This window comes from Impatiens glandulifera, chromosome 1 (assembly GCF_907164915.1).
Source record: "Impatiens glandulifera chromosome 1, dImpGla2.1, whole genome shotgun sequence".
Classification (NCBI taxonomy): domain Eukaryota; kingdom Viridiplantae; phylum Streptophyta; class Magnoliopsida; order Ericales; family Balsaminaceae; genus Impatiens; species Impatiens glandulifera.
Genome location: NC_061862.1, coordinates 80,202,445 through 80,346,623, shown reverse-complemented (window position 1 = coordinate 80,346,623; position 144,179 = coordinate 80,202,445). Strand labels below are relative to the sequence as shown.

General features: G+C 31.7%; 8 protein-coding genes and 1 pseudogene across 9 annotated transcripts; 6 read left to right on the top strand and 3 right to left on the bottom strand.

Moving 5' to 3' along the window:
* Nucleotides 1-10,448: 10,448 nt before the first annotated feature.
* On the top strand, nucleotides 10,449-15,870 carry LOC124919069 (phosphoglycerate mutase-like protein 1). Its single transcript, XM_047459208.1, has 10 exons — nucleotides 10,449-10,616; nucleotides 11,417-11,487; nucleotides 11,616-11,723; nucleotides 11,850-11,929; nucleotides 12,950-13,115; nucleotides 13,595-13,669; nucleotides 14,112-14,200; nucleotides 14,810-14,929; nucleotides 15,433-15,477; nucleotides 15,564-15,870. Exons 2-10 carry the CDS (start codon nucleotides 11,425-11,427, stop codon nucleotides 15,637-15,639), a joined length of 822 nt encoding a protein of 273 aa, XP_047315164.1. The 5' UTR covers nucleotides 10,449-10,616; nucleotides 11,417-11,424; the 3' UTR covers nucleotides 15,640-15,870.
* Nucleotides 15,871-18,296: 2,426 nt separating this feature from the next.
* Nucleotides 18,297-19,747, top strand: LOC124922211. Its single transcript, XM_047462944.1, has one exon. It carries the CDS (start codon nucleotides 18,297-18,299, stop codon nucleotides 19,563-19,565), a length of 1,269 nt encoding a protein of 422 aa, XP_047318900.1. The 3' UTR covers nucleotides 19,566-19,747.
* A 27,339-nt stretch (nucleotides 19,748-47,086) lies between these two features.
* Nucleotides 47,087-48,344, bottom strand: LOC124933756 (annotated as a pseudogene).
* Nucleotides 48,345-48,821: 477 nt separating this feature from the next.
* On the top strand, nucleotides 48,822-49,769 carry LOC124921797 (oligopeptide transporter 4-like). The gene has a single exon (XM_047462498.1). The coding sequence runs from the start codon at nucleotides 48,831-48,833 to the stop codon at nucleotides 49,347-49,349; it is 519 nt and encodes a 172-aa protein (XP_047318454.1). The 5' UTR covers nucleotides 48,822-48,830; the 3' UTR covers nucleotides 49,350-49,769.
* Nucleotides 49,770-61,461: 11,692 nt separating this feature from the next.
* LOC124919068 (oligopeptide transporter 4-like) lies at nucleotides 61,462-65,563 on the top strand. The gene is made up of 4 exons (XM_047459207.1): nucleotides 61,462-62,039; nucleotides 63,476-63,573; nucleotides 63,647-64,222; nucleotides 64,312-65,563. Exons 1-4 carry the CDS (start codon nucleotides 61,521-61,523, stop codon nucleotides 65,363-65,365), a joined length of 2,247 nt encoding a protein of 748 aa, XP_047315163.1. The 5' UTR covers nucleotides 61,462-61,520; the 3' UTR covers nucleotides 65,366-65,563.
* Nucleotides 65,564-87,976: 22,413 nt separating this feature from the next.
* On the top strand, nucleotides 87,977-90,347 carry LOC124921796 (gamma-glutamyl peptidase 5-like). Its single transcript, XM_047462497.1, has 4 exons — nucleotides 87,977-88,343; nucleotides 89,593-89,748; nucleotides 89,825-89,992; nucleotides 90,063-90,347. Exons 1-4 carry the CDS (start codon nucleotides 88,032-88,034, stop codon nucleotides 90,168-90,170), a joined length of 744 nt encoding a protein of 247 aa, XP_047318453.1. The 5' UTR covers nucleotides 87,977-88,031; the 3' UTR covers nucleotides 90,171-90,347.
* Nucleotides 90,348-94,229: 3,882 nt separating this feature from the next.
* Nucleotides 94,230-101,987, top strand: LOC124919067 (dynamin-related protein 3A-like). Its single transcript, XM_047459206.1, has 20 exons — nucleotides 94,230-94,705; nucleotides 95,212-95,494; nucleotides 95,583-95,611; nucleotides 95,687-95,788; nucleotides 97,260-97,328; nucleotides 97,422-97,481; nucleotides 97,814-97,927; nucleotides 98,346-98,394; nucleotides 98,486-98,595; nucleotides 99,126-99,218; nucleotides 99,311-99,403; nucleotides 99,479-99,616; nucleotides 100,023-100,136; nucleotides 100,236-100,331; nucleotides 100,425-100,467; nucleotides 100,636-100,781; nucleotides 100,874-101,020; nucleotides 101,113-101,165; nucleotides 101,236-101,335; nucleotides 101,436-101,987. The coding sequence occupies exons 1-20, from the start codon at nucleotides 94,331-94,333 to the stop codon at nucleotides 101,709-101,711; spliced, it is 2,490 nt and encodes an 829-aa protein (XP_047315162.1). The 5' UTR covers nucleotides 94,230-94,330; the 3' UTR covers nucleotides 101,712-101,987.
* A 1,210-nt stretch (nucleotides 101,988-103,197) lies between these two features.
* Nucleotides 103,198-111,927, bottom strand: LOC124919066 (GATA transcription factor 28-like). The gene is made up of 7 exons (XM_047459205.1): nucleotides 111,336-111,927; nucleotides 110,984-111,067; nucleotides 110,750-110,883; nucleotides 103,912-104,034; nucleotides 103,741-103,846; nucleotides 103,566-103,667; nucleotides 103,198-103,485 (listed from the first exon to the last, which is right to left on the bottom strand). The coding sequence occupies exons 1-7, from the start codon at nucleotides 111,669-111,671 to the stop codon at nucleotides 103,390-103,392; spliced, it is 981 nt and encodes a 326-aa protein (XP_047315161.1). The 5' UTR covers nucleotides 111,672-111,927; the 3' UTR covers nucleotides 103,198-103,389.
* Nucleotides 111,928-115,042: 3,115 nt separating this feature from the next.
* LOC124919065 (KH domain-containing protein HEN4-like) lies at nucleotides 115,043-121,436 on the bottom strand. 2 transcript variants are annotated; one of them, XM_047459203.1, is made up of 7 exons: nucleotides 120,778-121,436; nucleotides 116,935-117,372; nucleotides 116,575-116,826; nucleotides 115,789-116,055; nucleotides 115,643-115,707; nucleotides 115,458-115,563; nucleotides 115,043-115,359 (listed from the first exon to the last, which is right to left on the bottom strand). In XM_047459203.1, the coding sequence occupies exons 1-7, from the start codon at nucleotides 121,423-121,425 to the stop codon at nucleotides 115,225-115,227; spliced, it is 1,911 nt and encodes a 636-aa protein (XP_047315159.1). In that variant the 5' UTR covers nucleotides 121,426-121,436; the 3' UTR covers nucleotides 115,043-115,224. The 2 variants fall into 2 exon arrangements, with proteins under 2 accessions (XP_047315159.1, XP_047315160.1); XM_047459204.1 differs by having other exon boundaries at nucleotides 115,458-115,560.
* Between the last annotated feature and the right edge of the window lie 22,743 nt (nucleotides 121,437-144,179).

Below are 144,179 nucleotides of genomic sequence, written 5' to 3'. Positions count from 1 at the left end.
AAAAATTAAATCAAACAATTTTTTTACCGAAAACTAAAATAAGACTAAAAAATGCCAAGATCAAACATAATAATGATAATTTTATGTGTCTATAATTTTTTTCCATATTTTATTTCATAAAAAAATACTCCTCTAAAACATAAATATATATATAATAAATGAGTAAGACTAATTTAATACAACTTAAATAAGTTGTTAAAATAATGTAAGTGAATAAATTACTTAGAATAAATAAAATCATAAATATTTCATCAAAGCTGAAAAATTTGAAGTAAATAAAAAGTATAAGCTTAAAAATAAAGAACATTGAATGCTAGTGCCGACAATTTTGGACCCTGCACGAAAACACTACCCCGAACACGAAGAAATTAGGTAGAGTTATATATTTTTTGTTCGAGTTAAAATCAGGTCGACCTGTTTAACCTGATTGATAAACAAGTCAAAATGAGGAATTTGATCAAATGACCCTCAAAAGAGGGGTAATCTCAAAACTAACCCTACTAAAATCTATTTGCAAAAATAACAGTTTTTTAAACTCTGACCATTTTACCCTTACTATTTTTTTATTATTCCCGTTTAACCTCTTTTCCCTCTCATTTTCTCTTCTTTCATTTCTCTCTTCTCCGGCCTCGCGACCGTTGCTCTCCCCGCTCTCCCTCCCCTTCTCATCTCTCTGACTCCCCAAGAAACACTGGACGACGACGAGACCCACCTACAACGTCGGAGGACGAAAACAGGTTCCCCGACTCCAACAGCATCACCGGACCACGGACGCATGCCACTGTAGATCCGACCGACCAGCATCATTGCCATAAAAATGAGTATGTTAATTTCTTTCATTCCCATTTAGTTGAACACTCAATAGATGAAATAAAATATGAAATATGTTTGGTATGTTTGCAATGTTGTGTGAAAATGCGCACCACGCAAATTACGCCCCACGCAATTTGCGTTTGCGTCCCACGCTCCACACAATTTGCGTTTGCATCCCACGTACCACACTAAGATAATATGGTTTTGTTACTGCATTAACATTTCAATTTGTACCAATTGCAGATCCCAATTTATTCGTTAGTTGTTTTGTCCTCTATGATGGAGAGTGGAAAGATGATGATGGAGTTAGTTCTTTTGTCTCAAGTTAATGCGTAGCTGTGACTCTATTCCTAAATACTACATATGATGAATTAACTGACATTGTCTATGATGATATTCGTGTGGACAAATTGAGATATGATTTAGTGTTCAAAATCAAGTATAATTTGGTTTTGAAAACTGCTCCTCCTACTGTTATCCGATATGATAGAGATGTGATGTTCTATGTAAAAGAAATTTCGACAGCACTCCACCAACTTTGCACTCCTCTGTGTGTCTATTTAGTAGAGAAGTCACTACCTTCACACCCAACTCATAAAAACAAAACACCAGGAGATCATGGTGAGTAAACCTCTCCTTTATCCTTGTCAAACTGGTTCCGGTGGATTTCTATGAAAGACAATCAGTAAAATTATTAATAATGATTTCGGTTGGTGCCATCTGTAAAGAAACAGTTGGTTAGATTAATGTCATATACACAATGTTAGACGCAAACCAAGGAAAAATGCAAATTGCATGGGAACGCAAAGTGAAAACTACAATTTGCATACCCACGCCAATTCAATTAGTAATTTGCGTATCCACGCAAATTGCATTCTCGGAATTTGCATACCCACGCAAAATGCAATTTGCGTACCCACGCAAAATGCAATTTGCGTACCCACGGGAAAATGTTCACAAACCATTCAGAAAAACTATTCTTGCGTGGGACGTAATATACAGATCTCAGATCTCACACCATTTCAAACCATTCATTCAAAATGCAAAAACTATAGAACTCACTAAAACTCTAAAACCCTAAAACCTTTCATACTCAACATGCAAAAATAAAAACTAACCTAAATGCGATGGGCGAATGTCGGGGAGTCGGGCTCGCGGGGGAAACGTTTAGGGCTTGGCGATCATTGGGGAGTCAACCTCGGGGGGAAACGTGAACAAATCGATCGGAGATCGATTTGATAAAATCTGTAGCTAGAGATTGAGAGTGAAGAGATGACAAGAATAAAGAATTTGCATAAAGTGAAAATAACCCGATAAAGGGATTTCTCATTATTCAGACTTTATTTATATTGTCTTAATTACAAAATGAGTAATAAACTATTATCTTTAGTCTAAATAAGTCCTTAGACTTATATTAGTTATAATGTTGGAATGAAAGTTAATTATTCTAACTAATCAATACCAAAATGACTAATGCAGTTAATTAACTGCCTTAAGAAATATTTGACAGTTAAATAACTCTAACAAATTTACTCAAATCATAACAACTTTGTTAAACAATAGTTAGAAATAAAATAACTTTATTATTTTATTTCTTCACTCCCCCCTCAAGATGAAAGTCTTTGAGCTTTAGCTTAAGCCTTAAATCTTGAAATTGTTTAACATCAAGAGTTTGGTAAATATATCTGCATTTTGAACAATAGAAGCAACATAAGTTAGAGTAATAAAACCATCTTTGTATTTGTTTCTTACCAAATGACAGTCAATATCGATGTGTTTCGTTCTCTCATGAAACATCGGATTTTGCGTTATATGCATCGCTATTTTATTGTCACAATATAAAACAATAGGCAGATTAACTTTGATCTGAAAATCAGCAAGTAAATAAGTCATCCATTGTAAATCACATATTGTGACAGCCATAGATCTATATTCATCTTCAGCTGATGATCTAGATATAGTTTATTTTTTTTTGTTTTCTATGCTACTAGAGCATTGCCAATGTAAATACAATAACCTGTAAGTGATTTTCTAGTATCATAACAAGAAGCCCAATCACTATCAGAATATGCTGAAATAACAAAATCATTCTTGGTTGCATAAAAAATGCCTAAGGATGATATTCCTTTAATATATTTAACCACTTTGATAGCAGCCTCAAAATGTGATTTATAAGGTTTATTAATATATTGACTTAATTGTTGTACTACATGTGCAATATCTGGTCTAGTGAAATTCAAATATAGTAAACGACCAATTAATCTTCTATACTTTTTAACGTCACAAAGAGTATCATTCACTGGTTCTTGAACCAATTTGGTATCTCTAGTCATAGGAATAGATGATGTTTAGCAGCCATCAAGGACATATCAGAAACAATGTCAAGAATATATTTTCGTTGATTAACATAAATTCCATCATCAGTTTGTATAATTTCAAGACCTAAGAAAAACTTAGCTTTACCCAAATCTTCAATAGGAAATTTGGTATTAATCATATTTTTTATTTCATCAATTTGCTCTATTGAATTCCCTGCTAATAGGATATCATCAACATAAATAAGCAAACAAACAATATTAGATCCATCATTTTTGATGAATAAACAATGGTCATTCTCATATTTTTTAAAACCACTCTCAGTAAGGATGTTACAAATTTGAAAATGCCACTGTCTAGACGATTGTTTCAAGCCATATATGCTTTTGTTTAATTTACAGACTTGTTTTGGTAGTGTTCCTTTTAAACCTTCTGGAACTTTCATATATAAATCTTCTTCAACTAAGCCATGCAAGAAAGCATTATTTACATCTATTTGATGTAAATGCCATTTCTTAGCAGCTATTAAAGCAAGAAGTAGTTGAATAGTCGAATTTTTAGCTACAGGGGCATATACCTGATGAAAATCAATTCCATCTTTTTGGTCATACCTCTTTGCAACTAGTCGGGCTTTACATTTATCAATACTTCCATCAACATTCAATTTTGTTTTAAAAATCCATTTACAACCTATTATTTTCTTCCCTTTAGGAAGTTCTGTTATAATCCAAATATTATTTTTATGAAGAGCAGTAAGTTCATCGTCCATAGCTTTAATCCAATTTGGATTTAAAATTGTATGTTTGTATGAAGTTGGTTCAACAAACTGATCAATGTTGCCCAAGAATTCAATATATTCTTCATTATTGCAAGTTGATACAAGTGGAAATGATGGCGGTAAATAACTTTGTTTTTTATTTACATTTGTCTCAACTTGAATTACAACATAATCCTTCATCCAAACAAGTTGTTTTATAAATCTTGAACTTTTTCGAGATACATATTTTATTTCATCTTGAACAGGTGAATGATTAACTTCATGTTCATCTTGAGAAGCAGAAGTTATCCATTCACTTGTATTCAATTCAGGTTCAGAATTAGAATTCAAATTTTGATGTTCTGAAATTTCAGTTTGAACATTTTCAAAATCATTTTCATAATCTAAATTATCTAATTCTGTTTCAAAGAAATATGGAAAATCAGAAGATTTGTTTCCTTGTAGAATTTCTTTATTTTGGATAATTTTATCAAAAAATGGAAAAATATCTTCATGAAAAATAACATCTCTTGAAATGCTAACATTTTCTGTTTCAATATCATAAACTGTATATCCTTTTTTGTTTAAAGAATATCCAATGAAAACACATTTGTTGGCTCTTTTTGAAAACTTTGATTTGTTTGGATAAACATTTACAGAATAACACAAACAACCAAAAACTTTAAAATAGTTATAATCTGGTTTCTTTCCCGATAGCATTTCAATTGGAGTTTTTCCATTTAAAATATTAGTGGGAATTCTATTTATTAGATGAGTTGCAGTCAATAATGAATAAGGCCAAAATTTAGAATCTATATTAGAATCAATCATTAATGACCTTGCAACTTGAAGTAAATGTTTGTGTTTTCTCTCCACAACACAATTTTGTTGAGGTGAGTTAACACAAGTTGTTTGATGAATAATTTCTAAGAAATTAAACATTTCAGAACATTTTTCATTTAAAAACTCAGTTCCATTGTTTGATCTAATTATTTTAATAGTTGTGTCGTATTGATTTTTAACTAAAATAAAAAAAAAATTATGAAGTTTTTCAAACACAAAGACTTTACTTGGCATAAAAAAAATCCAAGTACATTGAGAGTAATCATCAACAATAGTAAGCATGAAAGGTGTGTTAAGGATTGATTCCTCTCGATATGGACCCCAAATGTCAATATGAATAAGTTCAAAAATCTTTGATGTTTTAGAAACGCTTTGAACAAAAGAAACTCTTTGCATTTTAGCAACAGGACATGTTGAACAATGAAAAATTTTATTCATAACAACAGAAATACACTTTTTAGAACATTTAAAGTAAGATGTCCTAATCGTTTGTGTAAAAGAAATGAATCAGAAACAACATTTAAAGAAAAATGAACGGTAGATTTATGATTTTTATTAAAAATTGGACTGTCATCAATGAAGTACAGATTCTCCATTCTCTTTCCCGGATTTACTTTGAACCTTGTCTCAAGGTCCTGTAAATAACAATCAGATTTTGGAAAATACAGTTCATTTTGTTATCCTTTGTAAGTTTTGAAACTACAATTAAACAATATCTAAAAGATGGTGCATATAATACATCTTTTAGTTTCAAACAATCAAGAAGTTTAATAGTTCCTATTTTAGTTATGTTCCTACTTGATCCATCAGCTATGTACATAATTCTAGGTTCATCAAGTTGTCTTATATATGAAAATGCATTCCTATTATTGCATATATGACAAGATGCTCCTGAATTAATAAGCCACATATTTGATATATTTGTTTGTTCATTAATGCTGAAATCATATTCAAATGAATTAAGAATATAGTTAGGAAACTTACCTGCCTGCAGATGAAGAAGATCCATTTGCCTTGTTCTTGACATCTCTCATGTTCTTCAAGAACTGTTTATACATCTTGTATTCATCAATGGAAAGTTCCTAAAATCATCTTTGTCTGTAGTGGCATGAACAAAAGTTGATGGTCTTTTCTTGATCACATTATCTTTTGGTTGTTTCCACCATTTTGGATATTCAATCAACTTAAAGCAGTCATCCTTCATGTGACCTTTGCCTCCACAGTGTGTGCAACTTGCACTCTTATTCTTGTTTGGAGGATGATAAACTCTTTCACCTTCTTCTTTTATCACCATTGCAGATTCTTGAAAAGGCCTTTTCTGTATGGTCCTCTTTTTGACATTCTGAAACATTGTAAATGATTTATAAACGTCTGGCCATGGATCTTGCATGAGTATTTGGTCTTTGACATACTCGTATTTATCATCAAGCCCCATCAGAAATTGAAGAAACTTAAGTTCTTCATCATCTTGAAGTATTTCTGCTTCAAGAAAGCATCCATCACAATTAACTCGAATTCCTTTACATCTGTATCTTCTTAAAGGTTTTAACTCCATCATCTCATCCCACAACAATCTCACATTTGAATAGTATTCTTCTATGTCAAGGTCACCTTGTTGGACGAAGCTAATATCCTTTTGAAGGTTGTACCTCCTCGGACCACTGTTGCCTTCATATCTGGACTTGATCTCAAGCCACAGATCACGAATGGTTTTCTTGGATTGAAATCTTCTTCCAATTCTTGCTTCTATCGTATTCATAATCCATGCCCTAATTAAGGCATCAACAATAACCCATTGATTTGCATCTTCTTGATCTTTTGGTTCTGGATATGAACCATCAATAAAACCTATCTTAATTTTCGCTTGAAGAGCTAGTCTAATACTTAGACTCCATCCGAAATAAGTTTCCCTTCCAGTAAGAATGGCTGAGGTAGTATTTAGGCCTTGATGATCGGTTGGATGTATAAGAAGGGGATCATTGTTGTATTTCCTTTTTGTAATTGGTTGGTTAGGGTTCTGGTTTGGATTCTGGATGTTAGGGTTAGGGATTTGAGTCATAGTTGGTGTAAAAGTTGGAATCGAAACTCTATTTGACTCTAAAACCATCGGCCTAAGAGTAGTATACATTTCTGCTGAAATTTCAGGAAGTTGATGTTCAGAACTTACATTGTTATCTGAAGATCCAGAAGCCATGTCTTACTTTGATAGAATCGGTAGATCGTCTTCTTCTTCGTCTAGATTTGCTTTGATACCATGAACAAATCGATCGGAGATCAATTTGATAAAATCTGTAGCTAGAGATTGAGAGTGAAGAGATGACAAGAATAGAGAATTTGCATAAAGTGAAAATAACCCGATAAAGGGATTTCTCATTATTCAGACTTTATTTATATTGTCTCAATTACAAAATGAGTAATAAATTATTATCTCTAGTCTAAATAAGTCCTTAGACTTATATTCGTTATAATGTTGGAATGAAAGTTAATTATTCTAACTAATCAATACCAAAATGACTAATGCAGTTAATTAATTGCCTTAACAAATATTTGACAGTTAAATAACTCTAACAAATTTACTCAAATCATAACAACTTTTTTAAACAATAGTTAGAAATAAAATAACTTTATTATTTTATTTCTTCAAAGCGTCCGGGGTTTGACGATCGTCGGGGAGTTGGGCACAAGAGTGAAGCGTCCAGTGTTGCGCTTCCTATGGCGATTGTCGGGGATGCTGGATTGTTGTAGGGGGAGTTGGGGAGGGAGAGCAACGGTCGTCGGAGAAGAGAGAAAGAAGAAATAAGAAATGGGGGGAAAAGAGGTTAACGGGAATAATAAATAAATAAAAAATAGTAAGGGTAAAATGGTTAGAATTTAAAACAAAAAAGGTTATATTTGCAAATAAATATTATTATGGTTAGTTTTGAGATGACCCCTCTTTTGAGGGTCATTTGATAATATTTCCCATCAAAATCAAGTCGATGAAATGACCCAAAGTAGACTCGATAACCCCTTTACAAATTTTGTTTGTTTGTTGAATTTTGTTTTTTTCTCACTCACTCACTCATTTACTTTTATAGAATTATTTTATAAGTAGATTTGTGATTTAACTTTATTTTTGTCTTGTAATGATGTCATTTTAATTTGAAATAGAGATATGAATTAATTACATCGGGTTAGATTCGAGTTGAATCAAGTAAATCGGGCTTAAGCCTCCTCCTCTTCTTAGGCCAGGAAGATTGGGCCGTGACATTCTCCTTAAGCCCCCTCCTCTTCTTGGGCCAGGAAGATTGGGCCATGACATTCTCCCCCACTCAATCTGGTGACGTTCTCGTCGCGTCCTCCTTGTAGGCCTAGATGATGTCTCCACATATGATAGAAGTTTTGAGCGACATGCTAGCTTTCCAACCTGTTTCTTCTCTAAGAAAGGGCCTTTGTATTGCCTCACATACCCCTTGTGAACTTTGGAAAATCGTCTCCCTTGATGGAGTAAAAGTTTTATTATCACTCGATTTCCTCCGAACTCTAAGTGTCTTCTCTTCTTGTCCTCCCATTTCTTCATCTTTTGGTGATCTTAGCTATTTCGCACTTCTATTTCTTGAAGGGCAACTCCTCCGGTTGCCTCTTCAATTCCTCCAATTTGGGAGGCTTCATGTGATAAAGAACCGCTGCCGATGGTTTAGTAAATTTGACTAACTCTTCTCTGTGATCCACCTCTCTCTTATGGTGGGGTTTCTCTGATAATCTAGTGGCCATTACATCATGACATTTCTCTAGGACAGTTGTAACTTCTGGAGGTATCTTCTTTTTGGACGCAATTTTCTCATATTCTTTCACGGTGACAAAAGATGATGGGTGAGTCTTCTTCGCACCTTTTGAGAGTTGCATGGAAGATAGGTGTCTAGTTTCTCTCTTGACCTCTCTTGTTAAAGGTATTGTGCAAGTATTGCCTTGCTCTAAAATGTACATCGTATTGGCAGAAGAGAGTAGGAAAGCATTTACCTTGTCTAGAAACTCTATGTCGAGAACCATTTTGTAGTCGTCCATGTCAATAATGGAGAAATCCAGAAGGCCATTTCACTCCCCCAAGTTGATCTTTACATTACGAGCAACTCCATATGTTGTACTTGGTGCCGAGTTGACTGTTTTAAGCCACCCTTTCTCCTTAGTGTACTGGATCCCCAGTCTTCCCGTCTCCTTTACCTCTAGAAAATTGTTGTTGGCTCCCGTATCCAATAAAGCTTTAACCATGTGGTTTCTTACTTTAGTTTCCACAAATAGTCGTCATTTCTTCGCGGACTTTGGCTTATCAAACTTTGCTATAACGACACTAAGTAGGTTTAACGACCCCAATCGAGCTTCATCGTGAAGACGTTCTTGCTCCTCCATCAATGCTGATAGTTTGTTCTTCATAGGGCACTCTCTTGCTTTGTGCGGCCCTTCACAAAAGAAACACTTTATTCGGGGTTTCTCTCAACATTTCTCATCCCGATCTTCTCTACCATTGGGTTTGGTAGACTTAATTGGGTCATCATTGTTGTAGATATGGTTTCCACCATTTTCCCCTTTGTCATTCCTCTCATAGGTCGACTTTGGTTTCTCATGTCTTCTCATTTCGACAAGTGATTCAGCCACGGCAATAGCGGTGTTTAGATCTTGGACACCACGCCGTTCCAACTCTAGTTTCGCCCACATTTGTAGACCATCAGTGAAGGCGAACAAGGCTTCGTCATCTGAATAGTTAGGGATTTCTAGAAGAGTAGCGATGAACTCCTTGACATACTCCTTGATACTCCCTCTATGTGAGAGTCGTCGCAACTTGGCCCTTGCTTCTCGAATGACGTTTTCATGAGAGAACTGTCTCTTAAGTTCCTCCTTGAATTCACCCCAGGTATTGATAGAACATAGACCTCTTTCTATGTCACTACTTCTTATCCTCCACCACAACATTGTGGTGTCTTCCATGTATGTCGTGGCAGTATTTATCTTCATCGCCTCTTCTACTAGGCCGAGTGCTTTGAAATACTGGTCCAAACTCCATAAGAAGTTGTCGATCTCCTTCGCATTCCTCTCGCCTAAATATGCTTTAGGCCTTGAACGTTTATCCTTATTGGATTGGGGACTTCTACAGGCGCACGTCCGCACTCTTGCACAACCGCCTACTTGAGTAACGTCACATCCTCTTCGGTGCCTTGTAACTTAGATGACATTAACTTGAGTTTCTCGGTCAAGGTATTGATTTCACTAAGGAGGGTTTGTTCCACGATCTGAGTTTGATCTTGACATTTGGACAAGCCTTCGTTCAGGGCACCTTGCATTCCTCCTCGGAGCTCGTCTCTCTCCTTCTCAAGTTCGACAATGCGTTCCTCTAGGTCCCCGGCATTATCTTGTTCGTACACCATGATGAGTTCTACCTTCTCCAACCCGGAGATAATGTCAACGATAACGTCTCTTGATCTCTCTTTCTTTGGTAGCTTTGGATCCTCCCACCTGAACTTTGCGAGAGTTCCTACCATCTTCTCCGGTCCCGTAGGAAAGATGAAAAAATAAATATATCAAATTCAGATTAAAAATTTTGACAAAAATTATTAAATAAGTCAAATTCAGAATATTATCGCTCAACCGTTAACCGACATTTAACAAATAAGGTGTAGTGAATAAGTTAAATCAAATTGGTCCTATTAACTCAAGGTAGCAAGAAAAAAATAGTAATAAAAAAAAGGAAAATGATTCGGTGGACTGCGTTTCTCTCTCCAACGGATTAGCAGTAGAATTTAGACAGAAAAACTAAAAGACTAGACGACGAGCTTGATCTTCACCATTTCTCTCTATCGCTACAAATCCGCCATTGACGATCTCCACACACTGTATTCTCTCACACAGGGAAGAGGTACCTTCAACTGTATATGTTTATACGTATATTCTCTCCATTTCCACTCTGTTTGAACCACTCTCATTTCATCCTAAATCCTACAGGCACACCATTTTCTTTTTCGCAATTATTCACTTGCAGCTCAACTCATCCTTAAGATTCTCATCTTTCATCCCTCGGTTTTTAATCTTCTAGCTTGTTAGAAGCTTCAGTTTCCCTGAAATCGCTCTTATCTGTTCGACTCCTGGTTCGTTTGTACTGATAAACTGTTTACCATTATATAAACTATTAAATCTGTTTTAGATTCATCGGATACTCGAATCTAAACATCTACTCTCTTGCAAAAGCTAGGCAATTGATTAACTTTAGTCTCACTTGTTATTTGGTTTATTTGTATGTTTGATCTACACCTAATCATTATTATCACAATGGCTTCTTGCTGACAATTAAGTTTCTGTACAAATGTAGGATTCAATCTTTACTATAATCTATCATTTTTCTCTTGTGATAGTTATGTAAAATTAGATGTGTTAACCTCAAGTTGGTTGCTAACCATTCTCACACATATGAAGAACTTTAAGAGCTTGTTTGATGTGGGATTATTTCCAAATAAACTACCATCTCATCAACTAAAATATGAACTTCCCTTATTAAAAAAGGATGTTTTGATCATTATACTCAAATAATCCAAGTAAACATCAAGCAGGACTTTTTCCCCAAAGAAACCAGATTACATCAAACAAGCTTCGAATGTGTTTTTCTTGTTCATTCTTCTCATTTTTCATTTAGTTCCTTCTAATTTGCTTTTGTTAATGTAGTGCCAGCAATGGATAGTAATAATGGAAGTCCAAGTTTGTATCCTCTGCACCGCTGTAAAATAGTGCACTTTGTAAGTGTCGTAATATTTTTTCACTTATCAGTTATATATAACTGTTCTTGAAGACCACTTTGAATTTGCTGGATCTCTTTAAGGTTTCCATTCAAGGTGTTTTTACTTATTACATCTGATACATACAGGTGAGGCATGCTCAAGGAATCCACAATGTAGATGGAGAAAAGAACTACAAAGCTTACATGTCTCCTGAATATTTTGATGCACACCTCACCAAACTGGGTTGGTTGCAGGTAGGGTACAAAGGTTTTTCTGTTTCATTGCCGCTAAGGATTAATATCCCCATCTATGTTCAATTCCGATAAAAGTTCATTTTTGAATTTTCATGCTCATAAAAGAATATGTATGTGCTCTAACAGGTTGATAATTTGCGAAAACACGTTCGTAATAGCGGTTTGTTCAAGAAGATTGATTTAGTTGTTACCTCTCCCTTAATGAGGTGATATTGTCTGCTTACACCGCCACTTTAATTTCTGCTTTTGACCATAAATATTAACTGATAATTTAGTTGTTGTTTAATATGTGCAGTAGATAATGTTTTTTTGTTGGCTGTAATCAAACCTTGTGTATAATAAGTTAATAACTAATTTATGTCCTGGTGCTTTCTTTCTGTGGTAAGGCTTTTATTGTCAATAGTAAAATATCAAAATATGTATTATTAGGGTAGACTTTTTATTCTTTCATTATCATTGGTTGTCTGGTTCCCCTGTATGTCTCAAAACTTAAATAACTAAAACTAGTTACTTAATGGTTATGTCTCTTACATATTGCCCTGTTCCCATAAATTTTCACCGCTTTTCTCATTATCAAAGATTTAGCTAGTTGATCAAACTACATCCTCCTTTGATTGATTTGATATTTCACTTGCCTTTATCTCTTCCTGGTTTCTACTTTCTAACTAAACATATACTAAGTGGCTACCTTACATATTAACAGCTATTCCTCATTTTGTCTGCTAAAACTCATTTCCCTGTGCTCACAAGTAGATCTGCAAAGGCAGGTTAGGGTTTGGTCCATTAGTGTCGGATTAGTTTAGTGGTGGTGAGTGACTAAAGGTGATGGTTATTATATTTGATCAAATCTTCTTTAGGTGGGTCTTTTCCTAAATGAAACAATGGACTAATCTTTTTGGTATGCCAAAAAATTAGTGACAAAAAATTAAAAAATCATTTTGTAAAAAAACGTAATCCAATTTTTCATTTTGTAGAACAATTAAAACAAATGGACAACTTTTCACACCTTTCACACTAAAATTTCAATCACACTTTTCATACAAAATGCCAAAATAATCGTTTCATTTTTTATTTTGACAATTTTCAAATGTGATTGTGACGGTGATTATATTATATACCACTTTTCAAAAAGGCCCTCCAGGCGAGAATCAATATGTACAGTTGTAATTCATGTTTATTTTCATCCCTTGTGACGATTTTAATTTCAAAGGACTGGGTTATTACAGGACAATGCAAACAGCTGTTGGAGTCTTTGGTGGTGAGAACTATCCACTAGATAGGATGGAGGGATTACCACTTATGGTTGCAAATGCAGGAAACAGTGAACGCTCTGCCATTTCAAGACTAGATTGTCCTCCTATCGTTTCAACTGAACTTTGCCGGGAACACTTGGTTGGTTTAAGTTATATGCATACTTGCTTATATGTTCAAGAAGACCTTCTTTATCCATAATATTTCAGCCTTGCCCAATTTATTTTGTTAAAACTTTGGATTAATGACGTTGCATTATTTTTCCTTTTTTGAGGTTCAAAATTAGCTATACTTGGTGGAGACTTGTAGCTCAGTGGTAGAGCATAGAAATTCATGTTCTTAAAATCATGGGTTCGAGTCTTCACACTTGAACCATTTACAAAAAAAAACTATACTTGCATTATGAGACACATTCCACTCAAAGCTTGAATGCAAGTCTAGACACAGACAAAAGTAATTATCAGTTTAATCTGATATACCATTTAAGCATTTTATGCATTAACTCTAAGGATTGTATTTGTTAGCTCATATGCATCATTTGGCCGTACTAATTGATTTCTAATACAACCACTCCATTTACTTGTCACATGGACATAAGTTCTGTTCTACTTTTGTTTCAGGGTGTTCACCCCTGTGATAAGAGGAGAAGCATCAGCGATTACGTTTGTCTTTTCCCTGCAGTTGATTTTTCACAGGCAAGTATTCAAATAACTGTTGTGTCTCTGTAAACTGCAAAGACTATGGCATTACATCAAGGAAGTGATGTAGCTCAAAGTAGAATTAGGTTTAATATCTTGAATTTGAGCGTACAATTATTGAAACTACATTGAATCAAAGATAATTGAGTTTGAGATGAGAAGAGAAGAGTAGATATAAGCTCTTACCATGATAGGAGCTATTAGAAATGGAGATGAGATCTAGAGAGAATTGAAATGTCTAAAATGACCTCTGTTTCTTTTTCCACATAAGTATGGTTGTTCCCACGAAGACTTTCAGTTTTATTCTTCAGCTGGCCAACTAATTAACCTGTCAGCTTATCCCCGGTTGTGTAAACCTAACCCTAATTAATCTCTTGTAGCATGAAGCTGGTTCAAACAATAATATATCATATTCACAGTTTTTTGGTATTTTGTTTAGATAGAGAGTGATGAGGACATTCTATGGAAGGCCAACATAAGAGAGACAAAAGAAGAACTCGTGGCTAGAGGAATAAAGTTCATGGAATGGTAAAAAGCTTTGCAGACACATACCCAAATATCTATTATCGGTTTCTCAATCTCTATGACTGTATCCTTTACAGCTCTTGTTCTATAACCTAGCTCTCAAATCAGCTTTCCATTTCAGAAAACTGGTAAAAGAAATGCAGCTAGCATTGACTATTTATCTTATTTATCTGCTTTGTTACAGTAGATCATCTTTAATTATCTAGTTGCAACACATGCTGTTTAATCTCCAACTTCCTAAAGATTGGCCGGCCCTATTTGGAACACTTGTAGTTTTTGTTTCTGTATGTGGATCTGTTTTCATATAGAGAAACTAAATTTAGTCAGACACAGATTCAAAATTTAATTTCTTGTTTTTGTATTTGGAAACGAATCCGGATACATAAACACTTAGTGTTTCCAGTTTCTTTACAAATTCTAATCTGGAAGTCGTTTCAATCATTTGTGCATCAAGTGACAAGGTTTGGACTTATCTGGTACATGGTACATGTAGGATTACAAATTTGCAACATAAATGTCTGTTTAAAAATATGGCTGCATTAACTTATTTACTAGATCAAAGATGGATGCATTAACCTAACATGTTCTTATGTCTTTGTTTGATGCACATAGGCTTTCAATGAGAAAGGAAAAGGAGATAGCAGTAGTTACTCATAGTGGATTCTTATTTCACACACTGAATGCTTTTGGGAATGACTGTCACCCATTAGTCAAAAAAGAAATCTGCCAACAGTAAGTGTTATTTTATTATACTGTTCATTCATGTAGATGTAACTTTTCACCCCAGTATGTATATTATTTTCAAACATCCTTGTTTAAGCATTTTGGCTTCTCAGTATGCGGTTTTGTTTGTTTGTTTGCTTTTAAGATGGTTCATTTGAATATTGTCAGCTTTCTTTTTCATTTTCTTGGTAAGAGTACTCCTGCATTTGCTGCTATCTTTCAAACTATAGAAATTAAAGAAAAGGGGTAAATTTGAGGGGAGAAACTAATTACATTTGGTGATGGCAGGTAGATGGAAGTTTTTATTACATTTACTAGAATTCTATATAAATGTGTTATGTTTTACATTGTTACTTATATTTTAAGAATCTTATGGTCTAGGTTATTTACTGATTTCGAGTTTTAACTCATTTCACATCTTCAAATTAAGATTTTACTATGGCCATTCTATTATAAGAATCTTATGCAGTTATGTTTGTAATATTTTGGTCTGTTGTACATGAGCATTGCAGCTTTGCAAATTGTGAGCTGCGTTCAATGATTATCGTAGACAGAAGGTAAACAGGCTGTTTGTTTGTTTTTTGCTCTTACGTGAGACCATTAGGGTTTATTCTTGCTCTTGTTCCCAATCTCCTGTTTTCAGCATGCTGGGATCCGACGAAACTTCAACCAATTATTCAGGAAATCTTCCTATTGGCCAAGATATCCCCAGCGATTAATTAAGATGCGATGATGAGGCATCTGGTATCATCTCATTTTGTTTATCAGATTTATTAAAAGTTTACTGGTCAAAATGTGTATGATCTACTCTTGGAGATGTTCATTTTCAAAAGCCCTTGTTTGTTAATTTCCAGATTGATTTGGTTTGTATTATTTATGTGCTGTAATAATATTTAAATGAAATTATCTTTTAAGTATAATAAGATTGCTAATTATTTTTGTGGGTTCTACTTTTTAATTGTTGATTAATTTATAACCCTACCAAACACAATACATATATGTGGTAGTTTAATGAATTCATAGTTTTACAAGTTAAATGTCCTTGACTAGTTTTTATTTTAAATTTTATAGTACTGTCAGTTCATGTGTTGTTATCTTTCTCAATTTCACAAAATGATAAAAAACAGTATAATTTAATTTGGGTTGGTTGACATATATGTATTTTTTATTAATTAAAATTAGCTTATGAAAGAAGATTAGGTTAGAAAAGTATAGGCATGAGTAATGGTCACTAATCAAAGTTTAAACATTTATAATTCCACCAATTTGGTGGTCCTAAATCTTAATTAACCAGCAATCATATTACTTATTATTTAACCAAATCAAAGTGTTTTATTTAGCTTAGATTCCTCAATCAATGCAGTGACATACGAAACCTTTTTATAAGACCCAGTTTGATTTCTAGAAATTGTAAATGATTGCATTTGAAGGTTCAGAGTTCAGACGGTCGACAATCCGACCGAATTCGAATTTCATTTTTCGATTTTTGAATCGAATTTTAAACCAATTCAAATTCAAATACAATTTTTAAAACCATAAACTGAATTCATTATTTTATTGTTTATTTTAAGAGAAATGATTGAAATAGAGAATTTGAAAGGAACGACGTTGCGCTTGGCTGAAAAGATAACAATTTTTTTCTCTCTTATTTCTCCTTACCCTTTATCATTTTTTCAACCGTAACACATTCCTCTCCCTATACCTCCTCTTATTTTAATTATATATTTTATTAGATATAATTAAATAATTATATATTAAATTAGGTAGGTCGTTAATGTTTCCAAATTTATAAAACTATAATCCCTAAAATTTGTTAATAGTGAAGATAAAAATGTATAAGTGCAATTATTGTAATAAAGAATACAATTGTGTAGATATGTTCAATATTTGGTCTGAATTGAATATCCAATCGAATTCGAATTTCAATATTCTGTTTGATTTTCAAATTTGTTTATACAAAATAAAAATTCGTAAAACTCGAATCGAGGAATTCGAATAACCCGAAATCGAATCGATGAACACTCCTATCAACAAGAGATGTATACTAACTCTAAGTTCTTGGGTTCGAGCCCGTCAAACGGCAAGTTCTGCACTTGGTCAAATGATTAAGTGTGTTTGCGGACTACATACTTTATCTATTATTTCATTTTTAACCCATCAAGATAGCTCAGTAGTAAGAATCGACTCAAGAAAACTTCTATCAACAATAACACTAATAAATACTATTTAAAGTATTTAGTCTATCTATCTATGTATCTAACAAGAGAGGATAATAGATAGACCATAAACCAAACAGGATTTAAAGTTCTTGATATATACATATATTTTTCTAATTTGATGCGGTATGGTTAGTCTTTATTACTCATAAGCCCATTATAATCCCACCGGGTCAACAATTCTCCCGCGTGGGTCCCATCTCTTTGTTCCCATCTATTTGCTCACCTCACGGTCACCAGTCACCACTCCAGCTAATCTCTATAAATTGTATTATTCTACTCAAAATTATAACATATTCACTCAATTTGAAAACCTCACTATCCATGGATTTGAATGTGAAAAAAAATAAATTATTTTTTAATATCTCATTAAAATATTAAATTAATATCAAATAAAATTCTGAAATATCTTTTTAAAATTATATTTTCATGTGTTTCTAAACATATTTATTTATTGTTATATTCTAAATTAAGATAGTAGTTAATTAATTTCATTTAAAAGAATATTACCCTAACAAATAATAGACACACATTTTTTTGTAAAGATTTTAATAATAAATAATGTGTTTAAAATGAAAGTTTGAAAATTCCCTCTCATATAAGATAAAGATACATTATTCATTAATAAAATTATCTACAATTTTTTTTTTACTTTTATTATTATTCAAATAAATAAATATTATTAACAATAACATAATAATATTTTTATTTGAATATATAGAATAAAATAAATCACATTTTATTTATAAATTTACTAAAATTCTTTTAACTATACAAGTGTGGTGCATAATAATAATAATAATAATAATAATAATAATAATAATAATAATAAAGTTACAAAATAATAATAATTTCTCAAAATAACTTAGGATTGGATAGAGATTATGTACACAATCCGATTTACTTTAAAAAATTATCTTTATCTTCATACTTTTTTATTCTCAATTATAATAATAATAATAATAATAATAATAATAAGTTGTGACAATCCCTCTAGCCGCCCGCCCGCCAGCCACGTTAAAGAAAACCGTAAAGCCACCTGTCATATAATAAAAACTCGCAAGTAACTTTATTATTTTGCTTATTTTCTCTCGCCCACTCCATATATAATCCCTCAATCTTTCTTATTATTATTATTCATGATCCAACCATTCAATTCAATGGACAATTTCTCCTACGCCGAATCCGGCGATTCTTCACCGCGATCTCGAGATCAACTCGATTTTGAATCCCCACATCCCTGGATCGACAACAACGATCATCATCAACAGCTTCCCCCAAACTTCAGAATCAAGTTCATGTGCAGTTATGGCGGAAGAATCAATCCTCGTCTCAACGATAATCAGTTATTCTATGTCGGCGGCCACACTAAAATCCTCGCCGTAGAACGAGGAATCAAGTTTCACGCATTCATGGCCAGACTTCTGTCCTTATGCGACGGTTATGTAAGCTTCAAGTATCAGCTACCTGGGGAAGATCTCGATTCTCTAATCTCCGTCACCAACGACGATGATCTTGAACACATGATGCATGAGTATGATCGGATGTATAAAGAATCTTCTAAACCGGCTAGGTTGAGATTGTTTCTTTTTTCGGAAAACCCATCTTCTATTGGAAGTTATACTGTTTCTGGTGATGTTAGAAAAAGCGATCGTGAACGATTTGTTGATGCTTTGAACACCGCACCGGCTCCGCCACCGTTGATCGTCCAGTCCCAAATTACCGCCGAACCAGTGATTTCGACGACGACTTCCGGTCCGGATCTGATACAGAGACAAATCCAGGATCTCCAACGTTTACATATGGCGGCTCAACAGAAACAAGAACAGCAACAACAAGAATTATTACCAAATTATCAGAAAAAAGCTGTTGCCGATGATAACATAGTAGGAAATTTCTATAAACCTCCGGAAAATGCAACAGATCCTCCTCCGATGAGTTTACCCACGGCGCCGGCTTACTGGCCGGAAAGACATGTTTATCAGCCAACATCATCCCCTTCTGCTGCCGTGGCTGAACAACAACCTGTTTATATAATTCCAACGAATCCGTCTATGTACCATCACCATGCGCCAATGATAAGACAAATGGCGAGTTCACCAGCAGGCGGCCAGGGTTTCTATCTTCATAGGATTAATAATCCTTCCGAGGTTTATGGAGGGCGGGATCAAGCGTCTAGTTACGGCGTCGTTACGTCCGCACCACCTGGAGCAGGGGTTTCGGCTCAGCAGCAGCAGCAAGGGCAGATGGGTGCGTACTCGGAAGGAATAGGGTACATGCCGATGACTTACTACAATGGGTCGGCGGGGGGAGTTATGCTGCCACCTCCATCGCCATATCAGCCGGTTTCAGCGGCGATGGCAGATCATATGAGGGCGGCGGGTACTGGATCAGTGTTCAATCAGGACGCCGCCGGTAGAAGTGTCTGAAACTCCGCAATAATGTTGTTGGTCGGTCCACTGCCATCTCCGCCGCAATCTCCGCCGCCTACTATTTATATATATATATATATATATATATGGCATGCATGCTTAGCTATAGTATCGTGACAGTTGGATTGTTAAGTTTGTTCTGTTTATTGCTTAATCAAATTATAATTGTTTCTTGTCAGAATGAATAAATGTATTAGTTAAATAAATAAGTTTTATCAATTAATTAAAGTGAGAGCCGGACCCTTAAACAAACTATTATTCAATTGTTACACTAAGAGATTCTATTGTCTTACATTGTTTTTATTTCAATCAAAATACTACTTTTAATTATTTATTTACAACTTCATTATAAACATCTATTAATTTGTTATTATTCTTGATTGTCTAATTTGATTGTTGTGTTTTGGAAGATATATATATATAGATCTAAGCGCTGATATTTAGTGCATGCCTGCTTGCTTGATTGACTACTTTAGATAAAACCTTTTAAATATCTATCAATATCAATTAACTCATCAAGTCAATGAAAATAATAACTAACGAATTTGAATAAAAAAGTACAGAATAAGTATGCAAGGAAGGAATTAAAGTTATGGTGTTGCTTGAAAAAAAAATTATGGTGAATTTAAAAAAATAACGATTTTTTAAAAATAAAATAAGTGTACAAAATTAATTTTAACATTTTTTTAATAATTAGATAAACAAAACAGTGAATTAAATTAATTTTTTAAAGAAATTATAAGAGTAATATCACATTTTTACAGAATTTTTGTTTTAGCCTACTCCTACGTAAATCCACCCTGCATGTATGTGCTCACCTATGATATGAAATGAGCAAACAAATTGAAGCAAAACAAATGCTAACTTGTTTGTTACTTGTCGGGTTTATATGTGGCTAAATTCACATTTTTTTTTACGTGAGGTCAAAATGTCAGATGATATAGAAGAAAAAAAATAAAGTATCTATCATTAATCGATTGATGTGCGAAACAAATTCGACCGTGTTTGTCTAGAAAGTAGAAGTATGTCGTCAAAATGAAATTTCTGCACAAAAATTATGACAAACATTGAAAAATAAATTTCTAAAAAAGAGTGGTCAATAAGCTACTTATGAAAAAACGTTTGTTAAGATTTGATTACGTGCCACCATGAATGAACACATCACTAAGTTTAATCAAATAATATAATTTGTTTTTTAAATTTTGATGTTAAATTTAAGGATGAAGATTTAGTTTGATGTTGTTATCGCTCTTTCCTAGTGAATTTGAACATTTAGAAATAACATTATTTCATGTGAAAGAAAATGTATCTTTTGATGTTGTAAATTATGCTTTATATAGTCATGGATTGAAAAAGGAGAACATAAAAAACAAAATAGCTACAACAAATGAAGCATTGGTGGCAAAAATCCGTCAACAAAGAAAATCAAAAGGGATAGGAGAAAGATCTTAAAGCAGAGTTGACAAAGAATAGTGTGTTTTATGTCGTGGGAGAGAAAATTGGAAGAAAAATTACCCAAAGTTGAAGAAGAAATAGAAAGATTCTAAAGATGCAAATGTTGCAAGAAAGAAAAACGATACATATTCAGACTTCTCTTTGGCGATGTCACACACAACATCACATCATGATGCGTGGATATTGGACTCAGACTGCACTTATCATATAACACCAGATCAAGAGTGATTCCTTGACTTTCAAAAATTGGATGGAGGAGTATTTACATGAGAAATGACAATGCGTGTAAAATAAAATAGATAGGTTCAATCAAATTGAGAAATGATGATGAATCCACTATAATTGTCAGAGATATTCGGTACATACTGAATATGAAATAGAATCTAATTGTTTGGGGCCTCAGAGTCAAAAGGCCTAGATGTGAGTATGGAAAATAAAATTCTTAAAATGGTCTCTAGAACACTAGTGATGTTGAAAGTCATCAACAAAAGTAATAATCTATATTACTATCAATGTAGTACACTTAATGAGACAACAATAGTTGCATCAACTTCGAACAACAGTAAGGAATCAAATGCAACAAAGATATGACATATGCGTCTGAGACATGTTTGTGAGAAATTTATGCAAACTCTTGTCAAACAAGGATTGTTGGAAGGTACAAAAATTTGTAAATTAGATTTTTATGAACATTATGTTCCGAAAAACAAAAGCGAATAAAATTTGTCACTATTATTCATAACAACAAGGGTATTTTAGACTACGTGCACTTAGATATCTAGGGACATGTCAAAACCCTATCTCTTAGAGGTATACATTATTTTGTTATTTTTATTGATAATTTTCTATAGGAGTATGAGTGTTTACTATGAAGAACAAAGATGAAGTGTTTGAGATTTTCCTTAAATGAAAACTCAAGTTGAAACCAAATAGGAAAAAGATCAAAATTCTCCAAATCGATAATAGTGGAGAATACAAGAACGACTCATTTTAAAAGTTATGTCAAGAGTGTGACATAGTTCGACACTTCACAGTCAAAAAAAGACCACAACGGAATGGAGTATCAGAACATATGAACAAGATCATACCTCTGATAGAGTCTTCTTTACTCGTGGATTTAAATTTGATTAATAAAAAACACCACAACAGAATGGAGTATCGGAACATATGAACAAGATCATACCTCTAATGGAGAATTCTTTGCTCGTGGATCTAATTTTGATTCAACAAAATGATAAAATGTCATAGAACCAAAAATAGACAAAGAATCATAATCAGTTGCAAAATTTTGAAACCATACCTCTAATGGAGTCTTGCCACTAAGTGCAGATGATGGTAGACGATTTACCAAATGTTAATTGTATGTCACATCATCTACCCAAAATTTCATGTCTAACCCAGCATTAAACAACATACAACGAACTTTCTCCACCAATGTCTTATTTATACGTTTCGATACTCCATTCTACTATGGTGTTTTTCTGATTGTGAATTGTCGAATTATACCACATTGTTAACATAACTTTTGGAATGGACCATTCTTGAATACTCCACAATTATTAGTTCGGAGAATTTTGATCTTTTTTTCTGTCTTGTTTCAACTTGAGTTTTTCATTTAAGGAAAATCTTAAACACTTCATCTTTGTTTTTTATATGAACACCCATACTCTTCTGGAAAAATTATCAACAAAAGTAACATTATTACACTTCATCTTTGTTTTTCATATTAACACTCATACTATTCTGGAAAAATTATCAACAAAAGTAACAAAATAATGTTACCTCCAAGAAATAGGGTATTAACAGGCCCAGACATTTGAGTGCACGTAGTCTAAAATACCTTGGTGTTATGAATAATAGTGACAAATTTTACTCAATTTTGTTTTTCAGAGCACAGTGTTCATAAAAATCTAATTTACAAACTTTTGTATTTTTAAAATCATTTACTTCATAAGAGTTTGCATAGATTTATCATTAGAATGTCCCAAACACGTATGACATAGTTTTGTTGCCTCTAATTTTTACTATTGACGGAAATTGATAGAACCGTTACTATCTCATTAACTGTACTACCTTGATAGTAATACAAATTATTATTTTTCCTAATTTTTTTAACATCACTAGTGTTCTGGAGACCACTTAAAAAAATTCATTTTCCACTTACATTTAGGCCCCCAAATAAATGAGATGTAGTCTCTTTTAAAAGAATGAGACATGGAAGTTTGACGCATCTACCAAAAGGGAATAAGACTATTGGTTGGAAATGGATCTTTGCAAAGAAAAAATGATGTTCACTACAATACAAGATTGGTAACTAAAGCTATGCTTAGAAGGAAGTAGTCGATTATAATGAGATTTTTTTTGTTAAACACATTTTCATTAAAATTTTGTTAGCCTTAATAGCGCAGATGAATTTGTAGATAGCTTAACTAGATATAAAAACCGCATTACTACACAATCATTTGAAGGATGAAATCTAATGTCTCAACTAGAAGTATTCAAAGTTGTTGATAAAGAAAATTGGGTTTGTAAATTGAACAAATCATTGTACGGGTTGAAGCAATCGATGAAGCAATGGTAAAAATGATTTGATAAGTTTATGATGGACCACAAGTAGACAAAAAGCAAATTCGATCTTTGTGTGTATTTGCACAAACTACGAGACGAGTCTTATATTTATCTATTATTGTACATGGATGATATATTGATAGAATCAAAGGACCAAGATTAATTGAAAAATTGAAAGCTCAATTAAGTAATGAGTTTGAGATGAAAATTTTGGTAAAAGCCAAAAAAAATCTTAGCATGGAGATAAGTAGAGATAGAAAAAGAGATAAGTTTTGCCTAACACAAAAACAATATTTGAAGAAGGTACTATAACAATTTGACATTAATAAAGATGCACAACCTATAAATACTCTACTTCCTCCTCATTTGAAACTTATCAAGTGGTTATTACCAAATACCTATATAGAACGAGAATATATGACAAAAGTCTCATATGCAAATGCAGATGAAAGTAAGTTTGATGTATGCAATGGTATCTTAGCTGGTATTTCATAGGCAGTTGGTGATGTGAGTCGTTACATGATCCTGGTAAGGATAATTGATAAGCGGTAAAATGTATTTTATGTTATTTGTGAGTTAGAGTTGTTGGTTTCAATGTTTAGGTCTTGAATGGTTAAAGTCTTTAACTGGAAAAATGTCTTCCAAAATCCATTAGTACATTTGTTGTAGCCAAATGTGCATTACTGGATATTGAGCCAATATGAATATTTGTTGACTATTTGACACAATTAGAATTTCAAATGGAATGTTGATGAGAATGGGGAAGTTTGGTAATATATAAAAGAAACTCTGATCCCTTTGATTTGATGTACTCAATATTTGTATTTCTTTTTTCTTATGAATTAATAGTATTAGTGCTTGGAAACGTAAATAATATTTTACGAAACTTTTGAGTGTTTCTTTATTTTGTTTCTTCTTTTATTGGTTAGTTTTCCACAACAGGTTACAGGTGAGTTAGAGTTGCTGGTCTTCAATGTTTTTCAATAGGACTTGAAGAGGTTAAAGTCTTTAATTGAAAAACTGTCTTCCAAAATCCATTATTTTGTACATTTGCTGCAGCCAAATGTGCATGAGTTTGATTGAATTTTCTCTTATTGTCTTTTAGGCGCCTACAAGATCAAAACATCCTTCTTCGTATGCACTTTCATGTTACAATGTTTGCAAATGGCATTCTTCTCATTTTCTATTGCAGCCTATTTAGGATCAACTATGCTACAAGCCATAGTCTTTTGCGTGGAGTCAGTTAATTCCGGTATATTAATTGTAGTCAGTGTGTTTTGGTAGATCAAATGGATGAGTGTTTAGGATTTGGTCTTTCGAAATTCTCATAGATTTCGATTAGACCTAACAAGAACTGCAATAGATTCCATACTAATGAATTTTCTAATTACTCTACATCCATAACATTTAGCAATATCAGATGATCCATCACACTCACGTTTAGGCAGAGGATTTAAACATGTAATTATTTTTTCAAAACAACCTATAGAGTTGTATTATTCAGCAATGGGTGTACCTTGATGAATTGCTAAGCCACAAATATTGAGTTGTAACCGTTCCTTCGATCCTATCTCTTTTGAGATTGTGTCAAAAAATGTATAAACAGGTGACTGGAAAAAGGTCCATTTCGAGGCCCAAAAAAAGTTATGACCTCAAACCCTGAAAACAACGCGGATTTAACATAGGGCTAAGCCCATAAAAAAACATATAGGTGTATATTTTTTAACGTAGAAGGTGATATCTACACATAATTATTTTTAGTCTAATTTATTACTTTTTTTTTATTCTAAAAAAAGATAAAGATTCAAATTAATACACCTTTTTCATTCATTAACTTCAAATTTATCTCTAATTTTGTTCAAGTCTATCCAAATTTTAATTTTTGAATATATCCCTACCTTAAAATCATTTGAATAAGCAGGATGTTGGATAAATATGAATATATATTTCAAAATAAAATATATTTAATTTTAATGAGTAAAATGTAAGTTAGGAGTTATGAGTAAATGTGGTCATAGATGAACGCCATAAAAATTCTACAACGAGTAAGTAATTTATTCGTAGAATGTGAAATCATTCTTAAGAATAGTATTTCTCAACATGTCTCAATCAATTCGAATTTTGAAAAAGTATTTATTTTTTATTTTTTTGTTGATTCAAATGCAAATATTAATGATGTAATTTATGTTATTTGTAGTAATATTTTCTAGCACAAGAGGTAATGGTGCTGCTGCATAATAATAATAATAATAATAATAATAATAATAATAATAATAATAATAATAAATTTCTTTCTCCAAAAGAACTTATTGGATTGCTGAAAATGTTTTTGTAAATTGTTTAGAGAGCCCAGTCAAAAAAACTAATATATTATATTATATATTAATTTAAATTAGTTAAATTAACTGACCAACTAATTCTTACAAGAAAAAATTTTACGGACGTTAATAACCATTAATATGAATGAATTACAAGACAAAAAGAATATGATACAAAGTTATTTTTTTTTTGTTCAAAGTAATTAGAGTCCGGACCCATTACATGCCATCACGCAATCAATCAATTAATTATACGATGACTTAAAAGTCCTTCAAAATACATCCACATGAGTTGACTTGAGAAACAGGGAGATTCATTTTCTACCCACAAAAGAATCTGAATCAAATCCTCTTGATCCATTTTTTGAATTCCTTGTTTTTTTTTTATAAAAAAAAAAACAAAAACAAAAAAATCTGTTAGACTAATTTTTTAAAAATTTATTTTCTTATTTTTAAAGACAACAATAATTTTTTCTCTTTTTTTCTCTAATATGATAAATTAATTTTTGATAATTAAATAAAAAATAATTTTGATATTTTGATAGATGAAAAAAATAATTAGATGAATGAAATTATGGTTGAACTTTACAGAAAATTCTTTACCAAACTCAAAAATTAAATATTTATTTTATTATATATAAAGTGTTATATATAATTATTATAAGCAGAAATATATATTATAAAAATGATATATTGAGAAATAAATTAATAAAGATTAGAACTTTTGAATTTCTTTTATAATTATGACAAAATAATATATTTTTTTAATTATATATTTTATGTATCAATAAATATATTATTAAAATTAATAATTAATAATTTATTTGCTTAATTTGAGAGGTTAGAAGGCTAAGAATTCACCTTTGTTGGGTCCATGTTATTCAAATAACCTCGAAAAAATCCTATCAAAGGCCCATAATTAGGCTACACAGATAGAAATAGAGGATAATTGGTGATGATTTGGATGAAATCGTGAAAAACTAAATGACATTGATATATATAAATAAAATAAATAATAATTTAAAATAAATAATATTTTAATATTTTTTGTTAATGAATGAAAGGGAAAGTAAATTGATATTTGATTTTATTGGGTTATTTGAAAAATTCAAATTAAAACCAGGCCTTAGTTAGAATAGATCTTCATGTTTAAAAAAATAGATCTTCATATAATTTATAATTTTATTTTATTTTATTTTAAATATATATATATATATATGATAAAATAAATTTTTTATCTTAATTTTCTTTTAAATTATCTTATATTAAGTATTAAATTATTTATTTAATTAGAGATGTGTATTATTTATACATTGATAATATTATAATAACTTTCTTTCTGGGTTTAGGCTTTTCAATGCCATACCTTGCTGAAGGTGATTTATAAAATTTGGCTAAATGTACATGTGATTATGTGATTATGAAATTAGAAAATGAATATTAGATTTATATATATCATAACAACTTTATAATTATTTGAAATTTTGTATAATGTAATATTAAAGAATTATATTTTTTTATTAGAGAGAATAGGAATAGAAAATTTGGAAAAGAAACTATAGATGGAATTTGGATTTAATCTGAAACAATAATAAAATTTATCTATTTTCTTTTCCTTCACATTTTTTCCTTCAAGCAAGCAAATGACATATTATTCTCTCATTTATTACCTTTTCAAATTTTCATTCTCTATTACTCATCTTTTTATTATTATATATTATTTTATTATTATATATTAAGATGAGTGTTAGAAGAGGAAAATTGAGAAAATTAGAATGAAATTGATGTGACATCAACTTATTATTTGAAAAAAATATATTTCTTTTTTTCATTCATTTTTTCAAATTTGCTCTAACTAATATTTATTAGGTTAATTATAAAAATTAATAATATTATAAAAAAATAATTTTATTGTCAATACTCTTATATTATTTGTTAATATAAACTTATCCATGTAAAGATAAATTTTATAATATATTTATTTTAATTGTATAATATATTTTATTTATTTGAAAATAAAAAATAAATTAAATTTATTTATTTATTTATTTCTTTAATAAAATGAATTAAGAAAAAATATGAAAAATGTAAAATTTAAAAATAAATATGTAAAAATACATTAATACACAAAATTATAAACAATAAAATTTTACCATCTCAACTTATAAATTTTAAATAATATTTTTTAATAAATAAATAAAATAAAGGCTAACCCAAAATTAAAGAATTAATTGGAATAATTATTGTATTAATTAATTATAATTAATTAAAATAAATACCAAAATAAATAAAATAATTTAAAATAAATGTATTCATTTTATTTTATATTAAAATAAATTAAATAAATAATTTGAAGTAAATGCTGTATACATTTAATCCCAAAATTAAAGGTGAAGTGGAAACAACTTTTGCATTCAATTAATATTTTCATGTCTACCTACACAATTCATAAATATTAATATCAAATTTAATATTATGTTGTCCTTAACTAGTCAAACATCAAATAAAAAAAGTATTATGATGCTCACATTTATGCTATTTTTTAACACATTGAAGAAAGCCAAGTCAATTCTTCCCATGTATTAGTTTTTGTTGTAGGAGCATCTCTAGCGTATGATCTGTGCCCGCATCTTACAGCGTGGAAAATGGTAGGTTATTGCTTTTTTTCATTTTTTGCACTGTAGGTAAAAGCAAAAAGAGGGCAGTGCCCTCTATGCCGCCGATCATGCCCATTTTCATTATTATATAATATAATATACCCTATAATATAAGAATATTAGTTATATATTTAATTATACTATTTTTTTCCTACTATTTTTAATTTTTAAGTAATATTATAATAACATTAAATAAATAAATATTTTAAAATTTTATTATAATATAGGAATATTAATTATAAATTTAATTATAAAAATATTATAACATATTTTAAATTATAAAAATATTTTATATTTTATTATAATATAGAAATATTAGTTATATATTCTCAAATTTTTCTATAATATAGAAATATTAGTTATATATTCTTAAATTTTAATATTATAATATATTTTAAATTATAAAAATATTTAATATTTCAATTTATTTAATATTAGTTATATATATATATATATATAATTAATTAGATAAGAGGGCCGGCAGAAGTATTGGAGTATTTTGCCCAAGTACAACATGTGCTCGTTTTATGCTGAGGTGACATATTAATTTGATAAAATAAGAAAGTAGAGGTCTTGTACGCTGCTGATGCTCTAAAGTAACCACTCTAAATTAATTAATGACCTCTCTCCCAACACAACCAATGCTCCATCCAAGTATGTATAGTTGGTTAGAGAAATCAATATTATTTTCATCAATTTTTTGTGTTGTAAGAACAATTTTTTTTGTTTCCTTTTAAATATTTGTTATTATAAACTCATATTTGAATCTCTATATATGTATGTTCTGTCAACATCAACATCAATTTTGTGCATTCATTTAATTTGTTCAGAATCGTTAATTAATATGTTTACAGAGTGAAACTTGTTTAATGGAACAATGAGGAGGTCAAAACATTTTTCAATTAAATTAAAGAATAGTCAAAAATTAGAAAAACAATTCCTCCATACAGTAAATGCCGCGGCCCTTGATAAGGCCATGCAAATTGACTTATATAGTTTGAAGTTTCAAACATCAGAAAATTAAACCACTATAGACTTTTATTTTTTATTTTTTTAATAACATGTACCACTAAATCTCAGATTAAGTTATATATTTAGATATTTAGAGAAAGGCTGGGGAGATAGAATTTGAAAAAAAAAATTGACCTTGTGTAATCTGATTTAAGGTGTAATCTAATTCGTTGAAAAAATAATAAATTTGTTTTCTCTTCACCCTTTATCCTTTTTTCAGTGACATGTCATTCCCCTCGTTTCCTCTCCCAAATTCTCTCACTCAATTGTTACTCATATATCTTGCATTCTATACTCTATCCCATCTATATAGTCTCAACTTGATAAAGCATTATACATTTTTTTTTCCCATAATAAGGTAACTTTTCATTCTTCTTTTTAAAATGTTCACCTCCCATCTCTAATCTATTAACTAATTCATGAATTACACATATTCTCTCTAAACTCATTAATTATTTTATTTTATTTTATTTTATAACTATAAAATATATATAATTATAATTATAATACTTAATTAAACAATTAAAATAAAATAAAATATATTACATATATAAATATTAAAATAATATATATATATATATATTATTACTTAATTTATAAATATAATATATAATTAAAATTAAACATATTAAATTAAATAATTCAAATAAATATTATAAACTAAAACAAAATATTATACACTACAATAAAAATTTTAAAATGGTCAAATTTATTTGAAACGATTGTGAAAAAAACATCATCACACAAGGTTATTCCATACATTAAACAAAGGGTGTCTTTGAAATTATTACGTACTGCAGAATACATAATCATAAATCGATATTGGAAAGTTAGTAACAAACATAATGTGGATTTATATAGAAGTTTTGAAAGAGACGAATGATTAAATTAATAATTTAAATTTTTTTAAATTAAATTAATAATTAATCCTTATTTAAAGAGTCACCACTATATAATAAAAATTAAGAATATTATATGAGTACAAATGTAATTTTATTAGAGATTCTTTTTAGGTTCGATATTTGGTGATATTCGAGAAAAGTCTATCGCGCTATGTCATCGGTTAAAGAATCGTCTTTACTTCATAAAAATTTAACTTTTTAGACAAAATAGATCTTACGTTTTTGTCTAATTTTTCATAATTTAGATATATGTCTAAATTTAATATATTAAAATTTATAATATTAAAAAAACATTTATACTTGCGATTGATGTTGAAATTATGAAAAATAGTATAGTGAGTTGGAGAACACTTATATACTTTTGTTAAAGCTTTAAGATAACTTAAAACCAAAATTTGAATCTCCGTACAATTTTTTTTTAAAAAACTTAGAAGCTTGAAAATTTGAATAACGGATATTCTAAAGAGCTTGATTGAGAACTTGAGACTTCGTGCTTTGTCTTCGTCTTGGCCGGAGAAGGCTATTTATAGCCGATCTAAGTCGGTTGGGAGGCCAAGTGGGTTGAACTCGGGACAAAAACCATTAGTGACTTGTTTTGTTCGATTGATTCTCGTATTTTTCGGCCATGATTCGAGATATGCTTGTAGGAAAAATGATCACAAAGCTAGGGTGATCATTTCAGTCTTCAAATCATCCAAATTGGACGAGTATTCATGAAGTTTCATCTTTGAAAAATCAAAGATTACATTTAATGTTTATTCGGGCGCCGCAAGGAAGTAGACAACTTAGGTTGCGAATGCGTGATTTCCCGATGATTTAATTTGTCCATCTCTGTTAGCATCTAACATTTTGTCAATGGGCTATTTGCCCGGGCGTTACCCGGTCTCACGGGCGTTACCCGATCTGCTGAGATGTGAAAGCATCATACTTTCGTTGTAGCGGGTGACGCGGTAGGATGACAAATATTTAATGATGTATGGGTGCTCATTTTATGGTTGTCTGGACTGCTATACCTTTTCTTCATATTTTCGGCTACACGATATCACAATTCATTTTACGTCTTGGAGTTTGTTTAAAATTATTTTTTCTTTTACACTCCTTTGACTTTTATTTTTTTATGCAAAATATACAAAATTATTTTAATAGATATACAATTTATTTTTGTCTATTCTATTTATTTTTGGTGTATTTTAAGGCTATATAAATAATTATTTTGGGATTTAAGTGACTACAACATGTATCCCTAATAATTATTTAATTTATTTGAGCCACTTTAAAATTAATTTGGGATAAAATGAATACGACATTTATCTCAAATTATTTTATTTATATTGACATTGATTTTAATTATTTTGAATTTATGAATACAAAATTTTATTCAAAATAATTATTTAAAATTTTATATATTGAGGGGTTGAATTTTAGTGTTTACATAATGTCCCTCTCGAATCGAGTTTGGGTGAAACAAGTTAGTTTTTGAAAATGTGGATTCGAGTTTGACATAAAGACACTATATTTTTCCTACCCAATTTATATTTTTTTATCATGAGAGTGATAGAAGGAAAGAATTTGGAGGTGATTTATTTTTTTAAGACGTTGGGTTCCGCTTCTCTTTCATAATGCGACTAATTCTCACGGGTTAATCATATAGCCTACAAACATACTTAACCAATTAACTAGGCGTAACGGAATTTTTTGCCTAACGGGCTCGAACCTAAAACCTCAGGGAGGCTAGGGATATCCACATTTTTTAAGCACATAACCTCGGTAGTTGGTACCTTAGGGAGGTCGTTGATGTTGCCTTCATATTATTTCGCGTGTGACAATTGTCGAAGAGCTCCAAACATTTATCGACAAGTAACTTTTTTTTAGAATGATCGTGAGGGCTATCGAGAGATAGACTTTATTTTGACACAAATCTTAACAATGTATTCGTGTAAATTATTAATAAATAGTATTTCGCGGAAGATCATGTATAAATGATCGTAAATATCTACAAAGAGTAGGGTTTTGATTTGACGTGAATATCAACAGATTATTCACGTGGACTATTAACCAATAATATTTTTGGAACTATCGATTGATAGTATTTATATTTTAGAATAATCATTTACAAATGGTCGTGGTTTTTGTCAATCTAGACATGATATTTTGTGACGTGAATATCTACAGATTATTCACGTATATTATTAACAAATAATATTTTGGAACTAGATAAATGATTGTAGTTGTCATCAACAAAAATGATTTAATGTGACGTGAATATTTATAGATTATTCACATATATTATTAACAAATAAATTTTTTGGAACGATCATATATTATATGATCGTAGATATGTATCAAAAAATAGGGTTTTGATTTGATCTGAATATCACCAGATTATTCACGTGGACTATCAATAATAGCATTTTGAGACGAACACGTATAACTAACCGTAAGTATCTATTAAAAATATGATTTTGATTTGACGTGAATCTAACAAAGCGTTCACATACGTTATTAAAAATAATATTTTTAGGATGATTATATACATATGATAGTAGGTACGGTTGAAAGATATGTTTTGATTCGACGTGAATCTTAGGAAGTGTTCACGTATATTATTAACAAATAACGTTTTTAGGACGGTCATATACATATGATCGTAGGTATTATCGAAAGGTATATATTGATTTGACGCGAATCTTAATAAATATTATTTTTAGGACGATCATATATATATGATCGTAGATACTATCGAAAGTTATATTTTGATTCGACGTGAATAATAACAAAGTGTTCATTTTACGTTATTAATGAAAAAACGTTTTTAGGACGATCATATACATATCATAGGTACTATCGAAAGATAGATTTTGATTTGACATGAATCTTAACAAATAATTCACGTACGTTATTAATAAATAACGTTTTTATGATGATCATATACATATGATCGTAGATACTAACGAAAAATAAGTTTTGATTTGACATGAATCTTAACAAAGTGTTCACGTACGTTATTAATAAATGACGTTTTTAGGACGATCATATAAATATGATCGTATGTACTATCGAAAGATATGTTTTGATGTTATCAAACATTGATTGATTGCTTGTCCTAATTGAAATTTGGGTTAGTCTTTTTCTTTTTATAGGCGTCTTGTTAGTCAATAATGTCCATTACCCTACTCACGACTTATTTCAACATAATTTTTTTTAATTTTTTTTCTTTTCTTCTTTCAAGATGATCTTCCTGTTTGTAAAACAACAGTAGTGGACTCTTATCAGAAGGTAATCATTTTTAGGGGCGTTTTTAGTAACAAAAAAATAGGTATATTTCAGAATCCCCTAGCATTATTTTTTTTTCTTTCAAAGTGATCTTCAAAACTGCTTGTAAAGCAACATTCGTGGACTTTTGTCAACATATAATCATCGATTAAAAATATCTTAGATAAGAGATTATATATTTTGAAATGTTCCTAGTATATTTTAATGGTACCAATTTATTCAGTCAATTTCTTTTTTGAAAATCAGAATAAAACCTTAATTCCATTAATAAATAATGGTATTTTAGATTCAAAACATTTTTAGAGTTTTGTTTTCAACATTATTTTCATGATTTTTTTTATCGTCTTAAAAGAAAATCGAATTTCTTTTTCTTCCATTTTTAAGATATAATCCAGAATTTTAACTCTTGAAAAATTGGGTCAAAGAGTTAAAGCTTTGATGGTATCGACATATTTCCATTGCCTTACTTCAAGTCATGGCCTTTTGAATGTCTACCCTATCCTAAAATGGTTTTAGAGAGTGTTTAGAATTTTTGGGCTTTGAGTTTATACATTTCCTTCTTCTTTTTGTTTAACTCTAGGTATCGGATAGAATCGTTATATTTATGATATTGTCATAGCAATCAAGACGTACTAAAGTCTAGGTGAACAACAAATGGTGATTTTAACATCTCAATCTCTTTGAGTCTTTTGGCTTCTAGATTGTATATGATATAATCGATACATTTATACTCATACCGTAATAATCAAGACTAGAGTCTAAGTTATCAACCAATTGTGATCAATATTTTCAACCAATAGAGAAGTATTTTTCTTTATTCATTTTCTTGTTTTTGTGGTTTTGATTTTATGTTTTTTTTCAAAGCCTTAGTTTTAAACCTCCTTCTTTTGTAAGAAATATGACATTTTTCTTAAGTTGTGGCTTTTAGTTTTACTTTTTTTGTTTATTTCATTTTTGTTTTTCAAAATTTTCTTCAGAAATTACTATTTTTTATATTCGTGTAAAACGAAAAAGAGCTTATAAACAATATCCTTATATATATTATAGTGAAATTATTGAGTTTCTTTTAAGATGATTATTTTTGTTGAAAATAATTATCTTGAAAATAATTATGGAAAGTCTTTGAGTTAGCTTTCCAAAGACACCAAACAATACTCATGGCTCGACTTACAGGCCATGCTAGGTCGCTCATAAGTCAACCTATCCAATTCGAGGTAATTGATGTTCCATTAAAAAATGCATGGACCTATGACATGTCTTAACATTGATGATCAACATGAAATTTATAGTTGACTAATTCATCATTCCAAAAAGACCAAGCTCAACCACACAATGGTGGTTTGAGTCATTTGTAAGAGGCAACATAAGTTTTTATCCACAAATCAGTTGAAGACGAAATTCAAAAGAGGCACAACTTTAAAAAAATCTTAACTTGGTCCACACACAATAGTTTGAGCTGATTCAAGTTGAAGAATGTAGCTGAACTTGTTACCTACTTAGTCCACTTGACCAAAACTCATCTCAGGCACGACACGCAGCTTAGTCGACTAACTAAGCCGATAGAGTGTGCGAACCAACCTATCCAATGCCCAAGGGTATTTAAATACATTTCATTCAGATTTTGGGCACTAAATTGAAGCCTAGATCATTTTCCTAAATTTTAGAGAGATATTTTAGATAACTATCAACCTAGCAAAGGATATCCAAGAGAATTGCTTAGATGAAGCAATTTGTCTCCTCCGATGAAGACATTCATAACTTATGAATCTGAAACATGTAGTTCGTTTTCTAAGTATTTTTCTCTGGATAAGGTGAGTTCTCATATCATTTGCAATCTCTTTAAATTGAAGCTATATACATTCATTAGTTGAATCTGTAGTTCACTCAAATTTTGATTGATTTTTGATTGAATTGGTTGACCTTAGCTTCTAGAAATCCTAAGTTAAATTTACGTGTGATTAGCATAAAGTTAGAGACGAAGCTAGGTCATAAATGGGATACTAATTATGCTCTAAGAGGCAATTCGTCTCCTTCGCCGAAGACATTTGTAGCTTAACAATTCGGTCTTGTAGTTCATTTTCCAAGTATTCTTCTATTGTTAAAGTGAGTTCTCATCTCATTTGTAATCTCTTTAAATTAAGTTGTATACATTCATTAGTTCATTCAATTTTGATTAATTCATTTATATATGTTTATTTGAAAGATATATGTTTGATTGAATTGGTTAACCCTTTCTCTTAGAAAGGTTAGATTTACGTGTAATTAGCCTATTAGCCTAAGGTTAGAAACTAAGCTAGGTTAAGCCTTGTTAAGTTCTACGTCTGTTCATCAGATTCATCTTTGTGAAATTAGGCCTAGGGTTTTGAGACTCAATTTGGTGTGCCTCAATGTTAGGTACAAAAGGGGGAAGAAATATATGTGCGATTATTTGTTGAATTATAAAAGACATGAAATCACATAATGGTAAGATGTCAATCAAATCATAATATTATAGAAATGTCAACTAAATCGTCACGAAATTATATCATGGTGGAGTTGTCAAAGATATCACATGATTTTTACCCTAATTATGAATTCAAAAAACTTATTATATATACATTATAAACGAGAAGAGGTGTGTGAGACTAAAATCTAGGACAAAGATAGAGTTTGTAATCTCTATTATAACTTTATTAAATTGATTCTTTGAAAGCATGACATATGACATTGTTGGTTTGAACCTAGATAAAATTCTTGTGTCGTTATTTCGTTCTTTCTTATTTTTATGCTCACTAGTGGAAAAAGAGGCTTTGGTAACGAAGTTTAGTAACGACGCTATAATGCCCTTACTGATAATTTTTTATCAGTAACGGTTTAATATATCTGTTACTATTTTGAAGATATCAGTAACGGCTATATAGAGTTGTTACTAATATGAATCTTCAGTAACGAGTATAAGAAAGCACTGTTACATATACTAGTATTTTTAATCTTTTTTCGATGTAAGGGTATCAGTAATGGTTTTTCTTAAAACCGTTACCAATATGCCTTCACTTATATTTTACACAAAGCGCATCAGTAACAGTTTTTCTTCTAACCGTTACTGGTATTGGTAACGATTTCCCTTAAAATCGTTACTGATATGCCATCAGGCGGTTCGTCTTCACAATATGTATCAGTAACGGGTTTTCTTAAACCCGTTACTGATATGCCTTTGCATTTTTATTTATTACAGACATATCAATAATGATTTTTAAGGAAACCGTTACTAATGATGGTAACGGTTTACACTAAAACTGTTACTAATATGCTATTAGTCGTTTCGTCTTCACGAGAGGTATCAGTAACGATTATTCTTAAAACCGTTACTAATACCATTTCGTATTTGTAACGTTTATTGTAAAATTGTTACTAATTCCTATTAAAACACGCGGGCATTCTATTTCTTTCTTTTTCCTTCTTTTTTTTCTCTTCTTTTCTTCTTCGCACTCCGCTCTTGCTCCCGTTCCACAATCAAGCAGTCGTTGTCGCCGCCAAGGGTTGAAGCTAATCGTCGTCGTCGCCGATTTCTTTCTCTGCTCGGTTTCTTTCTCTGCTCGACTGTTCTCGTCGCCTTGTGCTGCCATCGTCGCCTTGTGCTGCCATCGTCGCCATGTGTTGCCGTCGTTCAGGTTATATATTTTCAATCCATAATCTTTAAACTTCAATCAATTCCAATACTAGGCTATAAATGTTATATATTTTTTATCGTTTTTTTATCATTAACGGTTCACATTTATTTTTTTAATTTGAAGTTTCAAGGTTCCATTTCCCCTTAATGAAGTTGATGTTGTTGCCGCCACTGCCTTTCATCAATATCCATGTTAGTCTTCAAATCCCTTTGTTTTTAAATAATTGTTAGATTATTTCAAAAGTTATATTGTTGGATGTTTGGTTATAATATTAATGGATTGTTGGTTTATTTGATGTTTGATTAAGTTAGATTATAGCAATGTCACATTAATAGATTATTTGGGCCAATTCCCCTCTGAAGATCGCCCTCAGTGATTGTCATTATCTTCTTGATCGTCGTTGTTTCACTCAGGAGTTCAAGGTAAGTTTTTTTGTAAATCCCTTACATTAATAATTTACTAAACACAAATATTATCTTATTTGCAGAAAATAAGTCATGTGAATTCGAGTAATATGTCGCATGTTGTGTACAAGAATCATGCGGGCATCATCTCATTTTCTCAAGTCGAGAGACAAATAGTGTGTTTTATCATTGAATATGAAGTTTATAATGTTATTACATTTTTATTATAATGTCAATTATTAAATTTGTACATGAGAAGACTATCGAAACCTTGCCAAATTTTGCTGACTTATTTCTCCTCACTCATACAAAGAAACCAACTCTGTAAGATCCAATTCTAGAGGTTCCCCTATTATTCAAGAAAAAGTGGTAAGTCATGTTTATTAGTTTAATTTATTTTATGTTTGTAATTAATTGTAATTTGTGTTTGTAGACTGTTTTGCAAACTTCTATAGAAGAAGACCCGAGTAGGAATGAGCTTCAGTTGACTAAGTATGCGTTCGGGTCTCAAGGACATGGGCGAGTCGTGGGTATGGGCTCCGGTGTCACACCTACATCTTTTAGAGCAAATTCTCGTAGGGGTTATACTGGCATTCCACGTAGTGACACGCAACAGATCCGTGAGGAAAACCGGGCTTTACTAGAGGAGATGTAGAAAATGCGAGAGGAGCGTGAAGTTGAGAGACTCCAGTCACGGAGAGAGCGCGAGGAAACACTATTGGAGCGTGAAGAAGCACAAAGGGAGAGATAACGATCAATACAAGAGCGTGATAAAATGCGGAATGATATGATCGAGATGAGGGAGCAGATGGCCTTCTTCTTATCCTTGTATCCTCGCCCTCCACGTCCCACTACCCCTCCCCCTCCCACTTCAGATGTATGAGTGATATTTAGATTATGTGGTTTTTGGATTATGGTTTATAGTTTATGGTTTATGTGGATTGATGAATGTGGATTGATGATTGTGGTTTTTTGAATTGATAATTATGGTTTTTGGATTATATTAATGGTTTTTGGATTGATGATTGTAGTTTGGATTGATGATCGTTTATATAGGTACAAATATGAAAAATTAAAAAAATTAAAAAAAAATGATAATGTTTTTTAGTAACGGTATTATGCTTGAAAAAACCGTTATTATTAATATATCAGTAATGGTATTAAGTATATGAAAATTCGTTACTAATAATGTATCAGTAACGGTAGTAACTAAAAAAATCATTACTATTAATATATATATATTACGCATAAGAAAACTGTTACTAATATAAATATTCAGTAACGTATTATGCTTGCAGAAAACTTTTACTAATATTATATCTTCATGTAAAACCAATTATATTTTATTTATTATTATTATTATTATTATTATTATTATATATATATATATATATATATATATATATATTTTAGAAACCCAAAACCCAGAACCTCATCTACCACCTAGCCTTAAATTCATGAAAAGGTATTGGGACTTGTTTCGTAATTAAAGAGCACACACGAATAGTCTAATCATCCATCATAATAATAATTATTATTATTTTTTCTTTTAAAAAATATAATATATCTTGACCAATTAACTAAACATAGGCTTTCTTCTACTAATGACAAAGTAAAGCATATGTAATATTAAAGTTAGTTTATTAAAAGAATTTTTTATTTTATTCTTTTTAAATATACCTAATCTTTTTATTTACATTCTTAACATAACTCTTTTCTCTATAAACTCATAATTAACTCATTAACTATAATTTTTAATAATTAAAAATTCTTAAATAAGTATTAATATATTTTATTTTTATAATTAAATTAATAATACTTAAATAATTTAAATAAAATAAATTTAAATATTATATATTAAAATAAATTATATTACATAAATATTAAAATTCACACCAATTTTAGTTTTGTGCGAAACGGACAAATTTATAAAAAAAAAATTAAAATTTTTATATTAAAATAATTGAATCACACTATATAATATATTAACGGTTTCCATATTGTGTATATATTCTTTCACATTTTTAATTTTATTAATATTTTGTGAATTATCTAATCTTAAATTTATTATAATTTTTTTATAGAAACTTTTTTTAAATACAACTAAAATAAAATAATACAAATATGGTCATTTATTCAAATATTTAGTTTTTTTCGTTCTATTAATTTAATTTAAAAAAAAATAACTTGAATTATCACATTATCTTAAATTGGCGAAAATAATATTTGAGAAAAATATGTTTGTATTTTTTTCTCTTGTGTATATAATTATTTCAGCTACTATTATATTCTCTCAAAAATTTCAAACACAAATTATTATACATTAAAAGTCAAAATATTAATTAAAATATAAGTAAAATATTTATTAAAAAATAATAGTGAATCATCTTTTTTATGTCAACACCATAAAACTCTTGTTTCAAAACTATATATATATATATATATAAATATATTTATACTTAAATATTATTATATATATAATTTTATTTTGGTTAAATAATAACATTAATTATTATTTTTATTAAAAATAATAATTCAATTTTATAATATTTTTGTATAAAAATATATATATTTACAATAATATTATAAATTAAATTAATAAATATTTATCAATTATTTAAAACATATCAAAATATAGAGTTAAATATATTTTGTATTATTTATATATATATATATATATATATTTATATATATAATCTATTTATTATATTTTTGTATTATATATATATAAAATAATTAAAATATTAATATTATTCATTAAATACAATTTTATTTATAGTTTTATTACAAAATACCTTATTAGGTTTTGTTATAAAAAAAATTAATAATAAAAAAAATCTAAATTCTTGGAGACAGAGAATTATTGGGTTTCTCTTGATTTTAAATCCTCGTCTTCTTTTGTTTCCCATTTTTCTTCAAATCAATATCGAATATTTTCTTCTAGGTCTCTCTTACGTGTCGTCACCCTCATTCGTCGCGTCGTCGTTGCCCACCTCCTCTTCTCGTGCTACTTATACCTAAGGAGAAATGAGAGTCAATTTAAGAAAGACCTAAACCTAAGGAGAAAGGAGAGACGTATTTGATGAGAAATTCATATAAAATGTGTAAAACAAAATAAATATTTTCTTTTCTAAATCTACGGAGACAGAGAATACTCGTCTTCCTCTTGATTTCGAATCTTCGTCTTTATTCGCTTCTCATTTTTTTCAAATCAATATCGAATATTTTCCTCTATGTCTCTCTTACGTCATTGTCGCCCTCCTCCGTTACATCATCGTCGATCTTCTCCGTCACGTCGGCGTCGTCCTCCTCCTCTTCTCGTGCTACATATACCTAAACAGAAAGGAGGTAGAGAATCATCGACTTCCTTTTAATTTTGAATCCTCGTATTCATTCGTTTCCCGTTTTTTCTTCAAATCAAGATCGAATATTTTCCTCTGGTCTTTCTTCCGTTGTCGACACGCACCTCCTATTCTCGTATTAACTATACCTAAGGAGAAATGAGAGTTGATTGAAGAAAGACATAGACCTAAGGAGAAAATAGAGAAAATTGTACCCCGAGAATTTGATGAGAAATTCATATAAAATGTGTAAAAATTTTGGTAGATATCACCCTAATATTTAGTTTTAAACATCATTACATGCCATCTTACACTTACCTTTGGTCTTCCCCATCGACCACAAATTCACCCACTCATATTCACTACGTAGGGACTCACACATGCCATCTTATCCATACTTTTGGCCCATCAATCACAAATTTACATACGCATTTACACATGCCATCTCATCCTTACTTTTGGCCCATCAATCACAAATTTACATACGCATTTACGTATGGACTCACACATGCCATCCACATCGACCACAAGTTCACCCACTCATATTCACTACGTAGGGACTCACACATGTCATATTATCCTTACTTTTGGCCTTCCCCATCAATCACAAATTCACCCACTCATACCCACTACGTAGGGTTCACCCACTCATACCCACTACGTAGGGACTCACACATGCCATCCACATCGACCACAGATTCACCCACTCATACCCACATGCACAATCATTTATAAATTCGCATAAATTGAGACTCGAACTCTGGTCTCTAATATAAAGTGTGAACACTTTAACCATTAGACCACTTGTGTTTTTTGAATTTAATTTAAAATTTTATGTATGTATAAATATTTAATCCTTGTTAATTAATAATAGATAAAATATATAATGAATAAAAGAAAATTAATTAATTATATAAATAATAAATATGTGAACACTTTAACCATTAGACCACTTGTATTGTTTGAATTGAATTTAAAATTTTATGTATATATAAATATTTAATCCTTGTTAATTAATAATAAATAAAATATATAATGAATAAAATAAAATTAATTAATTAATTATATAAATAATAAATATACATAGAAGGATAATAGGAAGAAAAAAATACATTTATATAAAATTAATAATAAAATATATTATATATAGATTTTAGGAGAGAGAAACGCTTAATATTAATTTTTAAATAAATTAAAATTTTTATAATTTTTATTTTATTAAAAAATTATAAAAATAATGTCTAAGAAAATATGAAATATATATATATAAGTTAGGAAAAAGAAAATAAAAAATAAATTAATTATTAGTGTTATAAAACATAAATTAATTAGGAAAGATATATTATGAATATGAGAGAGAAAGGAATATAAAACTAAAATTTGTAATTTTATTTTAAGTTTAATAAATCTATATATATATATATTATGTATATTATAAATATATATATATATATTATTAAATATAAGTTTATATAAAATTAATAAAAAAAAATAATATATATATTTAGAGAAAAAAAATAGTAAAATAAAATAAAAATTAATTAGAAAAGATAAATTAATAATTATGGTATGAGAGATAAATTATTAATTATTAATAGGTAATTATGACAAAAGAAAGAAACGGTTATAAAACATAATAAACCTATGTGAGATATGGTGAGAGCGTGAATATCACCTTACAATTTATTTCTTAAGCATTATTAGATATATATAGATATTAAAATTCACACCAATTTTAGTTTTACTTAATTTTACAATTATAATTTATATAATTAAAATTAGACATATTAAATTAAATAATTTAAATAAATATACATCACATAAACATTAAAATACTGTTATATAATTAAATTTAAACTATATAGATAAAATATACATTTTATTTTAATGCTTTATTTTTAATTTATAATACTTATTTATATTATTTAATTTAGAGTATATCATTTTTAATTGGATAGTTAAAAATTTATAATTATATTTATAATTTTAATTATTTATATTATATTTGTAAAATTAAATAAAAATAATAATTTAAATAAGTATATATTATATAAATATTAAAATAAAATAAAGATAAATTTAGTTGTATAATAAAATTGAATTATGTCTTAACCACCTAAAAATAATTTATGTTTTATATAATATATTTATAAAATTAAGTAAAATTATAAATAAATAATTCAAATAAATATATTATATAAAATGTATAAAGATAAAATAAAATTGTAAGAATAAAATATCATGAAGTTTTATTTTATCTTTTATGAAAAATATTTTATTTTATTTTAATTTATAATTTTAATCTAATTTAATATGTTTAATTTTAATTATACATATTATATTTATAAAATTAAATAAAGATAAAATATGTTTATATTTATTTAATATATTTTATTTTAATATTTATATAATATATTTTATTTTAATATATAATATTTAAATTTTATTTTAATTATTTATAAGTTATTAATAATTTTAATTATATATATATATATTATGTTTATAAAAATAAGTATTTATTAAGTTTATTGAGAAAAATATATAATTTGTGAGTTTAATTTGAATATTTTGGGAAGCTGAATGAAAATGTGTATATATTTGGAAAATATAATTAAAAGTTAGGTATTGAGAGGGAATTTGATATAGAATGATATGGCACAATCTCTGCAAAATATTTTCTCTCTTCTCTTTTTCCTCATTCTTTATTATTTTTTTCAACTAAGTGATGCGTGATATATCATTATCTCTCTCAAATTTCTCATATCACTCCTTTTTGAAAAATGTTTTAATAAAATGACATGGTGCAATTTGCAATTTTAAAAAATAACAAATTTTTTCTTTTTTTTTATTCTCCTTATCCTTTATCATTTTATAGTGATGTGTGACATATCATTCTCTTTCCCAAATTCCTCGTATCACTCTTTTTTTAGAAATGTTTCAACAAAATGAATGAGATTATTATTTTTTTTAGGTAATTTGATATTTGTATATAAATTTTTAGAATGTGTTTTTATATTTAAAATTTAAATTTAATAAAATTATTTTATTGATTAATAAAATAAATTTTAAATTAAAAACTAATAATTATAATATTGATAAAAATTCTTGTTTTTTAAAAATTCAGAAAAACTTAAAACAAACTTGAGATTTTAAATATAACTAAAAGTGTATTTTATATTAGTACATTATAGTTGTGCATGTATCTAAATTTATTCAATTATCCTCTTTTATTTTCTTATCAAATCATTTTGTTGATTTTACACACATAAATATAATTTTTTTAAAACTAATAAATGTTTGATAAAATAATTTATTATTTATTTTAATATATTAATATTTTTAAATTTAATTATACTTGATAACCTATTTTTTTTATTAGAAACAAGTGAATATTTTAAAATTAAAGAGCTACAATATTTAAATATTTAGTCTCATTTTAAAAAATAATTTTAAAATTATTATTATTATTATGAGTAATGATAATACAACACCCTTATACAACATTTTCGTATAACACCTGCCTCATAAACCTCATAAAAAAAGAGAAAATATTTTTCTCTCTATTGTAATTTTTTTAAGATAAATTTTCTCTTTCTTTCCAAATGAGGTAGGTGATATGCGAAGGTGCTGTATAAGTGTATGAGGGTGTTGTATGTATCATTACTCTATTATTATTATTATCCTCTAAATAAAATTATCAAAAAGACAATATTATTCTCCTAAATTTAATAAATTATTAGTTGTGCATTTTTTTTTCTTTAAAGTATATTTTTTAAAATTAATTTCAAACACTATAATAAAGAAAAGAACATAGCATTATATATATTTTTATTTCTTTTGGATATATATTAAATTAATTATTTAATATATAAAAAGTATTAATATTTTTATTTTTATTTTCATTATCTTTTTATTTAATATTAAATTTATTAAATTATATTTATCTAATTATAAATTTTAATATATAAAGGAATAATAGTCTCATGTTTGATCCAATATTAGCTTTAAATATTATAAAAAAAATAGTTATTGAATATCTAAAATTTATATGTTTTTTATTTAATTAATTAAATTTTATCTCTAAATATTAGATTGATTTAATACTTAAAATTATTATATTCAAATCTTAATTTTTAGTTTTATTGAAATAAAAATCAAATAGATCTTATTTCCTAAATTTTTTAAACTAAAAATTTAGAATTTTTATTATGTTAAATTCAGGATTATTTGATAAAATTATTAAGATATCTCATTGTTAAAAATGATATAGGTGAATATATTTAGTTAGATTATTTAACGATGAAGTTGAAAATTGATAGTTTACATAAAAACAATAAATTTCATATATATAATAAATAAGAAAACTCTACCTAACAAGATAAAAAAAACTACTTAAAACAGATAGAGAGTTTCACTGGTTCGGGTCGGGTCGGGTCGGGTCCACTGCTGCTAGGAAATTCTGATGGATTTTCAAAATGGACAGGTATTGGGTTACGGGTGGGCCGGTTTACTCAAAAAAACCGTGGTGGAGCCGGCTCACATGTGGTGGCCGGGGACTCTTGATCAAGTCTCCCTTTTCCGGTTCACCCTAATCTTTATTTTGTATTTTTATTTCTTTTAGTTTATTTTAATTAAAATAATTAAAATTTGCAGGGCATTGCATGAAAAAGAATCAAATAAAGAAGAAAAAAGAATATCAAGAGCTAAGTTCTTCATAATAGTCCTGATATGTAGCTTCATATGGTACACAGTCCCTAGTTACCTTTTCACGACACTAACCAACATTTCATGGGTCTGTTGGGTCTTCTCCAAATCCGTAACCGCCCAACAACTCGGCTCAGGCATGAGAGGTCTCGGCCTTGGAGCCTTCACCCTGGACGGGTCTGTGGTCGCCTCATTCATGTTTAGCCCACTCATTTGCCCTTTCTTTGCCATTGTCAATGTCTTTTTTCGGTTTCATCTTGATAGTCTACATTGCCATTCCCGTTGCCTATTGGGGCCTCAACTTATTATACTCTGCCCAAACACTCCCCATTTTCTCCGCCCACCTTTTCACTTCTGGAGGCCAGAGGTATAACATATCCAAGATTGTGAACGACAAGTTCGAAATAGGCATGGTCAAGTACCAGGACCAGGGGAGAATACATTTAAGTATGTTTTTTGCACTTGCTTATGGTTTCGACTTCACTACCATTGCATCTACAGTCACCCATGTCGCCTTGTTTGTTAAAATCTTGAAGAAGAAGTGTAAACTGAAATTGTATTAATGAAAGTTGTTATTCAAAAATAATTACATATTTTCTTTATATAGGAGTTTAATACTAACTAATCACCCTTATAACTAATTATATCGTTAATTATTATTTTTACATCCTCCTCTAAAGGAGAAACGTAGTAAAAGCAAAGTTTCACCTTGACAAAACAAGTCGATGAAACATCAAGCTACGATCATGCAGCCATTTTCTTCAGCAAGCCCAATTCAGCGAGCTTCATTTTTTTAGCTATCCAATTTAGACAGCCGAGTAAACCAATTCAGCAAGCTCCATTTTTTTCAGATACCGAACATAGACAGCCGAGCAAGCCCACTTCAACAAACTCCATTTTTTCCAGCTACCCAACATAGACAGCCGAGCAAGCCCACTTCAGCAAACTCCATTTTTTTCAGCTACCCAACATTGACAGCCGAGCAAGCCCAATTCAGAAAGCTTCAAATTTTCTTTCGAACTACCCGATTAGATATCTCAATCTTTGTTAGTCCAATCCACAATAATCATTATGAATGGTCTTTTCTTCATTAGTTGTCAGTTTTCAACCTTTCCAGCTTTAGTTTTTCTTTTCTTCAAAAAAAGACAATTTAGCATTCTTATGGTATTGACGAATTATGTCGACAAATCTATTTCTTTCGGTGATCGCGAGAGAATCTTTATCCACGACTTCAATCAATTCAATAGCCGCGAAACCGCTCTCTCCAACAACATCTTCGCCGCATTAATCACAAGCTGCGTTTTCCTACTAATGTTCACCCACTTCATCTCCGGCTTCGAACCCTCAAATATGATATTAGAAACCAACCTAGAGAATTCCCTCGCTATTAAAGCTTCTTGAGGAAGATTCGTCTCCACAATGCACTCACTCGGCATCGATTCCCATCCCAGAGACAAATTGGACCAATTCGAACCAGAAACTGTATAGAACGATGCTCCTTTCTCCTCAAACGGTATTACAAAATCATGAACACGTAAATCTCCTTTACTTCCTAAAACCCTAATATCCATCGCATGATTAGCAAGAAAAGAGCAGTAGAATGTAGTTGATCTCCCATCTCCCCAAGTCAACGAAGCAGAACAAGATAACAGAACGCCTAATTCGTTGAATTCCGATCTGGAATAGCGGTTACCTTCTTCGGGAGATCGTAGTTCATACACCAAAGAATCGCGCGAATACAATATCAGCCGGCATCTCCAAGTACACCGAGAGAATCAAGGTCAGGTTGAACTCGGATGTCGTTCTTTAGAAACCCGGAATTGCCTTTGTAAGTGAATATACTATGAATCGATTTGATTTGGCCGAATCGATCTAGATCGGAGAGAAATCCGTTCATCTTCATCGTTCTCGGATGATGCATCCACATCGTGGAATCCATATACTGTACGCCATTCGATTCGCAGGCTTCAAGAATCTTGTCAAGCTCCGCCGTGTTAAGAGCCACCGGTTTCTCCAATAACACATGCTTTTTCTGATTTGCAGATATTATGGCCCATTTTTTCCATCTCTTCAACTCTCCACTTCATTGTTGATGACAGTGGAAGAAGAGGGAGCGCACAGTAATGAAGAAGGGGATGAAGATTGAGGGGAGTGAAAAACTTCTGTCATGGCTACTACTTGGTTTCGATTCCAATTTTACTTTTATTTCAGGAACAACAGTAGAATCTCATCTTGATCTTATTCGTCATTATTTTTGCTAATAGTTTCATTATCTCTCAAAACAAATATGCCATCAACATTTGAATCTCGTATATCTCCTTCTTCCATTTTAGAGTCACCATTTACTCTTCTCCCCTCGTCTTGATCTTGATCTTTTTCGCTACACTTGCGAACTTATTTCTTCTCTATCTTTTTGTCACCATTCTTGATTGTATCGTCTCTATTATCAATGTCAACAAGAACCCAGTTAATCTGACTTACTAACGTCGGCATTCTTGATTGCATCATGACCCATATCTTCAACAATAGAAAATCTCTCAATTATGTGCATTCAACTAATTCATCTTTCATTTATTTCACTTCTTCTTCAATAGTAATAATACAATAAACCTTCTACCAGTGGCTTCTCCGGCCACCAATAGAGGCAGCGAAAACTCTCCAAGATTTTTAACCTTGAAGCTCTGATACCATGTTAAAATCTTGAAGAAGAAGTGTAAACTGAAATTGTATTAATGAAAGTTGTTATTCAAAACAATTACATATTTTCTTTATATAGGAGTTTAATACTAACTAATTAACCAAATTAACTAATCACTCTTATAACTAATTATATCGTTAATTATTATTTTTACATTGTTCTACGGGAGGTTGATTAATTTGATAATACTAAATTCTATATATAATAACTCAGATCGAAGAATTAATTAATGTTTTGTTAACTCATGCATGGAGATATACCAAAGATTCTAAGCATCTATTATGGTTGAAAAGGAGGACATACGCACGAGATCAATGAGAAAGTACAAAGACATACCATCGTGGTGGTTCTACTTATTGTTGGGGGTAACGTTTTCCATTTATATCATCTTATGCATCTTCTTGAAAAACGAAGTTCAAATGCCATGGTGGGGATTGGTGTTTGCATGCGTGATCGCCTTCTTTTTCACCCTTCCAATCAGCATCATAACCGCGACAAATAACCATACACCTGGATTGAACATATTAACAGAGTACATAATGGGACTCATATACCCGGGGAGACTAATCGCCAACGTGTGTTTCAAAGTATACGGTTACATGAGCATGGCTCAAGCCGTATCTTTCCTAAGCGACTTCAAACTAGGTCATTACATGAAGATCCCACCTAGATCTATGTTCTTGGTTCAATTCATAGGAACCATTATAGCCGGAATAATTAACATAACAGTCGCCATGTGGCTTTTGTACACCGTGGAAAACATATGTCAAGACGATATTCTCCCACCCAACAGCCCCTAGACCTGCCCGGAGGATCGTGTGTTTTTCGACGCCTCAATAATCTGGGGGCTGGTAGGACCCAAACGGATATTCGGTAGTTTAGGGAACTATAGTGGAATGAACTGGTTCTTCCTTGGAGGAGCTGTTGGACCGATTTTGGTTTGGCTTCTACATAAGGCATTTCCTAAACAAACGTGGATTCCACTCATTAACCTCCCGGTTTTGTTTGGGGCGACCGGACATATGCCACCTGCCACTACTTTAAACTACAATTCGTGGATTTTGGTGGGGACGATTTTCAACTTTTTCGTGTTTCGATATAGGAAGAAATGGTGGCAGAGGTATAACTATATCTTGTCGGCTGCCTTGGATGCGGGATTGGCTTTTATGGCGGTTTTTCTTTATTTTACACTCGAGTCGGAGAACAGGGAGTTGAAATGGTGGGGGACAGCCGGAGAGCATTGCAGTTTGGCGACATGTCCAATGGACAAGGGGATCATCGCAGATGGTTGTCCAGTACGCTAATGATTTCTTTTTATAATGATTCGGTTGTGAAAATTCGAAATCCGGTTAAAACATAGCTAGTATCAGGCCAGGACCTGCTGTGTAATAAGTGAGGCAATTGCCTTAGGCCCAAATATTTTTGAGGCACTAAAATCTTTAAAAAAAAAATTATAATGATATGTTCATGAGCTTATTTTTAAAAAGCTCATAAATAATAATTGATAACCTATCAATGATAAGCCCTAACTTAATTTGTATCCAAAAAAATAAAAATAAAAAACATTATCTTACTTGGAGAAAAGAGTCGCATGATTCCCATTTATCAACAAAATCAAGGAAAAAGAAAAAAAAATAATAAGAACAAGCATTCAGGAAAAAGAAAAGGAAACATTTCCCCCAAACCCCAAGCTCGTCGTCGATCCTCCAGCTTGTCTGAATCGTAGCAGAAAACTCGGTAGTCTCCTTCCCCGAGCTCTTGGGCCTTTTTCGCTCGTTCCAGCCTTGTTTCTCGGCACTGTGCCACTGCCCACTAGAGTTCTTCTTCCGATTTCGGTGAGATTTTGGTTCGATTTACTTGATTATTTTTGGTTGTTGAGGACTTGTCTGGTGGAATGGTGCATTATTGCATAGCGGAAGTGCAACATTGTGGTTAATCATAGATTCATAAAATGCTGGTTAATCTATAAATTTTTAATGCAGATTAACATTTAGAGTTTTATCAAGCATGCCTCCTATAAGAAAACAATTGTCTGGGGTAGAAAAAAGAAAGAAAACACAAAAGGAAGATGCTTTAATTCAAAGCCAAGTAGGAAGCCGAGAAAAAAATTATTGAGAAAGTTGATTATGCAAACTTGATCAATATTTTCACTTCAAAAAATGCGAGACGAGTAATATTCAAGTGACTATGTACTAGTTCGGAACATGAATTTTATATTTTGTTTGGATCTTCTTTGTTTTTTTAGTATTTATTTATGACATATTGTTTTAATGATATTTTATTTCTAGAATTAATGTTACAAATACTATTATATTTAAATCGATAAAAAAGATATGTATGAATATTAAGTTTTGAGGACACCAAGTTTTGTGCTCGCCTTAGGCTTCAAAATCTCAAGTCTGACACTACACTGGCTAATATGGAAAGAATATTAGTATGAAATGTTGCAATTTAAGATATTGGAATATGTAGACATCATCATGATGACATCATCATGATGCAATATCTTATTTCCTTAATTTCCTTAATTGCCTTTTCCCATGATTCTTTCCTTAGAATTTGTGAGTATGTATAATTATTGAAAAAATGTCAATTTTATTTATAAAGTTGGAAATATGTATTAAATTTATTTACAAAGTTGTAAAATTTTATTTATGTATATAAATTTGTTAAAATGTGTCAAAATTATTTAACATAACGGAATGTCTCAAATGGAGTTAAGTTTTTATCCACGTAAATATTTATTTTATATTTTGTTTAAACTTTTTTTTTATTTCAAACAGACTTTTTCTTTACATTTAATAAATAAATAAATAAAAATTCTCTTTTCTCTCCTACTTCACTATCCATATTCTTCTCATTCCAAATCTCAATCTCCAAAATCTCATCCACTATTTTTCAGACCCACTTCACCGTCTCTCTCCGAATTTCACTCTATGTTTTTCTCAATTGATGTCAAAGCAATATGTTATATATTCAATATGAAACATCGAGAGTACAAAATTCTGGATTTTATTTGAATAACTTGCCTGCAATTTCCAATTTCACTAGGCAGATCAGAATAATGAGTTTTTAGCGGTTAAATATGATATATCACCTGTAATGGTTAGAATTTTGAAAATGAAACTGAGATTCTAGTTTTGATTATAATCAAAGTTGGAGTTGATAAGTTAAATGTGATATGTCACATGTTTGTCCTTGTTTCTGATTGTTCTTCGTAAAGGAAAAACTAGTTCCAAAATCGCTTCAGCTAGAGTTTTGGAATTTTATTTAGTTAGATCCTCAATCACAGAGTTCAATCGCAGATAAACGAGGTTTATTACAGATATTATATTGTTTGATCAAAACTGATCCATCCGATGGTCAGATCACGAAACAAACCTTTATTATTAGGCCTAACAACAATATCAAAGTCTAGGAATGATCAAGTTAAAAAAGGAATAGAAAAAACAGTCTACGACATTCTCTGAAGATTGAGATTCGTTTGTTGAGTTTTTGAATGCGATTGAATTGGTTGCAGCGGTGTTGTCTGCTGGTGAAAGAAAGGGGATAAAGATGATGGTGGGTCGCCTGCTAGTGAAGAGAGGGGATGAAGATGATGGTGGGTTAGATTGGGGGACGATAAAGAGAGAAGAGAGTAAGAAGAAATTTTTTATTTATTTAATTTTATATATTAAATAGAAAGAGAAGGTCTGTTTGAAATGTAAAAAATATGTTAAAAAAATATAAAATAAATATCCACGTGGTAAAAATTTAACGTCGTTTGAGGCTTTTCGTTATGTTAAATAACATTGTGGAATGAAGGGGCATATTCAAGAATGTTGTTTCAAATTTATTGATTGTCCTAAATGGTTTAAGCAACTAAAAGATTAAAGGAAGAAAAAATTTGTGAATGTTGTCAACACTCCGTATGATGTCAACAACAACCCCAACAATGTAATTGTTGATGATTTTAAGTTGTTCCGAGGTTTCATTAAATATATGAAAGAAAATGGAAGAAACAACTAGAAATTTCAAACAGGTAAACATTCTAACATTGCATTAAATTCTAGTATTAATCTTAATCATGTTAACAATTTTAATATAACTTGGATTTTTGATTTTGGAGTTAGTGCTCATATTTGCAATAATAGAAAACTTATGTATAGTATACATACCATTGCTAAAGCATTATAATTATTTTTACCAAATGGCAGTAAAAATAAAATTAAAGAAATAGGTACAATTATTTTAAACAAATATTTGCACCTCAAAAATGTCATGCTTTATTCAAATTTTAAATACAATCTTATATATGTTGCATAATTACTATAATTAGATAACATTAAATGTTCTTTTTCTTCAACATATTGTGTTTTGCGGGATCTTGAGAAAGATTTAATATTAGGAAAAGGGATTAGGTGAACAATTTGTACTATTTTAAAAATGATCTAGATGATTTCAATGGTAATCCTTTTGTCAATACAAATACTAATCCTTCTTTTTTAAGCAATGTAGTATGACAACTTTTATTAATGCAAATGAAAAACTTTCATTTTGTGAACTTTGTAATGAGCAGTTTATGACTATTATCAATAAAAAGTTTTTATTTTCAGTTCAAGTTCATTAATATATTGCATCAAAGACTAGGCCATCATTCTCATAAGGTTTTACAAAAAAATCTTCCTAAATATAAAACATAAACTTAGACATTGTGAAGTTTGCCCTCTATCTAAAATGACTAGATCACCATTTTATATTAGTCAATCCAAAACTAACTCAATTTTTGAATTAATTCACATTGATTTATGGGGACCTTGCAAAGAGTCTTAAATTATTGATACTCCATATATATTATCCATTGTAGAAGATTATAGTAGAACTACATGGACTTTTTTGCTTTATGATAAAACAATGATTTTTAGTATAATTAAATAATTTATTAATAAGATTAAAGTTCAATATGAAAAATATGTTAAGATTATTCATAGTGATAATGGATCTGAATTTATTAATTCAAAATATTTTGAACTTTTTTCTCATTTTGGTATTCAACATCAAACCTAATGTGCTTACACTCCACAATAAATTGGAGTTGTGGAGTGTGAACATAAACACCTTACTCAAATGGGAAGATCGATAATACTTCAATCAAAATTGCCTATTGAATTTTCGTCATTTTCTCTATTATTGGCTACTCATCTCATTAATAAGTTACATAATAGTGTTCTCAATTGGCAACACCATTTTTTTTACTTACCAACAAAGATGTTGGTTATAGCTATATGCGAACATTTGGTTGTCTTTATTAAGCAAATATTCAACCTTAAATATGTAAATTTAAACCTAGGTAAAAAAAAAGTATTTTTTTTGGAATAACCTCTTAATAAAAAATGGTTATATAATAAATGAAATGGATTCGCAAAAATTTGTAACTTCTAGTGATATTCATTTTTTAGAATAACTTTTCATTTGCTCAATTTGAAGTTTTAAAAGTACAAGATAATTTCACCAGGGCAATTTATTATTATATTTTTTAATAATAATGAGAATTCACATTGTATTAATTCAAATGAGTTTGATATTTTTGATAAGTTTGGTACTTTTGATGGAAATCAACTTGATGTCTTTATGGAAACTCAATTTAATGTACTAAATATTAATCTGCTTATTCAAGAACATGAACAAGATCTCGAAATAAGTTTCATTGGTTTGGTGACTATATGATTAATCATACTATGGCCACACAAACCAAAAACCATATGTTGTCACCTACATTTCCTTTTATTTATAATTGCACAGATACTATTTAGAAATATTTTCTATCTAACGTTTCAAATATTTGTGAACCACAAACATACAAAGAAAAATATCTTAATTCTAATTGGATCAAAGTTATGAATGATGAAAATCGAGCATTGAAAGCCAACAAGACTTTGAAAATTACAACTTTTCCACATAGTAAAATGACTATTGGCAACAAGTTGGTTTATAAAATCAAATTAAATCTGGATGGTACAATCGACAAATTTAAATCTCGAATAGTTTTCAAATGATATAATCAAATAAATGGCATTGATATTCATCAAAGTTTTTCTTTGGTGGCAAAACTTGTGACTATAGGACTTTTAATTGTATTAAATATTGTTAAATATTGGTTTCTTCATTAAATTTATGTGCATAATACTTTTCTCCATGGCCATTTGGAGTAAGACATTTATATGCAACAATAGTTATATTAAAAGTAATCCAAATTAGGTTTGAAAATTAAAAAAAGTCTTTATGGTCTCAAACAGGTTTTAAGGTAATAGAATACAAAATTTTTAAACAATCTTACTAGTTTTGGTTTTGTTCAATCATCTTATGATCACTGTTATTCATCAAATAAATGAACTCTACTATAATTGTTGTATTGATTTATTTTGATTATATTTTAGTGGCTGGTGACAGCCTTTATTAAATCTCTAAAACTAAAGCATTCATTCACTTTAACTTCCCAATTAAAAACTCAAAGGAAGTAAGTACTTCCTTGTTTTGAAATTGGAAAAACCTTCAAAGGTTTGTTTGTCAGTCAAATAAAATACATTCTTGACATTACTGTCAATAATGTGAACTCATTAAAGTCAAGCCAGTTAAATCCCCGATGCTTAAAGTCATCACATTTGAACCATATTCACAAAGTGTTTTTATTGAACCAGAATCATTCTATAGACTCATTGATCGGTTAATTTACTTAAATTTTACACGCCCATATATTGTATTCTCGGTTCAATAACTAAGTCAATACATTTACAACCCAACTAAAGTTCATCGGGATGTTGGTTTACAAATGGTTAGATACCTCAAAGGCATACCTTCCCTTAAAAGTTTTTTTCCTTTTTCTAATCATGTTGTTTTTGAATCTTTTTCTGATGTTGATTGATAAAAAGTGCTCGAATAGTCGATGATCACTTAAGAGATATTGCATCAAATTAGGGATTGCACTAATATCTTAAAAAACGAAAAAATAAACTATAGTATCTCGATCTTCTGCTGAAGCGGAGTATCGTAGGCTCACATCAACTGTTTGTGAATTGCAATGGATATCGTACCTACTCTCGGATATGTACGTCAAATTACAAATTATCATTTCTCTTTGGTGCAACAACTAGGATGCAGTTCATATCACTCAAAACTCTATCTTTCATCAGCGTACAAAACACATCGACTTCGATTATAATGTAGTTCGTGACAAATATAAAGTCGATTTTATTGATCTTCGACATATCTCAAACAAAAATCAAGTTGCAGACATTTTTATTAAAGCTTTGGATGGTACTCAATTTGATGATCTACGTTTCAAACTTTATCTACAAGGTTTTTATCTTGAGGGAAGAGTGTAAAGAATTATTATCGTTTATTATTACCGCTTTATATTTCTCATATTATATACCTCATAACTTGAGACTTATTTTTTTATTTTGTAAGTACTCATAATAATGAAGCTCTCTAAGAGAAAAACGTATTTTCTTAATCTCTCAAAACCTAATTTATAAATCTCTCAACTATTCTTCATTTTGTTCTTTGTTTAACTGTGCTTAAGAAAGCATTTGGATTATCAACGTCAAGATAGTTTAGTGGATCGACATTCACATTGTATTTTTTTTCCTTGACATAAGTCTTTTGCACGATCGTGCCATGCCCAACGCTAGGTCTAGCTTCAATGCTTGATCCAGACATTTTAATTTCACAAAACTTTTATTATTTTTAGCTCTATTCCATAAACGAAATCAATCATAGGATAATTTGAAGAAGAACAAGAGACGAAAATGTTGAAAACCAAATTGGGGAAAACTAACTTTGATTTGTTAGTTCATCGTTTATATATTCAGTTATAAATATTAAGAATACAATCCTTGAATTTATAACAAATTTTCAAGAAAATCTTTAACTTGTTATACATATAAATTTGACTTTAAACTAATATATTGGCCTAACTATTATTCTTTATTCTAATGAGTATGTTCCATCAACGATTGTTTGCTTAAAAAATATTAATATTATTTATTAATAGACTTAAATTTACTCGACATTGTGAGAATATAAAAGAAGATTGTATTGAATGATCTCTCAATTACATAGGGCATGTCTCTTATATAGACATTAAATTAGACTTACAAGGAGTCTAAATAATATAATATAATATAATATAATATAATATAATATAATATAATATAATATAATATAATATAATATCGATATTATCACAATTTATCATATTGTGATAATATCTTACAGATATATTATTTTATATTATATCTCTAATCTCCCTAGCCTAAGGGAGACTCAATCGTCTAAGTAAGTCCACTACAAGGAATTAATATAATAGTTGGGTAGTAAGTCCGTTAATGAGGTAGTTGGGAGAATATCATTAATGAGTTAGTTGGACATTATATAATTAACATAGTAGTTGGGTAGTATTATTAATGTAATAGTTGTAATTAGTCCTATAAATACCTCAAAGGTATTTATTTGTAAACACCAAGTGTTCATTCAATAGAATTCTTATTTTTAAGCACTTTCTTTCTCTAAGTTTTTCTTTCTTTGTCTAAAAAGGCTTATTAGCTAGAATCTGAGTCGATCTAGCCTAGTGCCACACGGGTTGAAATATTTCATCCCGTAACAACTTACTCCAAAACCAAAGGAGCTAGCCAAAGAGAATGACGTTAGGGTTAGGGTTTGAAGAAGACATAGATAATGATGAACCGAACGGCAAAAAAGATGAGGCAGTGGACAACGCAAAGGAGAATAGCAAAGAGGATGAGGAAGAAGAATAAATAGAGAGGTAGCAGAGTTTTATTTGAGCCCTCCATCAATGACTAAAATAACCATTGATGAAGGCAGCCCCTCCATCACACTGTGCTCAAGGACAAAATTTTGACTCTGATACCATGTTAGAATATAGAAAGAGATTGTATTGAATGATCTCTCAATTACATAGGGCATTTTTCTTATATAGACATTAAATTAGACTTATAGAAAAACTAAATAATATAATATAAAATCGATATTATCACAATTTATTATATTATGATAATATTTTACCGTCTTTATACTATATCTCTAATATATTATATTTATTAGGAATATTCTCAATTTTGTTATAAGGATCCAGAATTGTAAAAAATAGTTTGGGATAATTCAGTGTAAGAATATGAAAAGTCTATTCTGAGACCGCAAAGAGATTATGACCTCCAGCCATTTGAATGAGTAGAATGTGGATGCTAAATGATAATAGATTTTTCAATCTGATAGAGCTTTGAAAATCTGAAACGGAATTCTATGGTAGATTCTTTGGTAGATTGTTTGTAAAGAAAATTGAAAGTAAATATAAATTAATATTCAGCGTTGTAGAGAACCGGGGTGATCACAATCAATCATATGAATTATGATAGATTGAGGGTAAGTTTGAACTTAGTTTATTATAAGGTAAACCAATTTCTAAATTAATTTTTTTTTTTTTTTTATGTTTAACTTTTCAAACTAACATACTTTACTATTTAAATTCAATTTTCATATTTTAATTTTATTTATTTATTTATTTTTATTATATTTAAACTTATTATTAAATATATATATATATAAATTAATCTTTTTTATTAATTTTTTTTTATAAATTAGATTATTTATATTTTAATGTATATATTTACATTATTATTTATATATTAATAAATTTTATAATTTTAATTAAAATATATATATATATATATACATTTACATTTCAATTATTATTTATATAATATAATAAATATTCATTCCACGCCCTCATAATAAGTATTAATATATTTTAACCATAACCATATATAATAATTTATAAAAGTAATTACAATCATTCTTTTTTAAATTATTGACAATTTTATTTAATACATATTTGTCTAAGTATAACTTTTTTGGCAATACCTCTCAAAATTATGGTTTTTTCGTGAGTTAGCCATCTAAATTCGAATACACTGACTTTTACTTTTATAATTTTTCTCTTTCTCAAAATTTCATTGGGAATAAAATTATCATATTTTTTCAATTGAGAATGTTCAATATTGATTTTTTTAAGCATAAAATTGAAATCTTTAACACTATATTTTATGTTAGGTTTATTCGTTGATAAACATTTTTAACTTATGTTTTTTTTATTTCTTAATTAAATATTTAATCTCTTTATTTTCATATTTATTTGGTGACACTTTGAACAATCATGTTTTTTTTATAATGTTTTTGTCATTATATTTAAATAATTCTTATTTATATAAAATAAGATTAAACTTTTTAAAATAAAAATTATATAAAATAATATTTAAAAGTAAATATATATTAAATATAAATTATCAAATTTATAAAATTAATAGTTTAAAATATTAATTTAAATATATATTAAAATATAAATAATCAAATTTATAAAAATAATAATTTAAATATTTTAATAAAATAATAATTTAGATATATATAATAATAAGTTTAAATATAAATAAATTTAAAAAATAAAAATAAATAAGAAAACTGAATTAGAATAGTAAAGTAGGTAGTTTGGGAATAAATGAACAAAATAGGTTAGTTTGGGAAGTTGAATGAGGTTAGTTAGGGAATTGGTTCTACATTCAGACGTGAACTAGAGTTTTGGTCTGTTCAAGTCTACAGCAGATAAAATGTGAAAATTTGGTTGTTGTCTTAAGTTTAGTTTTAAAATTTGATTAAAAAATTTAATTTTAATATGATTTGAACTCATAATCAAATAAAAAAAAAGTTAATTAGTTTGAACCATTGTTATAATATTTTATTTTTAAAAAATAATAAATTTAACTTAAATATTTTATTCTTTTTATGAAATGGGTTATCCGAAGAATGGGTTGACACAGTCTGAGAGCTTGTTGGACTTACCTTAGTGCCGACCTTGAATACATTTGGTAAGGAGCATCTTATCCTCAACTTATTTGTTTCAACTTATTCGTCATATAAGGAAATTACGTAACATATAATGTGTTTGATTATAATTTTTTACGTTAATTTATTACGTAAAATTATTATTACATATATTATTGCTAAATACAAAAATTAAAAGCTGAATTATATGCTATTTTGTTTTGAATGATATGCATATTCTTTGAAATGAATTACAAGAAAAAAATTATTAAAAAAATAGCATACAAAGTTGTCTTTTTGTTTTTGGTCAAAGTAATTAGAGTCCGGCCCCATGCCATCACGCAATCAATCAATTAGGATGACTTAAAAGTCATACATCCACATGAGCTGACTTGAGAAACAGGGAGATTCATTTTCTAAAAAAAATGAATCAGGAATCAAATCCTCAATTAATTAATTAATTAGCCCATTTTTGACTTTTTCTACTAATAAGAAAGCTTGGCTGGCCATTATCTTTACTTTATTACTTTCTTTTATATAATCCTCTTCTTAAGTATTATTAATTTAACTAGCTAGCTATGGCTAATTCACAATTGCATAATGATTAATGTACCCAATTTATGTTAAATCAATTTCAATGTCTTAGCTTTGGTTCGGTAATGAGTTATTTAGATAACACATGAGTTATATAAAAATGTATAATATAATAAGTTATTTAAATAACATGTGAATTTTTAAATAGGATGTATTAGTATCAAGGAATAAATAAGATTTGATAGAATTAGTGAGATGATGTTTAATTAAATTAAACTTATTTAAATAATTTAAACCTTACAGGGTCTTAGTCTTATTTTAAAATGAATTATATACACTTCATAAACATAAAAATCTTGCAAGGTGCTCACCCAATATAATAATAAACTAATTAAGTATAGTCTACTCGATCTTGGGAATGAGAATTCAAGGATTATGTGACTTGTTTAATATTGGAATCTTTTATTAATAATAAATACAAATTAAAAGAATAATATTGAGTATTGTGATTTTTTAAAATTTATATATATTTTTTTTTTTGAAAAACAGATTTGAAGATATTAATATATAATAATAAAATTATTATTATTTTTTTTTTTTTTTAAAATAGAAAATATTAATATATAATAATAATATTAATTTAATTTTTTTTAAATTAAATATATTTTAATATTTTGGTTAATGAATTAAATAATATTATTAATAAAAAAAAAAAAGAAATAATTTTTTTATTAGAATTGAACTTTTATAAATAAATAAAAAAATCTAATAATCTTTTATTTTATTAACAAAAATAAAATTTTATAAAAAAAATTATTATAATTTCTCTCCATTATAATATTATCATTTTAATTATCAAATTATTTATTTTATTAATTAAAATATTAAAATATTTCTATCTTATATTAAATAAATAAAAAATTTTAGTTCAACCAATTAAAATTCAAAAGTAACTTACTTTTTTTTCTTATCCAACTAGGAATTCTCAACTTCTAAACAAAACTTGAAAAATCAAGATCAACCACTATATATATATATATATATTGTGATGAATACTAAATGTGAGAAGAAATTAAGGAAGACTAATAACTTAGCTGTATATTTTGAATTTATATTTTTATTTATATGTGAATAGCTTAGCTGTATAATTTGAATGAGATGATTGCACTCACACTTCATCCCAAAAAAATATCATATTCTATGAATGCAATAAATAGGATACAGATCAACTTCTTTCAATAAATACTCTTTGACAAAATAATATATATATATATATATATATATTATTTGTATATTTAATTATTAAATTAATATATTATATTTAAAATTAAAATTTAATAATAATAAAGTAAAAATATTTTATTTAATGAACTAATTTAATAATAAGAATAAAAGTTATATAATATAATTTTTTTTTATAAAAATAAAATAAATAAAAAATTCTTTAATTTATTTATGACAGTTTATTGCCAAACTTATTTAATATCACATACTCTCTCTCTTCCGACTCACTCACAATCAACACTCTCTCTCTCTCTCCGCTAGGCCTAGCTACCGGAGTCAATATGGGCTACATGGAGATAGAAGCACCGCAACCATCCGCCGCCGCCGCCGCTTTTTCCGGCGCCGACGAAGAAGACGAATCCCCAATTGAAGAGGTTCGACTAACCGTAGCCAACACCGACGACCCGACCCTTCCAATATGGACATTCCGGATGTGGTTTTTGGGAATATTATCATGTGGGCTTCTCTCTTTCCTTAATCAATTCTTCGCTTACAGAACCGAACCACTTGTCATCACTCAAATCACAGTTCAAGTCGCCACTCTTCCGATCGGACACTTTCTAGCAGCTATCCTTCCCAAAACCCAATTTCGTCTCCCCGGGTTCGGGTCAAAGTCTTTCTCTCTCAATCCGGGTCCTTTCAATATGAAGGAGCATGTCCTTATTTCCATCTTTGCTAACGCCGGTAGTGCATTTGGAAACGGCTCTGCTTATGCTGTCGGAATCGTCACCATTATTAAGGCTTTTTATCACCGGAAAATTTCATTCATCTCCGGCTGGATTCTCATTATTACTACTCAGGTGCGTACGTCATGCTTGCGTCATATATATATAATTCTTTTTTAGTTAAATTAATAAAAAGGGTCAGCCTAAGACATCACTACATTAAACCATCTAATAATTTATTTTTACTTTTGTTTTTGATTTGAAAAAATAATTAAATAAATATATTGTTAGTGGAGTTCAACTATTCATTAATGATGAAAGTGATAACATATATAATATTAGTTTTTATTATTCTAAAACTAGCTTTTGATCTTAAATATAACTAAAAGTTATTTTATATTAGTACATTTATAGTTGTACATATCTAATTTGACTCAATTATCCTCTTTAATTTTTTTTTGTCAAATCAATTTTATTTATTTTTTATTTTTTTACACGCACATGAATATTATTTTTTAACATTTAAGAAATGTTTGATAAAATAATTTATTATTTAGTTTAATATATTAATATTTTTTATAATTTAAGTATACTTGATAACCTATATTTATAACTATTATTTTTAAATATAAGTAAATATTTTAAAATTAAATAGTTAAAATATTTAACTTATTTAAAAAAATGATTTTTTTTATTATTATCCTCTCTTAAACAAAAATATCAAAAAGACTAATATATTCTCTTAAAATTAATAGTTCTGCATCATTTTTTCTGAAGTACTTCTTTTCAAACACTATAATAATGACAAATAATATCTACACATATTATAAAATTGGGATAAGAATATATATATATATATATAAATTATTTAATATATAAAAATACAAAAAATCTTAATTTTTTATTATCTTTTTATTTAATATTTAATATTCAATATATTAAATTATATTTATCTATTTATAAAATTAAATTAATATATTAAATTTATTAACTAATATAATTAATATATAAATAAATAACAGTCTTGATTTATTTGATCTATTAAATATTATCAAAATAATTATATATTGAATATTTAGATATTTTTATTAAATAATTCAAATTTTATTTCTAAATATTAAAGTAATTTAATACTTAAAATTTAATATTATATTTAAATCTTAATTTTCAGTTATATTAAAATAAAAATCAAATAGATATTATTTCCTAAAATTTTAAAACTAGAAGTTTAGAACTCTTATTATTTGATAAAATTATCAAGATATTTTAATGTTAAAAAGTAATATAGGTGATTATTTTTAGTTAGATTATTTGATGAATTTGAAAAATGATAGTTAAATATAATCGTAAATTATTTTAAAATAATTCATATCAAACAAGCTCACATAAAAAAAATAAATTTAATTAAAAAGGAAAAGAAAACTCTACCTAAGATGCATGATGCCACTAAGAAGATAAAAACAAACTACTTAAAATAGATAGACTAGTTTCATTGGTTCGGGTCGGGTCCACTCCTACGAAATTGGAAATTAGAAATTTCTAACTAATTCATGGGCTGGCAAAATTGACAGGTATTGGGTTACGGGTGGGCCGGTTTACTCAGAAAATTTGTTGTGGAGCCGGCTCACATGTGGTGGCCGGGGACACTCGTTCAAGTCTCCCTTTTCCGGTTCACCACTAATCTTTATTTTGTATTTTCATTTTATTAAAATATATTTTAATAAAATAATTAAAATTTTCAGGGCATTGCATGAAAAAGAATCAAATAAAGAAGAAAAAAGAATATCAAGAGGAAAGTTCTTCCTAATAGCCCTCATATGCAGCTTCACCTGGTACACACTCCCTGGTTACCTTTTCACTACACTATCCAACATCTCATGGGTCTGTTGGGTCTTCTCCAAATCAGTAACCGCCCAACAGCTCGGCTCGGGCATGAGAGGTCTCGGCCTTGGAGCCTTCACCCTCGACTGGTCCGTGGTCGCCTCCTTCTTGTTTAGCCCACTCATTTGCCCTTTCTTCGCCATCGTCAATGTCTTTTTCGGTTTCGTCTTGATAGTCTACATTGTCATTCCTGTTGCCTATTGGGGTCTCAACTCATACTCTGCCCAAACATTCCCCATTTTCTCCTCCCACCTTTTCACTTCTGGAGGCCAAAAGTATAACATTTCCGAGATTGTAAACAACAAGTTCGAAATAGACATGGTCAAGTACCAGGACCAGGGGAGAATACATTTGAGTATGTTTTTTGCACTTACTTACGGTTTCGGCTTCGCCACCATTGCATCTACAATCACCCATGTCGCCTTGTTCTACGGGAGGTTGGTTTGATAATACTAAATTCTATATATATATATATATATAGTAACTCAGATTGAACAATTAATTAATGTTTTGATAACTTATGCAGGGAGATTTACCAACGATTACGAGCATCTATTAAGGTTGAAAAGGAGGACGTACACACGAGATTGATGAGAAAGTACAAAGACATACCATCGTGGTGGTTCCACTTATTGCTGGGGATAACGTTTTCCGTTTCGCTCATCTTATGCATCTTCTTGAAAAACGAAGTTCAAATGCCATGGTGGGGACTTGTGTTTGCATGCTTGATCGCCTTCTTCTTCACCCTTCCAATCAGCATAATAACCGCGACAACGAACCAGACGCCTGGATTGAACATAATAACGGAGTACATAATGGGACTCATATACCCGGGGAGACCAATCGCCAACGTGTGTTTCAAAGTATACGGTTACATGAGCATGGCTCAAGCCGTGTCTTTCTTAAGTGACTTCAAGCTAGGTCATTACATGAAGATCCCGCCTAGATCTATGTTCTTGGTTCAATTCATTGGAACCATTGTAGCCGGAACAATTAACATAACAGTCGCAATGTGGCTACTTAACACCGTGGAAAACATATGTCAAGACGATATTCTCCCGCCCAACAGCCCGTGGACCTGTCCGGGGGATCGTGTCTTTTTCGACGCCTCTGTAATCTGGGGGCTGGTTGGACCCAAACGGATATTCGGTAGTTTGGGGAACTATAGTGGAATGAACTGGTTCTTCCTAGGAGGGGCCATTGGACCGGTTTTGGTTTGGCTTCTGCATAAGGCGTTTCCTAAACAAACGTGGATTCCACTCATTAACCTCCCGGTTTTGTTGGGGGCGACCGGAAATATGCCGCCTGCGACTGCTTTGAACTACAATTCGTGGATTTTGGTGGGGACGATTTTCAACTTTTTCGTGTTTCGATATAGGAAGAAGTGGTGGCAGAGGTATAACTATATCTTGTCGGCTGCCTTGGATGCGGGAGTGGCTTTTATGGCGGTTTTCCTTTATTTTACGCTCGGGACGGAGAACAGGGAGTTGAGTTGGTGGGGGACGGCCGGAGAGCATTGCGATTTGGCGACATGTCCGATAGCTAAAGGGGTCGTGGTAGATGATTGTCCAGTACGTTAACTTTTTCTTTTTTAATATTCGAAATCATGAACATATGATTTTAGTGTCATTGATGTTATTAAATTAAACATGTGGTAAGGTGCATATATTTTATATATGTAATAAATTAGCTAGTTGTATGGAAGGAATATTAGAATGAAATGATGCAATTTAAGATAATGGAATATATAGTCATCATCATGATGCAATTATCTTGTTTCCTTAATTTAATTAATTGCCTTTTCCATGATTCTTATCTAATTCAAGATATGACAAATATATCACCTTAAAGAATCGATGAGTATGCATACTTAATAATAAATAAAGTTTTCTGTCATATAAAGTCAAATTAGGTTTTCTGTCATTAAAGTTTTTTTTTTTATTCAGTAATTAAAGGGGTAAATGAGGGTTATTGATTTGTGTAAGGATTTTTTTTTTTTTTTTTATAAAATTCAGTTTTTATCTCGAAACTCAAATATCTTATCAACATCAAATCAAATAATTTTATCATTTAAATATTAAAATTACCCTCTAATTTTATTCTCTCTCTAAACCATCATTTTCTCACCTCACCTACACTATATCTTCTAAAGTGGACAAATTAATTTAAAATTTTAAAAACCAATTTTTTCATACTTTTTATCAAACGAGGATTTTCTTGAATAAAACCAGGTAAAACCCAAAAACTCTTTCCTCAAACAAGCCCTAAATGAGTCGGTTGATTGGTTGATATATAAAATGTATCACAAAGGATATTTTTTTTTTTGTTTTTTAAGGATGACATATTGGTCTAAGCACATTATTTAGCTAAAAAAAATGATTACTTATTTTTAATTTTTTTTAAATATTAATATATTTGTATTAATTTTTTTTTAATGATTGTAATATAATTGTTTACATTAATTTCAAGTCTTATAATTCTAAATCTTACATTAGATTCAAGTTTTTAACTTTAATTTTTGTCTCCATTCTATGAGGAATCCAACTCTGATGGTGATTACAAAAATTGATGTTGGAACTTGTCCTGATTATCTTGTTCTCTTATGCTAAAGTGAGAAAGCTCAATAAATGAGTGTCATAAATGCTCAACCCTTTCAAGAAAATGAGTGTCGAGCAAAACTAAGATGTGGAATCGAAATGTCAACAATGAAGATTAATCAAGACAACAAACAAGTTGAAAATTTTGAAACATCGAGTAAAATGTGGAAAAATAAAGTAATTGCGTGTTGAAAGGGAGTCATAAAATCCACAACGATGTAATCCAATTTTTTTTTTTACTGTGGGAGCTTATATTGATTATCTAAGCTGGCATGAGTGATATTTTTTTTAATTTAAAATATTTGCACAATTTCATAGTCATGACTCCACTATATTTTAAGTCATTTTAAGTGAAAATGGAATTATATAGTAAATTGTAATGGTTGTGAGTCTTTATTAAAATGATAAAAGTTAGATTTGAAATTTTGTTAATATTATTAACAAACAAGCAAAATCCCATCCATCCTAGGTACCCACGTACAAACCTAAATACATATACCAAATAACCTAAATACATATACAAAATAATAACATAAGCCAAATACTAGGAGAGCAAATTACAATTACACAACATAAATAATTATTTATGTGACTTATATACACTTAATTAAATTTAGAGTTAATAGATTGGGCCTAGAGTAGTTTAGTCTTTGTGACCTAATATACTACTATATAAATATCATGTAATATATGGTTTAACTCTAAGAGTGAAATAATATATTTGACGATACTCCCGAGGACGTAGACAGTTTGGTCGAACATCGTTAAATCTTGTATTCTTTCTTTTGTTTTCTTTATTGTTATTAGTTTACATGATTACTCGAATCAAAAATTGGTATCAGAGCGTCGTTGAGATTTAACCTAAACTAATTAGAGAGGAAGATGTTGTGTTCTGCGTTCGGGTTTTAATTCTCAGAACAGATCGACAGCGGTGGTGAAGAAAAAAATGCAAAGTTTGCTCGACTAGGCGAAGCTTCTAGACGAAAACGGATTTCAATAACAGTAACAAGAAGTAGGCAGTAGTGAAAAGCTGAAAACAGGGTTTTCGATTTTCTCTCTTTTACTGGAAATAGATCGGCAGAATCTGAAAGAAAGAGAAAATAATTTCAGATCTGATTTTTCAATCCGCAGAAAAATAAAAATCTGAAAATATATTTTTTAAAAAAGAGAGAATATTTTAGTAGTAACTTACGGTAGGAGAGAGAAACAAATCGAAAAGCTTAGGACTTCCTTGATTTAGGTTATGTTTGTTTGTCAAAATAAGCAAAAGGCTTATTTGGTTACAGATTTCAACAAATTCTTGAGGCTTTGTCTAGCTTTAGTTTTGAACTTGTTTGATTTGTCTTGGAGTTTGTTGAGATATATTCTAGTACCATATTTAAAGTTGGAAAGTTCAATGGAACAAGTAATTTAGGTATGTGGAAAACCAGAGTTAAAGATCTGTTGGCTCAACAAGGAATATTGAAAGCATTGAGTGCTGAAAAGCCAACAGGATTGGAGGACAAAGATTGTGAAGAGTTTCAACAATAGGCATCGAGGATCATACTTTTTTTTTGGAAGATTATATTATGTATCATGTGATGAATATGTAATCTCCAGTTGAGATATGAAAAAAGTTAGAAGATCGTTGACAACCAAGTTGTATCTGAAGAAGAGGTTATATGTGTTGGGATACCAAGAGATGAAGTATCTCTTAATGCAAGAACAATAAAAACATCCAACAATTGTAAAACGAAAGAAACCAACTAAAGAACGAAAACACAAGATTTAGCTATCAGAAAGCTGTGATTAATAATAGTTTATTAATCAATGTTTTATGATAACACAGTTCTTAATAATCAATAATCTGGTAATTTTATTGGACGATTATTAAGGATGGCGTTATCATAAAACCGTGATTAATAAATAGTTTATTAATCATGGCTTGATGCTATCGCCGTGGTTATTATTTTTCTCTAAAAAATGGCGGGAAAAAATGACTTTTAGCCACGACGTTCGTTCATCATAAAACCGTGATTAATAATAATGGTGGGAGTGTGGCGGAAAAGCCAAAACATTAGCCACGTCGAATACAATGAAAGTTGTGGTTAATAATACTTATTAGTGTGGGCATTACATAGCCGACACTAATAAAAATTATTAACCACGGCATATAGATCTCCAACACTAATAAAAATTATTAACCACGGCGTATGGTCGCCGTGGTTAATATTGGTCGTTAAAAATATTGTTTTTACTAGTGTTTGGTTATGAAGACATGGTCTAGTTCACAATTATTTATAGTTGTTGATGATCCGGTAAGTTTACAAGAAACAATTACGAGTGAGATGAAAGATAAATGGATGAGTATGATGGTTGAGGAGATGAAGTCTTTTCATAAGAACCAAACATGAGAGCTAGCTGAGCTTCCTGAGGGTAAGAAGGCAATTTGGTGCAAATGGGTCTATAAGAATAAACTAACAGTATTAGAAAAAGAAGGGGAAAAGTTCAGAGCTCGACTTGTTGTAAATATATATTCGTAGTAGAAGGGGATATATTATGATGAAAATCTTTTCTCCGGTAGTTAGACATACTTCAATTAGGTTAGTGATTGTGTTAGTAGCCAATTGTGATTTGAACTTAGAGTAGATAATTGTTAAAGCTTCTTTTTTACATGGTGATTTAGAAGAGAAAATATATATGAAGCAACCACAAGGGTTCACTCAGCCTGGACGTAGACATCTAGTGTGCAAGTTAAAGAAATCGTCGTACAAGTTAAAATAGTCTCCAAGACAGTGATACAAATGGTGTAACTCCTACATGATTAAAATTAGTTATAGGCGATGCGAGTGTGATTGTTGTGATTATGTCAAAAGCCTTGATGATGACTCTTTGATTTTTATTGTTGTTACTTTATGTGCATGATATGTTGATTGTTGCACAACATATGTATTATATTGTTAGCTTGAAAGATTTGTTAGGTTAGAAGTTTAATATGAAAGACTTAGGTGCTGCGAATAGATTCTTGGAATGGAAATTCGCATGGATAGAAGCTCAAAAAACTGTGGTTATCTCAACGAGATTATGTTGAGAAAATACTAGACAAATTTGGGATGAGCAATTTGAAGCCAATGTTCACTCCTTTGGCGAATTATTTTAAGTTTTCTTTTGAACAATGTCCGAAGACGGACAAGGATGTTCAAGACATGACAAATGTTCTATATGCAAGTGTAGTTGCTTGTTTGATGTATGCGATTGTTTGTACACGACCGGATTTGGCTCAAGTTGTGAGTCAAGTTAGTAAGTTCATGGCAAACCGGGTAAACAACATTGGGAAGCAATCAAATGAATCTTCAAATATCTGAAGGGAACTTCAAGTTATGATATTGTTTTTGGTGGTCAACGAGTTGATTATGTAGTTATTAGATATGTGGATTTAGACTATATTGGTGATATGGATGATAGAAGGTCTTTAATCGGATTTGTGTTTACTTTTTATAGGGACCTATATGTTAGAAATCAATACTTCAGTCTACCGTGGTACTATCAACAACTGAAGCATAATATATGGCAGTAGTTGAAGATACTAAAGAAGTGGTGTGGCTTAATGGGCTAGTAAATGAACTAGGTATTGAGCAAGGTGGAGTTCTGTTACTTTGTGACAGTTAGAGCGTCATTTATTTGGCAAAGAATCTGGTGTCCCATGCTAAAACGAATCATATTAATGTGATATTTCACAAGATCAAAGAGTTGATCGCATCTGGTGAGATACTATTACAAAAAGTTCATACTAGTGAAAATGAAGTTGATGTGTTGATGAAGCCAGTTACTACCGACAAGTTCAGACATTATTTGGGCTTGTTGAATGTCTCAAGTTGCTAAGGAATGGTGGTAGGTCAGCCCACTTGGAGTGTTTAAAACTCTATATACTATTGTTAGATAAATTCATACCGGTTCAAATAAACCTAACTTAAACAAACTTCCCATGCAGGAACAAGGAACCGGACCGGATGAATAAGAAAACCAAGTCAAGGTACCGAACCGGTCAAGATACCAAACCAATCAAGAGCATTCGGTACGTGACCGCACAGAGGATGGATCGGCCAAAGCCTAAAAGCCAAAGCTCAAAAGCCGATCAATCCACAAGACCGGAGGAAGCCCGGTCACTTCACCATCAAAAGATATTCGGCCAAGTCAAATGGTCAACCTAGGCCAAGTCAAGAGGCCGACCTGCACAAGAAGACACTTTGGGTATCTGTTGAGAATGATACCAAAGGAACAGACTGAATACTTCCATATCCATGTAAGTCTGAGGAAAGACTGTAGACTGCAGAAAACAGTACTACCGGATCCTTCTACTTCGGGATAAGCCAGAAAGGAAATCTTCAAAGTACAGACAACTGTCCAAGCAGACAGTGCCTACATTGAGTAAAAGACAAACCCAGCAGGTTTGCTTTACAGACCGGCAGGTCTGAAACAGGATGCCAGGTCTGAGATTGACTGTCAGGTCTGAGGAGAAGACCGGCAGGCCTGAGACACTGAATCACTGCAACTCTGATCAGCCAATCAGATTCAAGGCTTCGAAATATGACCGTTGGCATATTTCACCTATAAAAGGAGGCAGTTGGAGAAGAGTAAATGCAGTTACAAAAAGTCATAAAGCGGGATACTGTGCGACATTAAGAGATATTAAGTGAGACAAGTGAAGCGTTGAAGGCATTTACTATAAGTGATAACAGTGTGGTATTCTAAGAAAGCCTAAGAGCTAAATTCTAAGTGTGTGTTACAATTTCGGTGTGAATTGTAAGAGTGTTATCGAGCAGGAAATAAGTCTCGATCGGATTGTATTTGTATTCCTTAGTGAATATCCTTCTCGCGGTTTCGAGAGGAAGGGGTGACGTAGGAGTTTTATCTCCGAACATCCATAAAATCTGTTGTGTCATTTACTTTCTGTTGGCTTCATTACATAACCGACTAACCTAACTACACCGCTCCAAACCGACTAAACCATACCGAGTATCCAGATTGCCGAAACCGACCCACCATTCTTCAAATCTCCATCATCCGAAACCGACTCCGCCTATCATACACGTGCACCGCTTCAACCTGAAAGCAAACCTCTTCCGCGCTTGAACCCAGTTCAAGGGTTTGTGACAGGTTGTGTAGTATTGAAACCCCGGTGTTAATCTCTAACCGGATTAACCACCACCCTACGAGTGAGAACCGCTAACCGGTCCAACCCCCGGTCCACCAGCGGCGACCTAGATCCTAACAATTGGTATCAGAGCAGTTAGTTTCAATACTCAAGCAGACATGTATCAAGATAGGCCTCCAATGCTAGAAGGTGATGACTTTGCCAACTGGAAGGCACGCATGCACCTACATCTAGTCACCTTGGATGATGAAATGGAATCCATTCTAACCGAAGGACCTATAGTCATTGATAAAGACAGAAAAGAATGGACGGCTGAAGATAGGAGAAGGAACAATCTGGACAACCATGCAAGAAACCGGATCTCCAACAGCGTAGACAGAAATACATATTGCAAGATCAGAGATTGCACAACCGCGAAGGAGACTTGGAACACGGTCATCCAGATCTTTGAGGGAAATGAAAGAACAAAGGAGAACAAAATAATGGTGGCCACACAGAAGTTTGAAAGCATCAAAATGAAACCAGGGGAAACTATGAAGGAATACAGTGACCGGTTCACTGGTGTATTAGATGAGTTGGCAAATCTGGGCAAGAGGTACGACAACAAAGAGGTCATTATGAAGGTATTGAGATCACTACCGAGTGCTTGGGATATAAAGACGATGGTCATGAGAGAATCAAAGAGCCTACGTAAGATGAAATTATACGATGTATTCGAAGATCTTAAGGCATATGAGTTCGAGATGAACTCCAGAACTGAAGAGGAAGTGTCGGCCTCAACGTCAACCAGAGCTCTGTTCACATCTACGGAACCGGCTGCACCTGTTCCTGCGCCTATATCTACATCTGCACCGGTACCGATTCCTGCACCTGCACCAATCAGAACCGCCGAACAGTTTACTGAGGACGCCATGGCAATGCTTGCACAAAAGTTTGGGAGGTTCATGAAAAGGAGCCAACCGACAAACAACTACTATGGTGACAAATCCAATGTAAGATGTTATAACTGTAACTGTATGGGACATTTTAAGTGGGAATGCAGGAAACCAAGGAGAGATACCCAGAAACCAGACTACCAAAATAACCGGAACAACTATCAACAAACCGGTGAAGGAAGTGAAGTACCGAAAGCACTGATAGCCGATGATGGAGGAAGTCTATGGGCTCACAGTGACAGTGACGATGACCTCACATGTCTCATGGCAAATGAGGAACAGGTATTTGACTCTCCTTGTGATGAATTTACTAAAGATGAGTTATATGAAGCATTGAATGACATGGTAGAAGAATATAAGAACCTATTGACCATGTTACCTAAGCACCTCAACATCAAAACCGATCCCATCGTACCTATCCCAGAAGAACCAGAGGTACCTATCATAGCCGAACCGGAAGCCATACAACCTGATGATACTCATACCCTAGAAACCGAATTAGACCTTAAGATCGAACAACCTAGTGAGCCGACTAGAGAACTAACCGAAAGAGAGAATGCCAGATTTCAGTATACAATGGCCGCCTATAGGAGATCTAGCGATATAGTAAAGAACCTGAATAAAGAATACAGGCATCCACGTTGTAAGAATGGCCTAGGATACACAGAGAACAGATCTAAAGACCGAAAGTCCATATGGAAAGCAAAGCTTACAAAAGGAAACCTTCCTTTTATAAAATTTCTTAAGAGCACCTGTACAGCTGAAGAAGAGGAGACCGCGTATTATAGGGAAGAAAAGACAAAGTACGACTATGTTGGCCCAACCGATTCATGGCTTGACCTTGAGAAAAGGAAAGCAGAAATCCTCAAATATAAGAAAGACTTTCCTGAACCACGTAGATCAAACTATAGATCATCAAACCAAAGACCATCATCATTTGGGTCATCTGTAGGGAAACCGAAACACACCCGACCAAGTGTAAGGAGAACAGTTGAAACTATAGCAAAGAAGACCGTTCGGTTTATCAAGGTTTGGGTACCTAAGGGACTAATCGCATGTGGACCCAAGTAAATGTGGGTACCAAATAGTTGTAAATATGTAATTTTTGCAGGATCCAAAGAAACGGCTAGGAAACTCTGAATGGTTCTTGGACAGCGGTTGCTCCAGACACATGACCGGAAATAGCAATCTGCTAACCGACATTAGATCAGTAACCGGTGCTCCAATTACCTTCGGTGACAACTCTAAAGGTAAAACCGTGGGCAAGGGTAAGATTGTCCATGGTAACCTAACTATTGATAATGTACTTCTAGTTGAAAACCTACGTTTTAATCTACTTAGCATTAGCCAAATGTGTGATGCCGGATACACAGTAGAATTCCTTAAACATGCATGCTTAGTTAAGAATTCTCAAGGAATAGTACTACTAACCGGAAATAGGATAGGTAACATCTACAAGGTAGACTGGAAAACTAGAGTAGAACATCCTATATGCATGATAGCTAAAACTGATCAAACCTGGCTATGGCATAAAAGACTAAATCATCTAAACATGAAAACCTTAAACTACATTCGTGGTAAGAAACTAGTTGAGGGCATTCCAGATATAGTATTTAACCAGGATAAGGTTTGTTCAGCATGCCAGATGGGTAAACAAACTAAGTCATCATTTAAAAGCAAAGGCAATCTCCAATCTAGCCGATGCCTAGAACTTCTTCACATGGATTTATTTGGACCGATTCAGGTCATTAGTCTAGGCGGTATGCTCTACACCATGGTAGTTATTGATGATTACTCTAGATATACATGGGTCATATTTTTACCATCTAAACGTGAAACGGTATCAAACCTAATCAATCTCCTTAAGCGTTTGCAAAATGAAAAATCAACTCGTATAAATTGCATTCGAAGCGACAGAGGTACCGAATTTACTAATAGCACGTTAACTGCATATCTTGATGAATCCGGCATTAGACACGAGTTGTCTAGTGCCAGGACTCCTCAACAAAATGGCCTGGCCGAGAGAAGAAACCGGACTCTCAAGGAAGCCGCACGGTCCATGATAGCCGACTCCGGCATTGCTCAGAAATATTGGGCTGAAGCTATCAACACTGCATGCCATACACAAAATCGGTCTTTGATAAACAGATTTCACAACAAAACACCATATGAGGTTTATTTTAACAGAGTTCCCAAACTTAAATACCTCAGGATTTTCGGTTGTAAATGTTATATTCTTAATAATGGTAAAACCCAACTCACTGCTTTTGATGCAAAGACCGATACCGGCATTATGCTGGGATACTCTTCAGTAAGCAAAGCATATAGAGTGTACAACAATAGAACTGCAACCATGGAGGAAACAATTCACGTTGTTTTCGATGAATCGGTTGAAAGCAACACTGCTTCGTGCTTTGATCTTCATAACAGACTGGAAAATAATGATATTCATTCTGATAGCGAAGATGAGACTCCGGTCTTCAGGGGATTTGTCCATGACCTAATGGGTAATATTGATACCCAGCCGGATCAAGCTGTTTCACAGCAGGAAGCTGACACTTCGGTCCAACCCGAGGAAGCCGGTCGGTCTGACAATCTTGGTCAGCCTACCGACATGTCTAGCCTTGATCAATTAAACGATAACTTGGTAGACACCCTTGAACCGAATCTCAGAAGAAACAGTAAACATCCTCCTGAGCAAATTATAGGTGACCCTTCAGAACCTGTTCGAACTAGGAGTCAACTTCTGGAAGGATATTTTAACTCTGCTTTTATATCCCAGATTGAACCGAAAAGAATAGATGAAGCATTGTCAGATCCGGACTGGATCTTGGGAATGCAAGAAGAACTAAACCAGTTCGAGAGTAGTAAAGTCTGGTACTTAGTTCCCAGACCGAAAGATAAATCGGTCATTGGAACAAGATGGGTATTCAGAAACAAACTCAATGAGGACGGTCTGGTCACGAGGAACAAAGCCAGATTAGTGGCTCAAGGCTACAAACAGGAAGAAGGCATTGACTTTGAAGAGTCATTTGCTCCTGTAGCCAGGATTGAAGCCATTAGGATTTTTCTTGCATTTGCTGCTTTCAAAAATTTCAAAGTTTTTCAAATGGATGTTAAAAGCGCATTTTTGAACGGTGATATACGAGAGGAAGTGTATGTTGAACAGCCACCCGGCTTCAAGAACGCTGCACTTCCAAACCATGTATACCGGCTGAACAAAGCTTTATACGGTCTAAAGCAAGCACCAAGAGCCTGGTATGATACGCTAACCGCATTTCTAGTAGAGCATGACTTCACCATCGGTTCAGTGGATAAGACCTTGTTCAAATTTGAAAAGAAGGAACATATCCTACTTGTTCAAATCTATGTAGATGATATTATTTTTGGTTCCACTGACCCCAAGCTGTGTGACAAATTTTCAAAAATGATGACTGACAAATTTGAAATGAGTATGATGGGAGAATTAAGTTTCTTCCTAGGTCTTCAGGTTAAGCAACTCAAGGAAGGAACATTCATCAGTCAACCGAAATATACCAAGGAGCTTCTAAAGAAATTCGGTATGGACACCTGCTCCTCGGCGGCCACTCCAATGAGTTCATCCATTAAATTGGACAGGGATGATGAAGGGCAATCAGTAGATCAGATTGCATACCGGGGCATGATCGGCTCCCTGCTATATCTGACAGCAAGCAGACCGGACATCCTGTTTGCAGTTGGTGTATGTGGGAGATTTCAAGCAAATCCAAAGCAATCCCACTACACAGCCGCAAAAAGGATACTGAAGTATCTAAAGGGTACACCTGATGTCGGTCTGTGGTACCCAAAGGACTCATCATTCAATCTAACGAGCTATTCAGACGCAGACTATGCAGGCTGCAAGATTGACAGAAAGAGCACCAGCGGAACATGTCAGTTCCTTGGTGACCGACTGGTATCGTGGCATAGCAAGAAGCAGACATCCGTGGCTACATCAACCGCAGAAGCTGAATACTTGGCAGCCGGAAGTTGCTGCTCTCAACTTCTCTGGATCCAACAGCAGCTGAAGGATTTCGGTATTACAGCCGAAGAGTCTCCAATTTTCTGCGACAACACAAGTGCCATTGCGATTACATACAACCCGGTTCTCCATTCCAGAACCAAGCACATCGACATAAGGCATCATTTCATTCGTGAGCATGTCACGCTGAAGCATATCCGGCTGGAATACGTACCCACCGATCAACAAGTAGCCGATATCTTCACAAAGCCTCTACAGGAAGCTAAGTTTTCTCAATTTAGACTTACTCTCGGATTAACCGATATTAGTCAAATCCTTCCAAAGGATACTTAAAGGAAAGTCGGTTCAGACAGACAAACCGGTAACTCTTCCTAAGATGTTGAACTTTGAATCTTCGGGGTATCTGTGGAAGAATCGCCCAGTCTATCAGATAGAGTAAACCGACCGGCTATCTGGTGGAAACACCACGTAACCGCATCGGGATGAACAACTGAAAGCTGACCGGTTCGGAAGAAGATTATCCCAGATTATTTGACATTCAAACAAAAGAGGAATAATTATCAAAGGTTAAAGGTCTCTGTTCTGCATCATTACCTTTTAGAATTAACCTGGTCGTGCCTAAAAAGACGTGAAGATCTTTTGATATCTTTCATAGTCCAGGCCTATGACCGACACCTAGACCTGCAAAGTTACCTATTTTATGCAAAGACTCTTACCCTGCAGTTAATATACATCACCTCACTTAATGCCCGGACAATAGGCTAGCCCCAAACCAGTATTTAAAGAGAGCACTCTCTCACTCAAACACTCACAAAACGAAAACACCCTTCTTCCTCTAAGACAAAATGTCTATCTTCACAAATGTCCTACAAGTGAACTTCGAATCATGCTCCAGTACAGATCACTATGATCTTTACCGTATGATCAAACAACTGGAGGATACCGGTCTCCAGTACTTCCTAGATGATAATCAACTCATCTATCCTCAGTCCGTCATTGAGTTCTTCAACAATGCCAGGGTGTACCGGGGGACACCCTACTTCAACACCCACATTCAATCAAAAGTTAGGGGTGCCATCTTTGACTTCACCGAGCAAGACTTTGCTCGGTGCTTCAATCTGCCCAAACAAGGGCTCACGGACCTTAATCCTCCAGCCGACACCAAGGCTGAGGTCTCTCTCTCTCTCTCTCGGTCAGATGAGCCAGTCGATGATCATGGCTCCAAATATCCCTTGAGGGCTGAATACCAGCTCCTAAATGACATAATAGGGAGGAGCATCCTCGGGAAAGATGTAACCCATACATATTGCACGGTAACGTTCAATATGATGGCAGCCATCATAACGAGGACGCCGGTCAACTGGTCCAGGGTGCTGTTCGATGTCCTGATCTGGATAATCGGCACCAGGTCGGTGGCGTTCATTCCCCAGATCAGCCGGCTGTTTGAGGAGCTCGGGGTCCCAACCTGTCCAGGCGAAGGTTTGGACCGCAGCCAAGTGTTCACCAAGGAAATCATCGACTCGTTCTACGATCGGGTTGAAGAGAGGAGGAACCATTAGATCACTCCTTCTTGCATCCGGTCATTTTGCTTCATGCACCGGATGTATTATTATTCAGCTCAGATCTGACCATATCGGCTTCATCCATGTCCACTTCGGTTTTATTTCTGTTTTTCATTTCTGTATGACATATTTCGGCTTTATCTCTATCACTTTCGGTCTCCATCTAATCAATGTTGTTTATGTGATAAATGCACTTAATGAGATAATCTTATTTAATGAGATAACTCCCAACCACCCGCACATTTAATCTCTAACTAATCTGGTTGGTTTCCAACGAATACTTACCTCGAGATCTGCAAACCGCCTCTTCCCAATGCACTTTGGAAATGAAAAGATTCTCTTCCTTAATAAAACAAAAATAACAATCAATGCTCTGATTTTCCCTCCAAAAACAATTCTATATAAGGAGCCATTCTCTCTTCACCTTCTCACATTCACGATCACTTGCACCCTCTTGAATTTCTCTCTCTCTCTACATCATCATCATGCCAAGCCGAACTTTGGGAAATTTTCTAAGTGTTGACTTCGGCTCATGCTTGGCCGAATGGGACTACGATCACCCAAAGAAACACATGTTTGAAAGTCTCATTGTTACCGGTCTTCAAGCCTTCCTTGCCGAATCCGGCCCCATACTAACTGAGGATGTAAAGGAATTCTTCAGAAATGCGGTCAACTGGGGAGATCGCATTGTCACAACTGTAAGGAACCACACCTTCCGGCTCGATGAAGCCGAATTTGCTGCACTTTTCAATCTGCCCAAAGAAGGGTTCTCTGACTTTCCGGCCTTGGTGGGCACTGATGAGTACTACTATGTGTACCGCTGCTTAGGAACCTTCGAGACGGTGGAAACCTATGGGTTAAAAACCCGCCTCGGTAAAAGCACTCAACTACTTCTTGAGATTGTCACTCGGTCCATTCTGTGCCAATCTGTAAATCAGCGGTTCTCAAAGAATACCTATAATATGATGACCCACATCTACAACCACACGCCCATCAATTGGGCAGCGGTCCTTTTTCAAACTTTGAGGAAAATGGTGCGGACCAAGAAAGGTCTCGGCTTCGCACCACACATCAGCAAGTTCATCCTCAAGTACCGGCCAGATTTTGGACCGGGCACACCGGCATCCCCCTCAAACATTCTCGATAAAGATGCCGTGGTGGAAAAGTACTCCAAATTCGTGTTTACTGGTTAAACATCTTTATTTAAATGTCTTCCTTTCGATCCTATCGGTTTCAATTATAATAAAATACTGTTTCAGTCTTGATCGCCTCTCTTTACTTCTTGCATTTATCTAACATAACCGGCATCATATCGTTCATATCCGGTTTCATAAAATGCTTAAAACTGCTAAACACCGAGCAATCAAAATTAGAAACCGATCCGTCATTCGGTATCAAGGAAAAGATTGCGTCACCGATGACATAGCCAAAATTTTGGAGGGAAATCTCCCGCCTAACAAAACCGCCCACCGTTTCGTACGAAACCGCTCAGACTGACACATTTCATTTTGGAGGGAAATTTCCCGCCCATTCGTGATGGGACGGTTTGGCTTCCAAACCGCGCCTATAAAAGGGGGCCTTGGTCATATTCTTCTTCATTCTCACAAATTCACTTTCTCTCTCTACACTTCTAAAATCCTTCGAAGCCGATTTCTTTCATTTTCAGAATCCTCAAAACATGGTTCGTCGTGATGCGGCATTGTTCAAGTTATATTCTCAAGTGGACTTTGAGGAGATTCGGCAATATGGAACGACCGAGGCAAAAGAAGTAGCTAACCGGCTGATTGAGACCGGTTTGGAACATCTACTTAACGGTCCTCACATAATATACAAGGAAGCGGTAGAAGAGTTCTTCAAAACCGCAACCGTGTCCTACGACAGGATCCTCGCAACGGTGTGCGGTTCTCAAATAGAGATTACCGAGGCAGTAGTGGCCGAGAGTTTGCGTCTCCCAACTACCGGCATGGATGCTATGGCAGAAATGGACGAGGATACATATAGAACAGCCTGCCAACTTCTATCGGCAACCAACGAACCGCTTACTACATCCGGCAAGAAACAAATGCTGAGACCGGAGCTCATTCCGGCATGTGACGTCTTTGCCAGGGCGATCCTGGCAAGGGGAGGAAACTTCAGTAATCTAACCAGGGACAAAATAAAGATGATTTTTCGTCTGATGGATGGAACAGAGATTAACTGGGCAAGGGCGGTGTTCAGCAACCTTATGGGAATGGTAAGACCGGGCTCGGACAGATCTTGGGGATATGCTGTACAACTCGGTAAGATATTCTTACACCTGAAGGTCAAAGTCGGTCCCGGTGTTGGAATACGAAAAAGCAGCATCATTCGATCAAAACAATTTCTTCCACGAAAGCCGTCGGCTTCAAGCTCCACAGATGGCCAAAAGAAGAAAGCCGCAAAGAAAAAGACCCCGGCGAAAGAAAACACCGGAGGAAAGAGGAAGGAAAAGGTAGTTTTCGAAGAACCTCCTCAACAAACAGAGGATGAGGAGTGGGCTGATGAGGAAGCCGAAACAGAAGGAACCGAGTATAGAACGGATCAGGAGGACGATCTCTCGGCTCGGACTCCGACCGATGCCGAACAAAGTTTCAACCCTCAAACCACCGAGGATGGGGAAGGGAATCATGAGGGAGCCGATCAAGAAGGCCTCAGCAGGGAAGAAGCCGATGAGGCCGAGGCCGAAAGACTAGCCCAGAATATCTTTCAGGGCATTATCAAAAGAAACGTGGACGTCATCAGTTTGTACTTGGAATGGCACGATTACCGGTTCAACTCTAAATATAAAGATATCCTACAGGATTTCGATTCGGTAAAATGCATCAACAGATTGGAGGAAGTGGAGAACCATATCTTAAGCCTCACAAAATCCAATACCATTCATGAGGTACAATGCCGAACTGGCCTGCTGATACCGAGAAGTCAGCTTCGACAGATAAGAAAGCGTATCAGAAAGATTAAGGAAGAATATGCCGAAGAGGGATCGGTGTCTACCGTAGCACCGCTAGTAGTAGAAAAGCTCGAAAAAGGCAAATTGGAGTTACACCAAGAGATAGCGCGGTTAGAAGCAATCTGCGTTCAGAAACAAGTTCCAGTATATACCGCTCCGGTCGTCGAAGATTTTCAAATGGACTGGGCATCAACTTCAAGGGAAGACACCGCGACACCGAGGGACTTTGAGACTCCGATGCCAGATGATGATGAAGTACCAGGAACTGATGAGGTACCGACTCCAAGAACTGTTGATATATCAACTCCGGGAACAATCGAGGTACCGACTCCGGGAACCGTTGAGGCACAAACTTTAGAGGATGTCGAGGTACCAATCCTGGAAAATGCGGCACTGAACTTAGAGGATGCGGTCACATCAGAAGCACCTACTGAGGTTGTTGAAATACTAGACTCCGACGTTGAGAGAGCCGATCCTCATCAGACCGAGCAGTCCGCTCCCACTCCTCCACCGGCAACCACCGTCTTCGTTCCTCCTAAGGAATGGATTGATGACCTATTTCAAAAATTTGAAGTGGTTGTTTCAAAGCGGATTGAGGACCGACTCCGGCAATTTGAAGCATCAACATCAGAGAAGATTGATGACCGAATACTTGATCACAACGTCTCCAAGCTTCAACCGCTCAAGGAGAGATGCGAGACCGCTTTTGATTCGGCCAAGCAGTTCGCCGATGTGACAAAGAACGTTGTGGATTACCATCAAAAGCGCCTGGAGCAACTTACCACCGGACTATGGGAAGAGGCCGGTGAGCGAGCAAATTGTGCTCAACATATTTTAGCTCTGGAGGGTCTCACTTCGGAATTAAAGAAGGATTTCGAACGGGTCGACCCAACAGTTGAACGAGTCTCGGCACTGGAAAAGAAGAACGAAGATCTCGAGGCCGAAGTAAAGGCACTTACTGCACAGATGGCCGAGATCCTGAAAGCTAAGGAAGCCGCGGATGCCGCGGCTATAGAGGCCGATGCTCTAATTGCTAAGAGAGTCCAGGAAAGGCTGGACGCCGAGGTTGGCAGAGACAAAGAAGCACCGCAAGCGACTCAGCAAACCGCGCCTCAGCTGACCGAAGATGAAATAGAGGCCGAAAGAGCAAGAAGGGGCGTAGCCTTATTCCCAGGATATGCCGAGAAAGTGGCCAGACTGGCTGCGGAAGATGCCGCACGACTGGAACGGGAAACACGAAGGCTGGCCGGCTTTGCAGAGGAAAATGAGAAAAAGAAGAAGGCAGCCGCTTCCGCTTCAGCGCCAGCAACTTCCGTTTCAGCACCGGCAGCCTCGGCTTCGGCATCAAAGAAAAGAAAGAGGCCGGCTAGTAAGAAAGTTCGAATTCTCGAGACGCTCAACACGATCTCTGAACCAGCTGAAACGGGCCCCTCGCAGCAAGAAGACCTAATCGAGGAAGAAGTCGTAGAACAGTTGCGGTCTCGATCAAAAAGGCCACAATCTTCCCAGCCGCAACCGCCACCACCACCAAAGAGAAAGAAGAGCGCCTACGAATTCACTGACTCAGAATAGGGACTCTCCTTCCTTTTCTTATTTGTCTTAAGTATTTAGGCTTTATCTTCTTCGGTTCGCTATAAATATATATAAAGTTATTTTTGAATACCGGCCTTATTTTGCATTCTTACTTGATTTTGATAATTTTAAATAAAATAATCAAAAAGGGAGAAATTGTTAGATAAATGAATTGTTAGATAAATGATAGAGATTCTTCCAAAACCAGAAATTTTTAAAAACCCCTCCCTTAAAATTTTTCGAAAAATTCTCTAAGTTTTTTTTTTTTCAAAAAATCGGCCAAACAAAACAACCGGCCTACGGTTGCAAACTTACTTGATTTTGATAATTTTAAATAAAATAATCAAAAAGGGAGAAATTGTTAGATAAATTCATACCGGTTCAAATAAACCTAACTTAAACAAACTTCCCATGCAGGAACAAGGAACCGGACCGGATGAATAAGAAAACCAAGTCAAGGTACCGAACCGGTCAAGATACCAAACCAATCAAGAGCATTCGGTACGTGACCGCACAGAGGATGGATCGGCCAAAGCCTAAAAGCCAAAGCTCAAAAGCCGATCAATCCACAAGACCGGAGGAAGCCCGGTCACTTCACCATCAAAAGATATTCGGCCAAGTCAAATGGTCAACCTAGGCCAAGTCAAGAGGCCGACCTGCACAAGAAGACACTTTGGGTATCTGTTGAGAATGATACCAAAGGAACAGACTGAATACTTCCATATCCATGTAAGTCTGAGGAAAGACTGTAGACTGCAGAAAACAGTACTACCGGATCCTTCTACTTCGGGATAAGCCAGAAAGGAAATCTTCAAAGTACAGACAACTGTCCAAGCAGACAGTGCCTACATTGAGTAAAAGACAAACCCAGCAGGTTTGCTTTACAGACCGGCAGGTCTGAAACAGGATGCCAGGTCTGAGATTGACTGTCAGGTCTGAGGAGAAGACCGGCAGGCCTGAGACACTGAATCACTGCAACTCTGATCAGCCAATCAGATTCAAGGCTTCGAAATATGACCGTTGGCATATTTCACCTATAAAAGGAGGCAGTTGGAGAAAAGTAAATGCAGTTACAAAAAGTCATAAAGCGGGATACTGTGCGACATTAAGAGATATTAAGTGAGACAAGTGAAGCGTTGAAGGCATTTACTATAAGTGATAACAGTGTGGTATTCTAAGAAAGCCTAAGAGCTAAATTCTAAGTGTGTGTTACAATTTCGGTGTGAATTGTAAGAGTGTTATCGAGCAGGAAATAAGTCTCGATCGGATTGTATTTGTATTCCTTAGTGAATATCCTTCTCGCGGTTTCGAGAGGAAGGGGTGACGTAGGAGTTTTATCTCCGAACATCCATAAAATCTGTTGTGTCATTTACTTTCTGTTGGCTTCATTACATAACCGACTAACCTAACTACACCGCTCCAAACCGACTAAACCATACCGAGTATCCAGATTGCCGAAACCGACCCACCATTCTTCAAATCTCCATCATCCGAAACCGACTCCGCCTATCATACACGTGCACCGCTTCAACCTGAAAGCAAACCTCTTCCGCGCTTGAACCCAGTTCAAGGGTTTGTGACAGGTTGTGTAGTATTGAAACCCCGGTGTTAATCTCTAACCGGATTAACCACCACCCTACGAGTGAGAACCGCTAACCGGTCCAACCCCCGGTCCACCAGCGGCGACCTAGATCCTAACAACTATTATCTTCTAAGAAGGCTTGAATTTCTCGAAGGTGGAGGTATGTGATTTATCTCCTATGAGATGGAATATTCGCCAATGTAGAGATTGTTGTATATGTGGCTTATATACACACGTCAATTAAGTTTATAGTTAATGAGTTGAGCCTATAGTAGTTTAGTCTTTGTGACATAATGTACTACTCTATAAATACAATGTAATACAATGTTTAACTTTAAGTGTGAAATAATATATTTGACAACACTCCCTAAGACGTAGACAGTTTGACCAAACTTCATTATATTTTGTGTTTTTTCTTTTATTTTTTATTGTTATTAATTTACGTGGTTAACGAATCAACAAAAACTAATATAATTAACAAATTAACGACATTTAGGCCGGTTAGGTTGATTATAAATTAAATGATAAAGTAGTCTTCCTAATAAGCAGTATAATCTCTTTTAAAGTTACATCCATTTTATTAATCCATATTTATAAGAATGAGTCATATAATAAAATATAAAAACTTTTCAAAAAGAGTTGTTATAAAGTTGGTTATAAGTTGTAACATTAACCTTAGAAAGCATCAAAAAGCTATGTAACTCACTAGGGGCTATTCTCGTGTTCCGTGTTCATGTTGACAAGAAATTCCGCAAATTCCTCCACCATGTAAACTCATTTCTTTTTCTAAAAAACAGTTATACAAAGAAATTGAAAATTCATTTATTCTTGATCCCCTCTCATAACTCTACTAACATCAAAAATCGAAAAGAACTTTGTTTTTTTAGTTAGTTAGATTTGAGTTAATATTACGTTTTGTTTGGTTTGATATCCATTTTACCTTGATTGAATTTTCGTCTCAAATTTTCGTAATCCGAATAATAATATCAACATTTGGTAGGTCGTTTGTTATTCATACCACTCTAACTGTGTTACTCGTGATTCCTTTTTATTCCGTGTTGGTCCATTTTAGAGACGAACTAATCGGATCTTAATTTCTTTTTTTTAATAAATAGTTAATGAAACTGTTTTTTCATATAAAAACTATCTTTAGATATTCTCCAATGATTTGTATGAGTTTTTTTTTCCACTATTTCAGTTAGATATTCAATATTATTTCACATAATTTTTTCAAATTTGCATACCAATCATTGGTTAAAGATAATTTCTGACACAATTTTATTAATTTTTTCGATTTATTCTACTTTAATCCTCCTTGTTTATAAAATTAAATAAATTCGTTGCTAAATTAAGGTAAAGAAACTAATTTGTATACAAGTTCAAATGAATAAAAAAAATAAAAAAAAATGTAAGGGCATTGAAATAACCTATCCCAATTTCCTGGTAAACCTCCTGGTATTGCGTCATAAGTCAATATCGTGCTTCTCTCTTTTTCCGCATGACCTAATTATACTTAACCTTTTTTTTTAAAGCTTTATTTATTTATTATTATTTTTATATACACGCTCTCTAAAGTCTTTATAATAATTCATTTATTATTATTTTATTAGAGTAATGATATATACCGAAATTTGGTGTTACGAATGATGTCGAAAATGATGTATTATCACCATTCATAACACGTGTTACAAGTCCAATCACGAGTTGCAAGTCCAATCACGTATCACAACCTTATTCCCAACACCATTATTGACATCAAAATTTCGTTATCTATCGTTACTCATTTTATTATTACAGTAGTTTTAGACTTTTTACATAATGTTTAAGAAAAAGATGTTTAGAGATTTATTTTTATTAAAAATATTTTAAATTGACTACCTTCTTACCATTAAAAGAAAAGATATGTAATAAAGTAATTTAATTGATATCTATCTAATTAATGTGTATATAACCAAAAACATATACCAAATTCATTGATTTCGACGTTATTGGTTTAGGGTCTATGTATAAATTAATGGAGGTCACATTCTAAGATGATCAATGACTGTGCTTGATTTTTTAACAAATGAATCGAACTCTTTTTGTTGTTATATAAAATCAATTGATTTTTATAATCAATCGCTGCAATTCAGATTTTAGTTATTCAATCCAAGTAGTTAAGAACATACACCGAAAAATACACGTAATCCTCCACCATCAAATTATTAAAATGTTCTTTAATTGTCTTGTGTTTGGATCTGTTAATTTGGAACCATATTGTGTAACGATTTCTATGCTCCTATATAATATTTGATTATGCTTCCTTTTTTATTTGTATTTTGATATTGATTGCTGTAATTATTTATTTGATTCAATTTGTCATTTGGTTTAACAATATTATTAATTTTTAATATAAAATTTATTTGTGTTTGGAAGGGTTTAAACATACCATATTTATAATTCCAATATATATATATATATATACTCAAATGAAACTGTGAATTAATTTATTTCTAAATAGGAAAAACAAAACTTTTATTATTGTTGTCTCAAATTATATGAAATTCAAACAAAGGAAAAATGTCGAATTGTGAAATTCAGCTGGCTACTTATTAGAATCAATTGAAATTTTGGACTTTTTTTTTTAAACTTCGTAATTTGAGACTTTTTATCGTTAAAATTATACAAAAACCTAACGATTTCAAACACCGTTAATTTATTATCTAATGAAATTTATAATTAAAATTTTAATATCAATAATTTAACCTCCGAATTTTAACAAATTAAGAATTTTGGTTATCGAAATTTAAAATAAAAAACTTTTGTAATTGGAACAAGAAATTGATTAAAACTTAGATAAGATTCTAATAATTTGTTATTTATTATTAGAATATCTCAAGATTCTATAAATATTGAACGGTCATATCTTATATATATCAAATCTTATTATATTCATGAATTTGTTTATTATAAAAGAAACTTTTGATAAGTCATTATCAACTCAAAAATTATATATATCACATTAATATTTCTACAACAATTTAGAAATTTTAATTGTGATTTTCAACCTCCTTCATTTTGATTACATTATTTCTTATCATTAATTAAAGGTATAAAGATGAACTTTTTTCTCTTTGCCAAAAAAGGAAAAATAATCAATTGTGAGAAACTGAAGATATATATTATTATATAATATTATAATTAATCATTCAAATTAAATTATATTAACTTATCAAAACAAAACCCATAAATTATTTTAAGAGAAGTGATAGAGAGAGAATTTAGTGAGGGAATTTGGTGAGGGAATGACTTGGCATCACCTTCATTAGTTGGAAAATATAAAAGTGGGAGGAAAGAGAGAAAAGAGAGAAATTATTTGATTTTTTCAGCGAATAAAATGATGCCAAGTCATTCCCTCACCTAATCATTTCTCTTATTTTAATATAAGTCATGGGTTATATGATATCATCATTTTTCCAATAATTTAATTAAAATATAATTACTTTATATATATTGATTAAATTAATAAAATAATTAAGTTTCCAAGAATATAAATTTTAGTAATAAATAGATTTGATTTGATTAATTTTGAGAATAATTTAAAAAATAACGTATGGACGTAGAATGATCCTCCAATTGATGACAAGGATTATATCCAGCCATTAATAAAGCAATCCCACAAGCAAAACTCTTGTCTCTATTTCAAGTCTAGGACCGGACCGGACCCAGACCGGACCAGAATATTATCCTATAGACAGCTCAATGTGAAGTGGCAAAAGTAGTAAAAATAATATTTTTTTTTAATTAATTAACTTATATATAAAGCTAGCTAGCAGATGTATTTCATTCTTTGTCATAAGTTATATCTTATTCATAACATAATAATAAAGCTCTCTCTTCTCTCTTTTGTTAAGTTAATGGGGAGTGGTAAGAGATTTGGTGTTCTTAATTGTGCTGAGGATTCCGATTATGTGAAGAAGAAATATGGCGGTTATTTCGGGGTGTTTGTTGGAATGTTGGCCGAGGAAGGCGAAGATTGGAGAGTATTTCGAGTGGCTTTTGACGAGTTTCCGGATGAGAATGAGATCGGAAACTACGACGGATTCGTAATCACGGGGAGTTGCAATGATGCTCATGGAAATGAACCGTGGATTCGTAGGTTGCTTACTCTTTTAGCTAAATTGGATTCTATGAAGATCAAAGTTCTTGGCATTTGTTTTGGACATCAGGTTTTTTCTTCCTTCATTTCTTGTTAAATACAATATTTTCTTCAATTTAAATTCATTATTTCAAACCATATTTATATATTTGCTAAACTTTAATCATCCAAAATTTTGTTTTTGTTACCATTTATCTATATATTTGTCTAGATTACCTAAAATGAATAGAGTTGTTGTAGGTTGGTTCAATTCTCACTAAAGAATTTCAACTTCAAAATAGATCAAGATTTCGTTCTCACCTAAAACACTTTAAAATGAATGAGACGTGAGGTAAGTAGTTAGGCTAAAACCTCAATTCAAAAAAATATATTATTTTTTATTCTCTTTTTAACTACAAAGTTATCTACAAAATCACTTTTACTTTTTATTAATTATAAAATAACTTTTTTTCAAAAAAGCTCAATATAATATATTAAAGTAAAATATGAATTAGAATAAAATAAATAAATTTTTAATAATTATAAATTTTTAAAAAAATATTCTAACAATCTTTTTAATATTTTTTAAAGTTAAAATGGTCACATATTTAAAGCCTTGTTTAATGAGGTTTATTTGATTTTATTAATATAATCTAAATATGTTTTTCCTTAATTATCCAACAATATTTTAGTTGATTAATTTATACTATGTATAATAAGTAATTCTTTTACCATATTCAGAAATGAACTATGAGTTCATATTTGGTGGGTTATTTGGATTTTTTTTTATTAATTTATTAATTTTTTATATTCGTAAATAAATTGTTTATCACTTAAAAAAATTTCTTTAAAACCCAAAAATGAAACTTTCTCCCAAAGGCCCTGTCTCTGAGGAAGTGGTAATGGGATTTTGTTTGGGTTTTTTCATAAAATCTTTTGTTTGATTAAAATTGAGTGATTGGTTTTTAAAATAAAAATCTAATTTTATTCCAATAATCAAATATCAAATAAACCCGACAAGCAAAGTAAGACATACAGAAATGACAAAACCAACAAGTCAGTATACATTATAGATGTCTTCTCTGCCAGCTAAATCCCACTTTCTTTAAATATATATATATATATATATATATATATATTTATATTTATATTTATATAGATGACGTGGACTTCACAGGCAGTTCACGTGATCAAAATACTCAATACCTCTCCACTAATATCACAAATATCCTAATAAGTTTTAGAAAATTAATGGTCGGTGATTAGCATAGATATCATAAATATAATTAATTAATTAAAGCTTATTAGTACAAAGAAAATAATATTGAATAAATGGGCAGATATTGGGACGTGCAGTTGGAGGAAAAACAGGCAGGGCGAAATCTGGATGGGATATCGGATTAAGAACAATTCAACTCTCGTCCTCAACCTCGAGTTTATTCAATTCTCTTCAAATTCCAAACATGTTATCTGTCGTCGAGGTCCATCAAGACGAGGTAGTAATATATTTGATAATGTATAGATGACTACTAAACTCTATATACAAAAAATTTACAAAATTTTAAAACATAGGTATGGGAACTTCCTTCTACGGCCGAGGTATTAGCATGGTCTAACAAGACGGGAATAGAAATGTTTAGGTACGGGGATCATATCATGGGTATTCAAGGTCATCCTGAATATACTAACGACATCCTTCTTCATCTCATTGATCGTCTTCTCCTTAACAATAAGATCACGGTTTGTACCTCAATTTATATTAACTAATTATTAATTAATAATGATAATGATTAATCATATATATGTATAGGAGTCATATGCACAAGAGCTGAAGAATGGAGTGAACGGTCGTGATGAGCCTCCTAATAGGGAGGCATGGAAAAAGCTATGCACTGGCTTCCTTAAGGGTAGATTATGAATTATGTTTCTAATTAATTTGTGTATATATAATTTATCATGTATTAATTATATATGATTATCTAGTTTATAAAACAATATTAAAGGATTCAATTGGGCTAGCTAGAGCCATCATAAACTAATATGTGATGGCTATGCATTAATTAATGCAATTATCTATGTTTTTCATTTATATATATATATATTGTCTTTGTGTATTATTAATTATGAACATAACTCACTCGAAATAAACAATCATATTATTATTTTTCATAATGGGTATTAGAACCAATACGGTTAAAATCTCGAATTAACTCTTAAAATCTTACGATTTTACATGTTGTTAATGAATCTGATTTTAAGTAGACTCTTACGATTTTAAATTTAAGATAATAAGATATTACGATTTTACGAGTTTATAAATAATTTTGATTTTATAATATAATTTTACATTTAAAAAATAAAGTTATTATTTATTCAAATAAATAAATTAATATAATTAATTTTGTAAATATAATTTTTTTATAGTATTATTTAGTTATTTATTTTTTAATTAATTTTATATTTAAATATATAAATTTTTAAAATTATCTAACTATAAAATACTTAATTATATATATATATATATATATATATATATATATTAATAATATATAACTATTATTTTTTCAAATTAAACTCTTACAATTTCAAATAAACTATAAATTTGACGAGTTTATAACTATTTAAAGATTTTAGGTAAACTCTCACCACATTAATTAATTAGAACATAAAATAGTGTTAGGTATTTTCAAGTATATCTATATTTGGGTTTTGGTAAACAATTGCATAATCCTATCCAAAGAAAATAAAAATTTTTTTTAATACAATAATGTGAAATTACACTATCATTTTCTTGATTTTACCAATCTAATTAATTATAAATAATATGTTTACTTAATTTTATTTTATTTTTTTTAATTCACTTAAAAAAAAATTTTTCAAGCCAATCCTAATTTCATTTCATTCATGGATCTCTCCTGGTTCATTTGTTATAAGCTTTAGCTAGTATATATTGTCGCTTAATTAAGATAATAATTCAATTACTTATTTATTCATGCTAATTGTCTAATTTATTTATTAATAACTCAAACCACGGAAAGAAAATGAGAACTTGCTATTTCATTATGCTTATTTTCTACCTATTTTATTTGCCTTCATTGAGATTAAAATACAAGAGCAACATTGAAAGTATACAAGTGATATGAAGCACTATTTCTTTTAAATTGGTCAATCATATGGTTGGTGTCTGCTCCGAAAATTGGGTTGTCCCATCTCATAGAAAAAAAATACTTTTAGTATACAAGTGATATGAAGCACTATTTCTTTTAAATTGGTCAATCATATGTTCGGTGTCTGCTTCAAGAATTGGGTTGCCCCATCTCATAGAAAAAAATACTATTAATGAGATTTGAACCCATAACCAATTAAATTAATTTTTTTCTTAAAAGTCACTAGGCAACACACTAATATGTTGAAAAAACTAATAAATTTAACAAATATCGTATTATTTTTTATTAAATGAGTTGCCCTAAGGAGTGGGCTTGCCCCTAGCCCGTGGGCTTGCCGAGCTTACCCTAGGACCGGTCCTGCATATTGTTTAAGTATATTATACAAATACAAGTATTTAAAGTTACCAAATATAACCGAAAAATAATAAGATTAATCATTGAAAAATAATATTAATTTTGTATTATATTTTATAGAAATTACAGAAGGAATGAAAGGAGAATGATGTGGTTGAAAAAATGATAAAGAGTGGGGAGAGAGAAGAGAGAATAGAGAAAAAAAATTATTATTTTTTTGACAATCAAATTGATTATGCCACGTCATTTCTTTTAAAATTTTCACTCTCAAATTCCTCTAATCATTTCTTGTACAAAAATAACATAATATTTCTTTATTTTCTACCTTATTATTTTTTTTTCAAACTTCATTAAATAACTTTAATTTAAATATTTCAAATTTAATGGTTAAAATTAATACTAAAAAGTATTTAGTGTATTTTTTATTTAACATTATGCTAAAAAAAGTACTATAGAATTAACATAATTTTGTTGATATTATGAGAATATATATATACACATAAAGAAAGTCAAGATTATGAGATTATGAAAAAATTAACTCACTGAGTTTTTTTTACTGTATGGTTTTCTAGATTTTCAACAAAAATATTATCATAATTATATATAGTTGATACATTTTTTTATCACACAATATATATAATTGAATCTTTATGATGCAAAAATAAAATTAAAACACCAAAATTCAATAATCACAGCATATACGAATCAGTTAGAAAAGTAAACATTTTTCAAATTTAAGGGATAACAATGAAAATTATAATGAGGTTAAAAAAGAAAACGTTATACCTAATTAATTTATTATAAAAAAATATTTTAAATGTCACCCCTAAGTGGGCGAGGCTATCCACACGTTTGGCTTATTAGGATGTCCGAGATCAAAAGTAAGACATCGTTGAATGAGTTTGAACCAACAACTAGCCGATAACATAAGTTATCATTTGTCATTTCAAATCTTCAAAATTGACTCGTCTAAAATCTTGTTGTGAATAATATAGGAAGTTGAAATATCCAAATTAAGTAGGAGATAAAATGATATGCAAATGATACCAATTTTCAAAAGTTAACTACTTCTCTTTTGATCATGCAAGCCCTAGTTGATGAATCAACTACTTTTCTTTTGATCATGAAAAATGACTGAAAAAGATACAATGGTCTTTCTTCTTTCTTCTGCATGAAAGAGCGCAAGCAAAAAAGAAGTGAATTTATCCATGACTAAGGAAAAAATTATTTCTCCTAATGAGATTCTCCAAGAAGTTTAATTATTTTAATGATGAAAATGAGTCATTGGTAAACAAAATTAAGAATTATGACAACAAAGGAAAATAATAAATTCAAATTTGAAGGAGAAACTTCATTGTGATTTGAACTAAACTATCAATAAAAAAAACTAATTTGAACACTAATTAAGATAATTAAGATCAAGACTAATTTTATGACATAGGCTCAAGTCATTGGAGACAGGATTTTCGTTTGCCAAAATCATCTGTTCCCTCTCACATGGGAGGGAGTAAAAGTGAATTTTTTTGTGAAAAGACTTTTTTACCCCTTCTCCTATAAAAGGGAACCGGGAACCTATGATTTTGGTAACGGAAGATTTTGAGAGTCATTGCTAACTTCTAATATTAAAATAATAATAATTTTATGTTACATATTATTTTGTATGTTTTCATAATAATATTTAACTTAACATAAATTTTGGGTATAATAATATTAAGAATGATCATAATGAAGGGGTTCGATTAATTTATTTATTTTTAAATAAGAAATTAATTCTCATTAAATTTAAATAAAATAAGAGTTACGTATGAAAAATTAATTAATAAATTATATAAGATAATATCTACAAAATCAAAATAAATAATTGATAATCTAAATTTGAATATCAAATTATAAAAAAAAAAAATTATAACTCATTGAAAAAATTCAACGATAATTCAATTAAACGAACTCATTTAAGTTTATGAACGATGTAAAGCCAACTGAGTAAATCAATTAAACGGATTCGAAAGAATCGCATAGTTAAAATTATCCTTAACCGAAAGTTGATAAGTAATGTCGAAAAATGTAATATATATATTTTGAGCATACATATATGATTTAGTGAGAAATTTATACAAATAATTAAAGGATATCGTAAGAGGTTTTCCATATGAAAGATAAAATCAAGTAATATATTTTTTTTAAATGAAAACTAATTTCATATCGGATTATTTTGCCGTTAAGAATGAGACGAACACGGGCTCAAGAAGAAACACCGATACAATCGGAGGACGTGAACAACAAACGACCCTTACGATTTATAGTTATTTAAACTATAAATGTCGAGACAAAAAAACCGATGCAACTAAACAAGATACCGAACCAAAACACAAGTTTTGAACTCAAACGAATAAATATCGAATAAATATCTGTTTCCGATTCCTCTCATAACGTGGTTTGAGAAGTTCTTGTACCGCCTACCCTAGTCCATTCCACCCACGCACGGAGTCCTCCTTTTAAGAAAGAAAGAAATATATATACATACAACTTTGCTCGTCCAATCTTCATCGCCGATCCGATGACCGACGACGCGGTATCTACCGGAAATGTTACTTCCCCGGTGGCGGCGTCTCCTCTTGGATCATCAGTGATACCAATCGTTAACAAGCTTCAGGACATTTTCGCTCAGCTAGGGAGTCAATCCACTATCGAGCTACCGCAAGTCGCCGTTGTCGGCAGTCAGAGCAGTGGCAAGTCCAGCGTTCTTGAAGCCCTAGTCGGTCGAGATTTCTTGCCAAGAGGTTCCGACATCTGCACTCGGCGTCCGCTGGTTCTTCAGTTGTTGCAGACTAAGAGGAATCAGGATGGGACTGAAGGGGAGGAGTACGGCGAGTTCTTGCATTTGCCTGGCAAAAGATTATTTGATTTTAATGAAATCCGAAGAGAAATTCAGGTAAACAACGATTTAAATCACCACTTCTCTGTGTCAAAAACATTTTCAAACACCATATTCTAATAGTCGAGGTCAATGGAGCCTTTTCTTGTACTATGAGCTGTAGATGTATCTTTGATTGAATTCATTCTATCATAACTTTGTGATTAGTGTCAATCATTTTCAAAAGAAAATTCCTAAAAACATAGTATGCCCTATGAAGCATTGAAGTTTTGGGCAAATGAACTACCATTTTCAGGCTGTTTATCAATTGTATAGTTTGAACATTTCATGATGAATGACAATGCTCACAATATTTAAATGAATAATCACATCAGTGCTTTGTTACTCTAGTTGATAATCTCTTTCAAAGCTGGCATACTTACATCCTTGAAGAATCTAAGGGATATGCTGAGAACTTGTTTTACTCATTATTGAAAAAAAAAATTAGATTCTTTCTTAATTACAGAAAATCATTCTTCTTCTCTTCCTGTCAATGATTACTGGCTTACGTGAATTGAATTTAGGCTGAGACCGATAGAGAGGCAGGGGGGAACAAAGGTGTTTCCGACAAGCAGATTCGACTGAAGATCTTTTCGCCTAATGTGCTTGACATCACTTTGGTGGACTTACCTGGGATAACGAAGGTTCCAGTTGGTGACCAGCCTTCTGATATTGAAGCACGGATTAGAACAATGATAATGTCATATATTAAACTTCCCAGTTGTTTGATTCTAGCAGTAACACCGGCTAATGCTGACTTGGCAAATTCTGATGCACTCCAGATAGCTGGAAACGCTGATCCAGATGGTAAGTTATTTCCAAGGAGAAACATGCTGGCTTTAAATTGAGTTTGTGTGTTGAAATGGTTTTCATAAATCATGCTTTCTGTTAACAGGTTATAGAACTATTGGTGTAATCACTAAGGTACGTTTTCATTCAACTACTTATTATATTAGAAAAATTTGAAATTATCTCAGTCCTCTTCTCTCAACTCTGCAGTTGGATATCATGGACAGAGGTACAGATGCCAAGAATTTCTTGCTAGGGAAAGTGGTCCCTCTGAGGCTTGGTTATGTAGGGGTTGTCAACCGTAGTCAAGAGGTACCTAGTTATATCTAACCTTGCTTGTCAAAGTTCTAAATTGAAGTTGGTTGTAATAGTTGTACAAGAGAGTACTTAATAATCATGTTCTTTGTTTAGCTATTTATTGCATGGTTTCATGTTATGGATTTCAACTTCCATTTTTTTTATTACTCTTCTGTTTAACCTTCTTGAAGCATCTGGTATTGGGTCTTTGGTCAAATACTAGTATAGTCATGGATCATACAAATTTTCTTATACTTTCTTATTGTATTTTCTGAATGGAATCCATGTGATTATATTGGTGGCTGTTATGTTACAATGTAGAGTATATATTTTGATGTTCACATGGTTGTTCTGCTATCATTGAACGAAGACCATGTGATGGCTATTTGTTTGTTTAACTGAAGTCTGTAAGATCGTGTCCTCGTGTAGTTTATTTCTGGTTAAAATCTGATATTCTTTTGCTTGTATGATTCTCAATTAATATCAAAATCAGTCTGCTAATGGTGACTAATTAGCTGTAGACTGTAGTTGATGCCAAATAATACGGAAAATTATTTTGTTCAAACAGGGTCTCAACCAAGACAAGGAAAAGATTGTGCAATTCATTTCTACTTTAATTGAGACATTTATCCGTATAACAAATTTCTGTAATTTGTTTAAATAATTAGGGGACATGATTCAGAACCCAGATCATGGTTTTCACTAGACGGTCAAGTTAAAATGAAAAAAAAGTTGAGATATTGTCTGAAGGAGAGGGAGGAAAAAAAGTGTTAGAAGAGAATGAAGTACTATTGACATGTCTTTTCATTTTTCCTTGGCGTCCTTTGCTGATCAACAAACAAATTTATTAGGATATAAATGGTCCAACCAAATGTTAAGGTTAACTTCTGAAAAAAAAAGACTGGCAATATGGAGACTTGATCTTGGAATGAATTTCTCCTAGCAGTCTGTTCTGGCTAAATTTGTTTCCAAGATTTGATTTTACTGCAATATCTGCTCATCATTGCTTGCTTTTGTTATTTTACTTGGATTTGAATTGAATAACAAAGTAATAACATAATATGTGAGACTCATTACTTATATTAGCCACCATGTTCAATGGATCTCTTAGTTGTTGAGAAAGCTGACCAAGTAGTGTATACTATGCCAGTAATATTTAGCTACACCTGTGCTGTTTTCAGGATAAAACTGTATATGTCATATTCAAAAAGTGCATCTTTCTTCAGGCCCTTCATTTAGCTGTATTTAGTATATTCATGTATCAAACAAGTTATTTGTAATTTTAACCACAATGTATCATTTGGAGATTACTTTTTCATGATTTTCTTGACCTCAATTTTAGTTATCCATGTAATTAGCTTAAGGTCTCTGGGTATTAACTATTTAAGTGGCATCTCCAAAGGTGAGTGAGTGGACAAGAATTATGTAGAGGTAGTTCGAATTGTTTAGAAAATGTTTTTTTAATCATAGTCCTGTCTTTATGCAGGATATCATGCATAATCGCAGTATAAAAGATGCGCTTGTGGCTGAAGAGAAATTTTTTCGCAGTCGCCCAGTATGTCTGATTCCTTACAGTTTAACCATTTTCTATTTTTAGGGCTAGTTTACTCATACTATAATGTCAAACCATACATATGCTATTTCTTAGGTATACAGTGACCTTGCCGATCGATGCGGTGTCCCCCAACTTGCAAAGAAGTTGAACCAGGTAAGAGTTATGAAAGAGTTGCAGTACATCAACATGTCATACTTTGCAGTTACGGAACAAAATATATTTTGCTAATTGAAACTTAAAGACTCAACTTTTTTTTTGGTTTCTTCTCCTTTTTTGTTTGCTATTACATTTTAAATACTGATTCCATGCCAATATCATGTGCCACATAACTGTCACAGAGAAAACTGAGAATATGTATCAACCTTGTGTGTGCTTACAAACTAATTTTATGTAACCATGGACTTTGTTGCTAAGTGATGGAGAAAGTTTTCCTTGCAGCCCACTTGACAGTTAGAATTCATGACAGTCATGTATCTTATTTGCAGATTCTTGTTCAGCACATCAAGTCAGTGCTTCCAGGGTTGAAGTCACGCATTAGTTCCGCACTTGTTAGTGTTGCAAAGGAGCATGCCAGCTACGGTGAAATCACAGAGTCTAAGGCATGTTATTGTAATTCATGAAAATTTTCTTTTATCATTTCCTTGTGCAATTTAAGTACATCTTATTCTACTTGCTACTGCTGCAATTTGATTCTATGGAAACGAACATGGTCATAGCCATCAGTCTCTTTGTTAAGTGCCAGTTTGTTGAGTAGCTAATCTAACTGAGCAAGCAGACTTGTGGGTTATTGGTTGTTGCATTTATTTGAATAAGTTTCCAGATGTAAAGTAAGAAGAGTTCTCTCTGTGATCTGTCTTTTGGTTGGGTTGTTAATAGTTCTGGTAGCAGAAGTTTAATTTGATCATTACTCTCTGAACGCTTCTTGCGTTATTTTTTAATATAAAAGTTGACTAAAAAAAAGTTTAATTTGATCATCTGATTTCTTTTTCATTTTCTTGCTACCTTCTTATCAAATAGGCTGGCCAGGGAGCTCTTCTTTTGAACATCCTGTCCAAGTATTGTGAAGGTAATGTATGGTTCAAACATGTGAATAATATGCTTGTCCAATCCTTGAAGTCAATTCTAAATCCTTATAATCAATTCCTTGTTGGAAACAGCTTTTTCCTCAATGATAGAAGGGAAAAATGAAGAAATGTCTACATCTGAACTGTCCGGTGGCGCACGCATTCATTACATTTACCAATCAATTTTTGTGAAAAGCTTGGAGGTACATTTATCCATTACAATAGTGTCTATATATTTGCAACCTTGCAAATTGCAATTAAGTGAGGGACTTGGTCTAATTGTTGCAAATGACTAGATTGTAGGTTCAAGACACAATATGCTCTACTATCACTTTGAATATGTCATGATATTTGTTATCACATTTTATGATGCATATCCAAAAAAATTCACATTTCTTATGTTTGCCAAAAACCACAATAATCCAGTAAATAATCTTGATCATGGTCCATAAAATAATTTGATTTGGATATCGAGAAAATATAAAATCTTATACCAAAATGGAGCAAAAAATCATAATGATCCAGAAAATAATCTTGCACCAAATATCTCTGAAATAGAGCGAGAAAAATTTCCTATTTCTCCTGGGGATATGTGCTTTTCCTTTATCTTTTTACGAGGTTGTGGAGTATCAATGGGATCATGATTGTGCCGGAGACTGACAAAATACCAATTTTTTTCACAAAAAAATGACAACCAATTTCCATATAAGCTTATTGGGAATATCTTTTGCAGGAAGTGGATCCATGTGAGGATTTAACAGATGATGACATTAGAACTGCAATTCAAAATGCAACTGGTACAAGATCTGCTTTATTTGTACCTGAGGTGGGTTTCAATGAGTAATAATTACTTTCATTTTGCATAACATAAACTGTCAAAGATTCTCTATCATACATGTTATGTCTCCTCCTCCATAGTTTCCTTTTGAAGTGCTCGTTCGGAAGCAAATAGCTCGTTTGTTGGACCCAAGCCTTCAATGTGCTAGATTCATTTACGATGAGTTGATTAAGGTAAGAAAATAACATTTTTCGCTCCTTCCGTTTGTGATAGATGCAAACATTTTAATGGACTCTCCTTTTATGCAGATGAGTCATCGTTGTATGATAAATGAGTTGCAGCGATTTCCTGTTCTTAGGAAGCGCATGGATGATGTTATAGGGAACTTTCTGCGGGAAGGCCTTCAACCCTCTGAGACAATGATTGGTCACATTATTGGAATGGAGGTATGCTGAAAAAATAACAAGATCTATAAATTGGTAGTGTAGTATGTAGGTGTTTCAGGGATTACAATATTAATTGGTAATAAGCATATCAACATGCGTTTCAAGCTACACTGTTGGATGAATGAATTGGTAGCCAGTAGTGTTAGTGTTTGTGTGTATTCTAGTTGTCTTTTGGTTTAAAAAATGTTGTGTTTCGTGTTTTATTTTTTTTGATATTGTAAAGCTTTCAACTGGGCCTCAATCCTCTTCCACATAATGAATTTGCAATAATAATACTCTTAACATTAATAAATTTTGTAGTTCATTTTGTATATTTGGAATAAACAGATGGTATGATTCGTTTGTCTTTCTTCAACCTTTACTGTAACAACTTTCTGTAAGTGCTTCTTTATTTCAATGAATGCAGATGGATTACATAAATACTTCACACAAAAATTTTATTGGTGGTAGTAAAGCTGTAGAAATTGCACAACAGCAGACAAAGTCCAATAGAATAACTGCAGCTATTCCTAAACCAAAGGTCAATAAAAGATGTGCTATTGATGGTCTCAATATTATTATTTTAGATATTCTGCATTATTTGTGAACCTAAATTTTCTTTTCTTTTTTCTGGAATTAGGAGGCTGTAGATACGGACAAAGCACCCGCATCTGAAAGAAGCATCAAGTCTCGTTCTATTCTTGCCAGAACTGCAAACGGGATTGTACCGGACCAGGTAGCTCCTTTGACTTCCTAAATCTTTGTTTAACTTGATAAATTTGACTAGATTTTCCAACAAATGTTGTTTGTTCATTTTTTTCATTGATAGGCTGTTCATACTGTTCCAGATGTTGAGAAGCCCACAATATCTGGTAAGTTCATGCTTGAACATAGAGAAACTAGTTCTTAATATTTAACCTTATTCTTTTGTCTGTTAATCAATGCTATTTGAATGTCATTACCCCCAAATCCAATGGGGGTAAGAAGTACATATGTGTTAGAATTGATGCTTACCAGTTATAATTTATTACACTAACTAGGGAGTGGTCTAAGCTGGGGAATCTCGTCAATTTTTGGCGGTGGTTCTGAGCATCGCACATCTATCAAAGAGAGTTCAACAAGCAAGCCTTTCAACGAGCCTGTTCAAAGCGTTGGGCATAACTTTTCTTTGATTCATTTGAGAGAGGTATGATGAATGCATTATTGCCTTGTTCTAAAACCAAATAATATCTCTTGTAAACTTGATCTTCTTCTACCTCTTCATATCGACACTTTCAGCCCCCGCCTGTCTTGAGGCCTCCAGAAAGCCATTCAGATCAGGAGATTATGGAAATTGCAGTAACGAAACTGCTGTTAAGGTCATATTATGACATTGTTAGAAAGAATGTTGAGGATTCCATTCCTAAAGCAATTATGCACTTCCTGGTAATTAAAGTTGTATTTGTGAAAATGCTGGTTTTGTTATTTTTGCTTGTTGTGAAAACTTGTTTGGTTTAATGTTATTATTCCTGGTTCAGGTAAACCACACAAAGCGAGATCTCCACAATGTTTTCATTAAGAAGCTTTACAGGTAGGTAATATAGAGAAGATTTGTAGTGTTATCTTTTTTGCCTATTCCTAACAGTCATTGGTTAAAACAGGGATGACATGTTTGAAGAAATGTTGCAAGAACCTAATGAGGTGGCAGCAAAGAGAAAACACACTCGAGAAACTTTACGTGTCCTCCAACAGGCTTTCAGGGTACACCTTTTATTAATTGATTAATTTATTTATGGTATAACTGTAATAAAATCTGATGATAATGGAGTATCCTCCTTTTTGTTTATAATAAATTTGGCAGACATTAGATGAATTGCCCCTGGAAGCGGATTCAGTCGAGAGAGGTTACAGTGGAAATAATAAAATTAGTAGTGATCGAACTGGACTGCCAAAAATCCAGGGAGGATTCCCTTCTTCATCTATGTATTCATCAGGTAGCAGCGGTTCAAGCGAGTATTACTATTCTTCTTCTTCACCTAAAAACCGAAAATCGAGAGCAGCGGCTTCTGGTGAGATGTATTATTCAGAATTTTCTAATGGAGGAGGAGGAGGAATGTACCCTACAGTTGATGTGTGAAGGAAAAAATGAAGATTTTTATGTCTCATTTGTGTGGTGTGATGATTAATTATTGTTAACAACAATCATAATAATAATAATAAGAGATTATATATGTCCCAAGAGGGGGCTGCTTTCCAATATTATTAGTTTGAATGAAGGAGGAAATATTTAGCTTCTTCACAATTTTCAAGTTTTCTTTCTTTGTAACATACATACATAGTGGTTTTGATTTTCTTGTTTACTATTTGTTGTCTTTGTTTCAATGGATCATAACAATTGAATTTTTGATTATGGGAAAACATCATTATTGATTTTTTATTATTATTATTCTTGACTATTTTTTTTAAATGTCAATTTTTATTAAAAAGATCGCAAAATGTGGTTAAACATTACAAAAGAAAAAAAAAAAACATAAAAATTTTAAATGCTAATATAATTGAAAATTTTTCATCCTCTTTTTTGAATTGAAGCGAATGCGTGTAAGTTAAATTCTGCGACTCGTATCCATAGTTTTGAAACTTGACCGGTCTGCGACTCGTATCCATAGTTTTGAAACTTGATCGGTCGGACCGGAAAACCTAGTGAATCGGGTCGTCAAACTGGACTGAGTTGATGAAAAAAATCAGAAATGCAATCAACCCGGTCAACTGTCGGTTGGACTGAAAATTCGGTAGCCCGAGTTAACCAGCGGGTTTATCCTTTTTTTTTTTATAAAAAAAATTAATTCTTTTTTTTCATAAAAAAAATCAATTTTTTTTTTCATAAAAAAGATCATTTTTTTTTCATTTATCACTCCCTCATTTCCTTCTCCACATTTTTTGGTTCACATTGAGTTTACCTATTTCTAGTTCCATGAGAGTAGATTATCGATTTCTAGTTCTAGACACTGAAAATGACAAATTCTTTCATTCACTTCAAGTTCCACCTCCTACCTAAACCAACTGAATCCGCTCTTACCGGACTAAAAAAACGATTTAAGATGTCACTATAAGTAATAACTTAAACATAACTTTTTCTCTAGATAAAATCATCAAAATTGGAGGTTATAGTTTGATTTGAAACATTGTCTCTCGCATAATTCAGTTAAGTCTTTAACTTCTTTTAAGTTATTGTTATATTTTTTTGGGTTAAAATTTAAATTATTTTGAAGTTTATATTTCGTATAATTGATGATAATAATTTAATACTATTTTAAAATTTATACTTATATTCATATAGTGATTATCACTTTGATCATGAATTCAATTGAAAAACACCAAATGATGCAAAACAATTTGACAAATTTTTACTATTTTATTATTATATAAAACTCATTAGTTGAACCAATAGCCTAACCCCTTCACCGGGTTGATGACCGAATCAAGTTTCAAAACTATGCTCGTATTCATAGGTAGAACTCCATTCAATACTATGTTTGGCTATTTGCAAGTGTAAAAAGATCATTTACTTCAAAAGCAAACATTATAAGTAGAAAAATGTGAATTAAATCGGGAAAAGAAGAAAGTAGGTGGAGTAACAAACACTATACAACAACACAAATGTAGTAGTAATAGTACTTAGTTACAGACCATCATCCTCAAGAGCTTACGCTTCAAAATTAAAAATAATCTTAAAGTAGTGTATAATAATAATTTGACATTTCAAATACAAATCCAATCCGGTGGTGGCTAGAAGAAGATACTACAGCTTACTAGTACTAGAGCTGCTGGGGATGATTTTTACCCATATTATTATTGCTTGGGGGAGCAGACACAACCGTAATAATATCGCTATTATTACCTTCAACCACATTCTGCAGTATAACAAATAAATCTTAATTGTTAATAATATGAAAATAATAAAGGATCAAAATCTTTTATTAATAATTTATACCTGTTCTTTGGCTTTTATATTATTGTTATTATTCATATGAATGTTTCCTCCACCACCACCACCTCCACTTAGTAGTACCTTTGACAGATCCTTCAAGACTCCCTGCAAAAGTTTAAAAAAAAAACATCAAACATTTCCACTTAAAATATCTCGAGTATAATATAAGAATACTTACCTTATTAGCCCATTTAAGTCCACATGCATTACATAATGTTCTTGGTCCAGCTGGTCCACGCCGCATCATTGGTGTAGATTTTGAGTTTACCCCACAATTACTACATCTATAATCAAAACATCAACATTTCATTCATTCATTCATTCATTCATTAGTTAATCCTGCTCTTACAATGTTTCCTGCTCCTCGTGTGCTGTAGTCTGAAGTAAACCACCCTGTGTTCCATCACCATCTGAAGTGCCTTCATCTGATATTGACTTGGATGAGGTAAACTGACCTTTCTTCCTCTGCATCCTGACAGATAATTTTATACAACATTCTTATCATTAAGCATAACATATATGATTGAATACAAAATTATCATTAAGCATAACAGTTATACAGAGTAATATAATAACAGGCAATAAATACAAACTTGAATTGATCAGGTTTGGTATGAAATATATTATTGTTAAGACACTTGTTCTAGACTCTCTTATCTATGAAACCCTAACCCTAAGCCAAAACATCAAGAATAGCTTGCCAACATCATCATTATTATCAAGAGGCTAGCTTCTAGGGCTTCTGCTTCATCAAACTAGAAATGACAACCTTGAAGCTTCCCAAATGCTCAATTTTCTATAAATTAATATCAATGTGTTACGACTTGTTTCGTAAGGTGTGTTTTGGGTTCAAAAATCAAGTTTTTGATCTCTAAAACCGGTGGAAATTCTACAATCAGAAGGTTTCGATAGAGAATTTGGGGGAGGGGATAGAAGAACCAAGGGTGCGAAGAGAAATACTGTTGGTCTATACCAAACATAGTAAATAATAATAGACGAATGAGGGCGAAGTTCATATCTTCATTATTCCATTCATGGGTCATTGGAGAAGAAAGATCAGCTTTATATAGGTGATGTCTTGCCCCATAATATTCGGTTACAACAACTACTAGAAAATAACAGAATTCGGTTTGTAAAATAGAAAAGGAAAGCAAAACAAAATAATAAAACAACAAAACAGAAATCTGGCCCATGTGCACACTAGGACCGAGAACGGGTGCCGAGAAAGGTTGCTGGAATTATTCTAGGACCGAAGCCTTGATTTTAGACCCTAACACAACGACAATCTCCTTTATATCTGAAAAAATCCACACATGCTTTACGCTTAAGGTAATAATGAATTATCTCTTCAACTGTTAAGGGTAAATAATGGGGTTAGGTTATTAGGATGAATTTGTAGCTGATAGGAAACTCTTATCTCTCGCCTATATTATATCAGCTACAGAGGTTCTCCAAGCTTATCATCTAGGGCTTAGGCCATTCCTTTCTCATCTACTCTTCATTCCGTTGTCTCACCTTTTAGTTATTACAATGGGGTATCAGATACCCACAAAATGACAACAGTAGAACATTCAAATGAGACTAAATATGAGTGAGGAGACTTAGTAAACAATTATCATAAATAAAGAAAATACAACATAAAAAACTCAGGCTATCATCACAAGATACAAAACTTAATAATATTCACATCAAATTTAATTTTACATATTTTTTGAGATTTTATTTTGTGTTTTTTTGGACACAGATGAGTGTTCTCTTTCTATGTTGCATTGTAACTTGTTTTGATGAACCAAATTTTCTACTCAAACAGATGATTACAATCATGAAAAATCAAATTTCAAAATTTATTATAAACTCATTCTTGAGTAATATGACCCTATTACAGCCATATGTTATTGTCAATCTTGATTCACAACAACTATCAAAATGTACCTAGGATACACAGCTCTCTAGGTAATGGTATTGTTCATCTTTAATTTGTTGGTTTATAATATCATATGTTTTACATTCAAGACCTTCAAAATCTATGTGAACAATCATAAATGGATAATAACCAATCTCAATTATGTTATAATAAGTAACTATGAAAAGTATCCATTTAAAGTACAACAATTAGGCAAATTAAAAAAAAGGTTTAGACAGAGTTATAAAAAGTAATATAATAATAGGCAAGAATACAAGATGACATGAAAATGCATCATAGCTTGAATTGACCAGGTTGTTAAACACTTATACTAGACTCTCTCATCTATCCTATATCTTCTAGTTTTCTCATCTCCTTTCTTGTTATATGAATTCCTAACCCTAGCCGATACATAAAAAATAGATTGTCATCATTATTATTTTCATTATCAAGAGCCTTCTGCCTTATTTTTTTTTTTTTTTTTGGGGGGGGGGGGAAACAACATAATGTCGTTTATTAAGAAGCCCAAAGATGAGATTACATGATTTTTTGAATTGAGTCAAAACAAGCCTTTGTCTCAATTATTTGGAGAATGAAAAGGAAATGAAGTAGACACCGAAAAAAAGGGAAAAGAGAAGGGTAAGAACAAACAAGAGAAAAAAGAAGAAAATTAACATGCTTTAAAGTTAGTGGTTTTTGTGACTTCTTCAAATTTGATGTTCCCACTTTTGACCGATGTCCCAATTATTGGGATTTGTGGGAATTCGCCTCCACTGACCATCTGAAACAATCTCGCACAAATTTTGGTCTTCCTTCTTTCTATGATAGGAATGACAACCTTGAAACTCCATGATATGAGGAATAAATGGAGTTGGGTAAGAATAAGCTGACAAGGCTCTCTATAGAACTTAGATATAAAAGGAATTGGCTGAATATTTGGAGGCACTTAATCATTTTATCAAATTCTCTCTCCAAGTTCATATCTCTATTTCTCTTTCTTTTACAAACGAGGCTTTGACTAACAAACATTTAGTCCGACTAAACTTCGTTAGTCAAAAGCCCAGTATGATTAAAATTAGAATAGTTTAAGCCTCATATAGCACAATTCAAAGTTTGAGCCTCAACCCAAGTTCGAACCTCATAGAAATTGAGTCATTATTCAATTGTTGATTTTTCATATATAGTTGTAGAGTCTTATTCCACATCTCATAATCTCTTCTAATTATCTAATTCAAGGTATTATTCTAATTATTAAGATAGGGTTAATATATATATTTAATCCAAGCATAACACTCCCCTAAATACTCATATTTGTACAAATCAATATTATTGACGGCCTCCCTCGTATCTGGAAGATTTCCCACGACTTTTCACTTAAGGTAATACTAAATGATCGCATCATTTTTTCTGAAATCACCACCATTTGCACATTAGATGAGTGAGGTGTTGAAGAGGGTTAAGTTTTTTAGGCCAAGTCTATCGTCGAGAATCACGTTCTTTGCATGGGAAGCCATTCACGGTTGCATCCTTACACAACCAACCATCTTCTCGTCACTTATCCAAAATATGCCATTAACTGCGGGGGGAATATTAGGAAAAATGGAATAACCAGAACACTCCAAACAATATTAGTTCAAACTTTCCGTCAAGCGTCCCAATTATGTGGTGGTCTATTTGAAAAGAAATGAATCGTAGAATCTTTCAAGGGAAAAAGCATGGCATTGGTAAGATCAAATGCTTCATTCTCCTTAATCTCGCAACTATCAATAAGAAAATGATATGCAACGGATGAGACTCCGAGCTTATTGGAGTTTAATTTTCTTTAATCGTGTTCCCTTTTATTTTTCAGTTCTTTTTGTTTCTTTTTGAACGATTCTCGTATTCCCAACAATTTCCTCTTTAATGAAAAGTTTACCTGAGAGAGAAATTTTATTGCTTGTTTTTCTTACATAAGTACTCCAGTGCTTAAATAGTGAACATTACATTTGCAGAAAAGGAAATGATTTAAACAATAAGATCATATAATTGATTTCACATCAAATCTTCAATCAATTAGCAAATCAATTAGACATCAATTAGTCTAATTGATTTGCTATTGATAACATTCCATTCTCGATCAATTAACAAATCAATTAGTCTAATTGACTGATTTGTTACTGACTTTCCATATTTGAAGATATTTCTACACTCCCCCTCAAGTTGGGTAATAGATGTTGAGATTGTCCAACTTGCCACATACTTTCTCTAATCGACTTGGAAGAGCTTTGATTAGAATGTTAACCACCTAATAGGAAAGACATTGGGCAGCTATGAGAGTGGAGAGGATGTTGTCGAGGAGATGGAAATGTTGATGACATTTTTTCAGTTTGACTGATTCAAATTCATGATTCACTTTGTTAGAGGAGTAGCTCTTGGCTCTTGTCTCTTGTCTCTTGGAAGAAATCTGTCGAGACATGAAGACGATTCTTGCCAAAAAAATGAGAAAAATTAAATCTGTCGAGACACGAAGACAATGCTCGATACAGATTCGACTAAACTATAAAAAAATGCACTGGGATTTTTGATAAATGGTTTTAGAGAAATATGAGATTATAGAATCATTTGAGTTCTCCTCCAATGGTTATTTCCACCATTGGAGGAGGCAACGGAAAATTGTGAGTCGGTTTCTTCAAAATGAAAAAACCCGCTCTGATACTATGTAGAAAAATTTGAGGAAAAGAGAGAAATTTGTTGCTAGTTTATTGGTTGTGTTTCTTACATAAGAAGTTCAGTGCTTAAATAGTGAACATTACATTTGCAGAAAAGGAAATGATTTAAACAATAAGATCATATAATTGATTTCACATCAAATCTTCAATGAATTAGCAAATCAATTAGTCTAATTGATTTGCTAATGATAACATTCCATTATCGGTCAATTAACAAATCAATTAGTCTAATTGATTATTTGTTACTGACTTTCCATATTTGAAGATATTTTTACACCTTTATTTTAAAAAAATGATCTGATCAATTGTCGGTTGGAAACAAAACCCGAGAGAAAGAAATGTCAACGACGGTAAAGACACTACCGAGATAATTTGGTCTAGAGTAAGATCTTAACTCATCACATCTGGCTAACACAAGAGGGAAAAGAATTAACAACGAAGGAGATAAAAAATCAGTATGAATATGAATTAGAAGCAATGATCTAGGGCTTCCAAATTAAGATACGGTTGTGTAAATCAAAAAACATAAAAAAAACGAATGTGGACTAACCCAGAAAGAGAATGATTGGTTGAATGAATTTAAGCCTTAGAGTTGCTACTTCCAACTCTTTAGTCAGCTAATTTTCCATCTCTTTCTTTACTGTTTCTTTTCTCTCTCGTTTCTCTTGTGTTATCCAGGTGTGATGGGTCAGGATCTGGCTCTAGGTCAAATCATCTCAGTTCCATCGTTGACGTCTCTTGTTTCTTGATTCCATTTTCAACCAACAATTGAGAAGCTCGTACAATATCACCATAAGAAAAAGGCATACGGGAAACCTTTCAAATACAAGGGACGCCGTCATAGAGATTGATGTCTACAAAATTGATCAGCTGCTTCAAGGTTGTCATCCCTATCGCTGTGACATTAGCACCAAGTTTCGATAGCATCATTAACATGTCGCGACGTATATCGTTGTCGTCACTCGAGACACAAGCATGGCTTCTGTTTTATTCTATCGGTGCTAAAAGGTTATATTCTTAAGTTCCTCACTGAAGAAGAAGAAAGATGTCTTTTATGCGGCTGCAGCAATAAACATATATATAGTTCTAAGGTTTTGTCACATGCTATTATTTACCACAAGGTCATTGGATAGTATAATGTAACTATTACAAAGTATTTAGGTATTGGACAAACTCTTATCTCTTGCTTTTATTTTATCAGCTATGGAGGTTCTCTAAGCTTTTATCTAGAGTTTAGGCCATTCCTTTCATTCTTTGGTCTCATCCCCAACCACTCAATCTATCTAGTTTGGTTTTTCTGTGACAGAATTATTTTGTACAGAAAACTTTTACCAGAAGACAACAAATGTTGATGACTGGATTCGTACTGCTGGAAAGTTTTTCAAGCAAAAGGAATGTCATGTAGAATCAACTAACTTAACAGGAGATGCAAGTATATGGTTACTTCCTTCTTTGTTGAAATCCATGTCTTGGTTTAAAGTGGGATGAATTGAAAGTTTCTGCTCTGAGCCAGTTTGGTTCAAAAACAACATGAGGCAGGATTTCTATTTATTAAATCTAAACCAAGAAAATAAGTCGTTACTGCTCATGAAGAAAATAAGGCAAAAATTGACTGCTATTCTAGTACAACTTGAGCCAATGGAGGAATTACTTGTGGACATGTCTAGTGATGTTCTATCTTTCACACCTCATATTGGTCCATGTCGGCACTCCAACATGAATATTACTCATCGGGACCCCTTTCCCTTTCCAGTAGCCCATATTAAGCTTGAATATTCTAGTCAAAACAATTCTCACACTACTATTCGTTAAAATTATTTGGGTGGTCATTTGAAGCCTCCATTGTTTATTCTCGGTGAGTATCAAGACCTTTCTTGTGGGAATTGGTTCATACTCCATGTTCTTATTGGTTCATGAGGAAACACAAGGTTATGTGGTCATATGCACATGCAACATCTCTCCTATTGCAATCACGACAACAACAACTAACTGGCTTATTTTGTTCTGTATTTGATAGAGAGAAACAACATAATTATTTAACTCTACACAATCCTTGCGAACACAGATTTCCTAAAGGGGGAGTATGAGATGTGATTAGTATTACCCAAGAGATGACGAGTTTTCAAGAGAGGAGGCGACAGTCCATTATGCTAAGTTAACAAGTCTCAAAGAATATGACCCGGGTCCAATGTTGTGGTATAAGAAGACGGTTGTGTTTAGGCCCAAAGGAGATGAAATACTTTTACACTTCCTTGTGGACAAGGAAGTCTTAATGGAGGGAGTGATGTTATGTAATAGGGTTTTAATGTTAATGGGCCGGGTTGGGACGGTTAACTTAAATAGATAGAATTAGTATAAATAGAGTAACTAGCTTACATTATTGTTATGCTTATTTGTTAGACATTTGTTCTAGACTCTCATCTATAGTATATTTTATGGTTTCTCATCTCTTTTCATGGTATATGAAACCCTAAACCCAAAGGGTTTGCTTCATAGGGCTTGCTTTCTATGCATTAGATTCACCTAAACATCATGTAATTTTTTACTGACTAGTAACCAACTTATTGCAAGAATACCTGAGTGCGACTTCTTTCCTCACAGTGTAGCGGATTTTCTTGTCAAAACATCTTTCTTTCCTCTTCTCTCTGAATCGATTCAAAGAGGCAGCCCTTTGTGGTTGACTTGATCTACAAGGGAAATCATCCAATGCCTACAAAATTACTCAAGAAATATTCCCAGAACGAGTTTATTATTATTCATAAGATACATTTAGATTTAGTTTATGAATAATCAAAGGATGGGCAACATACCCTTGGATTCTGTGAAGTTGCACCAATGGTTGGAGTTCCAGTCGGCACCTCGTATCCGCCCAAAAGTAATAAAACTGCTTGCACCTGTGAAAAGAATAGTATGAAAAAAATCATAAAAGTGCTTTACTCATGCCAATTGAAATACAGCAAATAAAACCCTCAATATGGCCGGTATAAAAGCAAGGTAAGACAATGTCAATTAACCACACTGAGCAATAGTTATAGATGAATCAAATGCAAAAAGTTGCGAATTTTGTATAAAAGAGGAATAGCTAGCTAGCTATCACATTTCTTATTCAAGAGGATTATCCAAAATTGAATCTGAAAATGCTAAGAGCAAAAAAGATGTTACCTTTTCAGGTGTAACAGCATCAAAAACATAAACCTCCCCCTGGAAAGACAATGTAAGCTGATCAACGGAACTACCGCCAACAGCTAGAGGAACTTCAGTGCCAGTGGAGTATAAAACATGAGAATTATGGGCATTGTCATTCATCGGAACGACAACATCACCTCCATCATGGATGGAGTGAGAGTCAAACCGGATATGAGGATTATCTATAGACTCACCCCCTGCGACATCGTCCCCTCCTTCGTCCTCAATCTGACTCTCTTGTTGATGCTGATGCTCCTGTACATCCATGGAGTCCGTTGCGTACATAGAGTGTTGGATATCCGTTTCCTGCATTCTTCACGCATTACAGGTCCAGAAATGATTTTAACTCATTAACCGCACGAATTGGACGACGGAAGAGACGTTTTAGGGAAAAAGAAACCTTGGTGAACCCTAGAATTCAATTTGCGATCAATCAAAATGGTGCTAAAATATGAATCTCTAGATATACATGCACATATATATATATATATATATCTTAGAGAGAGAGAGATGACAAAGTGATTAGGGCGCAGAAGGAGATTGCAATCGCAAATTGCAATTGGGTGTTTCTACGTGTTCCATAAACGAGTGGGAAGATAGCACGATAACAAGGGGATGTGAAACGGACACGGAGTTTAACACAATTTACGAAAATGCCACTATCCATCTATTCAAAACAATTAGGGGTGTTTGGTTCAAATAAATGAATGAGAATAAAATTAGAATTGATAGATGTGTGGAATGAGAATGGATATAATTGATAAAAGTGTAGTGTTTGGTTAAGAGTTTTAATCATTCTCATTTGGATTTATAAGAGAAAAGTTATAAATATAATTTTGTCATTAAAATTATGATTAATTTTAATTTTATTTTATTAAATTAAAAAAATAAAATATTATTATTTTTGTAACGTTTAAAATATATAAAATGTTTAAGTGATATAATTTAATAAAATATAAACATCTAATATTTTTTTATATTAATTATATTTTTTCAAAATAAAAATAAAAATATTTATAACAAAAAAAATGTTGAATGTTTCAATTTTTTACTAATTATAAATAAATAATTATCTATTAAATATAAATAATATAAGAAAAAGTCTTTCAAATATTATATATTTTAAATTAAATATAATATTTTATTTAATAATATATTATAACATGATATAATTTTTTTAATAATAAATTTTATTAAAATATTTCATATTTAATTTTTTAATATTTTTTATATAAATTGTTATTTTATTTTTAGTTTTATATTTTTATATTTTAATTAATTTATTTTAATTTTATTATTAATATATAATATTTAAAATTAATTATATAAAATTAATTATATTATTATTAGTTATTGTAATTATCACTAAAATTTTATTTTAAATAATTCCTTAATATTATTTAAATAATTGAAATTATTTATTCATAAATAAATAAAAATTTATTATTATGTTAATTATAAAATAACGTATAATATAATTATAAAATATATATGATATTAAAATTATAATTATAATTATGAAAATAGGAGAGTAGAGATAATGGGAGAGAAAGTGTATCGCTCAGGAATGAGATTCATTCCTCCCAATATAGAGAGGATTGGATGATTCATGAGTATCCGAGAATCAAATCAATATCCTGTAATCAAAACCACCAACCAAACATCTCATTTCATTCCCTTTCTCATTCTGAGTACAAAACCACGTACCAAGCATGCCCTTAACATTTTCTTTTTCAAACTATATTTTTTTTTATAAAAAAATTAATATATATATATATATATATAATATGATTTGGGAAACGAGGTTATAATGAAAGTAGGACACAAATTCGATGCAAAAGAAAGAAAAATAATATATATATTTTAGAAAAATATATTTTTGGGATATTTTTTTAAACTTGATTTTTAGTAGAGTCATCAATTTGGGTTAGACAATTTAGACGGTCGAGTTGAAATATTAACAAACCATTTGGAAGTGGGCCTACACGGGTTAGCCCGCCCGGTCGCGGACCTAGGCGGGTCATCGGCTTGGGTTGGCCACGGATTGGTAAAAAGAAATCTAATCTAATTTATAGCCTTATAAGCATATGCCATATAGCCCTATTTTTTTTCTCTCTCTCAGATAGCACTACAGCCGTCAATACTCAATACTTCGCTCATCGGCCGCCGACTATTTATTTGTTCCGTCTTTCTTCTCTTCGTTCTCGCATTCAAGGGTTCGTGGATTCAAACTTAGTTCCAGGCTACAGTAGTCAATACTCAATACTTCTACCATTGGGCGCCGATTAATTATTTGTTCCGCCTTTCTTTTTTTCGTTCTCTTCTTCAAGGGTTTGTAGATTCAAACTTGATCCCAATTTTAGAAACTTCACACTGAAAAATCAAGAAGACAATATAATAGTTACATCAATATTGTGTAAGCAATGATCAAATATTCTAGAGGATGCTGATGCAGACATTGAAAAGAAATGCGATGAAGGAGAAGAATTTGACATGTATTATATCTTGATTGATGATATTTAAAGAATGTTGATTTTATGATTTCACAAAACTCTTTTTTGGTGTGTATTATGACCAAGACGGTCAAAATTGAGAGTTTATGTAAAATCAATCGTTAACCAGTTGTAAACTCGTAAAATCTAGAGTTTATATGAAACTGTAAGAGTTTAATTTAAAAAAATAATTATTATATATTATTATTATTTACATATATAATTAAGTATTTTATTCTTAGTCAATTTTAAGAAATTATATATTTTAATAAAAAATTGATTTAAAAATAATTATAAATAAATAATACTATAAAAAATTATACTTATAAAATTAATTATATTAATTAATTTAAATAAATAATAACTTTATTTTTTAATATTTAATATAAATTTGTTTTTTTTAAAAGTAAAATCGTATAGAATCGTAAAATCAAAATTATTTCTAAACTCGTAAAATCGTAAAATCTTATTATCGTAAATTTAAAATCGTAAGAGTTTACATATTTAAGAGTTACTTAAAATCAAACTCGTTAACTTTATGTGAAATCGTAAAATCATAAGATTTTAAGAGTTAACTCGAGATTTTAATAGTTATTATGACTATTTGATCATGATCTTGAAGTCTTATTTTCTAGAACTATTAATGATCTTTATTTGTAGGATCATGATCTTGAAGTCTTATTTTCTAGAACTATTAATGATCTTTATTTGTAGTGAGACAATCCGCGGGCTGGCCCGCCTAACCCACAACCCACCTTGGGTTGAGTTTGAGATTTTCAGCCCACCGGGATGGTGGGCCGGCCCGTCGTCAATCGTCAAATATTATATTGAATTTATAATCAATAATAATAATTTAATTTAAAATATTTACATATAAATGAATTCAATTTCAAACTATGAAAGGGCTAATAATATAAAATGAAAATTGTGTATTAAGTGTGAAAGGTAGGATTGGTTCAATGAGTTTACTTTGTCTTAATGCAAACATTGAATCTTACATTTTTTTCAGAATTAGTAAATAAGCCCTTATAGGAATCCAAAAAAGGAATCACCAATGAGTTTTTTCTTTTGTATTTACATCAGACTGAATTCAGTTTCCAAATAGGAATCAAGAATCGAATGAGAAATAAAATGTGTTTCCAAATGAAATGAGATTCAGATATTTTTGAAGCCAAGAGAGCCAACAAAAAATTCTGATAAAAAGAATCAGTTCAAAGAGACTTGATTGAAATTTTTTCAACGGAGGCTGAGTCTTGAAAATCGAAAATGTGATCCTTTTTTCTTTGTCTAAACTTCTTACACCTGAGTATATTAAAGTTTTTGATTGTTGATGATGTTTTTGCATATAAACATAACAACAGCAGCAGCATCATTCATTTTTCATTTAGAAGAAAGGCATGTAATAGGCTTTGAGCTGTTTGGATTTCATCTTCAGTCCCGGATATTAAGATAGCTCTTTCAGTTATTCCATGGTAAGGTTCACACACCAGAACTCTCGCTCCTGATATCTATTTCACATCACCAAAACAAATATTAAACGAGTTTTTGTTTCCCAAATATTCGGATTCTTTTGGAAACCTACATCAAACAAGCTCTAAGTAATTACCTGTCTAATACGGGTCAGATTGCTACCATTCTCTCCACAGACGGAGCCAATACTATTCTCTGGAACTAAAAAATCCACAGTAGTATTCCTCGCCATGTGAGACCTACTTAAGATAGCAAAAGGATTGAACAGCCTGATCAGCACACATGGAAACATTTGTACTTCCTCAATAAGTATAGACAAACCTCTCAAGATCATTAACACCTCTGTCAATTCCCGTCATGTACCTTGAGTTTATTTCAGCAACAATCTAGAAGTGAACCCATAAATAAATCTCAGGTCACAAACAAGCAGGAGGAAAATACAGACCAAGAATGAAAACTGATATTACCTCTGGTGGGAATGAATCAAAACCCGAACTGAATGGAAACTGATTTTCATTCACAATGTATGTTGAGGGAACATGCCTACTTGAACCAAGAGATGAAGGATACAGTGGTCTTTCATCAGGATGATTCATCTCATTGATGAAATGAGAACAGCTTCTAATTCCAGCACCATCATCTATAATATTATTATTATTTTGGAACAGATGGTTTCGCAGTCTATAAGTAATTTCACGCAAGGTATCTTGCACCTGATCAAGTTTACCTGTAATCTGATAGAAAGAAAAATGAAACCTCTATTAAGTTCATCTGCCAAAATTACATTTTAAATATTCACTATAATGAATATTTTAGTCATTTAGCCCTAAATATCATCAAAAAGGTTTATTTTCTTTCTAAAAAATCAGATTATTTCAAAGAAACAAAAAACAAAATACTACATCAAACAAGCTCCACATATCCAATACATCTTCTAGGAAGTTAATAAGCAATGGTTTGTGTGTTCTTTGTGTTTTAAGAATGTTAATTTATCACTAATCATATTTTTCTTTAATAGATCACTTCCTTTTTCTTTCTTTTTTTTTCTAAAACCAAAGTTTAATCCCTGGAGTAAGCTAGCAGTCATGGCCCTCCATTTCAATCAGGGAGATTTTAGTGAGAATCGAACCCGAGACCTTTGGTCTCTTCAGCAAGACTCTTTCCATTAGAGCTACCCGGTAGGTTTTTACTTGATCACTCACCGATTCATAGTTTCTTTACAAAGAGTCAAATTAAAATATAAGATAGAAGACCTGTACTACTTGATCACTTTCTGATACACAGTTGGGCATTTGGTCTGCCCTTAATATATGTATGCCAGCACCGGTTAGCCTCCTGATATCTGAAACTATTGAACCTCCTTTCCCCATCAAACAACCAACATTATTCCTTCGAACAACAAGCCGTGCAGATACTTGTGACCCTTTCTCCCACACAACTTCTGTACATCTACTGAAAACAAGAAGTACAGCATTTTGTGCTGGAGAATAATCTGTCAATGGGCTCTACAAAAAGAAAAGGCCAAATAATAAGAAATTTTAATCGCGTAACTGTATAGTTAGCACAGAATGAATACCAATAGGCAATAAAAAGAGTCATTCCAAATTTCCAACCTCCATTGCAGTAATAGTAATTAGACGTTCATCACAGTTATCAACAGAAGGCCCAACAGCAATGGACGCGCCTGTTTCATCCTGAAGAGCCTTATGAATAGATCCTCCTTTTCCAATCACAGACCCTACTCTGTAACTGTAGCAAAGCAGTCCAAAGACTAGCTCATGGTGTTGCGCTCTAGAGTCCAGGTTGTCAGTCTCTTCTGACAAAGCACAACTCGCCAAGGCATTAGTGACATGACTGACGTCTAGGTTAAGTGATTGCAACGAAGTCCACTTTGGAGGAACATCCAACCATTCTTCAGCTAAGATATTGGGACGGCTTGCTTGGGGAGGCATGTTGTTACTAACTTTTTGTATATCTTTAGTTTGGCAGTCTTGGAGTTGAGAGCAAACAGCAATAAGTGCTCTCTTAACTCCTACAATTTCACCTTCAATCTGAAACATGATAACATATTTCAATACGGGATACTAAAAAAACAAGAGGGAGACACTATGAATCTAAATCTGTGAAATCAAGATGGAAAATGTGAAACAACATAAATACATATCTAGTTGTTGGCATATTTAACTTTAAGAATGAATGACACAGTCAATAAATAGTAGACAGATGTGATATATAAGTTCCTTGTTTGGAATTCAATTTTGGAAATCTTGAAATCATAATTAAATATTTGAACATATTATTGGTCATCATATTTAATATCATTTATAAACATCCAAAGTATTTTGATACAGAATTCTGCCATGGTAACGAGTTCCGATAGCTTATCAGTTTGTCATTCTCCACAGGTGCCAAGATATATGCTTTGATATCAATGTAACAAGTAGAAGGAGATGAGATAATGGAATACAAGAGTAGATGAGAAAGGAATGCTTAAGCCCTTAGATGAGAAGCATGAAGAACCTCCATTGCCGAAATGAGATTTACACTGCATATTCATTAGTTGATTTCCTCTTTCAGCTAAGTCACCCTATTTATAACTATAGGGTGCCAGCTATTTTAACAGCTAACCACCCATAACAATTTGGGCGACCAATATTAACTAATATAATAAACTTAAGGGCCTATTCACTATTTAGAACCCTAATTAATAACGCTAACCCTATTAACAAGTGACAAATTTCATTTAAGGAATGGGGAGAAGACACTAACGGATAACCCATTAGGAAGAAGAAGAAGCCTTATAAAGAAGACATTCATTCAATATTCAACATATTATGGACATATTACACAACACATATTTATATTAATATAAATAACAGCTTCTAACTACCTATAACTTCCTATACAATAATAGTATTTACTATCCTATTACACATATCACTTTAATATGCATACATATTATACTTATGTCATTTAGTATTATTTACAAGAATACCCTCCTGAGGTGTTAATGGGTTATATATAGTTACCTTTATTGGTACTTTGTAGACTTGGGTTGTGGTGACCTAGTTGTTTGAACAACCTATCTATAACCTATATCCTCACAAGCACCATGGACCCCAGTACAGGGAGTTACAATTTGTTTGATAGGTTATAGTATCTTGTTTTCCTATTGCCTAATCGGTATTTTAGTTAAAGTATTTAATTAGTTGTTGGGAGATGAAAGAACATTGGGATAGTTATTTGGAAAAATGAGAAAAATTGACCTTAAAATGTCATTAATTGGAGCGAATGAGATCTTATATTAACTAAAGGGCAACACTGCTCTCAAACTAATATATCGCAGTGCCAATTAACCGTCCAATTTTTTATTTTGTCTTGCTGATGTGGCAACACTAATACATACACTTTTTTTTTCACACCCTCCCTTATTCGGCCAACCCCAACTCGTGGGATTCATCTTCTCCAATCAATTAAAGCAATCTTCTAAGACCAATTGTTGGACATGGAAAAAAACCCAGAGCTTCTGAGAGAGAGAGATATAATTTCAATTAATTCTTAAGTTCATCCACTAGTCAGGAAATACAAAGGTGATATGACATAACCACTTCAACCCCTTTATCAAAAGAGAGCCGAAAGGAGATTTAGAAGATATTTACATGCCAAGAGGCAAAGGCATCCTCTGAATAGAATCAGACACAAAAATGAGGATATCAACAAAACTTATGTCCTTGGAGAGAAGAGGCCTAATGAAATTCTTGGAAAAATCTTTTATTAAACTCAACAACATATCTCGATTTGTGTGATCAAAAAATAGAGGAAACAAAATGGCATATAGCTAACCTAGAAGAGTCATGACATTTGCATTGGCAACTCAACCAGAACTTGGTTATTTAAGAGGCAATGGACAAAAACTTGTTGAAGTTGAATTAGCTGAAGAGATGGGCAAAGGATTAGATGAACAGTACGTGTGGAAGTCATTGACATGATATCATTAAGAGGAGAGGCAAATGAAATAGTTGGCGGTGAATCAAACTTGGAAAGTCTTCAAAAAAATACAAAGGTGGTTTCAACTGAGACAAAGCAATAACCAATTTTCCCTTCATTAACATAAATTTCCTTATACAAGATATGATTATTACTATCCTTAGCATGAATTTCCAAGAATCTAATCCAAGCAACGGAAGTAAAACTGTCTGACATGATAGAGTAAAGCATGAAGAAGAAGAAGAAGAAGAGTGGCAAATGAAGATTGCAACACATTGACTGATGGAGGAGATGAAGAAGATTGATTCCTCGATTGGGTGGAGAAGATGAACTACCACGAGTTTGGTTGGAAGAGCAAGACATAGAGAGGAGAATTAATGGCTGAGAAGATGACCAAGCGATGAAAGAAAAAAAGGCAAAGTAATGGAGATATGAATTTCCAACGAGTTTAGTTGGGCGAGTGAGGGTGAAAGAGAAGAAAAAGGAAAATGGAATGCATGTTTTATGGGAGTCACATATGGAAGATTGGATGAAAAGTTGACTAAAATTTTGAAGTTAATTTGGTCCATATACATTACTTCAAGGGTAATGATGCTCTATAATTAATATAAGGGCTAATTCGCTCTACAAGAGAGTCAATTTTTCTTTCTTTCCTAATTATTTTGTGATGATCTCAAGAATATAATGTGAATAAATGTATTTAATTGAACAAGTCATTTTTTTATCAGAGATTATCAATACATTGTGATAACTATCCTTAACACATCTATGATACTAATAGTTCTTATTTCACTCAAGCCTTTCATATTATTTTTCCTGCTACTGGGGTTAAAATGAGAGTAAAAGTATAAAATGAGTTATTGTGAAGATTGCGACTTTAGATATATAGCGTAATAATGCCTAAAAAGGGAAAGTAAAATTTTCCACTGTAATCAATAAACATGAATGATCTCGGTGTAAGCCCAAGAATAACCAAAAACATAATTAAAAAAAAAATGATTCAGCAAAGCATAAATGAGAGTAAAAGTATTGTCACTAAAATGAGGAAACTCGTTATGCATAAATAAAAGCCTTTCTTTTTGGCCATGAGAATACTAGCATACATTGTAAATAGGAGTATTACATTGTATGATAATATGGATAATTTAGTAAGTTTTACAAGATATGCCTACAAGTTAGTGATGAAAATAAGATATGAGCATATCTAAATTGTAGTTCCAATCATGTATGATGTTATAGTCAATTTGATGATTTAGTTATGTACTACTCATCACATGATTAATTAATCAAGTTCAGGAGGATTGTTTCTTTACACTCCTAATGGAATGAGATAGTATAATCCTATATGAAGATCGATGAAGAGTGTTCTTAAGCATAGCTGAGGGCGGTCCAACATGTTTCTGTACACTCCTAATGGAATGTGATGTTAATCTAGATAAGTAAGGAAATATTGAATGGCATTCAAGTACCTCAATAGTCTCTTCAAAGGGCAAAGCGCAAGGAGGTGAATTGTCATGACTCAACACATTAATCCTACAACCTGTGGACTGTCTAATCTTCGTAACTATCTTTCCTCCTTTCCCAATCACCGAACTAGCATGACTAGTCTCTGCTAGCAACCTAAATGAAACCAAACTTCTTGAAGCAACCAAGAAACCATCCATATCCGCCGCAACGTCCAGAATTCTCTCAAAAACCCTAACAACGGCCTCCTGTGCTGCGGAAAGGTCAAGATGAAACCCCCCGATATCTCCTCCCCTTGCCGAATTGATAAAAAGTGTCCTGTTGACTGAACTTGAAGCGATGACAACTATAACTTGTTCGTCGGTTTCAGATACCGGGTCCTCGACTATAATTTTAGAGGCGGTATCTTGCTGGAGCTTCTTAACGATGCAACCGGATTTTCCGATGAGTCCTCCAATTCGAGAAGTGTTGCAGATGAGTCGAAAGACGACGTGACCAGCAGGTACAGTATGCGATGTAAGGGGATGGTTGGTGCGCTTGGAAGTGAGAGCACCATTGGAGGCGCCGGAGAAAGTAGCAGCGCTGGGTTCGAGCATTTCATTCAGTCCAACAATTGGTCGTTTCGGAGGTAGGAACTGAAGATCGCCGTCCATTTCTACTCTTCTCCTCCCTATTCTTTTAGATTATATATACAAATATATGAATTTGTTATTTGAAGTTTAAATTTGGTTCTTTTTATCAAATTTCTTTAAGAAATTTAAATTTTAAGACATTTTAATTATCACAATTTTAATCATTAAAATTTATTAACACAAAAATAAAATAATTTTATTTTCTTATTTTAACTTAGTATTTTTCTTTTCTAAATTAGTTACTCTTAAAAACAAATAACAATTACTTTTTTATTTAATTTTTAACTATTTTTACAAGTTACACATTTAAAAAATGTTCAAACATAATTTTGAACAAGTATATTTCAAAAAATATTTAATTTAAAATACAAATTGATAAATGATACACAAAGTTATGTCGTTATAAATATTTTTTGAAAAATAAATAAAAAAACTTTCGTATTTTATTAGATTATACATATTTTAGTCACCAAAAATCATTTTTTTTTTAATTAATTAAATGCAAATCTCAAAAATAATATTAAATTTTTAAAAATTATATTCAAAATATATCAAAATATTATTAGATTAAAAACGTGACAAATTAGTTAAAGTAACGGAAATAATACATTAAAATAATATAACATACATCTTGTCAATTTGAAAAAATCTTCAAATTACTAAAATTTTGATAATTCGAACCCATATCGAACAATTCAAAGTTCGAGTCTCATTTGATAAAATAATTCAACTTCGAACTTCAAATGAGCCAATTTTGGGAAATTTGAGGAAATGACCTCAAAGATTAGGTGGTGACAAAAGATAAATTTTATTGGGTCTTTTATTTTTTTTTTGATAAATTTGTCGCGCGAAGTGGATTAGAGTTTAGTATAAATATTCAAATTTTTTCATTTCCTTCATTTATTTTCTCTATTCTCTCTCTACTCTTGTTCTCTCTTTGACGGCGACGACGACTGCTACGGCGACGACGACGGCGGGGAACACATCATTGCGAATGCGTCTCGCGACCTAAATTGCGTCTCTTGACAATGATAAAAGTTTGGACTATGATTTATTTTGATTTTGTTGTTTAGGCGATCAAAATGAGTGAGAATGATAGTGAAATAATTGTATTTGTAACTGTTGGGACAACTTGTTTTGATTCTCTTATTAAAGTTGTGGACACTTCTCTTGTATTCTGTAGTTTGTTTATTCATACATAATTTTGCTGTAGAGTTCTATTGTTGCTGCAAATCAAGTTTTATGGTAGAGAAAAGTGCAAAATAAATTTGATTCTTTCTTCTTGTTCTTGGTACATATTAAAGAAATGAAAAACGAAACGATTGATTATCAAACAAACTATTCATCTTCTTCTTCCTCGAGTGGGAAACGAACATGTTTCCCTTGTGGAGTAGGTAGACCCTTCAACTTCAGTATACCTTCTTCTTCTTCATCCTCCACTTGTTCTTCCTTCACTAGTTCATCCTCACTATCGTACACAAATCTGGTGTGCTTTCCCACAACATTCATCTTCTTCATCACTTCACAAAGCTCATCAACTTCTTCTCCTTCTTCATTATCTACTTCTTCATTCGCGAGATGCACTTGCGAGACACAATCGTGAGATGCATTCGCGAGATGCAATCGCGAGACACAATCACGAGATGCATTCGCGAGACGCAACCAACTATGAGGCGAATCAACAATCGCGACTGCTCCGCAAGGCGAATCAACATGAGATCGTACCACTGAATCCAAAATCATCAACAGGGACCCCATCAACACCTGCATTTAATCAAGGTGAATCAATTAAACACAAAAAATTCATCTATAAATGTCATAAGGATTAAAGAGAAGAGAAGAGAAGAGAAGAGAAGAGAAAGGCGACTCCTAATCTTCATCGTAGTCCAGTTCGTAGTTCGCCGTTCGCAAATGTCTTTGCCGTTGTGTTCGTCGTTCGCATATGAAGAGAAGAGAAAGGCGACTCATCATCTCCGTCTTAGAATTTATGGCGGAGAAGAGAGATAATAGGAATAAACAAATGAAAAAAAAGTTTTTATAAGGGATGGGTTGCGAGACGCACGTGTAGTTGCGTCTCGTGAAAGGGCATTTTCGTTAAAAAAAATAAAGTGGTCACCAGCGCAATAAAATTTATGCGCTGATCACCAGCTCATTTGAAACAGTTATTAGGGTCATTTCGTCAAATTTCTCAATATATTTACCTAGCTCCCTTTAAATTCCTATTACTGGAAATTCCATTACTGTAATTCGGCTGTCGGTGATGCAGCAGACATCCATAACCTTTTCGGCGACTTGAGTGTTTTATCTCTGTATCTGCTCGGCCATCAGTACTGACCCTCTCCTCTAATGGCACTTAAGTCCTTCTCGAACATCAAAACCCTAAACCTATAAAGCCTGAAACTTCCTATTTTCTAATACAAAATGAGGAAGAAAAAATGGTGTGAATCGAAAACATATAGAATATATGAATATCACATTAATATGATGTTTTTCTTCAGTAACTGTGTACATTAATAAATTTAAAAAGTGCAATTATTCCTAAGTTATTTATTGCATAATAATAAAAGGAAGAAGAAGAATGAATACTGATATACAATTAAAGCCAATTTCATTTATGCCAAGTTTGTCCGTGTGATCTTGATTTATGAATGATGATGCTTGGTTGGAATTGGGTTTTCCACTCTGAAGAAGAAAACAAAAGTTAAGTAAACTGTGAATAGCAGGTAAAAAGTTAACTAGCTACCTTTTGTGGTGAATCAATAACGGTAGATGAAGCTCATCCTAGCAATCTCAAAGATGGCAGCATTCCTAATATCAAGAACCTCACTAGTTAAATCTTCGCAAGCGACTTTGAAGGATTCGATCCAAAACCTAGGAAAAAATCTAAGCCACGTGGGTTTAGGATTAGGATTTTGTTTTTGAGAAATGGCTTACGCTATTAATTAAAAAGACCCGAAAAGGGTAAAAGGAGTACAAGAACTGAAATTGAGCTTACAACAGTTTGCTCAAAGTCAACATACGATGACCATAAGGAAATCACAGTTGACCTAAGAAATGCACACGAACATGAAATCATATTACAAAAATGAATAAGAAATGAAACTAACAATCAATCAACTAAAACAAGACAATAGGGGTTGATTTCCTCGGACTCGTCTCTCTTGTCTTTTCCCTTGTTCTTTTTTTCCTTCTTTCTTGTCACCCTTATGTCTTTTTGGGATATATTTCCAGATAGAGTTCCAGCTTCTTCGTCTTCGCTAGCTTCTCTTGTCACTTTTTTTCTTTTGGGCTTGAGTTTGGAGTTGAGCGTATGAGTTGTTTCCCTTAAGGTGGTTTCTTTAACAACGTTGCAGATTTCTTTGGTTTCGGAGCTCATGTTTTTTGAGATTCTCTTGTTTGGGGGTGGCCACAGGTTTCTTTTGCTTTTCCCCATCCTCTTTTTCCAACTGCTCGTACATGACCTCAATGACAACCATGTTTCCATTCCGGAATCTTAACTCGAATTTTTCTGGTTTTATACTCGTTGAATCGATCTCAATGCAAACACATGCAAACGTGACTCGTTCAAACGAGTCAAAGTTGGGATCGAGCTTAAGCGACTTTCCAATGAGTCTGGTGAGGTAGGCAAGTGCTTTGGCATTACAAAGGTACGGTGAAATGTTTCTTAGTCCCACTCATACTTGTTCGGATTCTGGCGGTTTGCTATTGATGTCCATTTCTTCATTCAATTTGGCAAGCTTAAAACATAAACTGAACATGAAGGTGAAATCTGAGTCGGCAATGGCTTGGGCTTCGGTCTCCGTGCCAAAAGTGAGGAAGAAATAGCCAAAGTCGTTGACTTTGACTTTTTTAAGTCCCTTTTCGCCCCATTGTCGGAAAATGGCGGCCTTGCTTGCTCGGAATGGGGCCTTGTGGGTGCCCATGAAGTGACCGAAAAAAAATCGCTTCCAATCGTTGACGCATTCCTCTTCAATTTCTAGGGGGAGTTCGATTTGGAGTAGGTGTTCGAGCGTTTTAATTTTTAGGCTAGGATCCACATTGAGCTTGCCTCCATTAGCTGTCCCATTTTTTCCCCAAACCTTATTGGTTTTCCATGTTCGTTTTGCATTTGTTTGTGTAGTGTAGGCATAGGTTTTGGGGCACTTGTAGAACTCCTTCATGACACTAACCGACCACAGAAAGATTTCCTCGTATTCGGTTTTGTCGAATGAGTTCCAATCTTGCTCGAATTAGATTTTGAATTGGCAAATGATTTGCTCGCTCTTTTTATTGGTCATGACAAGTTCATGCCTTTGGAACTGGGCGAGTGATTTAAGAATTTGGTTACTAATGCCCGCCAGATTTGCAATTTCATTTCGTCCCATAGTCCATGACTTATAGGGGATTTGAGGGATCGGGGTGGGGATGTCGTGACATGCCGTAGTGGTTGAGGTGAGCCCGACTGGAAAAACAACATCGTGACCGTTCAGGGTGACAACGACATGGCCTGTCGAAGGAGTAACATTACTGGTTTGGTTGACAGAAGCCAGGACAGTCGGGGTGGAGGATACATGACCGGTCAAGGGAGGAGCGTCATGGACAGTTGGGAGATTAGTCGGGAGATGGGCGCGATAGGTTGATAGACCAACCATGTGAGTGGTCGATGTAACAGTTGGATTGAAGTCATCTGCACAGCAATGTTGTGACCGGTCGGACACCTAGAAGAAGTGGCAGCCCTTTTAGCCAATTTCTCTAGATTCCCTTTATTTTTCCTTATGCTTTTAGTTCTGTTGAGGAGACTGGTCGAGCGTAGGCTCATCGTGGCTCAGTCTGCACAACAGACAACCAAATGTCTTAGCAACTATCAATAATTCAGACCTACATCAGAAATCAACAACATTAATCTGTAGCAGTAGATGACAATAAAGGAGCCAACAAAGCCACCTAACGCAGACCAGCCTGATTGAAGAGAAAACTGCACAATAAACGGCAACTAGCAGATCCCAAAAAAGCAGCCAAAAGAAACCAAAAACCAGAAATAACAGTCAAAGACAACTACACAACAAAACTTCGCTAGACAATATCGTGTCGTCTGTGCAAATCGGGTCGTGGCGTCTGTGCCTATTGTGCCGCCCGTGCTGATCATGTCGTGCCGCCTTTGCCGATCGCGCTTCCTTTGATTAATACTATATCGTGTTGTTCGTGCAGATCAAGCTGTGCCACCTGTGCCTATTGTGTCGCATGTGCCGATCGTGTCGTGCCTTCTATGCCGATCGTACTTCCTTTGATCAATGCTGATTTCGGCGCCGATTTTATGACTTCCGACTCAAAGACAATATCGTGCCGCCTATGTCAATCGTGTCGTGGATGTGTCTATCGTGCCGCACAAGCCTTAGGGTTTGGTCATAGAATTATGATTTAAGGTTTAGAGTTTGGAGTTTAGGAACATCCCATTTGTGTTTTACTACCTTTTCTCTATCCACGACTGAATTAGCATAGAAGACTGTATAATAAATATATATGCAATGTAGTTTACAATAATTACATTTCATATAGAATCTAGTTTCGAAGAGATTATATATAATAATTAATGCATAATTTAATGCTATAATATTACGAATATTTCGGAAAATATTTACAAAACTATTATATAAAATTGTAATATAGTTTGCAGTAATATATTGTAATAAAATTATAGTAACAATTACAAATATATTATTTATTTGTGTTAATGCAATGTTTATTACAGATTTATTTATCAATATTATCTTAGTTACTTGCGATTTTAATTTGCAATAATCACCGCCATATTTATATAATATTTGTTACAATAATTAATGAAAATAAATTTTATTGCAAAAATATTTGCAAATATTGACGTGAATATATGTTAATATTATTATTAGCATTATTATGTGACTTCCTTATTACTAGTTTAGTTATAAAGATATATTAATATAAATTTAGAAAAAAATATCATATTTTTCCTAATATATTTTGCATTAAATATTTTCAGTAAAAATACGTTTTCGTTAAAAGTATAGTTGTAAGATATAATATTTCAAATTTTTATTGCAATGTGGATTTCTTCAAAAACTAGTATTAAAAAACAAAATGTTGTAGTTATATGTTGCGATTTAACAATTTTGTTGTAGTGTATATACACAAAACAATATTGATTAACTACATATTATATCTTATATATTTTTAAAGTTTTAAAAATACAAAGAAAAGTATGATCAAATGTTTTAATTTATAATTTAATGATAAAAAACGTCCAAAAACATATCAAACAAGAACTTAAAGTTGGAAATCTAAACTTAATATATTTTTTTAATTAAAACTTTAATTAATTTCTAAAAAATTTATAGATGTTATACAAATTTATAACAATTTATCATTTAGAAAAATATATGAAAAAATCTCATTTAGACGTAGCTATTAGTTAGACGTATTAACTAATCAAATTTATTTAAATGTATATACTATCATAAATTAGCTTGTTGCCTATTTCAATAAACATAGTTATTTTTTTAATTATATATTTATTAATTAAATATTTATTTTTTCTCTCTTTATTTTTTATTAATTAATTGATTATTTTTTCTCTCTTATTTTTTATTTATTAATTAGTTTATCTCTTTTTATTTCTTTTTTCTTTGTAAAGTTTTTTTTTCTTTTCTTTAATATAAAAAAATAAAATTAGTAGTCTTTCTATTTAATTTTTGTATATAGAGGTTTATAATAATAGTAAATAAAATCATTGAGTTATTATTTTTTATATATAATCTTGATTATTACTATTTTGGTGTTGTTGAATTTGATTATTTTTTGTGTTAGGGTCTTTTGTTGTTGAAGGGATTAGTTATTGTAATATCCAAATATTAAAATATTAGTTCCTTAAAGAGATCAAATAATTTTATAATAAAAAATAAAATTAAAATAATCAAATACTAACATATGAATAGATTGAAAAAAGAAAAATAGATAAATTGAGATAAATTAATTAATTAATTAATAAAAAGTATAGATAAATTAATTAATAAAATAATAAAAAATAAGAAAGAGAATGAAAAAAAATTAATATTTCATTAATAAATATATAATTTTAAAAAATAATAACTTTGTTTATTCTCTTATTAGTTCATACGTAATGAGTTTTGTTTTCGAAAATATAATCTTAATAAATTAATTAAATTAGATTATAATAATCTAAGAAAGATTTGAACAATCATTTTCATACATTTAACGTAATAAATAAATAAATAAATATATATATATATAAATAAATATATATATATATATATATATATATATATATATATATATATATTATAACCTAACAATGTCTTCATACATCATACATAAAAACATATAAACTAGGATAATATACTAGAATTTGGCCAACATGAATAAATTGTTCTTATATTTTACTTTGGTGTTTGTTCTTCTATTTTCTCGTAAGTTTATACACTATATTAAGTTTAATGAACAGTGATATTATTAGTAATACAAATAAAATTGATTATGTTTTTGCAGAGAACGATCGAGTAATGTCAAAAGATTGTGCAGTTGGAAGTTCTACTTTTCCTGGCATTTGTGTATTCAATTCGAATTGCAAAACTCACTGTGTTCGAGAAGGTCATCGCGAAGGAACTTGTTATTTGTTAAAATGCATTTGCATGATACCATGTCCCCCGTCTCCCCATCTCTTTAAAGACATAAATACTTAACTATCATTTTAAATACTTGTGTATTTAAAAGAAAAATAAATAAATTCCAAATAAAAGAATTATTTCATGCTTATATAATTTAGAGATTAAATTGACTAATTTAGTTCTTACCTAAGTATTTTGAAAACAATTTCGATAAAGAATAAAAACAAATACATAAAGAGAAAGAGATGATTTTTTTTTACATTAAATGTTAAATGTGAGTTTTCTCGACAATTTATCTTAAGTAATTAAAACACTCAACAATTTAATTTATTAAAAAAAAAAATTAAATTATCATGTATTTGTGTTTAAATTAAGGTTTTTTTTTTGTGTATGCCTCTTCACACGTTATTTCTTTTTTTTTATAAGAGATTTGAATCTTAGGTAATTTTTTTTTCTCTTTTTCTAACTTATTTGAAAACTATAATTTTGCCATAACCAAATAAAAAATGAAATGAAATTTTATTTTATTTGGTATATGTTTTAATGTTGAAATATACTTTTAAGTATTAAATAATGAGAAAATTATTAATTTTATTTATGAAGTTGATTAAATAGGTCAAATTTATCAAACGAATTACTAAATAAATGAAAGTTAATATAACTAGCATTAAATGCACAGATAAGAATATTAACAACATAAGAAAAGTATCAAAATGTTTTAATTTATAATTTAATAATAGAAAAAACGTAAAAAAAACACATTAAAAAAACTTAAAGTTGGAATTCTAAACTTAGTATTTTTCTATTTAAAATTTAATTTGATTTCTAAAAAATGATAAATGGTTCAAATTTACAACCATTTACAAAAATATATACTTATTGATATTAAAAAGTCTTAATAAGTCAAATAAATTAGATTATAATAATTTAGGAAAGATTTGAACGTTTTCATGTAATTATATATATATATATATATATATATATATATATATATATATATATATATATATATATATATATATATATATATATAAAAGCTAACAATATCGTTGTACATATAAACATATAAATTAAGTTAATTTTATAAAAGATAAAATATTAAAGAAATGACCTATTAAACCTAAATTAAGTTAATTTTATAAAATATAAAATATTAAGGAAATGACACATTAAACCAGACCTTCTTCTTCTTCTTCTTATTATTATTTAAAAAGAAATAACATTTTAAATGGAATTTAGAAATCAACTTTATTCACTTGTAAATTGAGTGATCTTATTTTTTTTTTTTTAATAGTATTTACAACTTTAATTGATTATTATATTCGTATATAGATGGTAAAATTATACCATCACTTATCAATTAAAATATCAATAGTAAATTAAATAATTAGACTTGTAAAATTGAACTATAATTTTCATTCGATTAACTTATTATTTTATATTTTTTAAGCTTACCATATATTAATATACAAAAAAAACAATATTAGTTAACTGCATATTATATCTTATATATTTTTAAAGTTTTAATAATACACAGAAAAGTATGATTAAAATGTTTTAATTTATAATTTAATGATAAAAAAAGTCTAAAAACACATAAACAAGAATTTAAAGTTAGAAATCTAAACTTAGTATTTTTTATTTAAAACTTTAATTGATTTCAAGAACATGATCAAATAGTCATAAGACACACCAAACAAGAGTCTTTTCTATCGTTACACATTAATTGATCAAATAGTTCTACAAAATAACTAAAATTTGAAAATTTCATAAAATAGAAATTTCAGTAAAGTCAACATTCTTTAAATATCATCAATCAAGATATAATCCATATCAATTCATTCTCCTTCATCTCCTTTCTCTTCAATGTCTGCATCAGCATTCTTTAGAACATTTGATCATTGTTTGAAAAATATTGATGTAACTATTACGTTACCTTCTTGATTTTTAACATTACGCCACAATGTAGAAGTCCCATAATATTTACCCCATATTTATATTGTTTTTTACATCAATTACATTCAACTTTTTCTATATTATCAATACCCTTCATTTTATTAAAATACATCCAAATATTAGAATAGTCCTTAGATATTTTAGATGACCCTTCATCATGCTTAGCACTTTCAAATTCATCAACATCCAAATTAATACATTGATTTTGAGAGGAGTCAATTTCAAAAATGAATCTGTTATTTAACAGAATATTAAGTTTTAGACTTTCAGTGTAAAGCTTCTGGAATTGGAACCAAGTTTTAATCCATGACCTTGAAGGCGAGAACGAAGAGAAGAAAGGCGGAACAAATAAGTAGCCAGCGGCCGATGGACGAAGTATTGAGTATTGACTGCTACAGTGCTGCCTCGGAGAGAAAAAAATTAGGGTTATACGACATATGCCTATAAGTCTATAAATCATATTAGAATTTTTTTGCCAACACGCGGGCCAACCTAGGCTCGACCCGCCTAGGCTCGTGACCCGAGCGGGCTAGCCCGTGTAGGCCCAATTCCAAATAGGTTACTAATATTTCAACCCAACCCGTTTAAATTGTTTGGTAAGGTGGACCAACCCAACGGGCCAAACCCAAATTGACGGCTCTACGTATGAACTAATAAAATTCATTTAAACGTATATACTATCATAAATTAGCTCGTTTAGCCTTTTTCAATAAACATAGTTATTTTTTTAAAACTATATATTTATTAATTAAATATTCAAATTTTTTCATGATTAAAAACTTTATATTTAATCAATTTTTTTCTATGATATTTTATTTATTAATTAATTTATCTCCTTTTATTTCTTTTTCTTTGTAATATTTTTGTGAAAGTTATTTTTAATTATTTTAAATATAAAAAAAATTAAATTAGTATTTTTTTTATTTAACTTTTTTATATAGATGTTTATAATAATAGTAAATAAAATATTGAGTTATTATTTTTTATATATATAATTTTTGATTATTACTCTTTTGGTGTTGTTGGATTTGTTTTTTTTATGTTAATGGTCCTTTGTTGTTGAAGGGATGAGTCATTTTAATATTCAAATATTAGCTCCTTATATTGATCAAATAATTTTAAAAAAATCAATGTTGATATAGGAAGAAAGTAAAAATAAATGGTCAAAAGAATAAAAATTAAAATAATCAAATACTAACATATGAATAGATTGAAAGAAGAAAAATAGATAAATTGAGATAAATTAATTAATTAATAAATAAATAAAAAGTAAAGAGATAAATTGATTAATTAATTAATAAAAAGAGAAAAAAATAATATTTAATTAATAAATATATAATTTACAAAAATTAATTCTATTTATTCTTAATTCATACTCTAACTAAGCTTGAGCTAGTTGTATAATTACATACGTCTAATGTTTTTTTTTTCTAAAATATAAACTTATTGATATTATAAAAATTTTAATAAATTAATTAAATAAATTATAATAATCTAAGAAAAATTTGAACAATCATTTTCATGCATTTAACTTAATATATATATATATATATATATATATATATATATATATATATATATATATATATATATATATATATATATATATATATATATATATATATATATATATATATATATATATATAACCTAATAATGTCTTCATACATAAAAACATCTAAATTAAATAAAAACATCTAAATTAAGATAATATACTAGAATTTGGTCAAAAGGAATAAATTGTTCTTATATTTTACTTTGGTGTTTTTCTCTTTTGTTTTTTCATAAGTTTATACAATATATTAAGTTCAATAAACACTGATATTATTAGCAATTCAAATAAAATTAACTATTGATTGTTTTTGTATAGAACGATTGAGTAATGTCAAAAGATTACAGAGTTGGAAGTTCTACTTTTTTAAGGGCATTTGTCTATTCAATTCGAATTTCTAAACTCATTGTGTTTGGGAAGGTCATCTAGAAGGAACTTGTTTTTTTTTGTTAAAATGTGTTTGCATGATACCTTGTAAAACCTATCTGCCCACGCTCTTTAAAGACATAAATATCTAACTATCATTTTAAATACTTGTGTATTTCAAAGAAAAATAAATAAATTCCAAATAAAAGAATTCTTTAATGCTTATATAATTTAAAGATTAAATTGGTTAATTTAGTTCTTACCTTAACAAAAGTATTTTGAAAATTCGATAAAGAATAAAAACAAATAATAGAGAGAAAGAGATGATTTTTTTACATGAAAATGTTAAATGTTAGATTTCTCGACAATTCTCTTAAGTAATTAGAACACTCAACGACTTAATTATTAAAAAAAAATTACTATCAATAAATAGTATTTGACATTTCACAAATATAACAACTTACATGGTTCCTATCCTAGTTTTGTCACCTAGGTTTTTAAAAGATTTTGATTTTGATGCAATTAAATAATATCTTGATGCAATCACGATTGTTTTATTATTTTTTGAGTTAATGATGGTAAAAAATGTTGGTATCATTGAGATGGTAATTTAGTGCAAAAATGTGGTCATGAGATTAGTAATATGAGAGGTTTATTATGTAAGAAAGGATATTATTAATTATCGAGAAATGAGAGTAAAAAGTCAAAAAGGAAAAGGTCGGTGCTAATTAGAAAAAAGTTAAATAATTTTTTTTATCAAATTTGTTATCATTTTTTATGAATAACGAAAACAACGATGAATAAGATGAGGAAGACAATCACTAAGTTGTCCCAACCAATTATGCACAATCATGTTCATACCATAAATTCAACCATTGCAGCGAGAAGAAGACTTACTTGAAGACTTGAGGCGAATACATGTAGGAGATGGCGAAGGGCGGCGTTCAAAATAAAAAACATAAACGAAGATCAATGTGCAAAATAATAATCTTAGACGAATCTTTCTATCTAGTTAATCTAGATGTGCAGAGAAGGAGGAAGATCTTATCGGAAGCTTGAACGGATCTTGAACGGACTTGGACGGATTTAGAGACAGATTTGGAGTCGGATTTGGGACGTTGGCGCGCACGAGGAAGAAAGAGCTTGATAGATCGGGAGCAGGGGATGCTCTCGGGCTAATTAGAGTTTTTATAGGTAATAACGATTGTATAAATACCAATCGGTAATGATCATTAGAGCAAGTTTAGGCATATCTTTTAGGTTCCTTACTCATGCGAGGCATATGAACTTTATAGAGAAAGGGGGAAGGACATATGACTTAAGGTGTCGCTGATTGGTCACATACAATAGTTATTAAGGAGGTTTCACCGATTGGTTTCTATACCAATCGGTACAATGCTTCCAAAACACGGTAAAAATAAAGCCTTTTTTCGCGGTCTTTTAATGAGGGTATACCGATTAGTTTTATAATCAATCAACTTTATATATAGTATAATAGCGATTGGTGTAAAGACCAATCGCTATTAGTAAGGCAGTAATGATAGGAATTAAAAATCATCGCTATTAACTTGATAATAGTTATTAATCTTTACACCAATCGGTGGTAATACTCGCTATTACCCCTAATTTTACTAGTGGACGAAAGTTATAATTTTTTTTTTGTTACAATTCATTTTCTTGATACCTTGTAAACCCTGTCCACCTATCATATTCTTTAAAGACATATATACCTAACTATTATTTTAAATACTTGTGTATGCAAAAGAAAAATAAATAAATTTCAAATAAAATAATTTTTTCATGCTTATATAATTTAGAGATTAAATTGGAAATTTAGTTCTTACATTAACAAAAGTATTTTGAAAATAAATCCGAAAAAGAATAAAAACAAATACATAGAGAGAAAGAGATGCATTTTTACATGAAAATGTTAAATGTTAGATTTCTCGATAATTCTCATAAGTAATTAGAACACCCAATAAATTAATTTATTAAAAACAATTAAATTACTAATCAATAAATAGTATTAAACATTTCATAATGTAATAAGTTAGATTGTTCCTATCCTAGTTTTGTATAAACCCACCGTTCTTGGGTTAGCTCTGGGCTAAGTTCATCGGTCCTAGGTTCAGGAACTCTCGAACCCAGGTTAGACCTATATGTCCTGGGTTGGACCTCTCGATCCTAGATGTGAAAACCCACGGTTGGACCTCTCGTTCTTAGCTCAAGAACATCGATCAAACTTCTTGATCCTAGTTCAAGAACATCGATCAAACCTCCTAATGGCGTTTTGGCTGTTCTTACGGACATTTGACAATATTGGGATGAATCGCCCCTATGGAAGTAGCAAAAATTCTCACCGAAGTAGGGTGATCATTTCATCTTTTGAATAAGCCGAAAAGGTGGACTATCGGTTGAGTTCCAAATTTTCAAAATCAAAGACGAGTCTTTGATCTTATCTTCTTTGGCGACCGTGATGAAGACGAAGGTGGCGCATGAAATGTCGTTGTTTCATGCACTTTAGCGCGTTCCGTCCAATGTCGTTGGTGTTTGGGTGTTACATTAGCGATTCGGCTATCTGACGTTAACCGATCTAGTGTTTTTCGGGCACGCGCTCCTCCTACTACAACGGGCTACGCGGGCGCGCCTCGAGCGTTGGATGAGAATTCAGTGCTCATCCGATGGACGCAGTTCTGACTGTAGAATTCCTTCCAGATTTCGGCTACACCGAATTGCGAATTTATTTTTATTTTAAAACCTTAAGAGTTTGTTGGAAATTGATTTTTCTTTCACCCTTTTGGATTTAATTTTAATATTTTTAAATACATAAAATATTAAAATAAATATGACAAATATTTTACCATTTTTTTATATATATATTTTATGGTTATATAAATAATTTTGGGGGATGAAATGGGTACCTCATTTCATCCTTAATTATTCATTTTAATCCCATGATTTTTTTCTAAAATTATTGTGAGATAAACGAGTACAACATTTATCCGAAATAATTTTATTTTATTTATTTTGGCCATTTTCCTTAATTAAGTAGACTTTAATTATCACAATAATTAATCCAATTAATTATTTTAGTTGGTTTTTGTCCTTGGGATTAATTATTTTGATTTTATTTATTCGAAAATAAATTAATATAATTATTTTAATTTTGTAAATTGGTGTGTAGATTTTTAGTGTTTACTGAGTGCCTCTCTCGAATCGAGTTTGAATATAACAAACTGGTTTTGAAGACGTTGATTCAAGTATGACATCTAACACTATGTTATCTAGTCCAATTTAAAATGAGGGGGTTTAGAAAGATAGAACATGTAGTGTGCTAATTATTAGAGTGACCTAATAATGTTGTGTATAACAGTTCGTTGAGGTGCTTTCAAGCGTTGTTGTATGGTTATTTCTTTGGTGATTATCCTAACAAGGATAGTTCATGTGAATCCTGTTTTACAGAACTTAACAAAGTACCCGTAAAATCCATGGGATAAAGATAATCATATGTATTGAAACATCAATTCCATGAATATCAGTAGATTATTCAAGGCTTAGTCATTTATAAATAGATAATGGTTAATGTTATGAGAAATGTTGGGAACATGAAAATTCTAACAACTTTCATGTGAGTTACCAACAAGTAACATTTATGGTGATCATATGTCTATGATCACGAAACTATCAACAGATGAGTCTTGGTGAGAGCCAACAAGCTTGTCTATGGGGGCTTGCTAATAAGCAAGACATTGAGTAATCGTATACAAATGATCATGGTACTATTCATATATAGGCTTGTCACGAGAGCTAACGAGCTCATCACAAAGGTCATTCACAAGTGAGGTTGAAGACGATCATGTATAAATGACCATGGTAGTAACAATAAATAAGTTTATGTGTTGTTGTGAATTAAAAAGAGACTGACTACCTATTAACAAATAGGATTTGGATTGGATACCTATTAAGAGATATGGTTTTCTTGAGTACCTATCAAGAAATAAGGTTTGAGATACATATTTGGGAGATAGGTTTTGAGATACCTATTCGAGAGATAGGATTTTGTTTGAGAACCTATCAAGGTATAAGGTTTTGATTACATGTCAAGAGATATGGTTTGGCTTACCTATCGAGCGATAGGGTTTTGCGTTTGAGATATTTGGTCTTAGTGATGTTGAGAGAGGGGACACCTATCGAGGGATAGGGTCTTAATGAAATTGTATACTAACAATATCTCAACCTATTGGAAAATATGATTTTCAGATAGAATTGTGTACAAATGATTAGCGCACCTATCAACTGATATGACTTAGTCACAGAGTCTTGTACGAATGACGTCTCGCCCTATCAATAAATAGGATTTAGTCACAGAGTCGTATACGAATGACATCTCAACCTATCAACAAATATGATTTAGTCACGAAGTCGTGTACGAACAACGTTTTGACCTATCAATAAATAAGATTTAGTCACAAAGTCGTATACAAACGACATCTCAACCTATCAATAAATATGATTTTGTCATAAAGTCGTGTAGGAACGATTAGCGCACCTATAAACATATATGGTTTCTAACGGAATCATATACAAATGATGTCTCAATCTATAAACAAATATGGTTTTAGACAGAATCGTATACGAACGATTAACGCACCTATCAATAGATAAGAGTTCTAACGGAATTATGTACAAATGATGTCTCAACTTATCAAAATATATGGTTTTCAGACGAAATCGTGTACGAACGATTAGCGCACCTATCCATAAATAAGATTTCTAACGGAATTGTATACAAGTGATGTCTCGACCTATCAACATATAGGGTTTTCAGACATAATCATGTACGAATGATTAGTGTGCCTATCAATAGATATGATTTCTAACGGAATCATATACAAATGATGTCTTGACCTATCAATAGATAGAGTTTTTAGACAAAATCATGTACGAACAATTAGCGCACCTATCAACAAATAGGATTTCTAACGGAATCATATACAAATGATGTCTCGACCTATCAACATATAGGGTTATCAGACGGAATCATGTACAAACGATTAACGCACCTATCAACAAATAGAATTTCTAATAAAATCATATACAAATGATATCTCGACCTATCAACATATAGAGTTCAGATGGAATCGTGTACGAATGATTAGCACACCTATCCAGAAATAGGGTTTCTAATGTAATCATATACAAATGATGTCTCAACCTATCAACATATAGGGTTTTCAGACAAAATCGTGTACGAACGTTTAACGCACCTTTCAATAGATATGATTTCTAACGAAATCGTATACAAATGATGTCTCGAACTATCAACAGATAGAGTTTTCAGACGGAATCGTGTACGAATGATTAGCGCACCTATCAACAAATATGATTTCTAATAGAATCATATACAAATGATGTCTCGACCTATCGACGGATAGGGTTTTCACTGGATCATGCACGTATGATCTCAGGTCCTTGTCGGCAAACAAGATTATTAATGGATCATCCTAATAATAATCTCTATGCTTGTCAATAAACAAGGCTTACAATAGAATTATGTACGGATGATTTCTCATACCTATCAAAAGATAGGGTTTAGACACATAACTACAATTAGTTATTTTTAGTGGAATCGTATAAAAACGATCTATCGCACCTATGAACAGATAGGGTTTGGGATACCTATTCACAAATAGAATTCTAAAACGAGATCATGTACAAACGATCTCATGTACATATCAACAACTAGGGTTTAGGTACCTAACTACAATTAGGGTTTTAAAACGGGATCATGTACGAACGATCTCACAAACCTATCAACATATAAGGTTTGGGTACTTAACTATAATTAAGATTCTAAAATGGGATCGTGTACGAATGATCTCATGTACCTATCGAGAAATATAGTTTGGGTACCTAACTACAATTAGGGTTTATTGAAGGGATCGTGTATGAACGATCTCACATACCTATCAATAGATATGATTTTTAGTGGATCATGCACGTATGATCTCAAGTCCTTGTCGATAGAAAAGATTGTTAGTGGATCATCTTACAAATGATCTTTATGCTTCTTTACAAACAAGGCTTACAACTGAATCATGTACGAATGATTCCTCGTACCTATCAACATATATGGTTTAGATACCTAACTACCATTAGAGTTTTTTTAGAGGAATCATATAAAAATGATTTATCGCACCTATTAACATATAGGTTTGGGATACATGTCTAAAATTAGGGTTTAAAAATGAGATCATGTACGAATGATCTCACGTATCTATCAACATATAGGGTTTTTGATACTCAATTTTGATTATTTTTCTTTTATAGTATTGGTCATGGCTTTATGCCTTTTAAGAGAATATTTCAACAGAATCCTAGTTTCCCTTTCTTTTTCCAAAATGACCTTCACAACTTATTATAAAATTAATCGACGCTTTTAAAGGTCTTATTTATAGACAAATGACTCATGTTTTTGGATAAAGGAACATTTTTTGTTCCCCCAGTTCCTATCCTTGTTTATCTATTTTCTTTTTCAAGATTGGGATGAACCTTGATCCTTTGAAATAAATCATGAAGTTTTCGAATTCAAAACGTATTCGGGGTTAGGCTTTGAACATCTTTACCTCCTTTGTGATGATTTTATTTCATCAAGGAATAAGATTTTTTTTACCCAACTTTCGGGATATTAGCTATAAATTCGATCTTGTGTACAAACGATTATCCATAATCATAACCCTCGAGGAAGATATTCAAAACTTTGATGTTTTGATAAAAGACTGCAACTTATTTTTAGTTGTTTGTCCCTGAACCACATTTCTCGATAGTTCAACTCATCGCAAAAACATATGGGAGAGGTTTTTTTGACTTTCTACTTTGGGTTTTCATTTTTCATTTTTCTCTTTTTCTTTTGTTGACTCGCGGGTATATCTAGTAGAATCAATATATCTTTGCCCTTGCCGTAGCAATCAAGACTAGAGTCTGAGTGAGCAACGGATGGTGGATTTCAATACCACAACCACTTGAGTCATTTTTTCGTTTCCGGGGTATATCTAGTAGAATTGGTACATTTTGCTTTTGTTGTAGCAATCATGACTATAGTTTTTGAGTGAGCACGAATGGTGATTTCAGTACCTCAACTAACAAAGAAACATTTTTCAATTTTTGTAGAGATTTTCAGGATTTATTCCGGTTCTCTTTTTTGCATTTTCATTTTTTTGATTTTTTCCCAACTCATGAGTTTCAAACCTCTCCTTCTTTAACAAAAGTAACAATGAGATGTTCTTTCTCGATTTGGGGCTCTATGCCTCAATTTTATGGGATTTATTCAGGTTTAATTTTTTCAAAAACCTTCGAGGGAGAGTTGTTCTTAGGATAATCGTCTACAAACGAAAAAGAGCTTATGATCAAAATCAATTGAATCAAAATTATTGTGAAATCCTCGTTTTATTTATAAGAATATCACTCGAATGGAAGTGATATTCTTTGCTTTTCCCCTACTTGTTTCCTAATATCCGACACATCGACTCTAGGATGGGATTAAGGTTTTTATTCCTTTCTCAAAAGACTTTCTCTTTCTTTGAGAAAAGGACTGGGGGTTTCATTTATGTGAGACCGGGCCTAAAACATTCAAGTTGCCTATGCATCTTCTCTCCTTTATTTTTTGCATTGAGAAGAATCAGGTCTCTATAGTTCGAACATGAGTCTTTTGTCCATGTTGAAAGTTATACAAAACTTGGGATTGTATTATGTTGAAATAAGCTTCTTACAAGGTTGAGCTTTAAACCGTTTTACGTGTAGCTTGATATTGTATAAAATATATTTTAAGCACATCGAGATTTCTTGGCGCAATGAACACTTCGCCTTCTAGGTTAGATATGCGACAGCTCCTCTATATCAGATTTTCTTAACTAGGAAGGGTCATTCTCATTAGGGTCGAAACTTTCCCTTGGGGTCTAGGAGTTCCTAGGTTCGGTTGAGAAATAGATCACCTTCTTTAAGGTTTCTAGGTTTTACCTTCCTATTGAAGGTGTCTAACATTAGTTTTTGGTAGGCTTGGGTTTTACACAAAACATTTAACCTTTTATCCTCCATTAATGTTAGTTGGTCATATCGAGATTGGAGTTAGTCTTATTAAATAATGTGGCTCTCCAAGAGTATTCTTAGGGTTGGAATCTCGATTTCGATAGGTTGTACGTCATCTATACCATAAACCAGAGAGTAAAGAGTTTCGTTTGTCGAGGTTTGAGTGGTTGTGTGATCGATTTTTAAAAACATTTTTGATCGACTAGTTTAAAAATTATGGGACACTCTTTAAAAAAATTATTTTGAAAATATGAGGGGAATTAATTTTAATTTTTGAAAAATTTAAGTTTGAAAAATGAGGTTTTATAGACAACTTCATATCTTACATTTCCGTCGAATCTGGGAGAGATTGAGAGTTTTTTAATGGAAGTATGTCATAGTCCTACTTTAAATTTTTTCAATATTAATTAATCCTCACGACTAGAGAGTCTCCACCTAATTTTCAAAAATTAGGAAATTAAGAGATGTGAATTCGACGTTTGGTTACGTGTGGGAAAATGTTTTTTAAACGCTATGTCCCACAACTCCCCTAAGATCTCTACTAGTTAATTTTGTCGTTTCTTTTAAAAAATCTTATGCTTTATATTTTAGAAAAATTAATTTTATGATAACATAGGATCACATAAATCACAAACTTACATAAAATAACAAAATCAACCAAACCAATCCAAACAAGACCTAAAAAATATGAAAAAATAAAGCAAAAGGATTGTGGTTAGCCTCCACGGTCCTATACCTGATTTTTAGCCGAGGTGCAAATCCAGTTCGGTCGAAAAATTGCGCCTTTTGTCGGTCCTTGGTCCTCAGGTGCGAAAATCTTCGGTCCTATGATCAGCAGTAGCGGTCCAAAGGCTACGAAAATCTTCGGTCTTTTGATCACCACCACCTCCTTACCACCACCACCTCTTACCATCCTTGTTCAAAGCTATATATGTTAAGTATATTAGTCCCATCATTGCTTGTTCCAAAACCAAACAAGTTATTTATTACCATAATCCATGACGAAACTGGAATTGGAACTGGAATCTCAGGTGTGGAAAACAACACCTACCAGTGTAAAGAATGCTGTATATAAGATGGACTTACACACGAACAATGCAAGGGTACCCGCAACAAAGGCTACAGATATTCGAGAAATTGGTCTCGGAACAGAATTCTACCCCCACCCATTGTAAATAAATGTCAATTTCAATTTCCCCAAAAGAATAATAAAAGAGAAATAGTTTGAACTCACAGGCACCAGGTTGGTTCCAGTTTCAACTCCATCGATCCTTCCCTACTTTCAATACCCTTTGCACAACTATTTTCACATCATGTGTATGTGTAAAATTAGTTCATAATCTAATAGAAAATCCAGTCATTTCCAATTTGATCCCAATTCAAATGCTATGACCAATTCGTATTGAGAATAATCTAAAGCAGAGTCAATCAAGTCCTGGTTATTTTCTGAAGTTAGTGATACTGAAATATATATAAATATACCTTTAGGGTGTGTTTGATAACTCTGGAATTAGCATTGGAATTGGAATTGGAATTGGAGGGTATAATTCCAATTCTTATGTTTGTTAGACACTCTAATATTAATAATTGGAATTGGAATTCCAATGGAATTCAATATAGTGTAATTTGATAGTTCTCAATTTCAATCTTTTTAGGTCAGAATTGTAATTTCAAATTAAAACGTTTTTCACGTTATTACATGTTTAACACGTTTTTCATACATTAAATACGTTTAACACGTTTAACATGATTTCACATTTTTGGCACGTTTAATACGTTTTTGGCACGTTTAACACGTTTTTGACACATTTAACACATTTTTCACGTCCTTGACACGTTTAACACATTTTTGACACGTTTAACACGATTTTCACATTTTTAACACGTTTTTGACACGTTGAACACGATTTTCACGTTTTTAACACGTTTTTGACACGTTTAACACAATTTTCGCGTTTTTAACACAATTTTCACGTTTTGACACGTTTAACATGATTTTGACACGTTTAACACGTTTTTCACGTTTTTAACACGTTTTAGACACGTTTAACACGTTTTTGACGTTTTTGGCATATTAAACACGGTTTTCACGTTTTTAATACGTTTTTGACACGTTTAACACATTTTTGACACGTTTAACACGATTTTCGCGTTTTTGACACATTTTGACACGTTTTGACACATTTAATACGTTTTCACGTTTTTGACACGTTTAACACGATTTTCACATTTGTAACACGTTTAACACTATTTTCACGTTTTTAACACGTTTTGACACATTTTTCACGTTTTTGACACGTTTACCACGATTTTCACGTTTTTAACACGTTTTGACACGTTCAACACATTTTTGACACGTTTAACACGATTTTCACGTTTTTAACACGTTTTGTCACGTTTAACACATTTTTAACATGTTTTTGACACGTTTGACACATTTTAACACATTTAACATATTTTTTATACGTTGAACACGTTTTGACACGTTTAACACGATTTCCACATTTTTAACACGTTTTTGACATGTTTAAGACGATTTTCACGTTTTTAACACGTTTTGACATGCTGAACACGTTTTGACGTTTTTGACACGTTGAACACGATTTTCACGTTTTTGACACGTTTAACACGATTTTCGCGTTTTTGACACATTTAACACGTTTTCATGTTTTTGACACGTTTAACACGATTTTCACGTTTTTAACAAGTTTTTAACACGTTTTTGCACACGTTTAACACGATTTTCACATTTTCAACACGTTTTGACACATTTTTCACGTTTTTAACACGTTTACCACGATTTTCACATTTTTAACACGTGTTTGACACGTTTAACACATTTTTGACACGTTTAACACGATTTTCACGTTTTTAACACATTTTTGACACGTTTAACACATTTTAAACATGTTTTTGACACGTTTGACACATTTTAACAATTTTAACATGTTTTTGACACGTTTAACATGTTTTTGACACATTTAACACGATTTCCACATTTTTAACACGTTTTTGACATGTTTAAGACGATTTTCACGTTTTTAACACGTTTGGACATGTTTAACACGTTTTTGACATTTTTGACACGTTGAATACGATTTTCACGTTTTTGACACGTTTAACACGATTAACATGATTTGACATTTTTGGCACGTTTAATACGTTTTTGGCACATTTAA

What these genes read in the sequence shown, in the direction of transcription:
- LOC124919067 (XM_047459206.1), top strand. Translation starts at nt 94,331, where the DNA reads ATGACCGACGACGCGGTATCTACCGGAAATGTTACTTCCCCGGTGGCG. An exon ending in TTGTCAACCGTAGTCAAGAG is followed by an intron (nt 95,789 to 97,259) that starts GTACCTAGTTAT and finishes GTCTTTATGCAG; the next exon opens with GATATCATGCATAATCGCAG. An exon ending in ACGGGATTGTACCGGACCAG is followed by an intron (nt 100,332 to 100,424) that starts GTAGCTCCTTTG and finishes TTTCATTGATAG; the next exon opens with GCTGTTCATACTGTTCCAGA.
- LOC124919069 (XM_047459208.1), top strand. Translation starts at nt 11,425, where the DNA reads ATGGATAGTAATAATGGAAGTCCAAGTTTGTATCCTCTGCACCGCTGT. An exon ending in AACTTTGCCGGGAACACTTG is followed by an intron (nt 13,116 to 13,594) that starts GTTGGTTTAAGT and finishes CTTTTGTTTCAG; the next exon opens with GGTGTTCACCCCTGTGATAA. An exon ending in AAAAAAGAAATCTGCCAACA is followed by an intron (nt 14,930 to 15,432) that starts GTAAGTGTTATT and finishes TGAGCATTGCAG; the next exon opens with CTTTGCAAATTGTGAGCTGC.
- LOC124922211 (XM_047462944.1), top strand. Translation starts at nt 18,297, where the DNA reads ATGGACAATTTCTCCTACGCCGAATCCGGCGATTCTTCACCGCGATCT.
- LOC124921797 (XM_047462498.1), top strand. Translation starts at nt 48,831, where the DNA reads ATGGTTGAAAAGGAGGACATACGCACGAGATCAATGAGAAAGTACAAA.
- LOC124919068 (XM_047459207.1), top strand. Translation starts at nt 61,521, where the DNA reads ATGGGCTACATGGAGATAGAAGCACCGCAACCATCCGCCGCCGCCGCC. An exon ending in TTCTCATTATTACTACTCAG is followed by an intron (nt 62,040 to 63,475) that starts GTGCGTACGTCA and finishes CAAAATTGACAG; the next exon opens with GTATTGGGTTACGGGTGGGC. An exon ending in GTCGCCTTGTTCTACGGGAG is followed by an intron (nt 64,223 to 64,311) that starts GTTGGTTTGATA and finishes TAACTTATGCAG; the next exon opens with GGAGATTTACCAACGATTAC.
- LOC124921796 (XM_047462497.1), top strand. Translation starts at nt 88,032, where the DNA reads ATGGGGAGTGGTAAGAGATTTGGTGTTCTTAATTGTGCTGAGGATTCC. An exon ending in TCGAGGTCCATCAAGACGAG is followed by an intron (nt 89,749 to 89,824) that starts GTAGTAATATAT and finishes TTTAAAACATAG; the next exon opens with GTATGGGAACTTCCTTCTAC. An exon ending in TCCTTAACAATAAGATCACG is followed by an intron (nt 89,993 to 90,062) that starts GTTTGTACCTCA and finishes ATATATGTATAG; the next exon opens with GAGTCATATGCACAAGAGCT.
- LOC124919065 (XM_047459203.1), bottom strand. Translation starts at nt 121,425, where the DNA reads ATGGACGGCGATCTTCAGTTCCTACCTCCGAAACGACCAATTGTTGGA. An exon ending in TTGATTCATTCCCACCAGAG is followed by an intron (nt 115,708 to 115,788) that starts GTAATATCAGTT and finishes GTTCACTTCTAG; the next exon opens with ATTGTTGCTGAAATAAACTC. An exon ending in GGTGTTAATGATCTTGAGAG is followed by an intron (nt 115,564 to 115,642) that starts GTTTGTCTATAC and finishes TGCTATCTTAAG; the next exon opens with TAGGTCTCACATGGCGAGGA.
- LOC124919066 (XM_047459205.1), bottom strand. Translation starts at nt 111,671, where the DNA reads ATGCAGGAAACGGATATCCAACACTCTATGTACGCAACGGACTCCATG. An exon ending in AGGAAAGAAGTCGCACTCAG is followed by an intron (nt 104,035 to 110,749) that starts GTATTCTTGCAA and finishes ATTATCTGTCAG; the next exon opens with GATGCAGAGGAAGAAAGGTC. An exon ending in CACGAGGAGCAGGAAACATT is followed by an intron (nt 103,847 to 103,911) that starts GTAAGAGCAGGA and finishes TTTTGATTATAG; the next exon opens with ATGTAGTAATTGTGGGGTAA.